Source organism: Muntiacus reevesi, chromosome 1, assembly GCF_963930625.1.
Source record: "Muntiacus reevesi chromosome 1, mMunRee1.1, whole genome shotgun sequence".
NCBI classification, from domain to species: domain Eukaryota; kingdom Metazoa; phylum Chordata; class Mammalia; order Artiodactyla; family Cervidae; genus Muntiacus; species Muntiacus reevesi.
Window position 1 is genome coordinate 5,546,117 of NC_089249.1, and position 117,258 is coordinate 5,663,374.

General features: G+C 37.4%; 4 protein-coding genes and 3 pseudogenes across 4 annotated transcripts; all 7 read right to left on the reverse strand.

Annotated features, from left to right (window-relative positions):
- Nucleotides 1-7,641: 7,641 nt before the first annotated feature.
- Nucleotides 7,642-22,827, reverse strand: LOC136161444 (olfactory receptor 6C2-like; annotated as a pseudogene).
- An 8,298-nt stretch (nt 22,828-31,125) lies between these two features.
- Nucleotides 31,126-32,064, reverse strand: LOC136158894 (olfactory receptor 6C2-like). Its single transcript, XM_065920741.1, has one exon. It carries the CDS (start codon nt 32,062-32,064, stop codon nt 31,126-31,128), a length of 939 nt encoding a protein of 312 aa, XP_065776813.1.
- Nucleotides 32,065-51,184: 19,120 nt separating this feature from the next.
- On the reverse strand, nt 51,185-52,069 carry LOC136161506 (olfactory receptor 6C2-like; annotated as a pseudogene).
- Nucleotides 52,070-64,071: 12,002 nt separating this feature from the next.
- On the reverse strand, nt 64,072-77,316 carry LOC136161570 (olfactory receptor 6C76-like; annotated as a pseudogene).
- A 7,497-nt stretch (nt 77,317-84,813) lies between these two features.
- Nucleotides 84,814-85,749, reverse strand: LOC136158902 (olfactory receptor 6C76). The gene has a single exon (XM_065920753.1). It carries the CDS (start codon nt 85,747-85,749, stop codon nt 84,814-84,816), a length of 936 nt encoding a protein of 311 aa, XP_065776825.1.
- Nucleotides 85,750-96,161: 10,412 nt separating this feature from the next.
- Nucleotides 96,162-106,787, reverse strand: LOC136161651 (olfactory receptor 6C76-like). Its single transcript, XM_065926704.1, has 2 exons — nt 106,608-106,787; nt 96,162-97,061 (listed from the first exon to the last, which is right to left on the reverse strand). The coding sequence occupies exons 1-2, from the start codon at nt 106,785-106,787 to the stop codon at nt 96,162-96,164; spliced, it is 1,080 nt and encodes a 359-aa protein (XP_065782776.1).
- An 8,113-nt stretch (nt 106,788-114,900) lies between these two features.
- LOC136158911 (olfactory receptor 6C75-like) lies at nt 114,901-115,839 on the reverse strand. Its single transcript, XM_065920762.1, has one exon. It carries the CDS (start codon nt 115,837-115,839, stop codon nt 114,901-114,903), a length of 939 nt encoding a protein of 312 aa, XP_065776834.1.
- Nucleotides 115,840-117,258: the final 1,419 nt, after the last annotated feature.

Consider the following 117,258-nt stretch of genomic DNA (forward strand, 5'->3'; position numbering starts at 1 on the left):
TGGTCAACAAAAGAGTCTGAAATGCAGTAGTTGGATGCAGTCTCAAAAACGAGAGAATGATCTCTGTTCTGGGCAGGCTCTGGGGTTCCAGAAGGGAGGAGCCAGTTCTCCTCGGTGTCTGTATCCTTTAGGATGAGGGCGCCTGTATGCAACATTGACCCTGCCTACCTCCTGGCCTAAAGCAACATGAACCACGTACACGGATGACTTAGGATGGGGAGAGACGTCTGGTTAGGATGCTACAGCAGGATCATGACCTCAGGGATGTGGCCTCATTTCTAAGGTGGGTGTTTGGGTGCTGGTCCCTGCACCCCTCTTCTGGGGAGAAGTGGGAGGCAGTAGGGTATGTGGCAGCTGCCCTTTGCTTCTGCCTGTGGCTCCATGGGGCTTGGGTGCACTCCGTGGCCATCCGGTGGTTAGACAGCCGTGAGGGCTCTCTCACCTAGGGAAAGAGGGAGGTGCAACTGTGGGGTGAGAAACACACTGGGCTGCCGGCTCACTCCGAGAAGCCGCTGGGCATCCCGTGGCAGTCACCCCGAGACTTAGGGGCTGAAGCCTCTCCTGGGAAGCTTGCGAAAGATTTTGATTCTGGGAGCCATGGTTAAAGACTTTGCTTTGTAGATTCAGGGCAGGGCCCAGGAGCCCCCACTTTGATCACACAGCCCTTACTCCTCATCCAGGAGATTCTGTTCTAGGGGTTAAGGACCCACCTGCTTCTTGGGCTGCAGTTAGAAACCAGGAGGAGAGACGGGGTGTCTGGGGAGACCCGTACAACTCACATTCAAGAACGTGAACCCCTGTTACTCCTCCAGTGAAATGATATGCCTCTAACCTGCTTCTCCGACCCCCACTGTGGGACTTATGGAGTGAAAGAAAGCAAGTCAGTTCTCCTTTGTAAGAAAGAAAGTGATGAATTCGACAAACTAGCCTGTTAATTCTGTGAACAGTCCTCTGAATAAATTTTGGATATTTTTCTAATCTAAGATTCATTCTTTAAAAAGATATTAAGAAGCAGAGACATTACTTTGCCAACAAAGGTCCATCTAGTCAAGGCTATGGTTTTTCCAGTGGTCATATATGGATGTGAGAGTTGGACTGTGAAGAAAGCTGAGCACTGAAGAATTGATGCTTTTGAACTGTGGTGTTGGAGAAGACTCTTGAGAATCCCTTGGACTGCAAGAGATCCAACCAGTCTATCCTAAGGCAGATCAGTCCGGGTTGTTCACTGGAAGGACTGATGCTGAAGCTGAAACTGCAATACTTTGGCCACCTCATGCGAAGAGTTGACTCATTGGAAAAGACCCTGATGCTGGGAGGGATTGGGCACAGGAGGAGAAGGGGACGATAAAGGATGAGATGGCTGGGTGGCATCGCCGACTCGATGGATATTTGTTTGAGTAAACTCTTGGAGTTTGTGATGGACAGGGAGGCCTGGCATGCTGCGATTCATGGGGGTACAAAGAGTCGGACATAACTGAGCAACTGAACTGAACTGAACTGAATGTAGTTTTGTTTTTAATCCTTAAAGCCTGAAATGAGAAAAGGTTTAACAATCTCAAGAGACTCATGAGACCATTAGAATTGCTTCTCCTTATGATTTAAAGTAAGTTAGAAAGAAGCCAGGGTGTGCAGAGTACCACAGGAAGGCACGGGGTCTATGGTGACAAACTCTTTGGTTACAAAATTAAGGTTGACTCCTTGAAATACATCCCAGTTCAAATTCACAGCCAAAAAGCTTATGTAAAATAAAAGGGCAAAAGTAAAATACTAAGGTTATCCTCAAAGCACAAGGACTGTTAAAGAAAACAGAAAAGAGGGTAAATGGTAACACCATCATTCCTTCCTTAACACTCACATCATAAATAACTTCCCCCAGCCAGCAGCAAACTCTTCTCATCCACAGCCTGAAGGCAGAGACATCGTATATTAACTGGGATATTCCACCCTTGTTTGATCACAAGGCAGTGATTATTTAAAAGTGAAGGCTCCTGCTGACGTGTTTTTCAGAGTGAGCCCCCTGTGGGGTTCTGAACAACTGATGTTGGTCGCTTTGGGGGCTGACATCCCATGAAAAACACGAGAGGAATCACAAGCCACCCCGCCCCAAGCCGGGCACAGCCACAGGGCCTTCAGAGGCCACAGCCCTCAGCCTGAGGACCCCAGGTCTTCCCTGCGGATAGCATCCAGGCCACCGCCTGTGAGCTGGCAGCAAACACTCCTGAATATCTGCAGAGAGTGGACGTAGAGGAAAACCCCACCCCACGCAGACAGGAGGGTGAGCCCGCCCTCCGTGCTCGCTGAGCTGCTGTCTCAGAAACTCAGGACTCCTGTCCTACTAAATGCACTCAGCCCGACACCTACTGCCCTCGGCGCCCTGCTCTGCTGTTGCCCTTGTGAAATGTGAGGAGACGATCTTCATGACCCCAAAGTGTGTGTGGCTAGGTCATAATCTACACAAATCATGTTCTCCTCGCTTGCTACCTCAACCCTGCACAACAGGCCACAACATAGCTTTAAAAGAATAAAAGCCATGTGTCTGTTTTCATGATGTTTGGACAGAAAGTGTGTGACACTGAAGTGTGAATACAGTATCTATTCTCAATGTCTTTTACATGAATTGAAACACATTTTAAAGTAGCGTGTTGTTAGCTCTTCACCCCCCACCCCCCACCAATTCAGCATTCTCCTAGGAATGAGGGCAAAAGTCCTGAGACGTCTCGCAGGAAGGACGGGCCAGACCCCAGACACAGGGCTCACTCCCGCGGTCAGACTCCAGCCCATCCATGTCTTCTATCTGGGCATTGGTGCTGGCGGGCCAGGCTACGCCTAGTCTGGGAAACTTGCTGCCATCCTGTTTTAAATGTCCAGAGCCCATCAGAATGCCACTGCACGACTCTTCATGCCTGCATTCACTTGGTTCTGCAGGACCCTGGCAGGTCCTCGAGACAGCACTGCCCAATGATGTGGGGCCCCTGCAGAGCCGCAGAGGGACGGCCCTTTGGAAAGAACAGGGCCCAGGCTGTGAGGATCCACTTAATTTATTATCCTCTTGTCTCCTTTTCCAGCATTAGGTTCTTTTCTTACGATCTTAAAAAAAAAAAAGTTATTGTGGTAAAACTCACATAACATAAAACACACTGCTTTAACCGTATTTAACTGTGCAGCTCTATGGCACTGAGTACATTCACATTGCTATGCCCTTCTCGCCATCAGCCATCTCCCGAATTTGTCACCTTCCTAAACTGAAAGTCTGTCCCCATTAAATACTAACTCCACTCCCCAACCCCCTAGCATCCACCAGTGTACTTTCTGACTATTCTAGGTACTTCTTATATTTTCTCATGATCTTTTAAAAACAATGAATAGCGCCCCATACACCCCAACCAGTGGACACGAGTGGTCCAGACACATCTGGAAGTGGCCTGAGCAGCGGGCTCCCCCCAAAACAAAGGCAAGATGAGACCCCTCAATAAACACGTGTAAAAGCATGCGTGGGACTTACAAAGTTTTTTTCCACCAGAGTTCCATCTGTTTGTTGCTGCTTATGGTTTTCCAGATTAGACAAAGCTATTTCAAACCCGTATGGTACACGTGAGCTGTGCCCAGAGAAGAAAAGATCTCTGGCAGGCCGCCTCTCAGGGCGGCGGCCCTGCCCCTTGGCTGGGCCCTGTGGGGGCTGCAGGGCCCCCTCGGGCAGCACTGTTACTGTCCCATTAATTTACTGCCATGATTACTTCTTAAATATGAGTAACAGAGTTTGCACTGTCTTTTTTAATAACACTAAAGCCCAGGACTTAAAACAATTAAGACCACTGTAGCGTCATATGATCAGAGACTGCCCATCTCCTTCATGAGAAAGGAGACTCTCAGCAGGCTTACGTGGGACGCCATCCTCACAATTTTATCCGGTGGACGTTCCTTAAATGAGGTTCCATGAGCGGAAGAAGAACAGCTGCAAGCAGATTCTCCGAATTCTGCAGCTCTTAAATGAGTTCCCAGCTGTGGACCAGGAGACTCGCCTTGCTAGGGCTTCCGGGGGGGTGAGGGAACGGCTTGCATAAGGCCAGCCTGACTTTGTGTGACCCACGTTATTATTTAGGTGGTTCCAATACTGCATTTAAAATAATGTTTGGACCTCTGCCCACGAATTAGTTCAGTCTGACTCTGCCACTCTTGTCTGTAATGAGTCCTTGTGTTTTTACAACCAGCATGGCCAGAGGCACGCTAGCGTCTCTTGGAGGACGCCGGTCAGCCACTCCCTCGTTATTCCTAATGACTTCAGATCCGAGAGCCTGCCAAAGGGAGGGAGGGTTCTTCTCTCCCCCACTTTCTCTCGAACCTAAATACGGATATTTCACAACCAGACCCTGGCAACCAATCCCTAAAGCCTGCATCCATTTCTGTCACTGTGATCTGGAATTCAGGGTGCAGCACAATTAACCTTGAGAGGGCATTGACAGGCATCCAAAGATGAGGGAAAGATTATTCGGATAGGAAGAGCTAAAGACTGGGGATTCTGAAAAGAGTTATAGTAGATGCGCTTTGATGCGTTGCAGCCAGCCAAAACCTCTGAGGCCTCGGTCAAGACACTGATCTTAGTGGTGTTGCAGCGTCTCTCTTCATCTTGGGTGTTGAGCTGGGGTGGCCAACTCATCTGTGTTTGAACCGACCTTTCTTGGTTTCAGCACCAAACACCCTGCGTCCCAGGAGACCCTTCAGTCATAGCAAAAATGAGAGGTTTGGTTACCCTCCAAGGTGCATAGGCGTTGGAGATGTAAATGTACGTGATGCATTTCAGAGTGATGTTAAAAATGAATGTTTCTGTTCTGCCTTCTCCCAGGACATGTGTGGTTATTCTCCACTTGCCACTGAAGGAGGGGGAGGCGTTTCAGAAGTGGCACCCTCAGTCACTGCACCAGCCAGCGGGACTTCCTGATGCTGTTAGCCCAGCGGTCCTGAGGACGCAGCACAGACAGACTTTACACTCCAGGACAGCTCCGGAGACCCCCCTTAAGGCTGAGCGCCCCTTCCCCCACACCTGCTCCTTCTAAAGAGGACTCAGTGCGGCGCTGTCTGAGTCCCTCAGGGAGCTCAGCTCCTTGTGCGCAGCCTCTAAAGAGTTGCCAGTAAAACAGGAAAGTCATTTTTTCCTGAAGATATTTTTGGTGACACGTGTCTGTTTCTAGTGGACGGGTCACCTGCTGAGACGGACTTGGAAGCAGAGGCGAATTGAATTAAAGAGCCGGCTTTAATTCAGCTTCCATTTGGGGAAATGCCTCGGAGTGTGGACCCAGAGAACCAGGCACAGCTGCACCTTGGATGGAATGATTACCCCAGGACACACTCGGGAAATACTCTCACCGTCGCTGAGTTATGGAAACACGGACCGAGGCCTCGATGGGAGACAAACTGTGGTGGTCCCGGGAGCATTGTCTCCAAATCAGGGGAAACTGCGGAGCTTCTTCCGGGCTCAGTTACCACCGTTACCCTGAGGAAGCCTGTGCTGAAACCGAATGAATGTCTCTCGATCCCCCAGCTTCGTGGAGAGGCCCTGATCTCAGCACCTTGGAGAGAATGCCACTCCCTCAGCGGAGGACAGGAAGGAAGCAAGAGTGGGCGTTGGGACAGGACGGGAGAAGCCCCCGGCCCCAAGCATGATCTGTAGCTGCTGGGAATGCAGGGATTTCAGGAGGATGCACCCTGGGAAGGCTGCCCCTTCCTGACCCTCCAGCACCTGTTACACGGATCAAAGCAGTGAGAGGAGGACAGATACCAAAGAGGCCAGAGCACATCATGTAAGTTGGGACCCAAAAACCAAAAATCTGCCACCAGCAGCAGCAGCAGCTCTGAGATAGGAGAAGGGCTCGAAGAGGAGCAGCGTCTGCCGAGGGTCCTCTGTGACGACCTTCCTACCGCTGCTGCGGTTGTAGCTCAAGGGCTTTGGTAACGGCTTGTGTTTCTCGGGGAGCAAGGCTGTACTGATGCAGGCAGCAGGGTCTAGGTCTCAGAGAGACTCACACAGTGACGCTCCATGAATATCACAGTGTTCGGGAGAAGATTAACGCAGATGACATCAGACGTCTTAGGTGAGGCAGAGGGCAGTGGGCATGCTTCAGATGTGCCCCAGGTGTGCAGGCCACTGTGTTCCCAGGGCATGGAGCGGGTTGCTGGCTGGGTGTGTGGGGGGGGGGACCCTGGTCCAGACCACACACTGCTGGATGCTGCTCCTGCTGGGACCCTGTGCTGAGGGGCAATCTGGCTCCTTGGTGGGGGGATAGAGTCCTCTGTGGAGTTGTGGGGTGAGCCCCTGGGCAGGGGGTGGCTCTTCAAGGGGCAGGACCTACAGTGCCCACACTTGAGAGCAGCCAGCAGACCGTGCTCTCATCCCTGTGAGCCTGGAGGCAGAGGAGCAGAGCCTGAAGGCGTGGAGGCCCTGTTACCTCCCTGTCCTCAGGGTCTCTTACCCTAACGGCAAGGTTTTACTTGTTTCACTGATGCTAGCATAGCTGAGTTCTCTCTCGACCCTCAGGAATGGCGAGGTGCAGGAGGAAGACCCTCCGCTCCTCCCAAGGACACACCGGAGTCATGACAACACAAAGCACTCCCTCTGGGAAAGCCGTCAGAGCAGGATGGCTCTCCTAGCACCAGGGCTATAAAGGAAGGGAGGTGGGGAGGAGGGGCAGAGGCATGATCTGACCCGGACGCATGCCCCCAGCGGCTGACACACAGGACGATGGCACATCACAGATGCAGAGTCCCCCCTCGAGGAGTGAGGGGTTCCCGCCCCTCATCGGGCACCCCAGCCCTGGGGACCTGCACCAGGACGATGAGCTGCTCAGCTGGGTCTGAGAAGCAGCAGGGCTCAAGACAGGGAAGTCGGAGGGTGGTGGGAAGCTGAGACTTGACTCCTAAAGGCCAGACACACACTCACTCCCCTGAGTCCCAGCATGGGGCAGCAGAGAAGTGCCTGGTGCGCCCCCGGCTCCTGCCAGCCCCTCACCCCTGACCACGGAAGCCCCTATGGATCTGGGGAAAGCCCCTGCCTTGCTGGGCTCCCGCTCTAGCCCTACTCAGCCCCCGTCAAGGTGGTGGCCACAACACCATGAGAAACACTTGGCCTGCAGTCGCTTCACTTCCCAGACTCCTGTCAAGGCCACCGTCGCATACAGTCTGCACAGGGCACTCTTGCCCAAGGACAAGCTCAGACAGGAAGAGGCCTACCTTGTCCACAGAGATAGAGAAAATCAGAATAATGAGGGGAGTGGGGAATGCATTCCAAATGAAAGAACAAGATAAAGCTCCAGAAAAAAAAAAAACAAAACAAAAACTAATGAGACAGAGGTTGGTAATTTACCTGATACAAAGTTGAACAATCATAAAGATGCTCACTGAACTTGGGAGAAGAACAGAGGAACACAGAACGTCAACACAGCGTTGGAAAATACAAGAATTTCCTGGTAAAGAATCTGCCTGTCAATGCAGGGGACCGGGGTTGGAGCCCTGGTCGGGGAAGATCCCACCTGCCTCAGAGGAGCTAAGCTGGTGTGGCACAGTTGCTGAGCCTGTGCTCCGGAGCCTGCGGGCCACAGCTAACGAGTCCACGAGGAGAGACTACTGAAGCCTGGAAGCACTGGAGCCCGCTCAGGGCAACTGCTGAGCCTGTGCTGCCGCTGCTGAAGCTCGTGAGCCCTGGAACCCATGCTCTGTAACAAGGGTAGCCACTGGACTAAGAAGCCCCTGTGCCAGAACTAGACAGTAGCGCCACCCTCTACAGTTAGAGAAAGCCCCTGCAGCTTTCAACGCAGCCCCGACCACCACTGAGAAATAACACTAATTAATTTTTAAAAAGAATTAGAAACTACAAAGAAGACCCGATCAGAGCTGAAGAACACAGTCCCTGAAATGAAACACACGTGACTGAACACGTGACTGACCACCTGACTGAGAAGGCACTGACCACGTGACGGACCTCATGATTGACCACGTACTGACCACGTGACTGAGAAGGCACTGACCACGTGATGGACCTCATGATTGACCACGTACTGACCACGTGACTGAGAAGGCACTAAACTCGTGACTGAGCACATGACTAAGCACGTGACTGAGAAGGTATTAAACACGTGGCTGACCACGTGACTGAGAGGACACCAAACACGTGACTGAAAAGGCTCTACAGACTTCACTGAGAAGCCATGACCACGTGACCGACCACGTGACTGACCACATGACCGAACACGTGACTGACCAAGGTGACCGAACACATGACCCAACGCATGTTAATTATTTTTTTATTTAATCTTTTTTTTTAATTTTTTTAAATTTTTTTTTGTTAGTTGGAGGCTAATTACTTCACAACATTTCAGTGGATTTTGTCATACATTGATGTGAATCAGCCATAGAGTTACACGTATTCCCCATCCTGATCCCCCCACCCTCCTCCCTCTCCACCCGATTCCTCTGGGTCTTCCCAGTGCACCAGGCCCGAGCACTTGTCTCATGGCACATTTAATAATGCTTTCTCTATGATTTGATTCTAACATATCTATGTGTTATTTTCTTCAAATATCACTTTTATGAGTTCATTGAACTTCTGATTATATCAATTTACTTCATTCCCAATATTTGGAACTACCCACTCCAGTATTCTGGCATAGATAATTCCATGTGTCCATCTTTAATTGTCAACATACAGAGATTTATAATATTTGTAATGACTGAATTTATATAACTTTAATCTCTCCTTAATAATTAGTACCTCCAGTTTGGAAACCTAACTTGTTTATATTTCTTCTGTTTATTATAACAGCTATGCTCTAAAGTTTCTATATAAATAATTTTGCACATATGACTGCTTATATACATGAAACCATATAAGACACTCTTAATTTTACATAGAAACATTTTTATAATTGAATGGCTTTGATATATATTTTTCACAAGATGTATTAAAAATATTTGTTGTCTCAGTGTGGGAAAATAAATCATTAGAATGAATGTGATTTGGTGGATAACCTTCATAGATTATTTTAGAAAAAGACTCAGCATTTTTCTTTGTACCAAAAAGAGTTCTTTCAACTACAGAAAAATAGATGATCAGTAGACAGTTCAGCTCACAATTTTGTTTTCCTTAGTCTAAGGAGACATCTGTAGAGGGTCCTGGGAAGAATTTCCTTCAATAATGATCATAGGAATCAGAAAATATCAAATGAAAAACCAACTTCACTGCAGCAACGAAAACCCTCTCCACTACTGAGAGGGTGAGAGAGACCTTAAGATAAAAACTAGGGGTGTTCACTTAGACACAATTCCGGATAAACTGGCCCAAACCTCATGGAATTCTCTTTCTTCTTTTGTACAGTACAACACTATCACTTTGGTTTTTTTTTTACAATTTCTAAAATACACTTGTTAATTTATTCTGTCAACATTTATTGAGAACTTATTCTATATTCTGTACCCTGTGTCTCTTCAGGTAATGGTTGCTTTGTCCAAGAATGAAAGGGTACTTTTATGTGAATGCAGGGCAGCCTGCAACATGTGATGACTCAGCCAAATAGCACTTGAGAGACACTGTCAAACTTCAGGGACAATGTCTTATATTTATGGCAGATGAAAGAATGTAGCCAAATTATGGGCATTGCATACAGGTGGACTTACCTAGAATTCAGTAGCCATAGCGTGAACACTCCTGTGGCTTGAATATGAATTACACATATACACATTTGGAAGTTGCAAATAAGTCTTTCTTTTTTTTTTCCTCCCAGGGAAGATTGGGATGAGATTCAAGATTTATAGGAATTTTTGTGCTGAACAAAAGTTTCTTTTAAGTGGCAAAACAATTGAGTTTCCCATTTGTTATAAAACACTGAAGTGGTTCTAACTTTAGCTGTTAGTGTGAGCTCTGGGCTTCCCTGGTAGCTAAGACAGTAAAGAATCCACTTGCAATGCAGGAGATCTGAGTTCAGTCTCGAGATCCTGTGGAGAAGGGAATGGCTGCCCATTCCAGTATTCTTGCCTGGAGAATCCCAAGGACAGAGGAGCCTGGCGGGGTCACCTGAAAGGTAGACATGACTGAGCAACTAAGCACATATACTTAGGAACTCCAGGTAGACAAAATAACAGACTTTCCCAAATTCTCGTCTTTTCAAAGTCTATTTTGAAGTGAATTCACTGGTAAAGGGGAAGATATAGGGGGATGGACTAATTGGATTCTTTTAGCTGGTCAACTTTCAGAGTTATTCCTGGAAGACATCTGGGAAGATGAAGAGAGTAACAGCTGCTGAGAAAACTGCCTCTCATTATTTCTCCCCAAATAATACAAAACGGCAAAGTGAATTCTACACCAGACGTGGACAAACATTTTCTGCAAAAGGCCAGATAGTAAACATTTTCACCTTCTTGGGCCCTGAAGGTGTCTGTTAAATACTCAACTCTGCCATTAAAAGTAGCCATAGATATTATGCAAATAGTGAGAATACACAATCTTTTTTTATAAGAACCAGTGTGGATAGATTCTACTCTCAGGACTTAAGTTTCAGTCTCTTGCTCCAGAATGTGGGCCTTACTCCTAAGTAGCTTTCCCAGTGTTCAGCTAGAATCCTGTCATCGAGGATATATTTATTCACAAGGGCTGTTTACTCTGGCTGGGCCAAAACGCCAAACCCTATGACTGCTTGGCCTCTACTATCTCTGTCGAATGCTCAGTGTTATCACTGGTGAGCATGGACTACACTTTCCCTACATGCAATTTAGTCAGTTGCTCAGCCAAGGACACAAGGGAACTCATGTCAGATTCCAGTTCAGTGCAGCCCTGACTGGAGGACACTAACCACGTCAACTGACCTGATCTTTGCCAACTAAACTCAGAGAGACAGTCATGTGGAGCTTAGCCTCCCTCTCACGGTGTGGACTGAACTGGTGCTAATTGTGGACTCCATTTACATAATTCCCCTTTTCTAGAGGGAAATTTGAGCTGCTTGTCAAACATTTTCTCATATACTTGATTCAGTTTCATGATTATTTAAGAAAGAAAATATGGTTTCAAACTGCTTTTCTGACAGAGATGGAAGCAAAAGTACTAATTTTTGTTTTATTCTTTCTGTTTTTATGTGTGCATGTGTGTATGAGTGCTAACATGCTATTGCTATACAGGTGTGATCTAAAATTTTCACCTGTTTCTTGAAGTCTCTTGTATCTTTTGTGGATCATTTTTGTTTTCAGATGCTTGATATTTATTTTCATGTTTGGCTTACCATGTGATTTAGTTGACAAGCCTAATTTGAGTTCTTTTGTTTTAATGTTTGTCTTGTTGATACTTTAAACAAAGACAAAATATTTCTTCCTATATGTCACAGGTTTCTTTCAGTATATTGATTGAGTGTGAGTGTGAAAGTCACTGAGTTGTGTCTGACTCTTTGTGATCCTATGGACTGTAGCCCACCAGACTCCACCGTCCATTGAATTTTCCAGGCAAGAATACTGGAGTGGGTTTTCATTTCCTTCTCCAGAGTATATTTATGATACATATGCAAATTAAAGAGTCCAGCAAAACTATTGCTAGGAAAATTTCCCAGGAATCATAGATACTGTATTTAACATGGTATACAATCCTTTTTTGAATGATATTAGAAAAACTTACAAGAGATGAAGGAAGATTTTGTTTCTGAGAAATAAATTCTCATGTTTTTTTAATGACTTAAATCATTTTGATTGAGATTAAAGAGAGGGATAAATTATGTGTTCTGAGTAGTTTCCCAATTAGGATTTCCAGAAAAAAAAAATGTTTAAGCAAGCAATACATTATTTTTATCTGATGATTTAAATCCAGTATGCTCTTAATTGTGTAAGAAAAATGTAGTTTTTTTTTTATTAGGCCATTGACAGTTTGTTTCACCTGCTTGTTCCTCAAAGTATAAATAAAAAGGTTCAACAGTGGGGCAAAAGATGTAGTGAGCACAGACACCCCTTTATTAATGTCTACCTCTTCTTTGTCTGAAGACTTGATGTAGATAAAAATACAGCTGCCATAGGTAATGGAAACAACAGTCATGTGAGAAGAACAGGTGGGAAAATCTTTTCTTTTCTGTGATGCAGAGGAAAATCTTAGAATTGTCCTGATGATATACACATAAGAAAAAACAACCCCTATCAATGTAATGATGAATGTCACCACTGCACAGATTATAACCATCTGTTCAATGAATCATGTATCTGAGCCTGAGATCTCAAAAAGAGGAGCTGCATCACAGCCCAAATGATCAATGGCATTGGAGTCACAGAATTCTAGCTGGAAGCCCATAATGAGTGGTGTGATGATTATCATCAACCCAGATTTCCAGCAGCAGAACACAAGGAGGGTGCAGACTCTACCATTCATGATGATCATGTAATGAAGGTGTTTACAGATGGTCACATACCAGTCATAGGACATGGCTACCAGAAGAATAAACTCTGTGGCTCCAAAATGTCCAGTGAAAAATATTTGACCAACACAGGCATTATAGGTAATGGTATTGTCCTCACTTGATATGCTATACCGGAATCTGGGAATACAGGCTGTTGTGAATGAGAGTTCTAAGAAGTTTCTAAGAAAAAATGCATAGGTGTTTTAAGAGGAGAAGCCAGGAATGTTAGAATGATAATAGTCAGATTTCCAGTAATGCTCAGCACGTAAGAAACAAGAAGACAAGAATCAGAACTTGTAGCTGTGGGTCCTCTGTAAGTCCCCACAAGATGAATGTTGTTAGGACTTGTGATTTCTCATGACCACCTTTGATGTTTTAGGTAATCTACACGTAAAAAGTCAAAGAGAAGGTATCCAAATAGATGAAAGAAAATGATTTTTTCAAAATCAATGAAATGGAAAACAGAAACAAGAGAGGTGAATATTACCAAAAGCTGATTCTTGGAGAGGATTAATAATACTGATAAAACTGTCATTGAGACTGATCTGGAAAAAAAAAGAAAAGATGTACTTTATCAGAAATGTGAGATATGGCATCATTAAAATTATAGTTATTGAAAGGTTAAAATGTCATGTTTTGAAAAAAATCTGCTAAGTAAATTTGACATCTTGAGTGAATGAGTGAATTCTATGAAAAATACAATCTACTAAAGTGTATTCAAGATTAAACACATAATTTACATAGCTTTATTTCTAACATTAAAGTAAACAAGCGAAAAGTGAAAGTGTTAGTCACTCAGTCATGTCGACTCTTTGCAATCCCATGGACTGTAACCCACCAGCCTCCTCTGTTCATGAAAGTCTCCAGGTAAGAATACTGGAGTAAGTAGCCATTCCTTTCTCCAGGGGCTCTTCCAGACCCAGGGATTGAACCCAGATGTCCTCCTTTGCAGGCAGATTCTTTAAGGTCTGAGCCATCAGAGAAACTCAAAGTAACCAAATACATATTTAAATTATTCCACAAAGAGAACTTCAGCCTCAGATGGCTTAGTTGTAGATTCCCGCCAAACATTTAAAAACAAACAGGAAAATACCATACTTTACAAATCCTTTGAAACATTTGTTGAAAGCAAAATTCATAACATAATCTGATGGAATTGACACTATATAAAGACAAGTTAGGATAACCATAATGAAAAGGAGAAGAGTAAAGGGTAGCAATTTTTTCTGTTACATTCTACCCTCAGTGGTAAAATATATCAAAGTGGTTTGTGAAATGTTCAATGTGTAGAATATAATTCATAGACCACACACAAACTTTTAAGAAATGACATAGTAAAAAGAATTCTATAAATTAAAATGGAACACTAAAAATCTTCACTTGAAGGCAGGAAAGTAGAAACAAAAGAATGAACAGCAATGTAACAAAGAATAATCAACTAACAAAATGATAGAAGTCCAAACATAAGTGATGATACATTACCTATAAATGATCAAAACATATCATGGCAATTAAAGGAGATTATAAGAGCTTTTTTTTTTAATTACCTATCTGGGTGCTGTATACAAGTACTCCACGTCAAATATAATAACATAGATAGATTAAAAATAAAAGAATAGAAAAATTATATCATACAAAGCATAATCAAGAGAATGCTGGAGTGCACATTACCACCAAAGAAAATTTATAAGTATACAGAAGAAAATTACATACTGATAATTGAGTCAAATAACCAAGAACATAGATTCTAATCATTTATGTATCTAATAATGTATCAAAATATATGAAGAATAAACTGGCATAAGGGCTTCCAAAGTGGCACCAGAAGTAAAGAGCCTGCCTGACAATGCAGGAGACTTTAGAGATGCAGGTTTGGTCCCTGGGTCGGGAGGATCCCCTGGAGGAGCGCGCAGCAACCCAGTCCAGTATTCTTGCCTGGAGAATCCCCATGGGCAGAGGAGCCTGGTGGTCTATACTCCATAGTGTCACAAAGAGTCAGACACTACTGAAGCGACAGCACAGCACAAACTGCCATAAACAAAAGATGAAATAGATAAATTAGCAATTATAGCTGGAGATCCTCTTACTAATTAACTGATAGAATTGACTGAAAATCCACAGACATATACAAGAAGTACACGGCATCTTCAATCAATTCCATATAGCTGACATAAAAATGAATACAGCAAAAAATGAACTTGAAATTCTAGATCATAAACCTAATTAAAAATTCTCTGCCTTAAAAAGACATTTTTAAAAAGTGAAAATTAAAGCCAGATAGAATTTTCCAAGGAAAAGTCTAAATTTAAACCTTCTAACTCTGATCTAGATGTCCAAAAAGTTGAATATTGAAGTCAGAATACTGTAGGATGCACTCTTCATGCATATATAAATTTGGGGATTATCGGTCTAAGTGATGTCACCTTATTTATGAGAACCTCCTAGAGAGAGGGTGAAATGAAAGAAAGGATTGCCTAGAGAAGACACTGTTCAGTCACTGAGTCATGTCTGACTCTCCGTGGCCCCATGGACTGTAGCATGCCAGGCTCCTTTGTCCTCCATCATCTGCTGGAGTTTGCTTAAATTAATGTCCATTGGGACAGTGATGCTATTTAACCGTCTCATCCTCTTCCATCACCTTCTCCTTTTGTCTTCAATCTTTCTCATCATCAGGGTCTTTTCCAATGAGTCATCTCTTTGCACAAGGAGGCCAAAGTATTGGCGCTTCAGCATTAGCATCAATCCTTCCAATGAATATTCAGGGTTTATTTCCTTTAGGATTGACTGGTTTGATTTCCTTGCAGGCCAAGGGATTCTGAAGAGTGTTCTCCAGTACCACAATTCAAATATGACATATCAACTCTGTCCCTAAAAATTTACTCTGAGTAGAAAAAAAAAGAAATATATATATATATATTTCACAGATAAACTTGACAATTGGATGTTTATTCAAAATAACTAAAAGTGGAATACAATATAACTAAACATCAAGAGATTATAAATAAACAAATTGTGATATATATAAACATGGAATGCTACATAGCATTATATATCTTGATTTCAGTAGTGGTTATGAAGATGTATATATAACTTTTTTCATAATACACTAGGATGTTACATATGTAGATTTCAAATATAATCCATTCTAAATACAATTGATTAAAGAAGACAAGTCATGGAGTAAAAGAAGATATTTGCAAAAACTCTCAAAGACAGAACCCAGCGTTTAAAAAATTATACTACAAATCAATAAGACAAAACCAAGCCTAATAAAAATTAGACAAGTTTTTTCACAAAAGAGGACATCTAAATACCAGTGAACATATGAAAATGTAAGCTTTTTAGGATTTAGGGAAAAGAAAATTAAATTCACAACTACCGTACAACCATGAGGAAAACTAACATTAAATGAATTGACCATACCAAGTATCTTTACGAATGTATTGTACATAGAACATTAATATCTTAGTTGGTGTAGACATTCCTAAAGACACTATGAAAACTTTTTGACTATTAAGTTGAATGTCCAGATATCTATGAAACAGAATATTATTATTCTAGGTTTTTGCCCAATAGAAATGCATACATATGTACTCCAAATAAATAAATGCTTAAGAAAATTCAAAGTGGCATTATTTTTAATAATTCAAAAACTCAGAACACCAAAATGACTTCCAATAAGGGAATCAATTTTTAAATTGTAATTATATTTATAAAATGGAAGAGTAAAACAATCTTGGTGATAATAATACTGCTACATGCAATAGCATGGAGAGTTGTCACAAAATTTTGAGTGAAGAAGCAAGACAGAAAAGAATTCCATTCACAGAGATTTCAAAGATAAGCACAGCAAATCTATGGAGCTAGAAACCAGGACATTATGGAGTAGGAAATGGCAACGCACTCCAGTGTTCTTGCCTGGGAAATCCCATGAACAGAGGACCCTGGTGGGCTACAGTCCATAGGGTCACAATGAGTAGGACACAATTGAGGGTCTCAGCAAGTGTCGTCAGAAGCAGATGTGAGAACTCTCTGTCCTGTCCTTTGTTAAGGCAAACATTGTGATTTGCAAAAATAGAAAACAATGCCACTCCTCACTTTTTTTGTTTGGAAAATATAAAAATTTACATTAAAAAAGAAGAAATCAGAACAGTAGCTCTATTCAGGTGGCAGCATGAGGGTAGGAACAAGGTCTAGGTACATCTACAGCTTATAAGGTGCTTTTAATGCTCTATTTCTATCCACAGCAGTGTGCCCATGCTATTTGTCAACTTTTCTGTAATGTTAAACTATGGTAAATCTTAATAATTTTTAGAAAACCAAGGTGAACTCTGATATTTGGCCATATCACCTGACACTGTAGTATTCTATAACACTGCTTTATTTCTACACTTTTCCTCAATGTTTAATTCAGAAGACCCTTTTAAAAAATACATGTGGACCATTGAAGAATGATTTGGCACAGGTTATATTCACATAGATCAGGTTAACGTCCACTCAATCACTGAATTTCAAAGATCATACCATTTAAATGAAGGTAAAGGGAATGGCTACCCACTCTAGTATGTTGGCCTGGGAAATCCCAAGGACAGAGGAGCCTGGCGGGCTACAGTCCACGCAGTCACAGAGTCAGACAGGAATGAGCGACTAACACACACGCCATTTAAATGAAGGGAGGTGGGAGGGGGGATCGGATGGGGAATACGTGTAACTCTATGGCTGATTCATATCAATGTATGACAAAACCCACTGAAATGTTGTGAAGTAATTAGCCTCCAACTAATAAAAAAAATAAAATAAAAAAAGACAAAACAAAAATAAATGAAGCTTTAAAATAATAAATTCTCCTGGTCAGCATATATGTGTGTATGTTTTATATATATACATATATATATATAACACTGAAAGTGTTAAGAATGTTAGTCGCTCAGTCCTGTCTGACTCTTTGTGACCCTGTGAACTATAGCTTGCCAGGCTCCTCTGTCCATGGGATTCTCCAGGGTACTTTCCCAAACCAGAGATCAAACCAGTGTCTCCTGCACTGGCAGGCAGATTCTTTACCACTGAGCCAACAGGGAAGCCTAGGGTCTTCCTTAGATCTACGGAATTTGTCATCTGATGGGCTCAGGCCCCTTTTTTTCCCCTCTAGAGCCACATTCTGCTCCATTGTTAATTCCTTGTAAAAGGTCATTGAGCAAAGAAAAAAACAGAAGCTTTAACCTACTTTGGACAGATGTCATATTAACAACACTCAAGGAATTAACTGAAATAGATAAAGATGTTAAAAATTGAGTTTTCATTAAAATGTGAAAGACTTTTAGAGGAAGAAGTCACTTAGTTATAAAACATAAACAAATAAGTCACTCAATAGAGATGTAGTTCACCTATTTTATACACAATTTTTATTTCAAATAAGGATGAAGTTATGGCAGAGAACACATGGGAGTGTCCCTCTAGTATCCACTGCATTTAGATGACCTTCATCATATTGATACATGAAAGCAGCTAATCAATGACTGTCCTGTACTTGCCACTCCTACTGTGAAGTGGCAAGTACACACTTCATAAGTGGTTGTTGAAACCATTCATATAATTTTAAAGTGACAAATCATATCAGTTATGTGGATATATGCATACATTGCTCAGAAGAAAGCATCATTCTAGAGTTCAGAAAATGAACAGAAAAATTTAAAGAAAAAAAAAAAAAAAAAACTTCTCTGTTAGTTGTAACCTCAGATGTTCACTGAACCCTAAAGTTGCAAAGAGTGAAAAAAGTCCTCCAGGAAGGTCTTATAGAGGAGAGAGGAAGGTGGACTCGAACCATTCTTAGGAGCACATACTCAAACTCATAGCAGTCTCTGCAGTAGGAGAGTTTCACTAAGTCATCCTCCAACCACACAAGATGACGATTTTCTCAAGAGAAAGCCTGTCTCCCCCTGAACCCAGGAAGTTTTACCCTGGAACTACAGAGCTAACAGTAGTTTAAATGGTTAGGAAAGAATCTCTCTATTGTTGGGAAAATAGACAGTTTCTGGCAGAAGGACATAGTTCTGGTTTGTTTGTTTGTTTGTTTGTTTGTTTGTTTAGGACACAGTTCAAAACTGAGAGAATTTCCCTTAAAAATTATTGAGCAAATTTTCAATTATGTGAAACAAACAAACATATCCTTGTTGGACCTATCTTATCATTATCAATGAATCTCTGGTGTAGTAGACTTTGGGGATAGAGCAGGAAATACAGATCTGGGGAAAATGTCCTCAGAGAGGCAGGTATAAATAACATTAGCACCAGAAGCAGTGCAGGTGTGCAATAATAAGTATCAGACTACAAGACAAAAGGCAACCATGTGTTATTTTATTTCGATAGTATGCTAGGCATTTGTAATATGATACAATTTTTCCAATTTATTAATCCCATAAAGTTGTAATTAATGTTAAGTGTCAGTATAAGTATTCAGAAAATAATAGAGAAAAAAATATTTTATCAAAAGAAAAAGCAAAGTGATAACCTACATTGATAGTTTTCAGAAATACCTCCCAGATATTTATATTTATTTTGTTTTTGCATCACATAGGGTTTTTTGAAAATTGAAGTAGAGTTGACTTACAATGGTGTGTTTATTTCTGCTTTATAGCAAAATCTTTCAGTTATACATACACATATATTATTTTTTATATTCTTTCCACTGTGGTTTTTCACAGGAGATTGAATATAGTTTCTTCTATAATACAGTGGGATAGTGTTATTTATACATTCTATTTATACTTGTTTGTTCCTGCTAACCCCAAATATATCCACTGCATTCCTTTCAATGTCCCTCCCAGCAACCACAAGTCTGTTCTCTATGTCTGTGAGTCTGTTTCTGATTTATACATAAGTGTATTTGTGTCATATTTTAGACTTCCCATGTAAGTTATATCATATGTATTGACTTTCCTTTTCTGCCTTACTTACTCTGATAATCTCTAGTTGCATCCATGTTGCTGCAAATGAAATTATTCATTTTTTATGGCTAATATTCCATTGTATATATATACACCACATCTTCTTCATCCATTCATTTGTTGGTGGACATTTAAGTTGTATCTCATGGGCCTTTTTATATTCATGATCTTATTTTATTTCATTCAAAAACTAATAAATATATTTGCATTTATGCTTACATATACTTTATATTCATAATTATATATTTTAATTTTTAGTTTATTTTGCTTTTTGTCACTAAGTCATGCCTGATTCTCTGTGATCCTATAAACTGCAGCACACCAGGCTTCCATGTCCTTTGCTAACTCGTGGAGTTTGATCAAACTTAGGTCCTTTGAGTCAATGATGCCATCCAACCATCTCGTCCTCTGTTGCCCCTTTCTTTTCTGGCCCTCAATCTTTCCCAGCATCAAGGTCTTTTCAATGAGTTGGCTCTTCACTTCAGGTGGCCAAAGCATTGCAATTTCAACTTCAGCAGCAGTCCTTCCAATGACTTCCAATGACTGGTTTAATCTCCCAGCTGTACAAGGGGCTCTCAAGAGTCTTCTCCAGCACCACACTTTGAAAGCATCAATTCTTTGGTGTTCAGCCTTCATTATGGTCCAACTCTCACATCTATACATGACTACAGGAAAAACCATTGCTTTGCCTGTAGAGACCTTTCTCGGCAAAGTAATGTCTCTGCTTTTTAATATGCTGTCTAGGTTGGTCATAGCTTTTCTTCCAAGGAGCAGACAACTTTTAATTTCATGGCTGCAGTCACCATCTGCAGTGATTTTGGAGCCCAAGAAAATAAAATCTGGCACTGTTTCCATTTTTTCCCCATCTATTTGCCCTAAGGTTATTGGACTGGGTGTCGTGATCTTCTTTTTCTGAATGTTGAATTTTAAGCCAGATTTTTCACTCTCCTCTTTCACATTTATCAAGAGGCTCTTTAGTTCCTCTTCACTTTCTGCCATAATGGTGGTGTCATCTGCATATCTGAGGTCATTGATATTTCTTCCAGCAATCTTGATTCCAGCTTGCACTTCATCCAACCTGGCATTTCACATGATGTATTCTGCATATGAGTTAAATAAGCAGAGTGACAGTATACAGCTTTGACATACTCCTTTCTCAATCCAAAACCAGTCTGTTGTTCCATGTCCGGTTCTAACTGTTTTTTCTTGACCTGCATACAGGTTTTGCAGGAGGCAGGTAAGGTGGTTTAGTATTCCCATCTCTTGAAAAATTTTCCACAGTTTGTTGTTGTGATCCACACAGTAAAAGGCTTTGGTGTAGTCAATAATGCAGAAGTAGATGTTTCCCTGGAATTCTGTTGCTTTTTCTATGATTCAGTGGATGTTGGTAATTCGATCTTCAGTTCCTCCACCTTTTCTAAATCCAGCTTGAATATCTGGAATTTCCCGGTTCACATAGTGTTGAGGCCTAGTTTGGAGAATTTTAAGCATTACTTTGCTACCTTGTGAAATGAGTGCAATTGTTCAGTAGTTTTAACATTCTTTGGCATTGGAATGAAAACTGACCTTTTCCAGTCCTGTGACCACTGCTGAGTTTTCCAAATTTGCTGGCATATTGAGTACGACTTTCACAGCATCATCTTTAAGGATTTGAAAAGCTCAACTGAATTCCATCACCTCCACTAGCTTTGTTCTTAGTCATGCTTCCTAAGGCTTATTTGACTTCACACTCCAGGATGTCTGGCTATAGGTGAGTGACCACACCATCGTGATTATCTGGGTCATGAAGATTTTTTTTCTACGGTTTTCCTGTGTATTGTCACCTCTTCTTAATAGCTTCTGCTTCTGTTAAGTCCATACAGTTTGTATCCTTTATTGAGCCCATTTTTGCATGAAATGTTCCCTTGGTATCTCTAATTTTCTTTAAGAGAGCTCTAGTCATTCCTGTTGTATTGTTTTCCTGTATTTATTCACATTGATCACTTAAGAAGGCTTTCTTGTCTCTCCTTTCTTTTCTTTGGAACTCTGCATTCTGATGGGTATACCTTTCCTTTTCTCCTTTGCCTTTAACTTCTCTTCTTTTCTCAGCTACTTGTAAGGCCTCTTCAGACAACCATTTTTCCCTTTTGCATTTCTTTTTCTTTGCTGAACAGAGGGAAAACCTTAGAATAGTCCTGATGATAAAAGGTAGGAAAGAACTACACACATGAGGGTGATGATGAAGGTCAACACAGCACACAGAAGAGCCATTTGTTCTATTAGCCATGTATCTGACTTGTCCCTAGTTGATACGCTATACATGAATCTGGGAATACAAATAGTTGTGAATGAAATGTCTAAGAAGGAGAAATTTTGTAGGAAAAGATACACAGGTGTTTTAAGGTGGGAATCAATCTGAGTGAGGGCGATGATGCTTGTTTCCCAATACACTCAACATGTAGGACAGAAATAGAAAAATAGAAAGCAAAATTTTCAGTCTAATGTCTTCTATTAACCCCACCAAGATGAAGATGGTTAGTGTGGTTTGGTGTTTGATCCTTAATTGTGGTCTCCTGTCCAGTCTGCTTGAAACAATAAGGAAGACTTTGCATGAGGAACTCCAGAGTCCTGGCTGGTTTTTAACCTCATGAGAAATAAATCTGAGAGTGACTCCTATACAACAGTTTTGTGGAGAAGTAAACTCATATCATATGGCAGTGCTTTATCCTCTCTTTGTGTCTCACAAACTGACTATTCATTTTTTAATCCTGTTATTTTATGCTTCTCCTTTTAATGAATTTACAACTTAACTGTTATTGATGTCATTTCAACATATTTTCTTAGAAATAATGAAAAAAACAAAAACAAAACACCTCTCTTTGAATAAGTTGCTTTGGGGTCAAGAAGTCTGCCTTCCCCAATTTCCTGTCTCCAGACATGCTTCTAACAGAAAGGTAATCCCACCAAAAAAATAAAATAAAATAAGAAGAAGAAGAAAAAAAAAAGCACTTACAATGGTCTTAAGAAAATCCTAAAATTAAATTTTACATGTATGTTAGCTCTTATACTGCAGTGATTCTTATTACACAATCTATCCTGTTTCAGTTAATCCAGTCCAGCTTCTCAGAGGTGTGCTAAAGACATTTCTCGTGGACATATTTTCTAAAAAATTCATTTAAATGTGTTACAATCCAAATGTTTTGAGGTTTGCCTCATTGACAATTTATTTCAAATGTATGTCTGTAATATTTGTAATATTTGCCATTGTCTATATTTTCCTGCCACTATTAGAATATGTTGTGTATGTTTATGCTTCCTAGGTTATCCTTGTCCTATTAAAATTTCTCTGCAAATTACAAGCCAAATTTTGAAATTGTGTCATTGAATGGATCCCTTTGTTTTCAATTCCTTAGACAGTGAAAACCCTAATGCCTTCTAACAAGATCCTACAATTTAATAATCTCAAGATGTTGAGAGCTGTTTTTCTCTTTTCTCATCGAAGGGTTCTCAGTAAGAGCAGTTTGTTGGTATTAAAACACTAAACAGAATACTATTTCTTTCTAAACACATTTGACAATGACACATTTCCACTCTCTGTAAGTATTTTGTAATAATGTATTTGTTTTGTTTCAATTTTTTTTCAGAAAAGTAAGAAAATGTTGGGCTCCCCAGATGGCACAAGTAGAAAGAAACTGCCTGCCAATGCAGGAGGTAAAAGAGGCAATTTATTCGTCAACTCACTTGGTTTTTAAACCAATTAAACTTCTCCAGACAAGATCATCTCTAGTCTGTCACTGTTTCACTCTTTGGACACAATTCAGTCTTCACTTAACTCAAACTTTGCCTCATGTGAGCTAACTTAGGAAAGTCATGATAGTTTGATTTCCACTATTTCACATTTTCCTCAATTTTTTCCTACTTCTTTGTCTGTTCTCTTTTATTTTCCCTTAGACTGCCTTTTCTAACCATTCTGCTTATTGATTGACTTGTGATCTCTTTTCTAGGCAATCCTTTCTTTCACTGACTTTTCTCTCTAGGAGACTCTCATAAATAAGGTGACTTCACCGAGGTTAATAAATCTAAAATTTATATCTGCGTGGAAAATGGCTTCAACTATTTCTTGGACATCTAGATCAGACTTAGAGTGTTTGAATTTAGACTTTTCCTTCGGCAGTTTCCTTAACTTCTATATCTTGTGCTTTTTCAAGTACAATTAAGATAAAAATATATACATCTTAGGGTTGTACTGATAAATGTAGATAATAATACAATATCTACAGCTGCATGTGGAATGTGTGAACACTCATTACTATTTCCTGCATTAAACTTTCTTATTTCATTTCTGTATTATTTCTTTTGGAGTGTCCTCTAGGTGTGTTTCCATTTCAAGATTTTAAACATGGCATGCATTGTTGTGTTTCTTTCTCTGTCTGTCTTAAGTCACATAAGGACTTTCTGAATTCTTCCTTTTTCTTTGCTCCTATTTTCAGTTTATCACCAGGTCTTGCAATTTCTGTTATCTTAGTTTGATCCTCTTACTTTCTCACCACCCTAATTTTACCATGGGTATCTTTATCTTATAGCTGAAATATTGTGAAAGTATATTAACAGGCACTTAGCATGAATGATTACTTCTCCCATTCAATATTTTAAAACCGACACAACCAGAATCAGTTTTCCAAAGCCCACTTATGATTAAACCCCCCCTACATACTTTGGAAAAAAATGTTTTGAAATGTTATTAATTGAGAGTTATCCCGTACTAGGTATCTCCTTAAAACATTCATCTAACTCTCAGTGACATAGAAGTGAATTCATTTAGGCTTTAGGTAAGGTTTGTGAAGAGGAGGACTGGCTAGTGAACATATTCATGAATTTTGAATTTCAAATACAGAAGCATTTAGATTTATGAAGGCTTTTCAGGTAATAAATATTAGAATATACAAATAAATATTTTTGCCTTATATATCAAATATAAAATATTTTAAAAAATGATTTAACAGGGCTTTAGAGTGAATTTAAGAAGATTTTTAAAGTTTTCACATGAGTCTAATGGAAAAATTGTACTGATCTTTTGATACTGCCTTTAATACTAAGCAAGTATGAGTGACTCTCTATTGCTTTCCTGTGAACTAATGTGTAGTGAGAAGTATACTTCCTGTCATTTTTACACAGTCTGTGGAATAAGGCATAGTGTTCTTATTCCCCCTTTCCTTTTTAGCCTCAGTTTCCCCTGTAATACCTAGTTCATGGAACTGTTGTGTATACTGATTGAGATAATCCATGCAGAGTGCCCAGCAGATGGTGAGTTAAAGCCACTACCCCTCCTTTTTACTCTACTTCATTTTCTTTCTCCCCTCCATTGTCTTTCTCCTCTTCCTTTTCTTTTTAGCTCTATAACTTATGCTAACTGATACTTACAGTAATGTATGACTGAACACAAGCTATTGATTTCCTTTCTTGTGTTTTGTATAAAGCTGGTGGATTTTGGTTCAGTGTTCTCTGGAGAAATACTAAGGGCAGAGTCCAGACCTGAAATTTTGGGCACGAAGCAATAGGTATTCCACATTTCCTTCTCAGCTTTAATTGTATGATTACTTGGGTAGCAGTTTCCTTTCATAAATGAAGAGTTTATGTCATTTGTTTTTCCTCCATTTCAAGGGGTAAAGGATTTTCCTTGGAAAAACTACTTCATTTGTTATATGACTCATTTAACTTATTTTTTTGCAGCATATCCCTTGAGAAATCTAGAAATGTGCTCTGAGATCTTGTGACTCAAAGCATGTTATTTCTATCAATAACAGTAGCAAATAACAGCATCAGAGTACAATAGATAGATAGGAAATTACCTGTGCTTAATAGGTACCTCTATAGGACATGGGGAATAATCTATGACCAAAAGGAAAACTTTCTAGCTATTAATCAGGTACCCTTTTATATATGTCATAAAATTATTGCCTGGAGAACCCCCATGGACAAAGGAGCCTAGAAGACTACCATCCACGGGGCTGCAAAGAGTTGGACATGGCTGAGCAACTAAGAACGTGAGGGAACTGACACTCTGTACTAAGCTGAGGAAACCCTGAAGCTCTCAGTGCTTCACTGTGACATCCTAACTCAGACCATAGTTCAGGATCCCAAAACGCTCCCACTTTTCTAGTCACCAGTTTTTATCTTCTGTGATCCCAGATGCTAAGTGAATGTTCTGCTAAACCACTTTCATTCAGATCTATTTTCTATTTAGTATATTTGAAGAAATATTTGCATTTACCACTAGCTCACAATAATTTGATCACTAATGACAACATTGCTTGTATTAACAATTTGGCACTCTAAGTGTATTAGAGTTATATGTTGGTACAAATCCATATTGATTCATAAGAGTGATATTGTATGGTAGGTCTCTTCTTTTAGTCCCTACTGTTCTTATGAGTAGCCATGAATTCATTTGAAACATACTAAGAAGCTATGATATGACTGGTTATGCTGTCGATACTAAGAATAAAAAGAGTGAAGAGATAACTGACCCATCTCTAATGGATGTATGTAATATATGTTTTGCATGAGTCTAATCCTTTCAAATTTCATTTTTCTGAAACCAAGTATCATTAGAAATAATGATTTCCTCTTTGGCCATGGTTTAGTAAATAAGTTGTGTCCGACTCTTACGACCCATTAGACTGTAGCCTGCCAGGCTAATCTGTCCATGGGATTCTCCAGGAAAAAATACTGGAGTGGGTAGTCATTTCCTTCTCTTTTTCTTTTCTTCTTTTTGGATCTGTCCAAATTAATGCATTGCCATCCTTGTGTTTTAAATAGATAAGTCTGATAGTTTCATACCAAGGAAGTTGAATGGTGAATGAAGAAAGAAACTGAAGTTACCAAAGAAGAACATATTAATACTTATTCTAATGGAACATAATTGTGGCTTCAGTTGACTGTGTAATTCTCATCATTCCCAAGATGAAATCAAAGTATAAATGATTGCAAATACATGCACAAATGCCCCTTTCATGACACATACATTGTATTTTTGCGGTGGATAGTGCTCTCTGAGTTGTCAATTGCCCCTCATTAAGATTCTATTCCACTTAGACCTAGAAAATAATGTCTTATATCTTAAAGATGAAATTAAAAATAATTTATTTTAAATGTCTGAGAATATAGAATGATTCTTAGAAGATTCGATAGCGATAATTTCTGATTTCTCCCAGCAAGAACAGATTCTTACACAGTGAATAAAATGAATGTTTTATTATCTCAGACTCTTATGGATGTGCAGGAACCCTTTGTTTGGATAAATAAAGAGTCCTTACTGACTAAAGCTCAAACATGACTAATGAATATCATATGTAGTAAATTTTGACAAAATACCTGACAGAGGCAGCAGTGGGAACTGGGTCTTTGGAAACTACAGAATGTAATGATTTTATTAGACACATTCCAAATGCAACACTGTAATTTTCCAATGCAAAGATTTTCTTCAACCCACAGAAAACAAAGCATTAATAAAGCACAACAAAGTTGCTGTAGGTCTATGTTTTCAGTGGGAAAATATTTACATTTGTATATTTACATATGTATATGAAAGAAATACAAAAAAGCAAACTGGCTGTCTGAGGAAGCCTTACAAATAGCTGTGAAAAGAAGAGAAGCAAAAAGCAAAGGGGAAAAGGAAACTCTCCATTTGAATGCAGAGTTCCAAAGAATAGCAAGGAGAGATTAAAAAAAAAAAAAAAAAGCCTTCCTAGGGATCAGTGCAAAGAAATAGGAGAAAAGAATTGAATGGGAAAGACTAAGATCCCCTCAAGAAAATTAGAGTTCCAAGGGAACATTTCATGCAAAGATGGGCTCAATAAAGGACAGAAATGATATGGACCTAACAGAGGCAGAATATTAAGAAGAGGTGACAAGAATACAGAACTGTACACAAAAGATCTTCAAGATCCAGATAATCCAGATGGTTTGATCAATAACCTAGAGCCAGACATCCTGGAACATGAAGTCATGTGGGCCTTAGGAAGCATCACTACGAACGAAACCAGTGGAGATGATGGAATTTCAGTTGAGCTATTTCAAATCCTGAAGGATGATGCTGTGAAAGTGCTGCACTCAATATGCCAGCCAATTTAGAAAATGCAGCACTGGCCACAGGACTGGAAAAGGCAGTTTTCATTCCAGTCCCAAAGAATGCTCAAACTGCCACACAATTGCACTCATCTTGCACGCTAGTAAAGTAATGCTCAAAATTCTCCAAGCCAGGTTTCAGCAATAAATGAACCGTGAACTTCCAGATGTTCAAGCTGGTTTTAAAATAGGCAGAGAAACCAGAGCCCAATTTCCCAACATCTCCTGGATCATTGAAAAATCAAGAGAGTTCCAGAAAAACATCTATTTCTGCTTTATTGACTATGTTGAAATCTTTGACTGTGTGGATCACAATAAACTGTGGAAAATTCTGAAGGAGATGGAAATACTAGACCACCTGACCTGCCTCTTGAGAAATCTGTATTCAGGTCAGAAAGCAACAGCTAGAACTGGACATGGAACAACAGACTGGTTCCAAATAGGGAAAGGAGTATGTCAAGGTTGTATATTGTCACCCTGCTTATTTAACTTATATGCAGAGTACATCATGAGAAATGCTGGGCTGGATGAATCACAAGCTGTAATCAAGATTGCTGGGAGAAATGTCAATAGCCTCAGATATGTAGATGACACCACCCTTATGGCAGAAATTGAAGAAGAGCTAAAGAACCTCTTGATGAAAGTGAAAGAAGAAAGTGAAAAAGTTGGCTTAAAGCTCAACATTCAGAAAACAAAGGTCATGGCATCCGGTCCCATCACTTCATTGCAAACAATGGAAACAGTGTCAGACTTTATTTTCGTGGGCTCCAAAATCACTGCAGTTGGTGACTGTAGCCATGAAATTAAAGGACACTTATTCCTTGGAAGAAAAGTTATGACCAAAATAGGCAGCATATTAAAAAATAGAGACATTACCTTGCCAACAAAAGCCCATCTAGTCAAGGCTATGGTTTCTCCAGTAGTCACGTATAGACATGAAAGTTGGACTATAAAGAAAGTTAAGCACAGAAGAACTGATGCTTTTGAGCTGTGGTGTTGGAAAAGACTCTTTAGAGTCCCTTGGACTGCACAGAGATCCAACTAGTCTATCCTAAAGGAAATCAGTCCTGAATATTCATTGGGAAGCCTGATGTTGAAGCTGAAACTCCAATACTTTGGCCACCTGATACGAAGAAATAACTCGTTTGAAAGGACTTTGCAATCTGATGCTTGGAAAGATTGAAGGCTGGAGGAGAAGGGGACGACAGAGGATGAGATGGTTTGATAGCATCACCAACTCAATGGACATGAGCTTGAGTAAACTCTGGGAGTTGGTGATGGACAGGGAGGCCTGGTATGTTACAGTCGATGGAGTCACAATGAGTCAGACATGACTGAGTGACTGGACTGAACTGAACTAAACCTCTTTCTTGGATGAAGATTTGACATAAATGATGCAGCTACCATAAGTGATGGAGACAACTATCATGTGGGAAGAACAAGTGAAGGCCTTCTTCTTTTGCTGGGTAGAGGGTAATTTTAGTATAGTGCTGATGCTATAGATGTAGGAAAGAACTACACACATGAATTGATGAAGGTCAGCACAGCACACAAAATTATCATCTGTTCTATCAGACACATGCCTGAGCAAGAGATCTTCTGGATATGATAAACATCACAGTAACAGTAATCAATTTCACTCAGATAACAGAATTCCTGAAGTTATTATAGATGTCTCCTCTGTTAAAGACTATTCTTTAGTGTTTTCTAAGGAATTTATTCAGCTAATTTTTTTTAATAAAGCAACACTAATCACCATTGGCTTTCTGGGATTCATATGCACACTAAACACATAATAGTAGACTTGAGACAAAATAAATAGGAAATTCATGACATTTAGGGGAGGCATAGTGTCTGCAGAAAATAGGCACCAAAAATGGCTACCTCTTTTCTTCCTGTCCACACCCGCTGCAATGTGTGCCTCTAGTTCCTTCCAAGCGCAGGTGATTCTGTTTTTCTTCCTTGAATGTTGACTGGTCCTATGACTTCCTTAGCTAATAGAATGTGTGTGGAAGAAGGGATAGTGTGCCTCGGAATCCAGAGGCCTTGTTTGCTTCCATTTTCTCCCCTAGGGCCTCGTGATCTTACTATGTGAACCAGTGTTAGCTAAGCGGTAAAGCATCGTCTGGAAGAGGGTTCATTTATCTTAGTAAGGAGCCATTCAGTTTCTAAGTATGAGAATGAGGCCCTCTTTGACAACAAGACTCAGTCATCTGTGAGGACAGTCCTGTAAACCTAGCCAACTAAGATCAGCTGATGTCTGCTCAAACTGGCAAAAACCACAATTGATCCGGAAACTCAAGTTTTAAATCACTGATTTGGGGATGATTTGTCGTTGCATAATAACTAACTGCAGGATGTGGCAGGTACATATATGAGGGCCTCCACACAGAGAGCTACGGAGAGACACAGGAAAGGAAATCTTTGTATAAGGCAATGCCTTGACCATGGCCTAGAAATGAAAGTCAAAACCATTCCAGTCTGGACCATTGAGCTTTATGGTGAGAAATGTGAGACACGGAAAGGTATAAATAAACATATGTAGACATCTTTATTTGAGAAATATTAGTGAAGGCTGTACCTCCTGGTTTATTAATGTTAAAGATAATCTTTGTGGAGGCAATTATGTCTTCATATTGGATTCTATGTTTATAACCCAGGGCTTCCTTGTATTTTGCTGGTTTAATTTTCTCATTGTATAGAATTTTAATTTGCTGAGATTTGATGACTCTTTTTGGCTTAATTTAGCTATCTTTAGGGTGTGAATTATGTCATGTATTTCAGCACTAGTTTTACTTCATCATCATAAAGATGGTTTTAGTGTCTCAGCAGATTTTATCATACCACTGCCACCTGGGTGATGAATTAATGTAGAAATTGTGCTCTTTAATGTAGAAGGACTCTAATGAATCTAAATCCTAAAACATTGGGCTTTGAAGTTTCTTTTACAAGGTTGATGTGAATGTCCACATGTCTAAGCTCTTATATTTCTTTTCCAACATTAAAATCCTTTCATTTTGCTCAAACTAACCAACAATTTTTCTTGAATAAATAACTCCTGCTTGAGAAGAGCAATATATATATATATATATATATATATATATAAAACATGTATATATGCAATGTATATATAACATGTATATATATTATATATAATATATGTATATATAACATGTATATATAAACATATATAAACATATATAAAACATGTATATATAAAATGTATATATAAAAATATATATATGTGTGTGTGGTATGTATTTTGGATATTTGTACTTAGAAGACAATTGATACTATTAATCCATTATATTCTTATGAGTTCAAGGATACAATTCTTTCCATATAAGATGTAAGAGTTCTATTATTGATCAGAGGCAGGTTAGAATTCAGGAAAGACCTTTCTCATGGAAATATAATATCATGTTCTTTTGATCTGAGATATTATCTTGGATAAAATTTATTTTCAACAGGAGTGGGCATAACTTGTTTATATCACATATTTAAAATATGATTTCAAATCCAGGATTTAATAATAACAGTGATATAAGCAAGCTAATACAAATAAAAAATAGACCAGAATACAACAGTTAAGATGAAGATTGTGACTTCAAATCTCAATGACCTTTTTAAATTTATATTATTATTTTATGCTTCATTTTAACATTCCTTTAGTTCCTTGAAACCAATGAAATTCTTTTGATTAAGTCTGTAAAAGCTTGCTTTACTTGTTTGTTCCTCAGGCTATAAATAAATGGGTTTAACATGGGAGCAACTGAAGTAGTAAGCACTAACACACACTTATTAATCTCCACTTCATCCTTTGCTGAAGGTTTGACATAGATGAAGATACAGCTTCCATAGGTGATAGAAACCACAATCAGGTGAGAAGAGCAGGTAGAAAAGGCCTTCATTTTTTGCTGAGTTGAAGGCAGCTTTATGATGGTCTTGATGATGCATGTATAGGACAGAACTACACACAGGAATGTCCCAATGACAGTCAACACAGCAACGGTAAAAACCATCTGTTCTAGGAACCATGTGTCCGAGCAAGAGATTTTTAGCACAGGAAAAGCATCACAGAAAAAATGATCAATGATATTAGAGTCACAGAATTCCAGCTCTAAGCCCAGGGAAGCTGGTGGAAACATGACCAGACAACCTGCTATCCAACAGCAAATAACAAGTCTTCCACAGACTCTACTGTTCATGATGGTTGCATAAAGTAAAGGTTTGCAGATGGCCACATAGCGATCATAGGACATGATGGCTAGGAGAAAAAATTCTGCTGCTGCAAAAGTGAAGATAAAAAATATTTGACTAAAACAAGCATTATAAGAAATATTCTTGTCTCCAGTTGATAAGCTGTATAAGAATCTGGGAATGCAGACTGTGGTGAATAAGGTTTCTAAAAAGGAGAAGTTTTTGAGGAAAAAGTACATGGCAGTTTTAAGGCGAGAATCTACTAAAGTGAGTATAATGATGGTCAGGTTCCCAGTGACACTCAATGTATAGGAAGCAAATAGAAATATAAAAATCAGAACCTGCATTGGAGGATCATCTGTTAGCCCCAGGAGAATGAATATAGGTAATGATGTATGGTTTCTCATCACTGACTTGTACTTCTTCTCAAGCTCCTGACAAAGTCAAGTGTCACTGAACTGAGAAAGCCTGTATGAAATTATGAGGCCATGGCTACCTGGTAAAAAAAATATAATCAATGCAATGAATCGTCATTTTCTTCTTTGACTTGACAATGACGGATCAAAGCTCAAATTGTCAGCTCTTTTGGTATTCATTACAGGTATCCTCAAATTCAGATTTTTCTGAAATAAGTTTGTACTAGAGTCCACATCTTTAACTCTTTGCATGTTCTCATGTCTATTTTTTCAATTAATTTAAATTTTGTCCCTTGTATTCTGAAATGTATTTAGCTATAGAATTAGAAAGGATCATCTGGGCTGTAAGATTTTGTGGATTTGATAGTATTCTTTTTCTTCTGAGTAGTAATTCTTCACTACTCACAGGTTTGAATGAGCTCACAAGTTGCTTGAAGTGTGGGTTTTTGTTAAATGCAAATTAATGACATTTGTATAAAATGTCAAACTGGAGGCCATGTGTGCAGTATGAATGCTTTTACTGCAGTGACCAAAGAGTGATTTTATTTTATGTAACTTACTTATGGTGTCAGAATTGCCATCTAAAGAACATAGCTTTCCAATGTTGCTATTACCTTGAAATTTCTACAACAATATCTGACCTTCCCTCCATTTGCACTCTGATAGAACACAGTGTTGTATAAGTACAACATAAACGAGTTACCTGATGCAATACTGGGAAAAGGAATTATGACAAGGAAAAGAAAATCCTGAAAGAATTTAACCTTAGTTGTTTGTACTTCCAAGGTCATGAAGGAGAAGGGGAGACAGGATGAGACACAGGTTGGAGACCAAAGACACGTGACAATTCCCTTTCAAGTAGTGATTTGAATTGGATCCTGCAACAGAAAAATGACATCAATGGAAACTGTGGAATTCCAAATAAAATCTATATTTAAATTAATTTATTTTAACCTTATTTAATTCTTTCTTTTTTTTCAGTGAATCCTCCAACCCTCTGAGACCCTCCAAGCCGGAGCTGCTAGCACTCTCCTCTCTGTGTTTCTGGGAACTCAGAGAGAGGTCCTCCAGTGCAGTGTGTAAGCTCAGTTCCTGGGCACCTGGAAAGTGAGCCAGGCACCACTTTTGTCTCTGCTGCTGACTGCTGGCAGGGGGGCACCCAGAGAGCATACGGGACTCAACAGGCAGAGATGGAGACACTCTCACTGCCTGCCTAGTCTGGCCATAACTCAGACCTGTCCTTATATCAGTATTGTAACGCTATCTACAATAGTCAAGACATGGAAGCAACCCAGATGTTCATCAGAGACATATTGATAAAGAAGATGTGCTACATATATACAATACAACATTGTGTGTGTTAGTCACTCAGTCATGTCCGACTCTTTGCAATTCCATGGATGTAGCCCACCAGACTCCTCTGTCCATGGAATTCTCCAGGCAAGAATACTGGAGTGGGTTGCCATTTCCTTTTCCAGAGGATCTTCCCACCCCAGGGATTGAACCTGGGTCTCTTGCATTCCAGGCAGATTCTTTACCATCTGAACTATCAGGGAAGTCCACATTCAGCCATCAGGGAAGCCCACTATTATGTGTAATTCAGATAACTGGTGGGAAGCTGCTATAGAACACAGGGAGTCCAGCTTGGTGCTCTGTGATGGGTGATGGGACAGGGAAGGGATGCTCAAAAGGTGAGGATATATACATAATTATGACTGATTCATGCTATTTTATGACAGAAACCAACACAATATTGTAAAGCCATAATCCTCCAAGCAAAAAATAAGGTTAAAAATCCCACATTAAAAAGATCTCTATTATTTGCATACAGTGTTAATTCCTTAGTTTTAATAACTCCTATATGATTACACAGGTTGCTACCATTAGGAAGAGCTAAGTGAAGAATATCTGGGAACTGGCTGCACTATTTTTTCAATTCTTCTGTTAAGTATAAAATTGCTTCATAATTAAAAATTCACCAAATAGATATAAAAAAGAAAGAAAACCAAAAAGCGAATAGTAATTGCCAAGCACTTTCTCTCTGCCTGGCAGGATGATGGGGCAAGTTTTCACATGGACAGTTTGTCTGGTATATATATCCTTTTCTCCAATTTTGTGCTTCTTCATCTGTATTTTTGGGGGTGATGTCCATTTTATATTATCTGTAAGTATGGAAAAATATCCTTTGAAATTAACATTTACAGTTAAAACAAATGGTTTAATATTAATCAGCAATGCCTGAATTGTGAGGATTCTGTCTATACCTAAAATCCAAAATTATAATGTCAACTTCAGATTTCCATGGTGAATCAGCTGGTAAAGAATCCACCTGCAATGCGGGAGACCTGGGTTCGATCCATGGGTTAGGAAGATCCCCTGGTGGAGGGCATGGCAACCCACTCCAGTACGCTTGCCTGGAGAGTCCCCACGGACAGAGGGGCCTGGACGGCTGCTGTCCTGGGGTCACAAAGAGTCAGACACGACTGAGCGACTAAGCACAGCAGTAGGACCCAAAATGCTTGGTATCTGTGACCCCTTGACAGTACGCTGCTGTGATGGGGACGTTCATGTCTAGAAAGGAACGTTACCTGTGAAACGGCTCTGCAGAGTGCTTCCACCAAAGGGAGCATTCACTTTCCACAAACCACAACAGCATTCTGAACAAGTTTGTGAGGCGTCTGTTTCCTGATACAACTCTGCTCATTCCCAGCTTCCCAGCCCGTTCCTCCCTTTGCTGGACTGATACCGATACCTGTAGGTTTTTCAAGTCTTGGCTTACCGTCACTTCTAGCAAAAAACTTTCCTGAAACTTCACTGTGCAAGTTATTGGCTTCTATTTTTTGCCCCTCTAGTCCACTATGCTCATCTCTTTGTTACCACTAAACATGTGAATGTAATTTTACTAGCATTGAGCTATTCCTTGATCTTTGAGATTCCACAACACTTAGCACTATTCAATGGTTATCAAGAGCTCAATAAATATGTTTAATGTAAAATTCACAAATTTTATATGTGCTTTTCTGACTCAGAATGAGCAGTCTGTTTTCTCACTTAGTGACATTTCCACTTTCTTTTGGGCTTCTCTTGTGGCTCAGCTGGTAAAGAATCTGCTTGAAGTGCGGAAGACCTGGGTTCCATCCCTGGAGAAGGGAAAGGCTACCCACTCTAGTATTCTGGCCTGGAGAATTCCATGGACTGTATAGTTCACGGGGTTGCAAAGAATCGGACACAACTGAGTAACTTTCATTTCACTTTTCCATTTTCTTTTATGTGTAATTTGTCAATAAATATGCAATCCCAGTTGGTGTTCTTCAATTTGTTGTCTTCAAAAAGTCACTTAGATTCTTTCATGTTTTATCTTTCTTGGGGTATAAATGACATAAGAATGCACATGCTTAATATATATGCTATATATAACCTCTGTTGTCCATTTTCCTTCATTTTAAAAAATGAGGTCTAAGTACAGAACAGACTTTTGAACTCTGTGGGAGAAGGGGAGGGTGGGATGTTTCGAAAGAACAGCATGTATATTATCTGTGGTGAAACAGACCACCAGCCCAGGTGGGAGGCATGAGTCAAGTGCTCGGGCCTGTTGGGCTGGGAAGATCCAGAGGAATCGGGTGGAGAGGGAGGTGGGATGGGAGACCGGGATGGGGAATTCGTGTAACTCTATGGCTGATTCACATCAATGTATGACAAAACCCACTGAAAAATAAATTTTAAAAAAAAAAGGCAAAAAAAAAAAAAATGAGGTCTTTAAAATATAAAAGCTATTCCTTGCTTCTTGGAAGTGCAAAAAAGTCTACCTGTCATATTTAGTCCTAGACTAAAAAGAAAGTCATTTGAATTTTTTTGTTTTGATTAAAATTATTATATATTTGGTCTTCTCTTTCATTACATACCCAGCAGCTAACTCAAATATTCCCTATCCTTGTCACTGAATACCTTGTTGTCTTCCTCCACTGCTGAATCACAAGGCATTTGCCTTAGAGGCTTCATGTAAATGATTACTTGGAGTTTCACTTGGTTGCTTAAAAAAAAAAAAAAAAAAAAAATTCCTTCCTGATCATAAGAAAGGCAGATATCAACTACTTGGTGCCTAGTCCCACTGTTTAGCCTAAGGTGTTTATAGAAAAACAGAATAAGGGAAGCACAGGGAATGTTTTGCCTAAAAGTTAGCCTCCCTACCTCAACACCTGGTTAAAGTTCATAAAGGGATAGCACAGTATTTCCAGTGGTGGGACAGGAGTGAATTGTCTCTGCAGCCCGAATCCCTTCCCTCAAGTCCTGTTAGAAGGACTCCAGGTATCTGACCCTCCCAAGAACCTCAGGCAGCCTGTATGTCCTGAGGAAACTAAACTTTCCTTCCAAAAACGCCACTGTTTTCTTCAGTCATCTGTATTCCACTTCTAAATAACACTTTCATGAAATTGACATTGATATTGATACAGATGTTGAAAAATGAATTTTTCATTAAAATGGGAGAGACTTTTAGAAGAAGGGGTCATAGTCTTATAAAACATAAGCAAATAAGTTACTCAATGGTGCTACATTCACTTATTTTATGCAGAGTTGTTTTTCTTTTTTAATGAAGGTCAGATTAAGGCAGAGAACACTTAAGAGCATCCCTCTAAAATTCCACTGCATTTAGAAGAACTTCATCATATTGATACATGAAAACAGCTACTCAATGACTGAGAAGTCATATTTCATAAGTGGTTGATGAAACTGTTTGTAAAATGTTAAGCTGACAGATCATATAAGTTTATTTGGTATAGATACTTTCCTCAGAGGAAAGCACCATTTTAGAGTTCAGAAAAGGCACAGAAAGTTATAAAAATACTTCTCTCATGGTCATGACCTCAGATATTTGCTGAACCCCGAACTGATAAAGGGTGAGAAAGTTGTCCAGGAAGGTGTTATGGTGGAGAGATGTGGGTGGTCTCTGCCCATTCTTAGGAGCACAGACATACTCACACGGGGCTCTGCAGTTGAAGAGTTTTCACTAAGTTGTCCTCCACCCTCAGAAAAGGAAGATTTTCTCAACAGAAAGCCTGCCTTGTCCTGAGCCCAGGATATCTTTACTCCGGACCTACAGAGCTAATAGTAGTTTAAATGGGGAAGTAGGAATCTCTTTCTGTTGCTGGGAAAGTGTGATTTTCTGATATATCTGACAGAAAGGCATATTTCTAAACTGACATAACTTTTCTTTTAAAAAAATTGACCTCATTTTCAATTAAGTGAGCAAGCAAACACGTCCTTGGTGATTCTGTCTTAAATGTCACTAATAAATCTCTTATGTAATAGACTTTGGGGATAGAACAGGAAACACAGGCCTGGAGAAAATGTCTTCATGGGGCACTTGTAAATAACATTAGCATCAGAAGCAGGCCATGCGCGGGAAAATTAGTTTCAGATTACAAGACAAGAGACAACTATCCGTTATTTTATTTCAACACTATCTTAAGCATTTGTAACCTGATAAAGACAAGTTTTCACATTTGTTAATCCTGTAAACTTTGTAATTAGTTTTTAGTGTCAGTAAAACTATTCATTTGATAATAATAGAAAAACATCTTTTATCAAAACAACAGACAAAGTGGTAACTTACTATTAATAGTTTTCAGAAACATCTCCCAGATCGTCATAATTCTTTTGTTTTTATATCTCATGGGAATATTTTAAAAATGCGGGCCATAGTTGATTTACAATGCTGTGTTAATTTCTGCTTTATGGCAAAGTAGTTCAATTGCACATACACATAAGTTATTTTACATATTACTCTCCATTATGTTTATCACAGGAGACTGAATCTAGTTCCCTGTGCTATACGGTGGGACCTTGTTATTTACCTATTCTATTCATACTAGATTGCTCCAGCTAACCCCAAATCTGCATACTCTCACTCCCTCCCACCCTCTGGCAACCACAAAGCTGTTTGTTATGTCTGTGAGTCTTTTTCTGCTTCGTAGATAACTTTCATTTGTTTCATATTTTAAGTTCCACATATAAGTGATACCATTTGTATTTGTATTTCTCTTCCTGACTTATTTACTATGATAATCACTAGTTGCACCTGTGTTGCAGCAGGTGGCATTATCTCATTCTCCCATTGTATATGTGTACCACATCTTCATCCATTCATTTGCTGATGGACATTAGATTGTTTCTCATGAGACTTTTTATTTCTATATATATATTTATGATCTTATTCTATTTCATTAAAATTTTGATATATATTTTTGCATTCATATTCATTATATTACATGATCATATATTTTTAGTTTGTTGTATATGCACATCATAAAATATTTCTGTATGGCTCAATTTTAATATGTCTATGTGTAATTTTCTTTGAATATCACTTCACTGAACTTCTTAAGTGTATATATTTAATTTTTCCCAATAGTTGGGACATTTCCAGCCATAAATTATCCCTATAATTTCTACCCCATTTTCTCTTTTATGGGGCTTAAAATTACACACAAGATAGACTTTAACATTGTACCATTGGTCCCAGAATCTCTTTAAAAATAATTCTATTTCTCTGTTTTACAAGGATTTCACATTTCAAATCTAATTTCAAAGTCATTGCCTCTTTCTTCTGTAATCTCGATCCAGTAATTAAGCCAAAGGGTTACTTTCTGCAGTAACACAATATTTTTCATTTCTAACATTTTCCTTTTAATGCTGTGTTTTCTCTTTCTTTTCTGAGAGTTCTTACTTTTCATCTTCTTCCTTTATCTCATAAAGCACAGTTGTGTAGATTGATTTAATATCTTTGTATGGTGTGTGTTCAGTTGTGTCTGACTCTTTGTGGCCCCATGAACTGTAGCCTGCCAGGGTCCTCTATCCATGGAATTTTCCAGGCAAGAATACTGGAGTGGGTTGCCATTCCTTCTCTAGGAGATCTTCCTGACCCAGTGATCATCTCCTTTATTGGCAGGCTTTACCACTGTGCCACCTGGGAAGTCCAACACCTTTGTAAAATACTACCAATTACTGAGTCATCTTGGCCTTGGCACCTACAGATTATCATTTCAGTCAATGATTTTCTTTGGAGTCGATCACATTTTGCCTATTCTTTGTATGTGCAGCTATTTTGGATTGTATTCTCACACTTTGACCATTGTGTTGTTTAAACTCTGGATGTTATGTGCTGTGCAACTTTACCATCTGGGCCTATTACATTGTTTAAACTCTGGATGATGTTATATTCACCTTGGAAATGTGAATCATTTTCTTTAAGCTGGCAGTCAGCCCTGTGAGACTCAAGCTACAAGCTCAGCCTCATTTTTTTCAGTGCTGACTGCACTCTCAGTTTAGTAATTTAAACCTTTGATAAAACGGTTTCTCTTTTCATTGGTGTTTGAACCATGGTTATCTGGTTCCAGGTTCATCCTGAAATGTGTGCATGCTTATATATGTTATTGAGGATATGCTCTTCTCTGGCTCTTTGGTGAATTCCCGCATCTATATCAGACCTGCCCAATATATTCCCCTGTATGCTGTTATTGTACAGAGTTTTCTATAAATGACAGTTCCAGTTGGTTGATGGGTTATTGGGTTCTTTCATAGTCTTGCTGGTTTTCTGTCTAGTATTTCTTTCTGCTGCTAAGTGAAAGTGCAAGTGAAGCTGCTCAGTTGTGTCTGACTCTTTGTGACCCCATGGACTGTAGCCTACCAGTCTCCTCTGTCCATGGACTTCCAGGCAAGAATACTGGAATGGGTTGCCATTTCCTTCTCCAGGGAATCTTCCCAACTCAGGGATTGAACCTGGGTCTCCTGCATTGCTGGCAGATGCTTTACCATCTGAGCCACCAGGATTATTTAAGTTTTAAGCTATAATGGTAGATTTGCCTGCTTTCATTTCTCATGTCATTTTTTTCTACATTCATTTTGAAGTTTCGTTTTTACGTGCTCTATTATTAAGAGTTTGCTAGGATTTCAGTAACCATGTAACATATGGTGGAATAAGACAACAAAAATACATAGTCTAACAGTTCTGAATGCTAGAGTTCCCAAATAAAAATGTTGGTAGATTGGTTCCTTCTGAGGAAGGGGAAGCTGAGGAATAATCTCTTCCATGCCTCTCTCTGAGCTTCTGTTGCAGTCAGTATCCTCGTATTCCATCACTACAATTCAGACCTCTAATTTCTGCCTGCATTATTACCTGGCCATCTTCTGCCCCTATGTCTCTATTTTCACATTATTTTCTCTTTATTTGTGTCTCTCTCTGTATCCAAATTTACCCTTTTTATAAGAACAGCTATGATATTGGGACAGAACCTATCCTAATGAACCCATCTTAACTTGGTAGGAGGTAGGGCTGGAGAAAGAGGGGTTAGGGCTGGAGTCAGGTGTGAGGTAGGGCTTCTTTTCTGCTCAGTGGCCATGCTACATAGGAGGGGATTGGGTCAGATCCCAAGTTGCTGGAGCAGAAGACCTGAGGGTAGGATCTGAGCTGCTCTGTTCCCTTTAAACAGGGTTTGCTTCCCTTCCCTTCCCGGTTCCATTTGGATACTTCTTGCAGCCTTGGTTGTACATGACTCCTGACAATTCTTAACTAGTTCTCAGTGAGAATTATTCCACATGTAGATACATAGATGTATTTTTGATGTGTCCAAGGTGGGAGAGCTGAGTTCCAAGTCTTCATACTTTGCCATCTTTATCTCTTCTCTGGGTAAAGGACTCTTGTTTGCTTGTTTTCCTTTCACTATTTTTAATATATCATGCCAGTCCCAGCAGCCTGCAAAGTTTCTATTTAAACATCAGTCAGTAAGGTCTTATGGGATTCTCTCGTATGTAACCCAGTCGCATTAATTTTGTTTCTTTTCAGACTCTCTTTTTATTTTAATTTTTTCTATTTTGACTATAGTGTTTCTTGGTGTGACTTCTTTGAATTGATCCTGTTTGGCATTCTCTGTGCTCCCTGGACTTGGCTGTCTTTTTTTTCCCACCAGGTTAGGGAATTTTTCAGCTCTTATTTCTTCAAATAAGTTTTCTGCCCATTTCTTCTTCTATTCTCCTTTTGGACCCCATAAAGCAAATGTCAATACTCTTGATGCTGTGGCAGCAGTCTCTTTAACTATCCTTCTTAAAAAAAAAAAAAAGAAATTATCATTCTACCTTTTTTTTTCTGTTTTTCTTTGCTTGTTAGTGCTACTCTGTCTTCCAGTTCACTGATTTTTTCTTTTATATCTCAGAATGAGCTATTGATTCAGTCTAATGTTTTTTAAAATTACAAGTGTCGTATTCTTTATCTCTGTTGAGTTTTTCTGTACATTTTCTACCTCTTTGTTAAATATCTCACTGTGTTGACCCTTTGTTTCCTGATTTTGTTGAGCATGTTTATGATCATTTCTTTCAAGTCTTTACTGGGTAGATTGCTCATTTCCAATATGCTTTAATTCTTTCTGGAGTTTTGTCTTGTTCCTTCCTCTGAAATACATCCCTCTGTCTCCTCATTTTTCTTACTTCTCTCTGTTTATTTCTATGTATATGGTATCAACAACCTCATATATGCAAATGATACAACTCTAATGGCAGAAAGTGAAGAAGAGCTAAATAGCCTCTCAATGAGGGTGAAAGAGGAGAGTGAAAAAGCTGGCTTAAAACTCACCATTCAGCCCATCACTTCATGGCAAACAGATGGGGAAAAAGTGGAAGCCCTGGCAGATTTTATTTTCTTGGGCTCCAAAATCACTGCAGATGGTGATTGCAGCCATGAAATTTAAAGATACTTACTCCTTGAAACAAAAGCTATGACAAAACTAGATAGCATTTTAAAAAGCAGATACATCACTTTGCTGACAAAGGGTCCATGTGGTCAAAGCTATGGTTTTTCCAGTAGTCATGTGTATAAATGTGAGAGGTGGACTATAATAAAGGCTGAGCGCTGAAGAATTGATGTTTTCAAATTTTGATGCAGGAGATTCTCAAGAGTCCCTGGGAGAGCAAGGATCATACCAGTCAATCTTAAAGGAAATCAACCCTGAATATTCACTGGAAGGACTGATGCTGAAGCTGAAACTCCAAAACTTTGTTCACCTGATGTGAAGAGCCAACTCACTGGAAAAGACTCTGATGTTGGGAAAGATTGAAGGCAGGAGGAGAAGGGAGTGATAGAAGATGAGATGTTTGGATGGCATCACCAACTCAATGGACATGAGTTTGAGTAAACTCTGGGAGATAGTGAAGGACAAGAAAGCCTAGGATCAGACATGACTCAGCAACTGAAAAACAGCAATTTGATAAGAAGGTTATGTTTCCAGTTCTTGGAGAAATGGCCGTATGTGGGAGATGCACTATGGTGTCCAGCAGCACGCTCTCCTCTGGCCACCAGAGAGACATGCTCTGGGCTTGCCCCCATGTGGATTGTATGAACCCTGCTGCTGTGGTGTGTCTGACTCTGTGGGCATGCTTGTAAGCAGGACCGGCTCCCAGCCCAGTTGCCTACAAGGTCCTGCCTCATGCTGTGGTTGTTGCTCCGCTGGTTCGTGGGGTTGTTGTTGTTCAGTCAGTCAGCGGTGACTGACTCGTTGTGACCCTATGAACTGTAGCCCACCAGGCACCTCTGCCCATGGGACTTTCCAGGCAAGAATACTGGGCTGGGTTGCCATGCACTCCTCCAGAGGATCTTCCTGATCCAGGGACTGAACCCACATCTCTGATATCTCCTGCATTGGCAGGCAGGTCCTTACCACTAGAACCACTTGGGAAGCCCAAGAGTTCTCTAGGTGTGTCCATTTCAAGATTTTAAACTTGGCACTGTGCTTCCTTCTCTATCAATTCTAAATCACATAAAGTCATTCTTAATTATTACTATTTCTTTATTGCCATTAACAGTTTATCACCACGTTTTGCCATTTCTGTTCTTAATTTATTTCTTACCACACTAATTCTACCCTGGGTATCTTTATCTTATAGCTGAAATATTGTGAAAGTATGTTGAGTCAAATTCACTCAGTCATGTCCGACTCTTTGCAACACCATGGATTGTAGCCCACCAGGCTCCTCTATCCATGGAATTTTCCAGGCAAGAATACTGGAGTGGTTTGACATTCCCTTCTCCAGAGGATCTTCCTGATCCAGGCATCAAACCCAGGTCTCCTGCAATGTAGGCAGATTCTTTATCTGAGCCACCAGGGAAGCCCTTATATATACTAAATATATATTTTTTCATATATACAATATATGAAAGTATATTAACACATACTTAACATATATCATTGCTTCCTCCCAATTAGTATTGTAAAACCACAGAATCAGAATCATTTTTCTAAGGCCCACATATGATTAATTCTCTCCTAGGTGTTATGGAAAAAAAATGTTTTGAAATGTTATTAATCGAAAGTTATCCCATACTAGGTATTTCCTTAAAACTCTTGATTCAACTCTCAGTTACATAGAGGTGAATTCATTTAGGTTTTAAGTAAGGTTTCTGAAGAAGGGGATAAGGAACATTTTCATGAATTTTGAATTTAAAATGCACAAGATTTTGATTAATAAGGCATTTTCAGGTAATAAATATTTGAATATACAAATAAAATCATATTTGTTTTAAACATCAGATATATTTTCTTTAAAGTGATCTAGCAGGTCTTTAGAATGATCTTTAAGAGGGAGAGGTAGCACAGAGGGATATAGGACAGAGCAGTCTGCTTGTTCAGCGAAGGTTTATTGCATGTTCAGTCCCAGGTCCTGTCAGGCCTGGGATACAGCCTTAAACATGACAGACACCGGCTCTGCCAGCTTGGAGTTAAAGAGTTTCAAAGACGGTGAAATGAGCTGACAGGTGATACAGAGTGTTGTAATTAGTGCTGTGATTTAGGAATTGCAGAGAACTCACAGGGGAGGTGCTGGGTGGGGAGTGTCAAGGTAGGCTTCCTGGAAAAGTGATATCTAAGCCAAGAAATGTTAGGAGTTCACTAATGAGAGGAATAGGGAAGTGGAGTGGCATTGCTGAAGGATAGACTAAACTGTATGTTAAGAGTAGGGAGATATAAAAAAAATATATCATGTTCATGAAGCTTTAATGGGGAGAAGTGGTCAGCGACCAGGCCATGAAGGGCTTTGTAAACCAGACTGAAGAGTTTGGACCTTGTGCAGGGGCAGCAGGGAACAGAGAGTGCCACGTGCAGATGGTCTCGTCAGTCACTGCGGCCGATGTATGGAGAAAGGATCTAGAGATGAGACCGGGGCAGTTCTTACGAGATTTGAAACGGAGAAGTGAAGTGACGATAGAGAGAAATTGACCGTTGAGAGCTCCTCAGTAACTAAACATTTTAACTTGGCACTTGATTAGCTGTAGGAGAGAGGTCGATTCCTGAGTGATGCTAGTTTAGCCACCTGAAATCTCTGGTGGTTCTGTTTATATGGTAAGAAAACCCAGAAGGGGAGGAACAACCTGCGCTAGAAGAAAGATGGAGGTGGTGTCTGAAGATGGCTGTTTGGGTTTGGAGGCATGCTTTGTTATTTTCTGTCAGACTGATCAGTAAATATTTACTGAGTATGCTTTACGACCTTAGGTGAATGACAAGCCATCTGAGCCTCAGTGTTTCCTTTATTTGAAAGTTTATCTTGGTACAGAAGAGCATTTAGAGAGTAAAATTACTTTGCAAAGTGCTTAACCATTTTAAGCACATTGGTGGTAGCTGCTCATGTCCATGTGGGGTAAAATGAGACTGGGCAATAGTCAGAGGTCAGGGGTGTTCAGCCGTAATCTAATGGAGGTGAGATTTGAGGCTTCTGACAGAATTAGACAGGGCCTAGAGGGGACAGTCTCAGCTGAGCTGTAGGTGCGGGGTCAGGAAGCAGGGCTTGATAGGAACTGTTGGAACTGCCACCATTTAAACCGGCACTTTATACCATGGCTCAGAGATAAAATTGCCAGGGATGTGGGAGACAGTTAAAGAAGGTATAACTTACTCTGCCGGTGTAAAGAAGTCACCCCATTTTCCTTAAAGAGCCAGCCAGATTAAGACTTTTAAGGGTCCTGAACTTTAATAACATCACCGCGTACCACCCCTCCCCCACCTTATGTCACTTAAAAGCAATACTAAACTGTAAAATAAGTGTAACAGAGTCCAATAAACTTTTTATTTTTTTCTCATGAGAAAAAAAAAGTGTAATGTATAGTATTATTTTGTAAAGTGTTTTTTGAATCAATTTAAAAAATTTTGTCAGCTTAGTAAACACAAATAATTTCCTATTTTTAAATTGAAGCATGGTTGATTTATAATGTATTAGTTTCAGGTGTACTGCAAAATAATTAAGTTATATATGTTCTTTTTTTCAGCTTATTTTCCCTTGTAGGTTATTGCAAAATATGTACACAGTTTCCTGTGCTGTACAGTAGGTCCTTGTTGGTTATATATTTTTATTATAGTAGTGTGCACATGTTATCACAAACTCCTAACTTACCCCTTCTTTCCTCTTGGTTAGTGCAAATTTGTTTTTTGTGTCTGTGGGTTTATTTGTTTTGTAAGTAAGTTAATCTGTATCATTTTTTTTTTAATCCACACATAAGCAGTTGTGTGTCATGACTGTGTGCTCAGTTGTATCCGACTTTTTGTGCCTCTGTGGACTGTAGCCACCAGGCTCCTCTGTGCACCCAATTTTCAAGCAAGAATACTGCAGTGGGTTGCCATTTCCTACTCTAGGGCATCTTCCTGAACCTGGAAATCAAACCTGCATCTACTCTGTCTCTTGCGTCGCAAGCGGATTTTTACCACTTGAGCCATGTCATATGATACTTGTCTTTCTCTGTCTGGCTTACTTTACTCATTGTGATAATCCCTAGGTCCATCCATGCTGCTGCAAATGGCATTATTTCATTCTGCTTTAATGGCTGAATAATATTTCATTGTGTGTATATGTACCACACTTTTTTTTTTTTTTATCCAGACATTTGCTGATGAGTGTTTAGCTTGCTTCCATGTAAGGACTGTTGTAAATAGTGTTGAAATGAATTTTAGGATGCATGTGTCTTTTCAAATTTTACTTTACTCTGGGTATGTCCCCGAGTAGGACTGCTAATTCATACATTAGTTCTATTTTTAGTTTTTTTTAGAAACCTCCATACCGTTTTTCAGTGACTGCACCAACTCACATTCCCATCAACAACATAGGAGTGTTCCCTTCTCTCCACACGCTCTCCAGCACTTATTGTTCGTAGATTTTTTGATGATGGCCATTCTGACTAGTATGAGGTGGTACTTCATTGTAGTTTGATTTTCATTTCTCTAGTAATCAACAATTTTCAGCATCTTTTCGTGTGCCTTTTAGCCACCTGTATGTCTTCTTTGGATTAATATCTGTTTAGATCTTCTGCCCATGTTTTGATTGGGTTGTTTATTTCTTAGATATTGAGCTATGTGAGCTATTTATATATTTTTAGAAATTAATCCCTTGCTGGTTACATCATTTGCAAATATTTTCCCCCATTCTATTGATTTTCTTTTCCTTGTGTTTATTGTTTTCTCTGCTGTGCAAATCTTCTAAGTTTATCTGGGTCCCATTTGTTTATTTCTGTTTTAATTTCCATTACCATTACCATTTCCATTCCATTACCATTTAATTTCCTTTCCCATCAAATGGGCCTGCTGCCTAGGTCCACCAGGGCTCACCTGGTGCCTGTGCCTGCAGGTGTGTGCCTGGAGCCTGGGTCCCCTGGGGCAGGTCTGACATCTGAATCCATTATGGCAGTCCTGGCACCCGGTGCCCAAGGAAGATCTGGTGCAGGATGGGGCATGAGCCTGAGTCTGCAAGAGGTGGTGGGATGCTGTGTTGAGCCTGGTGCCTGGGGATGGACCTGCTCTGGAGCCTGTGGGGACCATCCTGGTGTTGGGGTCCACTAGGGTGCTCTGGCACCCCTGTCTCTGGAAGCATGTCTGGTCTTAGACTGTGGTATTGGTTCTGGAGCCTGTATACATGGGGGTGGACCTTCAGCCTAAGTCTGTGAGGGGAATTCCTGGAGAATGGGAACACAGGGGCAAGTCTGGATCTTGGACCCACATGGGCGGGTGGTGCTGGAGCAGGCACTGGCCTAGAGCTTTGGGCCATGGGCCCAGCCTGGCGTAGTGACCCTGATGCTAGGGTCCATTGTGAGGTCAGTTTCTCAGTGCTATCTGTAATGCTGTCTCCCAGGCTACAGCCCTCATGATGCCCCAAATGAAACATAACTCACAACTCTCACATTGTGCATTATTTTTTCGGTCTACAATACTCTTTTCAATAAGTGGTACTGGACTTCAGCATCAAGCTCATTCATGAACTCTATCAGATGGTGAGCCCAGAACCTCTGGGAGGGCTGCGTGGTGATGGGCTTTCCCTCTCAAAGTCAGTCTGTGAAGCTTGGAAGTGGTGCCCACTTCTTCAAATGAACAGACATCAACAAAGGCCACAGTCATCACAAACACTTAGGGAAACATAACACACACACAAAAAAAGTGCTAGTAAGCAATCCTAAACAAATGTACCTTCTCTGTATTCAGCTTTCTTAGCCTTCTTTCTCTCAAGCTACAATGCTGCCACCATTTTACATTTTTAACCTCCATTTTAAAAGGATGCTATTTTTCAACACAATAAAATCTCAGTAGCTCAAATATTAAATTCTTATTATCATTGTTTTGATGGGTTATCTGATGGCCTAGCAATAAAGAATATGCCTGCAATTTAGGAGACATAGGTTCGATCCCTGGTTGCGGAAGATCTCCTGGAGGAAGAAATGGCAACCTACTCTTGATTTTTGCCTGGAGAATCCCATGGACAGAGAAGCTTGTTGGTCTACAGTCCATGGGGTTGCAAAGAGTTAGACATGACTGAGCATGCACTGCACGTGTGGACACTTAAAATTCCACATATAAAGAAATTAGAGCAACTTTTGGCTCCTACTCCTATACTTTCTGAATTTTACATATTGATGCCCTGAACTTGTTCTTGTTTTAACATATAGCTTTTACAGTATGTTATCCAAATTAAGTAATTAAAATTCTTTGTCTCTTTGGCAATTATATATAATATAATAATTATATTAATCATTTATTAACTTATTAGCCACACATTTCTAAGTGTCACATAATTACTCTGGGTTTAATAATGACTACTTTAGTATCTCTTGTGCAGATTTCTTTTTTCTGATATTTCACATTGTGACTTTAGTACCTAAGAGCTCTCTGTTGTATGGTTCATGTGGTCATGTTGATGATTTATGTTTCAAAGTTGCAATGAGGTGATAACTACATTTGTATCTCATGTTCCTTCTTATCAAAACATAAATTCCTAAATATGCTGCAATAGGGCAGATCATGCTATGTAAAGTCTATTACATAAATTCTGAAATGTTTAGACAGCAATGTTTTTCTTTGATATCAATAAATAAATTTAACATAGATAATTAGCATATTGATAACTTCAGTTCAGTTCAGTTCAGCTGCTCAGTCATGTCCAACTCTTTGTGACCCCACGAACCGCAGCACGCCAGGCCTCCCTGTCCATCACCAACTCCCGGAGTTTACCCAAACCCATGTCCATTGAGTCGGTGATGCCATGTAACCATCTCATCCTTTGTCGTCCCCTTCTCCTCCTGCCTTCAATTTTTCCCAACATCAGGGTCTTTTCAAATGAGTCAGCTCTTCGCATCAGGTGGCCAAAGTAGTGGAGTTTCAGCTTCAACATCAGTCCTTCCAATGAACACACAGGACTGATCTCCTTTAGGATGGACTGGTTGGATCTCTTTGCAGTCCAAGGGAATCTTAAGAGTCTTCTCCAACACCACAGTTCAAAAGCATCAATTCTTCTGCTCTCAGCTTTCTTTATAGTCCAGCTCTCACAACCATACATAACTTAAGAGTGTATTATTGCAGGTAAAGATCTCTCCTACTAGCTGGTGTGTATACTTTCAATTACAGTGTCTTTCAATTACTTTCATTTATTTTTCAATTACAATGTCTTTTCCCATCCATGCCCCACCAAAACCACATTGCTGCTTGATAGGTAATGTACTGTAGAATATTAAACATGACTTGAAATTAAAATCCAGACTCAACTCTTTGCTACCTGTAATATATTGGTTAATTTACTCAGTCTTCTTCTGTTTACATTTTAATATAACTGAAACATATTTATGGGATTGGTAAAGGCAGAATTATACCAATAGAAATAATTTAAAAGAATATTGGCAATTTCAAAGCCCATTTTACAATGAGAAATAAATAGTTTCTGAGGTTTTCATTTAATATCAGGCACAAGTTTTCAAATTTTTTTTTTTTATGTTTCTTTTTTTTTTTTTTTTTTAATTTTATTTTGTTAGTTGGAGGCCAATTACTTCACAACATTTCAGTGGGTTTTGTCATTTTTTGTTTTTTTGTTTTTGTCTTTTTTGTTTCTTAGCCAGTAGAAGTAATTGTTTACTTTCAATGAAAATAACGAAAAAGTGAATGTATTATCAGGGAAGGTTTTCTTTCTTTCTTCATTACTTCCTTTCCTTTTTTTTTATTGACAAGCACACTGTTACTTGCTTCAAATTCTAAGTTGTCAAATTTACCAATATTATCAATTGTCCACTTGATCATAATTCCAATATTTACTTGCTTTTGTAACTTTCTATTTTTGTTGTTTAGGATACCTCTGATATCTTTTAAAATCATTCAGTTGCCCTTGTATTAATGTGTAGTTGTATTATGAGCATTTAAAATTTGACATGCTAAATCACTCATACATCTATTCTAATTTTGTAACTCATAATAAGTGATGTAATGTTTAAATTTGTTTTAAATTAGATGCATCCCTCTTAAGTGAATAGAAACTATATAGCTAATGTATCTTATTAGTGATCGTGAAGATGTTTCCATTTTTTAGAATTCAGATCATTTTGAAACTCCCATTGATATATTTATTTCCTGTTTGATGTTTCATTATTTTAATTGGCCTGGAATACCTGTTTGGACAAATTTATTTTTAATACATATTTATTTTTGTTGACTTCTGTTTTAATTGATTCTTAGTATTTTAGAGTACTTAGTAAATTAGTATTACTATTACATAATGTATCTTCTGTATATTTTATGTACATTAAATATTATTACTTTCTGATTTCTCTTATCAATTTCCAAGTTGAAGAGAAGGCTAGGTCAGAAGTGGAGATAAGTTTAATTACTTGGAAGTATATTTTATTGTTTCACAATAAAAGAAAACACTGTGTATGAGTTTGGCTTGACAGAAGTTTGATTGGGGTGAGATTAGTGAGAGCATAACAGGCAGCAAGGCCAGGGGTCTCCAAACAGAGGAAATAGGCTGCAAGTGTCAGACATTTTTCTCTCTCTTAATCTGCAGGAGGAAACAAACTAGCGATTTTTTTTTCCCTTCTCTATACAAATTTAAAAGGATGTTTCTCTTAAAATGCTGTGTTGCCATGACACCTGGTTTCACCTGAAGCTAACTATTCTCAAACCTTAAGTTAACCAATACTTTTTTTTCTTTTGGAAATGTGTGTCTTAATCTATGTTAATGTACCCCAGACTCTGTCTTCAAGTTCCACCAAATGGCTCAGAACCTACTTGACAAACCAGTATGTTATATTCAGATATTGTTCCCCTAATCTATGTAAACAAAACTATTTGTATGGTAATCTGCCCTTCTACAAGATTCAAGTCAATCCTTTTATGGCCTGGGGTGAATTATCTGGTGCCATTCTGAGTTTTAAGACATTCCTTTCTTTTCATTAACAGACTGCTAGTGACTATATAACATCCACTAAAGACTAGCAGGGGGATACTCTTTCTGCCCGCTTCTGATGCCTATGTCAGAAGCTTTCTCTATCTCCTCTATACTTTAATAAAACTTTATTACACAAAAACTCTGAGCGATCCAGCCTCGTCTCTGGCCCCGGATTGAATTCGTCTCCTCCGGAGGCCAAGAATCCCGGCGTCTTATCGTTCAGCAACAACCTTTCATTAAAAAACAGTATTAAATGACCTTGAGAAGGATAAAATGATGAAATGATAGGTACAAAGCAATGAAATAATTAGAAGCTGTAGTTAAATATTTAGAAGAGTTTCATTCTATTCTGATGAAAACTTGGATTCTTTTGAGAGGAATGTACTCCTCTTCATGGAGTTATTGAGAGCTGCTTTGCTTGCTTACTCCTCAGCGTGCAAATGAATGGGCTCAAAAAGGGCACAGAGTGGTGGGCACTGGGCCACCTCTCCCTTTGCCAGGGTCTGACACAGATGAAGAAGCTTCCACACGTGGTGAAAACTACAATCATGTGGGATGAGCAGGTAGAAAAGGCCCTTTTCCTTTGTTGGACTGAGGGAAACCTCAGAATTGTCCTAGTGATGTATGTGTAGGACAGAAATACACACACTAGGGTGATAATGATGGCAAACACAGCCACAAGGATAACAATTAACCTATTACCCACGTATCTGAGCACGAGATCTTTAGGAGGGGACCAACATCACAGATAAAATGATCAATGACATTGAAAATACAGGATTCCAGCTGGAGCCTAATGGGTAAGACGATGATCATCAAACCCGAAACCCAACAGCTGAGGACTAAGAAGGTGTAGACTCTATTGTTCATGATGGTCATGTACTTTAAATGAAGGGGTTTACAGATGGCCACATAGTGGTCACAGTACATGGCTACCAGCAGAAAAAATTTTGTTGCTCCAAAAATAATAACAAAAAAATATTTGACTTGTGCAAACATTTTAGGTGATGCTATTGTTCCCAGTTGATATACTATACAGAAACCTAGGAATACAGACAGTGCTAAATGAGACTTCCAAGAAGGAAAAATTTCTGAGGAAAAAGTACATACAAGTTTTAAGATGGGAGTCTACCAATGTGAGTGTGATGATCATCAAGTTCCATGTTACACTCAACAGGTAAATGAGAAATACAAAGATGAAAAGCAGTATTTGCAGTTGTGGGTCATCTGTCAGTCCCAGAAGGATGAAAGTTGTTATTGCTGTGTGGTTTTTCATCACTGAGTTTTGAAATCAATCCAGTTGACAAGGGAAAATCAAAGAGATTTTATAAGGGGGTTCGTATATGAATTCTGTAGCAAAACACTCTGTAGTTACAGCCAAACAAACCAATCTATATTTATCCCTTCACATTAGTCTACATTCATTTTTCTCATCACATTGGTCTACATTTAGTTAGCCCTTCACATTATAATCATTATCATCACTGCTCTGACGGTTTTTCTGAATTTACAAGTATGACAGTGGATTATTCCTTTAGGATTTATGTTATTATCAAACCAACTTTTTCTAAGATCATTGTTGGCCCCTCAAAATTTACAAATGTTTGTTAATTCATGACATGGTCTAAATTTACAAAAAAGTAGTGGAAAAAGATACTACTTCATGTGTATTTAACCATTTTTTATCCAAGACAAACCTTGGAAATGGGATGTATCCAGATGATGAAGATGAATTCTCTTCAACTGTTACTTTATAAGGATTCTTTAAAGGGTAAGATGTATTTCTCCTGGAAAACAAAGAAGAATGGTGAAAAAACACAAGCCTGGGTCCTGACACTTTCCACTGTCCATTTTGTTCTTTTCTACTTGTTTTTCTATTCTTAATTCATAGTTGGTTTAAAGCACTATTATTTTATCTATTGGAGAAGGAAATGCTAACCCACTTCAGCATTCTTGGCTGGAGAATCCTATGGCAGAGGAGCCTTGTGGGCTACTGTTCTAGGGGTTGCAAACCCCTAGACTGAGCACTCGTTTTATCTATAGTGTGAAGAAAGATTGTGCTATTGCAAAAGAATATGCTCATGTGCATTCATGTGATTTTTCAGGTAATTAACTGTGGTTCCTGAAGCTCTGAAGTGACAGCGTTTTTAATATCATCAAAATTATTCTTCCATGCTGTGCCTGTTTTCATTATGTTTTCAGTGCCTTTGAAAAGGTATTAGTGTCTTATCTTCTCATCTCATCCTGCTCAGTTTATGCTTTAAGCTTCATCAACCTGACCTTCAATTCCAATGACCCCTGATCTTCTAACACCTATAAAACTTTTATTACATTTGAAATCAATGGCACATTTTGTAGCTATTTTACCTGGAGTCAATATGTTCTTTAAATTAAATTTCAGTCATTTTTCACCTCTCAGAGTACCAACCACTATATGATCATTGCAAGAAACTGGGGACCCAATTAGTCATTTTTCAAAGGGATCCCATACCATCATTCTGATTTTTCTAACTTTGAATCTCTCTTTTTAGTGTCTTAACACAGTCTCTTCATTCTCTATTCATCTATAAAATATTGCTGTTTCCTAGTATCCTATCTTGAGAGCTCTTCCTTTTTGTTTTCTGTTAAGTATTCTTCTTTCTCTATATTCTCCAAGCACATTTCAGTCAGTAGAACTGATCTGTCCTTTATTTAGTGGATTTAAAAGGCCAGCAGTTTTCCAAATAAAAATCATTGCTAAGTGTGTATCACCAGTTAGATGTTTCACAGACACCTCACACACTGTGAGGACGAAGGTCTCTCCCCTCTGGATCCTGAGGGACATGGTCGGCGGCCCACTGGCAGGTATGTTGCAAAGCATCACTATGCTGACAAAGGTCTGGATAGTCAAGGCTATGGTTGTTCCAGTAGTCATGTATGGATATGAGAGTTGGACCATAAAGAAGGCTGAGAGCTGAAGAATTGATGCTTTTGAACTGTGGTGTTGGAGAAGACTCTTGAGAGTTCCTTGGACACCAAGGAAATCAAACTAGTCAATCCTAAAATAAATCAACACTGAATACTCATTGGATGCTGAAGCTGAAGCCCCAGTACTTTAGCCATCTGATGTGAAGAACCGACTCAGTGGAAAAGACCTTGATGCTGGGAAAGATTGAAGGCAGGAGAAGGGGGAGACAGAGGACAAGATGGTTGGATGGCATAACCGACTCAATGGATGTGAACTTGAGCAAACTCTGGGAGATAGTGAAGGACAGGAAAGCCTGATGTGCTGCAGTTCATGGGGTTGCAAAGTGTTGGACACAACTTAGTAACTGAACAGTAACAATTCTGTAGGTAGGTTATGTTTCCAAAATTGGACAAGAATTAGTGGCTGAACAACAATGCCTTCTGCATATACAAAGACAGACTAGTACCCGTATATATTTTTGCACTATGACACATACAATTTTTTGGTAAATGTCTTGTTATTTCTAGGGTACATGGCTCCTCTGTGAATTTTTAATTTTTTAAACTGCAGCAAATCTCCAAAAGTGTTCCCACCATATTTATTGAAAAAAATTTGCCTATAAGTGGACCCACACAGATCAAAGTCTCATTGTTCAGGAGTCAGCTGAACAATATTAGTAGTATATTAGCACTGGATTGGTTTCTTTTGCACTGATCCTCGATTAGGAGCCAAATATAGAATGGCCTTTCTATTACCCCTAGGTGGCGGGAGTATGGTTGAGTTTTTTAAATATAGTAGAAATCTCAAGAGTTTGGAATCAGACACACTCAAAAAGAACTCTGACTTATACAGAGATCCATAATAACATTCAATAAATTATAAAATTCATAGTTATTATTAAGCTCTTACTCATACTGCAAAATAGTTTTCTTCTCCATTTCCACAGCCACTGATCTCATTCTCTTGTGAGCCAACTGTGACTAAATCACAGCTACAGAGTTAATTTTGCTTCTCTACGAGAAGCAATATTATTTAAAAAGGAGAACAGAATGTTAATTCTCACTGTCTTCAGTTCAGCTCAGTTCAGTCGTTCAGTCATGTCCCACTCTTTGTGACCCCATGGACTGCAGCAAGCCAGGCTTCCCTGTCCATCACCAATTTCCAGAGCTTGTTCAAACTCATGTCCATCGAGTCAGTCTCATACTCTGTCATCCCCTTCTCCTCCTGCCTTCAATCTTCCCCAACATGAGGGACTTTTTCAATGAGTCAATTCTTCACATGAGGTGGCCAAAGTATTGGAGCTTCAACTTCAGCATGTCCTTCCAATGAATATTCAGGACTGATTTCCTTGAGGATTGACTGGTTTGATCTACTTGCCATCCAAGGGACTTTCAAGAGTCTTCCCCAACACCACAGTTCAAATGTATCAATTCTTTGGGGCTCAGCTTTCTTTATAGTCTAATTCTCACACTCCATACATGACTACTGGAAAAACCATGGTTTTGACTATCCGGACCTTTGTGGGCAAAGTAATGTCTTTGCTTTTTAATATACTGTCTACATTGGTCATAACTTTTCTTCCAAGGAGCAAGCATTTTTTTTTTTTTAATTTCATGGCTGCAGTCACCATCTGCAAAGTGATTTTGCAACCCCCCAAAATAAAGTATCTTACTGTTTCCATTGTTTCCCCATCTGTTTGTCATGAAATAATGGAACCAGATGCCATGATCTTTGTTTTTCAAATGCTGAGTTTTAAGCCAGCTTTTTCCACTGATTGTCTTAAAGGCAAAATTTACCTACCTTTTTGACCTGTAGTTTACTTTTTAATTTTTCCTATTTTCTAAGTGATTCTTTATCCAAACTTTAAATTTAACCAGCGTTTGTTCTATTTTTCCTCTTCAGAAGCACAATATCACTTTTAATCATCTTTTCCATCTTCATATTTTATTAAATAAGTGTGAATATATCTTCTCATTTTTCAGAAGACAAGAATCTTGTCATTCTCCTAATTTGTACTGGTCTATTCCTTTCAGAAACATTCCCACAAAAGCAAGGGCAAAGGTGATGTTTGTCTTAATGGCCTTTGTCCTCCCAGCTCACCATCTAAAAGCCCTACCTCTCTCTGCCTGACCACTCAAGGTGTACTTGGCTGTGCATTGATGGTATTGTAAGGTAAGCCCAGACTGTTGACTTTTCTTTTCGTAACTCAGGTGCCTGACTTATCCTTTGATAGTCAGGGCATCCACTTCAAAGAAGGCTCCAATAAACACATTGTCATCCACCAAACTAGGTAAAGATCCAGGCCAACATCACCCTTCACCCATCCTGTCAGGCATTTTTGTTTCAGAGCGTTTGAAAGTGAAGTGAAAGTGTTAGTCACTCAATCTTGTCCACTCTTTGTGACCCCATGGACTGTAGCCTGCCAGGCTCCTCTGTCCACGGGATTCTCCAGGAAAGAATACTGGAGTGGTGCTGGGAGCCGGCACACGAGATCCCACCCATGACAAGGTCATGAGGGAGAAAACCCGACAGGCAAGGCAGATCAGGTTTTCAGGGGTTTTGAAAAGGCCAGGTCATGAGATCCCACCTATGACGAGGTCACGAGGAGAAAGCCTGACAGACAAGGCAGATCAGGTTTTCAGGGATTTCAAAAAGTTGCCCCCGGCGCTCACCTTAAAGATGATACCTGTCTTTCTGATGCCTGCCTCAATAGACTACTCCCTAATTTCTGTGACACAGGCAGAAGGCCTTCCCCGATCTCTTTCCAAATAAGAATCAATTTAGAACTTTAATCAATAAGTTTCCCAGGTGGTGGCATTTTATGAGATTATCCAGGGTGAAAGGAGTGTTTTAATTTAAACTCCTTTGCTGGTAGTTTGTTAGCCAAATGCATTTATGCCCTTGGTACTAATATGCATGATTGCTTATAATATCCTAATCATAAAATAGCACAAAGATCCTGATTATATAAAAGTCCTAATAGACATAAGGTATTTTTAAGGGGTGAAGGAGTCCTATTAGAAAACATAACAAAAATTATTCTAAAGGTGGTTATTGGGTTGATGTTTGCTTGCTGTGTTTTGCTTGTTGTGTTTTTGCTTTTAATGTGCTAAGGTTGTGTTATAGAAGCCATTGTTAATATAGTTAAAGATCTAGAGGAATAAGAACTTAGCCCTAGTGTGATAACAATGAGATGGTTGCTAATTGTCAGCCAGGAGTGCTAGGCAGAGGCTGGCTCACTGAAGCCGCAGAGTCTGTGTGGGGTAAAATTATTAGATAAACGCAACTGACAACTTCTACAGAAGGATTAATTTTTGTGTTAACAAGGTTATACTTCTACTCTGTACTGTTGCCCTATGAGACTGCTACCTTTCAGTTAAGGTCACCAGAGAAACAGAAAACAGGTTTACATTCACCTGACTTGCATAAAATGTTAATAGGTCCCAAGGCCAGAAAATAATGTACAAGACCCTCATAAACAAAGAAATATGCAGAAAACACCCTGGTTTCGTGAAGGACAAGCTGATGTAATGTTAAACTATTTTCCCCTTAGAAATGTACTAATTTAGGGTATAAAAGCCACGGTAAAAAATAAAGCATTGTCAGACTCTGCCAGACTCTGCTGCACCCCCCATCTGCTCTCTCTCTCTCTCTCTCTCTCTCTCTCTCTCTCTCCCTCGCAGACTTGGCCCTATCAAGGCTGGTCTCACGCGTCTTCTCTCTCTCTTTCGCCAACGCCATTCATCCCGAGGGTACCCCCTGGATCCTGCTGGGACTGGACCCCGGCAGAGTGGGTAGCCATTCCCTTCTCCAGGGCATCTTCCTGACCCAGGGATTGAACCTGGGTCTCCTGGATTGCAGGCAGATTCTTTACTGTATTGAATAACTGATCATTTGGTTCTGTTGTCTATTCTCTTCCCAGGCTTTTAAATTTCCTCGTTGTGTCTTAAGTTCACCATTAAAGAGTGAGCCCCTGATACTCTAGTCCTGACCCTCGGCCCCAATAGAAGAAGAATACCTCGTCTCCTCTCTCCCTTTTCCATTTCTCTTCCCATCACCTCAGTGCATGGCAGCAAGTGTGTCATATGCTTTCCAGGATCTCTAAGAAATGTATTTTTTTTAGGTTTTCTGAGAGCTATGGCTAAAAGGAGTCTTATAATCATAAGAGCCATAGATCCAGTCTTATCCATAGGCTGAGACCTGTGCAAACCACGCCTGGATTCCTACACTCTGAAATTCTCCTGAACTTACTCTTATATAATGAAGCAACTCCGAATTTTCTGTCACCCCTGCCTCCCATTAAAGCACATCCATTTACTTCTATGTCAGGAGCTGCTTCCACCTGGCTATTGGGAAATCTGAGACAGCCTATTTTAAATGGAAATATTCCATCCAGTGTCTACTACCTGTCAAGCACAGAGCTAGGTTCTGTATTATAAAACTAATTCAACTTATACTAGAATTCTCACTGTAGCTATTTATTAATGTGCTACCCTCTTCTTCCATAAAAATTTGCATTTAACTGCATTATTTAACGTGTGTTACCCTGAGTAGGATTCATCAAGGAGGTTCACAGTATAGATTCCTCTTCTCAGAGAAACCTAAAAGTTTTTAACCAGGTAGTGGGGTAGAGAGGTTAGGTGCTCATGCAAGATTGAAAATTAGACTATTTTGACATGATGATCAAGAGTTTCATATGCATATTAAAGCTTGATATATACCCAGACAATTAAGGAAGTCTGTTGCCTTACTTGGACATCATCACTTACATCTACACTTGCCTTCCAATCAGGCTGCCCCTTATATTGCATGCAATCACTTATTTTATATATATATACATCATAATTTCAGATACACCTGAAAGAGGACAAAGTAGCTTCTTCCCCTGTATTATGAGTTTTATTTTGTTGATATTATCTGTGACAATTATGTATATTGTTCAGCAAGAAGAAAAAACTCTATTTCTGTTCAGGGAACAATAACTGGTATTAATTACTTACAAAGACAGTTAGGAAAATATGTCCCATCTGAAAAGAGTGTCTGGGTTCCTGCTGCTTCTCCATCACTAAATTAAATAGTATCTCCCTGGAGAGATCAATTAGTTGGTTATATGTACAATTTTTCACTCCATTGATTTTAAAATATTTCCTGCAAATGACATGAACCTCTGCGTCTGAAAAAACTTAAGTCCTCTCTTCCATTGGACATGCACCTTATAAAATCCCTTGAGGTACATATGTCAAGGCCAACCTTGCTTTAAATGAATCATCACAGTAAAATGGTCATTCATGAAAAACTCTAGAAAGGGAAATGTGCAGATCTGGCACAACTAAGATGTAGACACTAACAAAGCTAATGGCCAACATCATTTAGTGACAGCCTAGCACTTAAATTCTCAAGATTTTTCAAAACATCAATAAGTAACAGAAACTGTTTCCTTTGGTGACCCTTCCACTCCCCAAAGAAGTGGTCTCGTTTTGAGCCTCTCATACCAATCAATAGCTTATACAAGTAGAGAAAAAGAATGTTCTTTGTTTTCAAACTCTGTGAGATTTTTCCTATCTCTTCAATCCTTTTTTGTTATGTAATTCCTATTTTGCCTTTGTTAGGTAAGATCAATTTATTCACAGTTTCTCCTTCAAGCAAATAAAACAACATGCTAATAGTCCACAATGCCTTATTCTTTGACTTGTCCTTGATTGTGGTTTCACTATGAATTAATTTTCTCTTAATTACTTCAAGATGGCAAAAAGGCCATAATAAGTAGAATAAGCTGTGAAGTAACTAAAATCTGTTATCCTTGCCATCGTCTTTTTCTCATACTTCTCCTTCTGAATACACACCATACCGAAATTGTTAGTGAAATACTCTCCTCAACCTTGTTTTATCCTCTGCAGTGCTTCATAAACAGCAAAAAGTGTATCTCTCTGCTGAGTCATCAAATTACTGTCTGTTGAGTAAGTCAGACATTAAGGGCTTCCCAGGTGGCTCTGCGGTAAAGAACCCGTCTGCCAGTACAGGAGACATAGGAGACTAGGGTTCAATCCCTAGGTCAGGAAGATCCCTGTAGAAGGGCACTCAGCATTCTTGCCTGGAGAATCTCCAGGAACAGAGGAGCCTGGCAGACTACAGTCCATACGGTCACCTAGAGCCTGAAACAACTGAAGAGAAATAGATGAAATAGATGCTGAGGAAAAATTAAAATATTTCTGCTTAAATTTTTCATCGTAAAATACAATCTAGAATTTGGATTTATAATTTAGAAAATATTGATATTTTAAGCAGTGTAATGTTCTTTTGGGGTATAAATCCCGGGGATTTGAAAGGTTTCTTTCTGTGTATTCTTGAATTAAACTGCATGGGTGCCGACTTATTAGTGTAAAAACATAGCCCTGGTTATGACCTGAATTTTACAAAAGACTATTGGATAATTCATACTATGTCTACTGCAAGTTTCCATATTACAAACTGAAACAAGTTTAAGCACATCATACAAGAAAATAGCAGCGCATATTTCTTACTCTTATCTCTCAAAAGAGAAAGTAGTTCTCCTAGCTTCCTTATGGTACTTAATCATTTGACAGTTTTTCCTGGCTTCAGCCGGCAGCTCCTTACTGCGTTTGCTTGTGTGTGATAAGGGAGATGCACCTCTGCACTGGTCTCACAGTATCTTCACCCTACATTTTCTCTCTGGTCATCTTTGGGGAGTCTTCAATACTGCATTTTCCATTTTCATATCAGATAGAGACTCTCATTAGAGACTCTCTTATTTTAAACTTTGGAAACACTTTCCTTTGAACTCTGTCATGAGGGAAGGAGGACCTGAAATAAGGGAGGAGAACAAAAGGAATTCCTTTGGGATCTGGAAGAACTCTGACAGTTCTAAGCAGGGAGCTGGCTTTCCTACTCCAACATTAATGATATTTACAGTCTTCTGCTCAGTCTTCTGGTGGTGCCCTGGGATCATCTGAATGAATAAAGTAAATGATCCTCAGTAACCTAGGTTCTGACATCACTAGTAAACCTTTTGCTTAATGAACTTTGACAAAGCAAGAAAAACAGGCGGCAGCAGGGACACTGTCTTTTGAGAGGGTAGATGGAACAACAGAATCACACAGAAGACAGGTTTCCATTTTACTAATAAGAAAAAGAAAAGAAAAAAGCAGCTTTAGTCCCCTAATACCATTTCCTAAAAAATGAGGTTTTAATAATTAACCTATTTTGCTTTCATTTGGGTTTTTCCATAAATCTTATGGACTTTTTTTTATCAATCTAATCTAACCTAGTTTTGTTTATTATTAGGATGTATGTTATTTGGGACTATATTATAGGATTTGGTTATTATCATGTCAAGAACTTTTGGTTCTTGACATTCAGATTTTTGGTCTAGGACATAGATGAGGTTCAAACAGTGTATTTGATTAAAATTTATAAAAATTATGATTTTATATGTAGAACTTCATGTGAGAATGAATCATACTGGAAAAGTGCTATTATGTAACTACACACAGATTTAGTCCTAGGTATTTTATTATTCTATTTTTATCCCCTTTACTAGTCTTTTCTCTTTTTTTTTGCTAATGTATATATGTGATACATATGTGATATTAATATCACATATGTGATAAATACTAACCAGTATTTTTGCAATTAGTAAAGGTTGTGATCTTAATAAATATATCTTATAACATGTTATTTTTTGCTACAGATTTTTCAAAAACATGTAACCATATTAGGAATAAATTGTAGTTTGTTTATATGGGTTTACCAATGGAATTTACCTTACCATAGAGTTGTATTATTGTACAGCTTTAAAATAAAACATTTATTTTTTTATGAAATCTATCATGCATGAAAAATACTGTATAGTCATTGAGGTATCCACACTGCAGGCAAAGAAACAGAACAGTCCCTGTGCCTTAGAAACCTCCTGTTTATCCTCTGCAGTCACATCCTTCTCAACTGCTGACTGATGAATTAATAGACCACTTAGTCACTGTTTGCACTCTTCTTCAACCTGCTCTGTGCTAGAGGAGGCTGACCCATCAGGGCTAGGCACACACTCCTTTTTCCAGTGGACTTGACTTTCTTTACCATTGAGAGCCCCTTGTATCAAGATTATACTGCTTTCATTTTTTGAAATTTGTACATACTCTTTTAGCTATGCCTGGAAATCTCTGTGTAGAACTGGTATTAATTCTTTTGTATGTATTTGCTAAATACTTTGCTGAAACCATTAGATTCTGGATTTTTTTTAATGAGTTGTAATAACCATACAAGTATTCAGATTTTATTTTTTTTCTGTACCAGTTATAATAAATTTTATAGAACACTATTTAGAAACTTACTGGAAAAAATATAACTATCCTACTTTCATGTTTATATTTATGTGTAATGATGTGCTATTTCTCAATACAATGTTTGGATTTCTCTTTTTATTCCTAAATCACTGAAAAAAGATTTAATTATCTCAGTAGCCCACTTGTTTTCTTTTGTCTTGCAGTCCTTCATTTTCGGCTTATGTTCTATTTTCTTTTTCTTTTTTTCTATAATTTCTTCTTTATTCTTTATTGCTTCTTTTTTTGCAGTTTAGTTAGGTTTAATATCTTGCCTATCTCCTTTGCTTTAATACTTAGATAATTGGTTTCAAGATTGTATTAATTTTTTTTCTAATGTGATTTGGACTCCAAATATGCTGCTAGTCATCACTTTTTCTGCATCTTACAAATTTGATACTTCATAACTTTATATGACAGAGGAGCCTGGCAGGCTACAGACCATGGGGCCTGTAAAAAGTTGGACAGCAATCACTTCCTTTGCCTTACTAGTTCTTCCATTGTTTGTTGTTGTTTAGTCTCTAAGTCATGTCCAACTCTTTTACTCCATGAACTGTAGCCCATCAGGCTCCTCTGTCTATAGGATTTCCCAGGCAAGAATACTGGAGTGGGTCTCCATTTCCTTCTCCAGGGAATTGTCCAGACCTAGGGATCAAACGTGTGTCTCTTGCGTCTCCTGTATTGGCGGGTGGATTCTTTACCACTGCGCCACCTGGGAAGCCCGTGGGATGTGCACAGGTTGCTAATGCTGGCAGTTTTAGACTTGCATGTGGAAGGGATGGTTTGTAAGAGCAATCTGCATATCTGGTGTCATCACTAGGATAATTCTCTCAGGTAATTTTCATAGTAAAGATGATGCTTTTCCTGTTTTCATGTTTCTCTAGCTAGCATTGTTTGACATATAAAATTTGATATTTGCTTGTATATCAGATATTACTATATTCCATATATTTGCTCCAAGTTCCTTTAAAGAAAAAATTAAGGCAGTGGAGATATATATATTCTTATATATCCACATAAATAAATAAAAAAGCATATACAAGTAAATATATATATATATATATATATATATATATATATATATAATTTAAGTACATATGTATGTTTTTGTCTAGTTGCTAAGTCGTATTTGACTCTTTGTGACTCCATGAACACACCATGAAGCACACTAGGCTTCCCTGTCCTTCACTGTCTTCCTGAGTTTGCTTAAACTCATGTCACTGAGACAGAGATGCCATTCAAGCATCTCATCCTCTGTCGCCCCCTTCTCCTCCCGCACTCAATTTTTCCCAGCATCAGGGTCTTTTCCAAAGTGTTGACTCTGCATCAGGAGAATAAATTATTGGAGCTTCAACTTTAGCACCATTTCTTCCAATGAATATTCAGGGTTGATTTCCTTTAAGATTAACTGGTTTGATCTCCTTGCTGTCCAAGGAACTCTCAAGAGTCTTCTCCAGCACCACAGTTCAAAAGCATATATTCTTTGGTACTCAGCCTTTATGGTCCAGCTCTCACATCCACACATGGCTGCTGGAAAAATCATAGTTTTGACTAGACAGACCTTTGTTGGAAAACTGATATCTCTGCTTTTTACTACATTGTCTAGGTTTGTCATAGCTTTCCTCCCAAGGAGTAAGCATCTTTTCATTTTGTGGCCTCAGTCATCACCCACATTGTGTAGGTACATCATTTTAAACATTTATATGATTTAATACACTTATATGATCCTTTAATACTTTTATAGCTAAAAATACTAATGTCATATGTTGTTTGAATAAATTAGGTTGTGATAAATATCATCACAATGAATATGATTGGAAGTACCTACATTAATATAAGACTAGCTTCAGTCATTTCCTTATGTTACATCATAGGGAAATGCTATAAATCATTCCATAATGATTTTGTGCTTATATACATATATGGAGAATTGCATTTTAAGAATATTGGATCCAAAATACCATAAACAATTATATTTCTGAGAAGCAATAAGAGTTAGAAGACTGAGGAGATAAAACTGTTTATCTGGTAAAAGTTCCTGTTTGCTTCAGTTATAAATTTTGGTGAAATCAATGTTTTGGAGGACAGTATCTTTCTCACAATATCCTTAAATGCTTGTTTTACCTGCTGGTTCTGTAAAGTATAAATAAATGGATTCAGCATAGGAGTCAAGGAGGCATCAAACATAGCAACCCCCTTTGTCAAAACAATCCTTTCCTTCGCAGAGTTTTTCACACACATGAAGATGCAGCTTTCATAAGAGATATGTTTGATTCTCTGAAATCAAAGTTGAAGCAATCAGTCATAACTATATTTCCTTTCTTCTAAGTTATAACCCCTCATAAAGACCTTGTTTACCCATCTCTAAATACCTAATGATTTTTTTTACCCATGTCTTTTCCCAGTATTGTCCAAAATCTGGAATCTTGAAATATTTCATCTGTTATATAAACATAAATCTTTAGATGAAATTTTGCTGCTAATAATGAAATAAATACATGAAAATATATTTCTTCAGTAAGGTTTCTCTGATATTTTGAGAGGGACATTTCCATTTATTTTCCTTTGGAAAGAATAAAACTTAGTACCTTTAATGTATTTCACTATATATAACTTCATAAATATTCCTTGAGACAAATTCTTAGTGACTTTTGGGAAAAACAGTAATAGGGCATTAATGAAGCTTGTGCAAGATCCACTTTGCAATCAAGTTTTAATTGGTTGATCATGGGATGTATGTCCCAGGAGAAATTTGAGGCAATCTGGAAACTAGTCATTAGCCAGTATTTGGGGAGGCATGAGGTTTGGCAAAAATAAAGCAACGTCCTTTGATTTTTGTTTTCATATGCCCCATCTTTCTTATGACAGTGTGCAGAAGTCTGTTTAAACTATGAAAAAAAAAAAAAAGGCACTAAACTGGTCTGTGAAACAATGCTGAAACTATGAAAACTTCTGAGATAGAGCATTCCAGCTAATATTTCCCAAGAAAGTAGTTCTTTTTTCATTACCTGAGCTAAGTCAGTAAAATTAGAAGCAATTCAAGCTTCACTTCTACATTGAACTTTAGAATGAAATCTAAGATACATTTATGTCATGTGTGTCACAGCTGTTATTTACAGATTAGCACGTTAGGCAGAGTTCATTCTACAGTGATCAAACTCAGTGCTAAAAAAGGCACTCCTGTAATATTTTATTGTATTAATTTTTCTTGAAGTATAGTTTCTTTATAATGTTATTTTCTGCTTTGCAGCAATGTGAATCTACAGTATCTTTTAATTAACATGCAAGTAAAACCTGAGCTATTTCAATTATTTTTGCATAATAAATAACGATGCTTGAGTATTCAGTTCAGTTCAGTTCAGTCGCTCAATCCTGTCTGACTCTTTGTGACCCCATGAATAGCAGCACTCCAGGCCTCCCTGTCCATCACCAACTCCCAGAGTTTACTCAAACTCATGTCCAGCGAGTTGATGATGCCATCCAGCCATCTCATCTTCTGTTGTCCCCTTCTCCTCCTGACCCCAATCCCTCGCAGCATCAGGGTCTTTTCCAATGAGTCAACTCATCGCATGAGGTGGCCAAAGTATTGGAGTTTCAACTTCAACATCAGTCCTACCTACCAATGAACACCCAGGACTGATCTGCTTTAGGATGGATTGGTTGGATCTCGTTGCAGTCCAAGGGACTCTCAAGAGTCTTCTGTAACCCCACAGTTCAAAAGCATCAATTTTTTGGTGCTCAGCTTTCTTTATAGTACAACTTCCACATCCCTATATGACCACTGGAAAAACCGTAGTCTTGACTAGACGGACCTTTGTTAGCAAAGTAATGTCTGTGATTTTATTTTAATTTTATTTTTTTAAATTTTTTAGTTTTTCCATTTATTTTTATTAGTTGGAGGCTAATTTCTTTACAATATTGTAGTGGTTTTTGCCATACATTGACATGAATCAGCCATGGATTTACATGTATTCCCCATCTCGATCTCCCCTCCCACCTCCCTCCCGACCCCATCCTTCTGGGTCTTCCCACTACACCAACCTCGAGCACTTGTCTCATGCATCCAACCTGGGATGGTGATCTGTTTCACCCTTGAAAATATACGTATTTCGATGCTGTTCTCTCAAAACACCCCACCCTCGCCTTCTCCCATAGAGTCCAAAAGTCTGTTCTGTACATCTGTGTCTCTTTTTCTGTTTCACATATAGGGTTATCGTTACCATCTTTCTAAACTCCATATATATGTGTTAGTATACTGTATTGGTGTTTTTCTTTTTGGCTTACTTTACTCTGTATAATGGGCTCCAGTTTCATCCATCTCATTAGAACTAATTCAAATGAATTCTTTTTAATGACTGAGTAATATTCCATGGTATATATGCACCACAACTTCATTATCCATTCATCTGCTGATGGGCATCTAGGTTGCTTTCATGTCCTGGCTGCTATAAACAGTGCTGTGATGAACATTGGGGCACACGTGTCTCTCTCAGATTTGGTTTCCTTCGTGTGTATGCCCAGAAGTGGGATTGCTGGGTCATATGGCAGTTCTATTTCCAGTTTTTTAAGGAATCTCCACACTGTTCTCCAAACTGGCTATACTAGTTTGCATTCCCACCAACAGTGTAAGAGGGTTCCCTTTTCTCCACACCCTCTCCAGCATTTATCGTTTGTAGACTTTTGGATAGCAGTCATCCTGACTAGTGTGTAATGGTACCTCGTTGTGGTTTTGATTTGCATTTCTCTGATAATAAGTGATGTTGAGCATCTTTTCATGGGTTTGTTAGCCATCTGTATTTCTTCTTTGGAGAAATGTCTGTTTAGTTCTTTGGCCCATAGTTTGATTGGGTCATTTATTTTTCTGGAGTTGAGCTGCAGGAGTTGCTTGTAATATTTTTGAGATTAATCCTTTGTCTGTTTCTTCGTTTGCTATTATTTTCTCCCAATCTGAGGGCTGTCTTTTCACCTTACTTATAGTTTCCTTTGTTGTGCAAAAGCTTTTAATTTTCATTAGGTCCCATTTGTTTATTTTTACTTTTATTTCCAATATTCTGAGAGGTGGGTCATAGAGGATCCTGCTGTGATTTATGTTGGAGAGTGTTTTGCCTATGTTTTCCACTAGGAGTTTTATAGTTTCTGGTCTTACATTTAGATCTTTAATCCACGTTGAGTTTATTTTTGTGTATGGTGTTAGAAAGTGTTCTAATTTCATTATTTTACAAGTGGTTGACCAGTTTTTCCAGCACCACTTGTTAAAGAGGTTGTCTTTTTCCCATTGTATATCCTTGCCTCCTTTGTTGAAGATAAGGTGTCCATAGGTTCATGGATTTATCTCTGGGCTTTCTATTCTGTTCCACTGATCTATATTTCTGTCTTTGTGCCAGTACCTTACTGTCTTGATGACTGTGGCTTTGTAGTAGAGCCTGAAGTCAGGCAGGTTGATTCCTCCAGTTCCATTCTTCTTTCTCAAGATTGCTTTGGCTATTCGAGGTTTTTTGTATTTCCATACAAATTGTGAAATTATTTGTTCTAGTTCTGTTAAAAAATACCGTTGGTAGCTTGATAGGGATTGCATGAATCTATAGTTTGCTTTGGGTAGTATAGTCATTTTGACAATATTGATTATGTCTGTGATTTTAAATATACTGTCTAGGTTGGTCATAACTTTCCTTCCAAAGAGTAAGCGTCTTTTAATTTCATGACTGCAATCACCATCTGCAGTGATTTTGGAGCCCAGAAAAATAAAGTCAGCCAGTGTTTTGACTGTTTCCCCATCTATTTGCCATGAAGTGATGGGACTGGATGCCATGATCTTAGTTTTCTGAATGCTGAACTTTAAGCCAACTTTTTCACTCTCCTCTTTCACCTTCATCAAGAAGCTCTTTAGTTCTTTTTCACTTTTATTAAAATTTATCACAATCAGAATCACAAAAGGAAGAAATTATTAAATAAATTTACTAAAATTTATCACAGTCACAATAGGAAGAAAATGTAACATGTATCTTTCCACTTCATAGAAGTTACCTTCATGTGATGTTATTTTTAAAGGAAATATATTTGAAATATATATTTACTCTGAAATATTTACATTCACTGGCAACTGCCCTTAACAATTTATGGTACAAATTTTTGATGTATCTTCAGACACTCTAGTTTTGGAAACTTGCCTTTGGTGCTTAGTAGTACATTGTTAGGTACATTATACTTAATTCTGGAAAGCTTCCTTTGTCACAAAGCAATAATTAAGCATTTTATGTTATCATATGCATTTAATGTCACTTTTAAAGGCTGAATGATATTTTGATGTATGGGTATACAATTATCAGTCAAATTCTCATTTATTGCTAACATGAATTATTAAAACATTTTAAAAATGTATCAAATATTAAAATCAATAGTCAAGTATATACATTTTGGTATTATTGCTCTATAACATTTTGAATGTAGATTTCTACATATGAAATTACTGGGTCAAAACTTTCCCTACTTAAAATTTACAAAATGCAAAAATCCTTTACAAAATACTAGAAATCTGAATCCCACTATACATAAAAATGATCATACACCTTGTTAAAGTGGAATTTTTCCCAAGGATGCAAGGATTTTTCAGTATCTGCAAATAAATTAGTGTGATACACCACATCAAAAAATTGAAGAATATAAAAAATATGATCATTTCAAAAGATGCAGAAAAAATTTTTGACAGAATTCAGTAATCATTTATTATAAAAACTCTCCAGAAAGTGGGCACAGAGGGAGCATACTTCCACATAATAACACTGTACCTCAACATACATGACAAATTTATGACTAACATACTCAACAGTGAAAGGTTAAAAGTATTTCCTGTAAGATTAGGAACAGGACAAGGATGCCTCCCCTCACCACTTTTAATCAATGTTGTTTTAGAAGTCCTAGCCATGGTAATCATAGAAGGCAAAGAAATAAAAGGAATTCAAGTTGGAAAAGAACTAAAATTATCACTGTTTTCAGATGACAAGATACTACATATAGAAAATCCTAAAGATGTTACCAGAAAACTACTTGCACTCAATAAATTTGGTAAAGTTGCAGGATACAAAATAAATACACAGAAATCTGTTGCATTTCTATATGTCGAGGATGAAAAGTCAGAAAGAGAAGTTAAAGAAACAATACCATCTGCCATCACCTCTAAAAGAATAAAATATCTAGAAATAAACCTATCAAAGGTGACAAAAGACCTTTACTCCAAACATTATAAGATGTAGTTGAAAGAAATAAAAGGTGACAAAGACAGATGGAGAGAAATATCATGCTCTTGGATTGGAAGAATCAATGTTGTCAAAATGACTGCACTATCCAAGGCAATATACAGATTTAATCCAATGCTTTTCAAATTATCAATTTGAAAAACAATTCTTAAAATGTGTATGGAAACAGAAAAGACCCTGAACAGTCAAAGCAATCTTGAGAAAGAAAAACAGAGCTGAAGGAATCAGGATCCCTGACTTCAAACTCTACTACAAAGCTACAGTAATCAATACAGTACAAAACTGGCACAAAAACAGAAATGTAGATCAACAGAATAGGATAGAAAGCTTAGAAACAAACTCATGTGCCTGTGACCCATTAATCTATGACAAAGGAGGCAAGGGTATACAATGGAGAAAAGACAATCTCTTCAATAAGTTGTGCTGATAAAACTAGAAAGCTACAGGGAAAATAATCAGATTAAAATATTCTCTTACATCATACACAAAAATAAACTCAAAATGAATTAAAGACATAAATGTAAAACCAGATATGATAAAACTATTAGATGAAAACATTGGTAGAACACTCTTTGACATTAATCACAGCAGTATCTTTTTTGATCCATCTTCCAGAATAATGGACATAAAAACAAAAGTAAACAAAGGAGACCTAATTAAACTCAAAAACTTTTTCACAGCAAAGGAAACCATAAACAAAATGAAAAGACAACTCATAGAATGAGAGAAAATATTTGCAAATGATGTGATTAACAGGGGATTGGTCTCCAAAATTTAAAAGAAGCTCACTTGGCTCAATATTAAGAAAACAAACAGCTCAATCAAAGTATAAGCAGAAGACCTAAATAGACATTACTCCAAAAAAGACATACAGATGACCAAGAGGCATATGAAAAGATGCTCAACATCACTAATTATTAGAGAAAGGCACATCAAAACTATAAGGAGATATCACCTCACACCATCATCAAAAAATATGCATATAGTAAATGCTGGAAAGGGTGTGGCAAAAAGAAAACCCTCCTATACTGTTGATGGGAATGTATATTGGTGCAGTCACTATGGAAGAAAAATACGATGGTCTTTAAAAAACTAAAAATATAAGCACTGCGTGATCCAGCAATTCCTTCTCCTAGGTATATAGCCAGAGAAAAACATGGTTTGAAAGGATACATTCACCCAATATTCATTTCAGTGCTGTTTATGATAGTCAAGACATAGAAGCAACCTAAGTGTCTATCAACAGAGGAATGGATTAAGATGATGTTTGTAAGGCATAGTTTCGGCGAGGCAGAAAAGGAAAGACGACCTCAACAGAAGTAGGTTACCTTTATTCAGGCAAGGAGGGGCGACAGTTGGCCAAACGACCAGGCTGAGTGCCGAAAGGGATCAGGGAGGCTTCATACTTATAGGGAGGTTTGTGGAAGCGATAAGGGAAACGTCAATCAAGTGGGATATTTTGAGTACTCTTTTGTTGAGATGACACTTGTAGTTGGGCAGGGGGTGGTAAGTCTTCTGGGCGAGTGTAGGAGGTGGAAGGTTTCCGGACAGGGGGTGATAAGTCCCAGATAGTTGTAACTGGCCTGGAGCATCAGGATGGAACTAAAGTTATGCTTTGTTTTCTCCGAGGTTAGATGATTCAACAAGAGGCCTTTGAGACTGTAGTTCTCTTTTCTAGGCCCAAAAGACTCCTTCAATGTTGTACATATATGCTATGGTCTATTACTCAGCCATAAAAAAGAATGACTTAATTGTCGGGAGCCAGCACACGAGATCCCACCCATGACAAGGTCATGAGAAGACTTGACAATCAAGGCAGATCAGGACTTCAGGGATTTCGAAAAGCTGCCCGGCGCTCACCTTAAAGATGATCTCTGTCTTTCTGAGACTTGCTATATTAGACTACTCCCTAATTTTTGTGACACAGGTAGAAGACCTTCTCCAATCTCTTTTCAAACAGAATCAACTTAGAACTTTAATTAATATGTCCCCCGGACGGTGGTATTCTATAAGATTATCCAGGATGAAAGGAGTGTTTCAATTTAGACCCCTTTGCTGGCATTCTAGCCTGCTTGGCAAATGCGTACTAATGCACATGACTGCTCACAACACCTTAATCATAAACAGAATAAAGAACCTGATCACAAAAGGCCCTAATAAGTACAGCGCCCTTCGGGGGTGAGGAAGCCCTATTAGAGAACACAAAAATATTATTCTAAAAGTGGTTATAGTTAAAGATTTAGAAAAATAAGAGTTTAGAATTGTTCATTTTAACCAGGAATGGTAAACAGGGGCTGCCTCACCGGAGCTGCACATTCTTTGTGTGGTAAACCTTTTAGATAAATTTAACTGATAACTTCTGCAAAAGGACTGACCTTTGTGTTCATTAAAGAATAGATTATGGAAAATAGCTTTGCATTCACTTAGGTCATAAAATGTCAATAGGCCCCAAGGCCAGAAGATAATGTACAAGACTCTCACAAAGAAGTATGCAGAAAACACCCTGCTTTCATGAAGGATAAGCCAATGTAATGTTAAACTATCTTCCCCTTAAAAATGTACTAACTTAGAATATAAAATCTACGGTAAAAAAATAAAGATTTGCCAGACTCTGCTGCACACCCCCAGTCTGGTCTCTCTCCCTCTCTCTCTCTTTCTCTCGCTGACGCCGTTCATCCTGAGGGTACCCCTGGATCCTGCCGAGGCTGGACCCTGGCACTTAATGCTATTTGCAGCATCATGAATGGACCAAGAGATTATCATACTGAGGGACATAAGTCAGACAAAGAAAGATAAATATATGATATTGCATATATGTTGTACCTAAAAAAAAAAAGATACAAAACAGAAACAGACTCACAAACCAGCATGAAGGGTAGGAATGAGGGACAGATTGGGAGTTTGGGATAGACATACACACATTACCGTATTTAAAACTAGTAATCAACAAGGGCCTACTGTACAGGGCAGGGAACTCTGCTTGGTATTCTGCTAGTATCCTAAATAAGAAAATAATTTGCAGAAGAATATGTGTATCTATAACCGAATTACTTTGCTGTACACCCAAAGCTAGCACTATGTTGTTAATCAACTATATTCCAATATAATACAAATATTTAAACTAATAAAGTAAAAACATAGATACACTGATGTGGCCAATCCACAGGTGAGTTCAGTTTTATTTTATAAATATGTATTAACTACTGTAGTGGTTAATTTTGTGTGTCAACTTGGCTAGCCTATGTTGCTCAGTTCTTTGCTCAAACACCAGTCTAGATATTACTATGAAGATATTTTTTAGATATGATTAACATTTAAATCAATAGATTTTGAGCAAAGCATATTGACCTCCATAATTTAGGTTGGCCTCATCCAGTCAGTTAAAGGCTTAAAGAGGAAAAAAAAAAAAAAAACAAGGTTTCCTAAGGAAGTAGAAATTCTGCCTCCACACTGCCTTTGGACTTGAGATTGTAACCAACATTCCCTGGGTCTTCACCTCAGTTAGCCCTGTAGATTTCAGACTTCCCAACCCCCATGGTATGAGCCAACTCCTTTAAGTATGTATAGACATATGTACAGACATACCCACATGCAAGCAATAAGCACACACACATCATCTTAGTTCTGTTTCTCTGTTATTGTTTAGTTGCTAAGTTATATCCGACTCTACAGCCCCATGGACTGCAGCACCCCAGGCTTCTCTGTTCTTCACTATCTCAAAGAGTTTGTTCAGACTCATGTTCATTGAGTCAATGATCCATCCAACCATCTCATCCTCTATCGCCCCCTTCTCCTCTTGCCCTCAATCTTTCTCAGCATCAGTGTCTTTTCCAATGAGTCAGCTCTTTTCATCACATGGCCAAAGTACTGGAGCTTCAACTTCAGCATCAGTCCTTCTAAATGAATATTCAGGGTTGATTTCCTTTAAGATTGATTGGTTTGATTTCCTTGTAGCCCAAGGGACTCTCAAGAGTCCAACAGTTCAAAAGAATCAGTTCTTTGGTGCTCAGCCTTGTTTATGGTCCAACTTTGTCTGTTTCTCTGGAGAACTGTAAATAATGCAACTGCCCACTTATATAACACAGTGTTATGCTCTAGGAGTATATAGAAGATATTTGTACCATGTGGCAAAATACGACAAAGCATGTTGACATGGGTAGGACACGGTAGGAAAACAAACCACAAGCAAAGTACACAGGTGTATTTCCTGCTGCCCTTTATACCTGTTGTAATGTTAGTGGCACTTAGATTCATCTGTGAATGGACAAAGTAGTTAATTCTGAAGGAGAAAGCTTGCCACTAGGCAAAAGTAGATTCTGCTTCTCTCTTTAGGCCATTGTTCAAATCTATTGATTGGATTATGTAGTTCAATCAGCGTGTATTGAATCTTGCAGAAAAAAGAAAGAAAGAAAGAAAACAAATGCTGTTAGATCCCTCTATATCTACCTTCTAGAAATCTACCTTCTAGCATATGGTATTACCATTTCTTAAAATATTACCATTATACAAGTTCTACATTCATGAAGTTCTTCTTAAAGGGATAATTTATTGTATCAAACTTTATGCTGTTTAAACTCCCATGCAATAAATTGTTTAAAAACACAAAAACTTGGAAAACATAGTTTTCTCATTACTGATTGCTGTCATGATGACAAATATATAATACACTTTTAACACTTTTATGTAGGATATAAGTAAATTGTGAGTCAAACTTCATGCTCATAAATCAGTATTCTTTCTTCACATTGTTGAGCTACTTTTTACTGTTTATTTTTATCAGTTATTCCTATACTCATATGGCTGAGTTCCCTCTATTACATTTCAAACAAACATTAAAACAGAGTATGTGTACATATGCATATAAAATGTGTGTATACACATAGACATAATATAAATATTTCATTTTTGTAATGAAATATATATATTTATATGTATATACATAAATACTTTTGGATCTAGACATACATGAATTAATAAGTAAAGAAATCTTATTTTGCTCAATAGTTTATTTATTGTTTAAAAGCATATATATCATTTAAGGTACATATGTAAAATATAATATATAATATATGAAGGATCTATATCTCTAGTTTGTATTTATCATATAAAAGTGCATAAGATCATTCCATAAAGGTTTTATGCTATAGAAATAATTGCATCCATGACTCACCTCCCAGAGTAATGGAAATAAAAGCAAAAATAAACAAATGGGACCTAATTAAACTTAGAAGCTTTTTCACAATGAAGAAAACTATAAACAAAGTGAAAAGACAGCCTTCAGAAAGGGAGAAAATAATAGCATATGAAGTAACTGACAAAAAATGAATCTCAAAAATATACAAGGAACTCCTGCAGCTCAATTCCAGAAAAATAAATGACCCAATCAAACTATGGGCCAAAGAACTATACAGACATTTCTCCAAAGAAGACATACAGATGGCTAACAAATCCATGATAAGATGCTCAACATCACTCATTATCAGGGAAATGCAAATCAAAACCACAGTGAGGTACCATTACACACCAGTCAGAATGGCTGCTATTCAAAAGTCTACAAACAATAAATGCTGGAGAGGGTGTGGAGAAAAGGGAACCCTCTTACACTGTTGGTGGGAATGCAAACTAGTACAGCCACTATGGAGAACAGTGTGGAGATGCTTAGAAAACTGGAAATAGAACTGCCATATGACCCAGCAATCCCACTCCTAGGCATACACACCAAGGAAACCAGATCTGAAAGAGACAGGTGTACCCCAATGCTCATCACAGCACTGTTTATAATAACCAGGACATGGAAGCAACCTAGATGCCCATCAGGAGATATGAATAAGAAAGCTGTGGTACATATGCACCATGGAATATTACTCAGCCATTAAAAAGAATACATTTGGATCAGTTCTAATGAGATGAATGAACCTGGAGCCTATTATACAGAGTGAAATAAGTCGGAAGAAAAACACCAATATAGCATACTAACTCATATATATGGAATTTAGAAAGATGTCAACGATAACCCTATGTGCGAGACAGAAAAAGAGACACAGATATGTAGAACGGAATTTTGGACTCTGTGGGAAAAGTCAAGGGTGGGATGATCTGAGAGAATAGCATTGAGACATGTATATTATATGTGGAACAGATCGCCAGTCCAGGTTTAATGCATGAGACATGGTGCTCAGGGCTGGTGCACTGGGAAAACCCAGAGGGATGGGCTGGGGAGGGAGGTGGGAGAGGGGTTCAGGAAGGGGAACACATGTAAATCCATGGCTGATTCATGTCAATTATGGCAAAAACCACTGCAATGCTGTAAAGTAATTAGCCTCCAATTAAAATAAATAAATTTAAAAAGAGAGAAATAATTGCAATATAAGAATATTAAATAATATAGCCTAAACAATTGCATTTCTGAGAAGATATACAGGACAGAGATTTTAATGCTGAATTATTCATTGATTCTCAGGTTAAAGTCATGTATATTTTAGTTAAAGTTGTAGTTGTATCAATGTTTTTGAGGAAAGAATTTTTCTCACAGCATCTTTAAGTGCTTGGTTCACTTGCTGGTTCCTTAAGGTGTAAATAAATGGATTCAGCATAGGAGCTACAGAAGTACTGAACGCAGTTACTGTTTTTGTCAAAGCAACCTCTTCTTAGCTGAAGTTTTCACATACATGAGGATGCAGCTTCCATAAGACATAGAGACAACAATCATATGAGAGGAGCAGGTTGGAAAGGTCTTTTTTCTTTATTGAGCCGAGGGGATTCTCAGAATTGTTCTGAGGATATAGGAGTAGGAGACGATTATTAGCATCAAAGTGGACATTAGAGTCAGCACAGCGTAAACAAAGCTCATGAGCTCCAGAGTGCTAGGGTCTGTGCAGGAGATTTGCAGTAAAGGGGCAGAATCACAGGGGAAGTGGTCAATGACATTGGGGTCACAGAAATCCCGCTACAGCCCCATGATCAGTGGTGGAAAGATCACCAGGAATCCAGCCAGCCAGGAGCAGCCTACAGGCTGGTAGCAGATCTTGTTACTCATGATGGTTGTATAATGCAGAGTTTTGTAGATAGCCAAAAACCATCACAGGACATAGATGATAGTGAGAGGGTAACAGGCAGGAAGGCCAGGGTCTCCAAAGGGAGGAAATAGGCTGCAAGTGTCTCTTAAAATTCTGTGTTGCTATGATGACACCTGGTTCCACCTGAATTTAACTTTTCTCAAACCTTGAGCTAACCAATGCATTGTTCTTATGGAAATGTTTTTCTTAAGCTATGCTAATGAAACTATGCATTTGCTTTGGAATTTGCCTTTCTTCAAAATGGTTCCACCTAAGACTAAACTTTTTTTTTTCTTTTCTCAAACCTTGGGCTAATAGCAGCTCAACCAATCAGTATCCACACCAATTGAAACTCCTTCAGCCTTGTCTGATTAATAACTCTCTAACAGACGTAAAACAGCTTGCTAAAACTAGCAGGGGGCCACTCTGTCCCCCTTCTGATGTCTATGTCAGAAACTTTCTCTGTCCTTTTCACTTTAACAAAGCTCTGCTACACAAAAGCTCTTCAGTGATCAAGCCTGGTCTCTGGTCCTGAAGCTAAATCTTCCTTTTTGGAGATCACGAATACAACACCATTCACTGTAAGCTATCAATAGGAGAAAAAACTCCGTTGAACCAAATAGGATCAAGAAAAAGAGCTGAACTGCACAAGCATTATAGGAAGTAGATTTGTCTCCAGTTAGACTGCTCATCAAAAATCCTGAGATACAGAGAGAAGTAAAGGAAATTTCTAAGAAGGAGAAATTCCTGAGGAAAAAATACACCGGAGTCTTCAAGTGGGAATCCAGCAGTGTAAGAATGATGATAGTCAGATTTCCACTAACACTCAGCACATATGTGAGAAGTAAGAGGCAGAAAATCACCACTTGCATTTCTGGATTATCAGTCAAACCCAGGAGGGTGAACTCTGTCACTGATGAACTGTTTCTCATTTTGTGTGGTTGATTTGACAAATCTTGTGGCAAAATCAGGACAGAAACAATATATGGGTTAGACAAACAAATATCAGCATCTCTCTTTTTTTTTTTAAATAATGATTGTGTCTTCATGAAAAGTACCTGAGATTCTACATGTACATTCTACACTTCTTCCAATTTCATTATACACATAATGGATATGTATTCTGTTTAATATCAGTCGTATATTGTCCTGCATAATGTCCTCTGATTCCTTGACACGTGTTCACTCTGCCTTTGCTGCTTACAATTGTTAGTTGGGAAATCTACTGACTGACGTGAGCTTTTCTCATGCTTCAGTGTTGAGCTAATATATAGAGAATATTACTCTCTTTTTTATTCAAGTTTTTAGGATTAAAAGTACTGATTGATGATGTAAAGGACTGGTCAACCTAAACCTAATTAATATTTCTCAGTGACATTCTGAATTCTCTCTGAGAAAATAGTCAATCATACACTTAATTGTTCAATATTACCTGTTTCTTATAAAATTAGAGTTATCCAAGTGTTGTGTTCAAATATTTATGTATATTAAAATGACATATAAATAGCATGACATATTTTGTAACCAAATAGTTATTTCATTATCACATATTAATGAGGCTTCTGAACTCCTTAATTACCTTGTTCATTACATTAACATGAAAATTCAATTTAGTGTTTTTTACTTGATTGTTTCAAAATGCCTAACAATTCATTTTGTAAATATACCAAAGTGATGGGGACATCAAGCAACACTTCACAAAATATGATAGTGATATAAGAATCCTTCAACAATGCATTTTGATGCAAAATACACAAATAGTTTGTGTAGAGTCTAAACCTACCCTAGACATCCACACCAAGAGTATGCACATGTCTTTCTAAAGTATAAATGTAAATTAAGAAAAGCAACTTATGCTGCACCTGTTTCTACTAATTGATCATAAATCACCATTTAAAGTTCTCAACTATTTAGATTATCAATATAGGTATTATATTAATATGTATGTATATAATGTGTATACATATATATTCATGTATATGAGAGATAGTCAGCAGAGAATCAATGGTATATAAGATATAAAAGTTGAGAATACTTATTTTCAAATGCTTGATGGTTAGAATTAGATATTAAAAGTGATATATTTGATTCTCTTAAATCAGAAGTGATCAGTCATAGATATATTTCCTTCCCTCCAACAGAACTATAAATCCCTCATAAATATCCTTTTATTCCATCTCCAAATACCTAATGAATTATTTTCCACATATCTTTTCCCATCACTGTCCAAAAACCTGGAATCTTGAAATAGTTCACCTGTCATATAGATATAAATCTCTAGATGAAAGAAGTTTGCTTCTATTAATGAAATAAATCTTTGAGAATATTTCTTTAATAGGCTTCTCTGATATTTTGAGGTAAGTGGACATATCCATTTATTTTCCTTTGAAAAGGAGTAAACTTACCACCTTTAATGTGTTTTGCTACATATAACTTCATAAATATTCCTTGAGACAAATTTTTAATGACTTTTGAGATAAACAGTAATAGGACAGTAATGAATAACATACAGGATCTGCTTTGGCAATCATGTTTTAATTGGTTGATCATGGGACCTATGGTGCAGGGGAAGTTTGAGGAAATCATGCAGCTGAATGTTAGCCAATATTTGAGGAGAACTGAGGCTGAACAAACCAACATTCTCTGATTTTTATTTTCATATAATCTATGCATGATTCTTAAATGGTGTACAGAAATCTGTTTAATGTGAAAAAAATAAGGCACAGAATGATTAAAGAAAAACACCAAGTTCCATGGGCTGTGAAATGTTAAAATTACAAAGACTTTTTGAGATAGAGCATTCTAGCAAGTATTTCTTTAGAATGAATTTGCCTTTCAATACTTGAGCAAAGTCACTAAAATTTCATTACATCAGATTTCACTTTTACATTTACTTATTCCTTCTGACTTCTGAGTATGAAATCCAAGACACATTTATATAAAGAATATATATGTAATGTATATCAAAGCTATTCTTCACGGGGTCACAAAGAGTTGAACAGCACTGAGTGACTAAGCACACGCACATCGCTATTCTTTCCAGGTGAGCACATGAAGTGGAGTTTATCCCACAGTGACCAAATCCAGTGTTAGAAATATGCATCAGTGTGATATCTTCTTAATGAACATATCACATAAGTAAAATCTATTTAATAAATTTTTTTTACAATCAATAATAGCATTTTAGTATTAGAAGTCTAATTGATAAAAGTTATTAAAATATATCACAATCACAGTGTCAAATATAACAAATAAAAACATCACAACGTGTATCTTTTCACTTCAAAGAACTTGTTGTCTTCATGTGATCTTATTTTTAAGAAAATCTACTTGAAGTGTATATTTATTTTGAAATATTTACCTTCACTGGTAAGTACTCTTAACAAATTATAATACAAATTGTTGATACATATTTAAACACATCTAATTTTGGAAATTTGCCCTTGGCACTTAGTAATATATTATTAGTTCCCTTGTCACAAGGTAATATTTAAGCACTCAAAGTGAGCATACGCACTGATATCAGTTACATAGTTGAAAACCATTTGATGTTCAGTTGCTCAGTTGTGTTGGTCTCTGTGACCACAGCAACTGCAGCATGCCAGGTTTCCCTGTCCTTCACCATCTCCTGGAACTTGCTCAAACTCCATAATCAATCAAATTATTACTTTGGGGTATTATGAATGACCAAAAATTTCTAAAATTAAACCATATATTAGAGGAAGTCACACACATACATTTTCATATAATTATTCTATTTCATTTTGAATGTAGACTCTGCAAATGAAATTACTTTTCCTCCTTAAAATTTTCATACACATTTCTTGCGGGGAGCGGCTTGAAAGAGCTGACTCTGGGAGCTGCCTTGATTGATTATCAAGGGTCCCTTCAAGGACATAGCTCTCTGCCCCGCCACCCCTCTCCTGGAATTTACTATCCAAAGTTAAACAGAACACTAGTAAGCCTTGAATGCACACATGACGCAGGTGGATAAGCCTTTCACGACCACCCTTAAGATAAACGGGATGCCCTTCTTATCCTTTGATGTTATCAGAGAGTTCTGGTGATTGTTATCTCAAAGTGATGTTTATGGAAAAATATTTTCTCTTCTTAAGATTCTCTTCTTGGTTTAGTATAAATATAACCCTGAGAAATAAAGAATCATCGTTGACTGCAGCGATCCTCTTGACCCCATCTGTCCTGTGTCTTTATTTCTTAGCCTAAAGGAACGCGTCGTGTTGCTCACTGAAATCTCCCGGCTGGTCCCGGCAATTTCTATACAACTGTTTGTGTTTATCTCATATATTTATAAAAATGATTATTTTACCATAAACTCAATGCTACAGGACAGTTTAAATTCATATCAATGTTGTAAAGAAAAAAAATGTCTGGGTGTTTGTTTCTGAATGTATATTCTATTTTGGTAATATATTATTGATTTCATAATTTTAATTAAGGTTGTTTATCCTTCAGTGTGATGCTTACCCAAGCCATGTCTACATGATGAAATTAGAATATGAAATATAAGGCCCCAAGTACTTGGTAGAAGTGGCTTATTCATACTGTTAAAGCTCGTTATTGTCAAATAGAATTTTATGGTAATCTGAAAAAAAATGATAAAAAAGAGCTACACAGAAAAAGAGAAATATCATAAACATTTAGTTCTAAGGGGTAAACTGAGAAATAAAGCACTAAATAAGGGAAGAGAGAAGAAATAAATGTAGTTCTTCAATAAAAATCAAGACATTGAGAAGTTAGATAAATTTGTGCTCATCATTGTTTAGCCAGAGCTGGTTTTAGGGGAAGGACAGCCTCATCATATTATCTACTCCTCTGGTTAAAAGCAAAACATAGCAGCAAAAAAAAAAAAAAGCAATTGTTGGTTCTTTAATGGACCAGAACCTGGTGGTCCGGAGTCCATGATAAGAAAGTAAGAGAGAGAAAGAGGCTGATATCTCCTGGTTTACGCGGAAAGCCAGTCGAGTCCTGTTCCTAGGGCTCGCGCTGCTGCACGTAGGCACCAGGTGCCCTCTCGAGTGGGTGAAGGCACAGTGCGCCTTCTTGAGAGGGTCTTAGAAGCCTGGGCAAGAAAGTGAGCTCAGCGGGCCTCTGCGCTCCGAGGAATTAGCCAGAAATAGAGGAGAAAGAGAGAAAGTGAGAGAGAGAGACAGAGGAAGATAGAAAGAAAGGAGAGAAAGAAAGAAAGACACGGGGACTCAAGCTCTGATGGAGCAAAGGTGTTTTAATCAACATGGCATGGGCATATAGACTGTCTTAAAGGTGGTTATTCTCAGCAAAGATAAAGATTAAAATTCCAGACTTACAAAACATAAGATGATCCCTATCAAAGAGAGAGTTGCAAACAATCACTTTTTCATAGGAAGGAAGAGGGTACTTATCACTGTAAAGAGAAATGCCTGATTCCTCAGCCCTGGGAAAGGCGTGCCTCTCCTCTTAATTCCTGAATATTCAGGAATCAATAAGGGCCAGAGGGTTCCTGACAGATCCAAAACAGCACACAAGAAGTCTCTTGTTAAATGCTTCCTGACAAGCAATGATATTCATTTTCTATACCAATCTGTTTTCAAAAGTACTCAAGTTTCATTAGGATATGGCTGCTAAGAATGTGGCTACCTCTACATGAAAATTTCAGCTACTGAAAATTTTTTTTAATTAATTTAATTTATTTTTATTTATTTTTGACTGTGCTGGGTCTTTGTTGCTGAGCGTGGGCTTTTCTCTAGTTGGGACAAGCGGGGAATACTCTTTGTTGCAGTGTCCCGGCTTCTTACCACGATGTTTTCTCTTGAACAGAGCACAGGCTTTAGGCACGTGAGTTTCAGTAGCTACTGCCCCCCGGGCTCAGTAGTTATGGGGCAGGGGCTTAGTGGCTCCAGGACAAGTGGGATCTTCCTGAACCAGGGATCGAACCTGTGTCCTCTGCATTGACGGGTGGATTTTTAAACAATGGAACACCAGGAAAGTCCCTGAAATCTTTTTAAAGTGATTCATTCGCACTGGCTTTTACTACATGATATCTTTTGACTCTGGTAAGATTGCAAGTCTGATGAAACGTGACACTTGGACAAGGCACAGGGCCAATTCTTTGCCTCATAAATCTATCTGGTCTATTTAATCATTTTAAGAGTATCTGTAGGTGGCTATTACCTTAGCAAGTGCTTCTATCTCTGGAGGTAAACATGTTTTCCATACAACCAAACTGGCAAAATGAAGTTGGCTGAAATAAAATCGAGTAGTTACTCCAAAACTACTTCCTTCTCATTGTCAAGCAGGATTTTCTGCCATCTGCACCTACATCTCAATTGACAATATGACCTAGACTATGTGACTGAAATTAATCACTATAACAATAATAATAATAAATGTTAACATTATTGCATCATTGCTCAATTACTAGCAGTTTAAGATGCTTAAACTATATGTAACATAACAAATCTATAAGTAAACAGAATTATTGTCTTTCCTTTGCATGTGAAAAATTTGCAACCAAGAGAACTCAAGCTACAAATGGGAAAACTAGAGGCAAATCTAGACAACATAATTCTAGCATATATATATATTTAAACAGCATCCTATGGCTATAAAACACAGTTCATGGTCAGGGGTCAAAGAGATGATTCTTTGACTGACATCTACTCATAGGGGCATCAATCAACTTCTTTCAACTGATACTTTATTGAAGTGAGTGACAGGGAGTCTTGCTTTTTATCATGAACTGAAAAGGATGAACTGAAGTCTACAAGGAAATGTACTATTTATTATGTGATGAAGAATAATCTATTCTGGAAAAAGGAAACAAAATTGAAATATATGAAGATAGATCTTTAACAGAGAAAAAGGGAAGCATTTGAGAGAAATTACGAGTAATAAATAGTCATGGGATAAGCGAATCTATCTTTCCAGTTCCCGAGTTAAGCAGAATTTTCTGGGATCCTACAAATCTTCCTGAGTTTTTTGTTCTAATTCTATTTCCCCCTTAACCTGATTTTACTTCTAATGTTTATTTGGCAAACAATATAATCTTATGTAATATATTGGCCAAATCTTATCAAAGTTTATTAGAGATACCAATAGAGAAAAAATACTGTTAGCTAGTATTTGTATGTATTAACTAGTATTTGTATGTGTGAAGTAAGATCCTCATAATGGAAAATATTTCCAAGCCAAATACTGCCATCTCTGTATATAACTACCTTCTAGAAATCTGTTTACATGGTATTGCAATTTCTTTAAGTATTAGCTTAATAAAAGTTCTGTATTCAATAAATTTTTATTAAATAAATAGTTTCTGCATTATTTTTCTTATTTAAATTCTCATACAATGAATTGCTAAAAACAAATATAAATATAGAAAAGTATTTTTCCATAACTAATCTGTTGTCCTGATGACAAATACATAGAACATTTAAAAATTTTTATGTAGAATGTAAGTAAAATGTAAGTTAAATTTCGTGCTCAAAATATTATTTTTCCACATTGTCTAACTCCTATGTTACTTAGTTATTTCTACACCTATATGACTGAGTTTCCTCTATTTCACTTGATAAAAACCATTAAAAGTAAAGTATGTGTAAATATATATGTATGTATATATATATATATATATACACACATATATAAGATTGTATACACATAGAACACATATATACATATATGCAGGCTTCTAGAGACATAAGTATGTACTTCTGAATTTAGACATATATGAATTAATAGTAATTTTATTCTGCTCAAGTATTTTAGGTGGTGTTTGCTGCTGCTGCTGCTAAGTTGCTTCAGTTGTGTCCGACTCTGGACGACCCCATGGACGGCAGCCCACCAGGCTCCCCCGTCCCTGGGATTCTCCAGGCAAGAACACTGGAGTGGGTTGCCATTTCCTTCTCCATTAGGTGGTGTTTAATGTCATCCATATTATTTGAAATTGATAAATGGAGCTTCCCATGTGTCACTAGTGATAAAAAAAAAAACCTGCTTGCCAATGCAGGAGTCTTAAGAGACGTGGGTTCGAACCCTGGGTCAGGAAGATCCCTTGGCAGAGGGCATGACAACCCACTCCAGTATTCTTTCTGGAGAATCCCCTGGACAGAGAAGTCTGGCGGGCTACAGTTTGCTGGGATGCAAAGAGTCGGAAAGAGTGAAGCGACTTAGCACTCACACATATGTTAATATATGAAGGGCCTTCAGTTCTAAATTCAAGTTTATAATACGAAATTGCATAAGAACATTCCAAAACTTTACTGTGGTAAAGTTCATACAAGGAAGATCTACAATAAGAATATTAAATTCAAAATAGCCTAAATAATGCTGTTTCTGTAAAAAAACAGAATAAGGCAGAAGCTATATTAGAAAAGATATTATTCATTGGTTCATTAGTTAAAATTGTATTTGTTTTAGTTAAAATTTAAGTCAGGTCAATGTTTTGAGAACAGCATCTTTCTCACAGCATCCTTAACCGCTTGTTTTACCTGCCGGTTCCGTAAGGTATAAATAAACGGATTGAGCATAGGAGCCACAGAGGTATTGAGCATAGCTACTCCCTTTGTCAAAGCAACCCCTTCCTTCGCTGAGGTTTTCACATACATGAAGATGCAGCTTCCATAAGAGATTGAGACAACAATCATATGGGAGGAGCAGGTTGAAAAGGCCTTTTTTCTTTGTTGAGCACAAGGGATTCTCAAAATTGTTCTGAGGATGTAGGAGTAGGAGAGGACTACTAACATCAAGGTGGACATGAGAGTCAGCACAGCTAAAACAAAGCTCATGAGCTCTAGCATGCTAGTGTCTGTGCAGGAGATTTGCAGTAAAGGGGCAGAATCACAGGTGAAGTGGTCAATGACATTAGAGTCACAGAAATCCAGCTGCAGCCCTATGGTCAGTGGAGGAAAGATCACCAAGAATCCAGCCAGCCAAGAGCCACCTACAAGCTGGTAGCAGATCTTGTTATTCATGATGGTCGTATAATGCAGAGGTTTGCAGATAGCCACGTAACGATCATAGGACATAGATGCCAGGAGAAAGAACTCTGTTGAACCAAGAAGGATTAAGAAAAAGAGCTGAGCTGCACAAGCATTATAGGAAATAGATTTGTCTCCAGTTAGAATGCTCATCAAAAATCTAGGATTACAGACAGAAGTAAATGAGATTTCTAAGAAGGAGAAATTCCTGAGGAAAAAATACATGGGAGTCTTCAGATGGGAATCCAGCAGTGTAAGAATGATGATAGTCAGATTTCCAGCAACACTCAGCACATATGTGATAAACAAAAAGAAAAAAATCACAGCTTGTATTTTGGGATCATCAGTCAGACCTAGAAGGATGAACTCTGTCACTGATGTTCTGTTTCTCATTTCTGGTGGCTGATTTTTGACAAATCTTACTGGCAGATACAAGACAGTAATAAATTGATTAGATACGCACAAATGTCTGCACCTGTTTTTCAAGTAATAATTTTATGTTCACAAAAACTTTCTGGACTTTTACACATATATTCACTTTCCCAATTTTATTATACATCTTAGGAGTGTTTCTTTTGTTTAATATTAGTCTCATCTGTAGGATGTAATGTCCTCTGATCCTTAGTGCATATCTATTGCATCTTTATTTATTACTACTGTTACCTGGAAAATCTAGTGATTGAAAATGAACTCTTCTCATGCTTCATTGTTAAGCTAAAATATAGAGGAAATTATGTTCTCAAGTTATCTTTTCCAGGCATAAAATTCTGACTGATAATGGAAATCAGTTATCAGCCTAAACTTAATTAATATTTCCTAGGGAAAATTCTAAATGTTCTTTTGGAGAAGTAGTGACTACTACCTCTGTTAATTTACTTATTGCCCTTTTTAAAAAATACAGAGACCAGGTCATAGTAATATATTATAAACTTTTATTTATATTAAACTATGGTTTATATAATATTATCCATATTTTAAAACCCAGTAGTCCATTCAATTTCCAGAAGTTAGAGTCTCTTAACCCTTACCTTTATTCTTGATTTCCTAAAAATATAACTTGCCATGATATGCAATCACTGTAGTGATTTTTAATAGATTGTTTAAAAGCTTCTAATAAGTTTTACAGATTGAGTTAATAGCTTAAACAATATATTTACAAATATGGTAATGAAGATCAGAAATACTCATATAAAATTAAGATATGAAATATGTAAACACTTTATATATATCATTTAGAACTATCTTGGACATCCAGGCCAAGAATATGTATCAAGTCTTTGTAAAGTGTGATTATATGAAAATTAAGGAAAATGTGGTGTGTTCTACACATTTCTGTTAATTGATAGAAATCACCATTTCAAATATCTTTGCATTTCAATTTATTGGTTTAACTACTGAATATATATGTTAAGATAATATACTATAATAATATTATATACACTGTACATAATTATATGTATTAAAGAAGAAGAGAATCACAACAGAGGGTTATAATCAATGTTTTGTAATAAATAGAAGCATCAGATTAAAATAAACAATACTTACATATGGTGAAAAGACTGATGACTTATGTGATATATTGAGTACAAACTAATGTGCTCAATTATCATAAATCAAAAGATAAGTAGTGGTTTAATGCTTCATGGAGAAATAACTATTTTCTCTGTCTTTCTAAAAATCTCTCTTTTCTTCCATAAAACCCTTCAAGTTTCAGGAGCTAAACAGCTAATGGAATAGTTTCCTCATATTTTTTTCACCATTTGTCCCAAATATGGAATCCTAAACATATCCCACCGGCTATCTTAGCAGAAACATCTTCATGTGAAAGCTAAAAAGGAAAAACATTTGAGAACTCTTTTGAATAAGCTCTTCTGATATTTCACAGAAGGCCATTTCCATTTATTTTTCTTAGGAAAAAAATAAACCTAGCCCATTTAAAGTGTTTTGTTACAGAAATACATATATATTTTTTTGGCTTCAGAAATAATCTTTGAGATAAATCCTTAATGACTTCTGGGAAAATAACAATAGGGCACTGATGAATCATGCACAAGATTAGCTTTGGTGGGTATCTTTTAATTGATATTATGGGACTTGTGTCCCAGGAGAAGATTGAAATAATTACCAAGCAAAGTGATGGTCAAGTATTTGGTAAGGTGGGAAGTGTAATGAAAATAAACTAACATTTTCTGACTATATTCTTATGATGGATATATCCTTCTTCACACTATATGGTATATGTTTAAAATATGAAAGCAAAACAGAAGACTATTAATGAAGAAAGACATGATTTCATTGCATATAAAACAACTTTAAAATTATTAAATCTTTGAGTTGCATCATTTCACCTATATTTCATTAAGAAGTACTTCTACTTTCATCAGTTGAGCTAAATAACTAGTATACACCAAAATTAGAAACAACCAGAATTTCACTTTATGTTTCTGTATTATTTCCCATGTATTGGTATAGAATCCAAGATACACTTTAATGTGTACCAAAACTGCTCTTACTAACGAGCAAATGAGGCACAGTTCATTCCACAGTGAGTAAATACATTGCAGAAAAAGATAACTTCTTCAAAATAGCATCTCGTTGTTGAATATATCATATAAGTGAAAACTAAGATATTTAAATTACTTTTGTGTAACTAATAATGATACTTCAAAGCAGAAGCTTAATTAATAGTTGAATTGTTAGATATTAAATCACCACCGTAAGTATAAATATAATTATAAAAACACAAAATGATGTTTCTCCATTTTAAAGAATTTGTCTTCATGTGATATATACATAACTTCAAGCACTTGATAATTAACAGGAAATTTTCATTTTAGGCAATAGTTAACCATTGGCTATGGGCTTCCCTGGTAGCTCAATGGTAAAGAATATGCCTGCCAATGTAGGAGGCATAGGTTCAGTCCCTGGGTTGGCTTTGAACCCTGGGTCGGATGTTCCACATTTGATTTTTTTTTTAATTTCAATCTTTAATTAAACTTCACATTTAATTTCAATATTTCCATTCCTTCTAATTAAATGGTGTGAGCTACTTAGTGACTGAAAACAGTAAAGGTGTGTGATTTATCTTTGAATTTCCCTTATTTGAGGACCAATAATTGTGTTCTCTGATCTTTACGAATGTATGTTAAATAGGTGTGCAAGCATCTTGCACTGATTTTCAGTAATTTCATGGACTAAGCTTTTTATGATTACCTACTTCTGACTATTCAATGTTAAAATTTTTCTGATGTTATGATATGGCCAAAAAAAGGACACTGCATGTGATGTAAAACAGTTATCCCTAAAATTTAGCAATAATAATTTCATTAATAATTATATTTAATAATAATTCCTTCCAAAGTGACTGCATCATTTCGTGTTACCATTACCAATGAATGAGAATATCAGACTTCCTGTTACTCTGCATTATCTTTAGCAATTGGTGTTGTTAATGTTTTACAGTTTAATCATAATATGTGGATAGTGGTAGCTCATTATTGATATAATTTGCAGTTGTCTAAGGACAGTGATCCCTAACATCTTTTCATTCTAATCTCTCTGATTCAAGGAGTTAGATCTGGTAGACACAGTGCCTGAAGAATTATGGACAGAAGTTCCTAACATTGAATAGAACGTGACCAAAACCATCTCAGAGAAAAAGAAGTGCAAGAAGGAGAAGTGGTTTTCTGAGGATGTTTTACAAACAGCTGAGAAAAGAAGTGAAAAGCATGGGAAAAAGGGAAAGATATACCCAACTGAATGCAGTGTTACAGAGAATAGCAAAGAGAGAGGGAAAAAAAAAAGTCCTTCTGAAATGAACAGTACAGAAAGGTAAAGAAAAACAAAAGAATGGGAAAGACTAGAGGTCTCTTCAAGAAAATTGAAGAGGTCAAGGAAATATTTCATGCAAAGATAGACATGACAAAGGACAGAAATGGCAATGATCTAAGAAAAGCAGAAGAAATTAAGAAGAGGTGGCAAGAATACACATAAAAAATACACACAAAAAGTTTTAATGACTGGGATAACCATGATGATATGGTCACTCACCTAGAGCTAGATATCCTGGAGTGTGAAGTCAAGTGAGTCTTAGGAAGTATTACTATGAGCAAAACTAATGGAGGTGATGAAATTCCAGTTGAGCTATTACAAATCCTAAAACATGATGCTATTAATGGGCTGAACTCAATATGGCAGAAAATTAGAAAACTCAGCAGTGACCATAGGACTGGAAAAGATCATTTTTCATTCCATTCCCAAAGAAGAGCAATGCCAAAGATGTTAAAGCTGCCATACTATTTCAATCATTTCACATGCTAGCACAGTTATGCTCAAAATCCTTCAAGCTAGCCTTCAGCAGTACATGACCTGAGAACTTTCACATGTGCAAGCTGAGTTTAGAAAAGGCAGTAGAACAAGTAATCAAATTGCCAACATTCGTTGGATGATTGGAAAAGTAAGAGAGTGCCAGAAATTCATGTACTACTGCTTCATTGACTATAATAAAACCTTTGAATATATGGATTACAACAAACTGTGGAAAATTCTTAAAGAGATGAGAGGAACAGACTACCTTACTTGTCTCCTGAGAAACCTGTATGCAGCTCAAGAAGCAACAGTTAGAATCAGATCTGGAACAAGTGACTGGTTCATAATTGAGAAAGGAATACAACACGGCAGTATATTGTCACTGTGTTTTTTTTAACTTCTATGCAGAGAACATCATGGGAAATGTTGGACTGAATGAATCACAACCTGGAATCAAGATTACTGAGAGAAATATTAACAACCTCAGATATGCAGATGGGACCACTATAATCGCAGGAAGTGAACTAAAGAACCTCTTGTTGAAAGTGAAAGAGGGGAGTGAAAAAGCCAGCTTAAAACTCAACATTTAAGAAACTAAAATCATGGCATCTGGTTCCATAAGTTCATGGCAAATATAGAAGGGGGAAAGTGGAAGCACCATCAGATTTTATTATCTTAGGCTCCAAAATTACTGCAAACAGTAACTGCTGCCATGAAATTAAAAGATGCTTACTCCTTGGAAGAAAAGTCATGATAATATCTAGATGGCATATTAAAAAGTAAAGAGATAACTTTGTCAGCAAAGGTTTATATTGTCAAAGCTATGATATTTCCAGTAGTCATATATGGATGTGAGAGTTGGACCATAAAGAAGACTAAGGGTCCAAGTATTGATGCTTTTGAATTGTGGTGCTGCAGAAGACACTTGAGAGTCCACTGGACTGCAAGGAGATCAAGCCAGTCACTCTTAAAGAAATCAACCCTGAATATTCATTGGAAGGACTGATACTAAAGCAGAAGCTCCAATATTGGCCACCTGGTGTGAAGAGTCGACTTGTTGGAAAAGATCCTGATGCTGGGAAAGATTGAAAGCAGGAGAAGAAGGGGGCAACAGAGGATGAGATGATTGGAGGGCATCACTGACTCACTGGACAAGAGTTTGAGCAAACCCCAGGAGATAGTGAAGAATAGGAAAGCACTGCATGCAAAAGTTCACAGAGTTGCAAAGAATTAGACACAACTTAGTGACTGAACAACAATATTTTCCTTCTGTAGCTCACCTTTGAGGAGGTGTCTGTGAGATCTTTAACTCATTTTTTAATTGAGTTGTTCATTTTCTTATTGTTGAATTCTAAAAGTTTTTTTTTTTTTGTAAAGTTTTGAGTAAATTATCTTTTATCAAAACATGGACAAAGAATCTAAATAGATATTTTTCCATAGAAGACATACAGATAGCCACCAAGCAAATGAGAAGGAGCTCATTATGAATAATCAATAGGGAATGCAAATCAAAGCCACAGTGAGATATTGCCTCATATTTGTTTGGCTATTATCAACCAGACTAGAAATTGGAGAAGATGTGCAGAAATGGAAACTCTTGGCCCTGTTGATGAGAATATAAACTGGTGCAATTATTATGGAAAACTGTATGGAGGGTTTCAATAATTAAAAATAGAACTAAGATATGATCCAACAATTCCATTTCTGGGTATTCTCTGAAGGAGGTAAAAATTGTAACTTGAAAATATGTCTCTACTCCATGTTTATTACAACATGAATTATATTTAGCAAGCATAGCAACAACTAAGTATCCACTGATCAGTGAATGGATAAAGAATCAACGCCCTCTCAGACATTTCTTTGAATAAGAGGAAGTAACAGCATATACAGTTTTATGAGGCTAATCATGGCTAGGAGGATGGTTTCTTGAATTTTGGAAAATGGGATTAGGCATCAATTTTATTTTGCAAAAAGTTCAGATTTAAAAGACTGACGAACAGTATCACAGCAACCATATATATTAATATTTTGTTCCACTTCCTCTAAGTGCAACTTCTTATCTATAAGCATAGTTCAGTTCAGTTCAGTCGCTCAGTCAACTCATTGCAACCCCATGAACCACAGCACACCAGGCCTCCCTGTCCATCACCAACTCCCGGAGTTTACTCAAACTCATGTCCAGCAAGTCGGTGATGCCATCCAGCCATCTCACCCTCTGTTGCCCCCTTCTCCTCCTGCCCCCAGTCCCTCCCAGCATCAGGGTCTTTTCCAATAAGTCAGTTTTTTGCATGAGGTGGCCAAAGTACTGAAGTTTCAGCTTTAGCATCAGTCCTTCCAATGAACACCCAGGATTGATCTGCTTTAGGATGGATTTGTTGCATCTCCTTGCAGTCCAAGGGACTCTCAAGAGTCTTCTCCAACACCACATTTCAAAAGCACCAATTCTTCAGTGCTCAGCTTTCTTCACAGTCCAAATTTCACATCCATACATGACCACTGGAAAAACCATAGCCTTGACTAGAGGGACCTTTGTTGGCAAAGTAATGTCTCTGCTTTTTAATATGCTACCTAGGTTGGCCATAACTCTCCTTCCAAGGAATAAGCATCTTTTAATTTCATAAAACATTATTAAAACTAAATAATTTTGTTGTACGTATGTGCTAAGTCACTTCAGTTCTGTTCTCCTTTTTGTGATCTCATGAACGGTAGCCCCCCAGGCTCCTCTGTCCATGGGATTCTACAGGCAAGAATAGTGGAGTGGATTGCCATGCTCTCCTCCAGAGGATCTTCCCAACCCAGGGATCTAACCCACATCTCTTACATTTCCTGCATAAGCAGACAGATTCTTCATGAAGAGCCAAGTGGAGAGCCCAGTAATTTTGTTACAATAATGATAATTAAATTACATACTTTATTTGGATTTCATCAATTTTTCTATCAATATACTTTACCTGTTGAGGATCAAATCTTAAATCCTTCATCGAATTAGAGATCATGTTCCTTTGCTTTCTCCAATTTGTGAAAAAAATCCTGTCTTTCCTTGTTTTTCACGATCTTAATATATTTGAAGAGTACTGAGCAGGTATATTTTAGAATTCCTCCCCATTTTTCTTGTGCTTTCTCACAATTGTTTTGAGGTTGTATAGTTTCTGTGGACCACATTTTGTCATAAAGAAGGCTGAGCACTGCAGGATTGATGCTTTTGAACTATGGTGTTGAAGAAGACTCTTGAGAGTTCCTTGGACTGCAAGGAAATCAAACCAGTCAATCCTGAAGGAAATCAGTCCTGGGTGTTCATTGAAAGGACTGATGCTGAAGCTGAAGCTCCAATACTTTGGCCATCTGATGTGAACATTCGACTCATTGGAAAAGACCCTGATACTGGGGGAAATTGAGGGCAGGAGGCGAAGTGGGCAACAGAGGATGAGATGGCTGGATGGCATCACTGGCTCAATGGACATGAGTTTGAGCAAGCTCCAGGAGATGGTGAAGGACAATAAAGTCTGGTGTCCTGCAATCCATGGAGTAACACAGAGTTGTACACAGCTGAGCAGATGAACACCAACAGCAACAAGTTTCTGTGGAGAATACCACAGAGGCATTATGTCCTTTTCAGTGTTTCAGGGAGAATATGATACGTAGATTTCTTATCACTGTTGTTAACTTTGTTAAGTGAAGTTAGTTGTTATTGTTTAGGCCTTTGCATCATAAAGATTTCTCCCTGAAATTATTTTGGGGGCAATACATGGATGTTTGTTGTCGTGGTTTTAAGTTGTAGCAGAGGGTATCATTCTATGATCTTATGGTTAGATCTCAGTGTTTTAGTGAGCCTAGAAGGGCCTTCATAAATGTTTTTGGTAAAGTCTTTTCCCTTGGAATATAAGTCATTTTATGAAGAATAGGTGGGGATTATTTTAGAATGGTTCCTCTTCCTGTTTCTTGCCTGAATCAGGAGGATATCTTTCTTAGCTTCTCAGCTTGAACACCTGTGGGGATTAGTGGTGGCAACACCTACAGAAGAGTGAGGACCCCCTTTTCAGTGATAATCCTTAGATAATCCTCACTCTCAGACCAGTAAGTGCTCAGTCTCCAGTGATTTGTCAAAGTTTTGGTATGCTATAATTCCATGTTATTGTGTTTAAACTACACTTTAATAATTTTCTTTGATTTTCTTTGACCTGTGAGTTATGCAGTAATATATTATTTAGTTTACAAATAGTTGATTTTCCAGATATCTTTCCATATTGATTTCTAAGTTAATTACATAATCTTCAGTAAACATACAATGTTTAACTTGAATCTTATGAATTTCTTGAGACTTGTCTGTCACCCAGAATAGGATCTAGTATGATAATGTTTTGTGTTACTTTGAAAAGAATAAATATTCTTTGATGTGAGTGAATGCTTTAAAAATGTCAATTTGGTCAATTTGATTGATAAGGTTGTTCAAGTCTTCTATATATTTCCAGTTGAAAAAAAATAACTTTTTCTATCAGTTATTGAGTGAACTGAAACTTCTGACTGCAATTGCACATTTGAGAGCTGGTGTCAGGTTCAAATCCGTTTGCCAAATTGTGTTGAATTGGCAACGAAAGGTTGATTATGTGGTTTGGTAAAAGTCAGTGAAATCATTCTGTGAAAATCAATGCATATATAGAACTAGGTATATAGAACTTACAATGGAGTTTGTTTCATGTTTTATTATTTGTAAATTAGATTAGTAACATTTATACTATAGCTGTGTGTTTTTTTCTGATAACTGCTTGCTAAACACCAGCACACCGTTTCTCTGAACGCTAGCGTTGAAGGTCTAGGCTTTATTTAGCACTAAATTCCCTGAGTCACATCTACATCAACAAAGGCAAAGCAAGTATTTACATCTACAAAGAATCTCGCAAGAAACAACTGAAAAAATTAAAATTCTCATAAAGCAAAGAGACAAGCAAAGCTGTAACTCTGAAATAACTGCAAAATTCACACCTATGATGCAAAAGTGCTGGACAGGAAGGCCTGGCGTGCTGCAGTCCATGTGGTCGCAAAGAGCTGGACACATCTTAGAGACTGAACAACAGCAAAATAATACCTAAGAGCCCAGTATACATCCCAATTCTACCTGAAGCTATTGTCAAATTGAGTAAAACACTTTTTACAAGCAGATGTGGTAAATGTTTTTCTTGAGACAAGAAAATGTAAAGATCATATGGATGTTTTAAACATTCATACTCTCAGAAATTGTTAATTTTTTGCACATTTTTCATTATGCACAATGCTGTTTCTATATACACTTCTTAGAATACTCATTTTTTTAACTGTGAGAAAATAAACTCAAGTATTGAGAGTTCTAATGATTATTAAGGAAAAGTACTCTGATGGAAATTATTACATTTGCTTATAAATTCCTTGTACAAGAAGGTAGCAAATAAATGAGTAGGTGAATATTAAATGAAATTTTATTCTTACTAGTGTAGAACTTATGGAGAATATTTATGTCAAAGGTTTCAATAGTGCAAATGTCCTTAAATCCACAAACTCCAAAGTCCACAAAATTCTGAAATAATTTATACATACATACACATACATACATATATATTTATATAAGTATATAAGAATGTAATGATAAAAACACTGAAAAACATTTCAAGATATCATTAATATATCAGAAATTTTGAGATCTGGGTGAAAAAAAGCATATGTTTTAATTGTCTAAAAAGTCAAAGAGATGCTATCAGATCTTAGACAGAAAAAGGCATGCCAGGATATTTCCATTGGAGTATTTGATGAGCTCTAAACTGACCATTAACAAATTAAAAGAAAATAATGGGCTATGGGTCAATCACCCATGTTGTTAAAGATGATTCATGTTTAGGTATTGGGGTCTTACAGAAATATCAACTCCATATTTGTAGTAACTTTGAAATTTAGTCTAAAAAACATATTAAATATTAAAGTATGGACTTCACAATTAAGTTATAATGTCTATGCCCCAAATAGAATAGATCAGCATAAATAATATAAAAAATGTAGGAGATATAGGGATAAATAGAAACACACTAAAAGTAGGAGACTTTATGTCACAGAAGCATTGTTTTAATACTCTGTGCTGCTGTATTGGGAGAAATCATTTTTTAAAATTGCTTGATGATAAATTGTAGTTAGCTCTTGATTGATGCTCAAAGAGAAAGCTCTTCAGTGATTGCTAAATCTAAATTTTGGAATTTTTATTCACTGCCATTCCAGTATATGTGACATCAGATCACTCACCAAGAGAAAAAATTCAGGGTATGCAAATATTAATAAGATAGCTGAATCAAGTGAGATCAAATGGAATAGATGGAGAATAAAACCTGAAGGAAACAAAAGTTGAACATAGTAGTTGATGGAGAAATACAAGAACATTAATAATTGTGTTATAAGGTTTCATTTAAAGTTCAGATAATGCATTTCTTTACAATTAAAATTTTATTTGAGAAGTATTTTTTTACCAAATTCTTAAAGGACTACTTTATCTGCTGGTTCCTTAAGGAGGAAATTAAAGAATTTAGCTTGGGGGTAACAGAGGTATGAAGCTCTGCTATACCCTTAGTTGAAGCCACTCCTTCTTTTACTGGAGCTTTGACATACATGAAAATCCAACTTCCATAAGAAATGGAGACAACAATTATTTGTGAGGAACAAGTGGAAAATGCCTTTTTCCCTTGCTCAGCAGAGGGGATCCAAAGAATTGTTTTAAGGATGAATACATAGGAAAGAATCACCAATGTTAAGATTACCATGAATGTGAATACTGCCAAGAAAAATGCTATGAGCTCTAGGAAGGCTGTATCTGTACAGGAGATCAGTAGCATTGGGGAAAAGTCACAGGTGAACCAGTCAATGATGTTGGAATCACAGAAATCCAATTGAAGTTCCATGATCACAGCTGGGAAGATAATGAGAAACCCAGCCAGCCAAGAACTAATGACAAGCTGGTGGCAGATTCTACTATTCATTATTGTTGTGTAATTCAGTGGCTTACAGATAGCAGCATAACGATCATAGGACATGACAGTCAAAAGGAAAAATTCTGTTGAACCAAAGAGTATGAAGAAAAACACCTGAGTCATGCAAGAACTATAGGAAATGATTATATCCCCTGTTACAATGCTGACCAGAAATCTAGGAATACAAACTGCTGTGAAAGAGAAATCCCTAAGGAAGAAATAAATGGGTGTTTTGAGCTGTGAGTCTACCAGAATAAAGGTAATTATTGTCAAGTTTCCACTTATACTCAGTATGTATGTGCAAAATAGAAATAGAAAAATCAAAACATTTAGCTCTGGATCATCTGTTAATCCCAAAAGAATGAACTCTTTCACAAGGTGTGATTTTTCATTTCTTATTATTGAGTTATTCCAAGTCTGTAAATGCAAAAAGAAGCAAGATTTAGTGGGTCCAGCCTTGCTTTTTAAAAATCACCTCTGCTGGTTTAAGAAATGTACATGTGTGTGTGTATGTGCACTTAGTCACTCAGTCATGTCCCACTCTTTGGGACCCCATGGACTATAGCCCATCATGTACTTCTGTCCATGGAGATTATTCTGGCAAGAATACTGGAGTGGGTTGCCATTCCCTTCTCCATGGGATCTTCCCAACCCAGGGATTGAACCCAGGTCTCCTGCATTGTGGGAGAATTCTTTACTGTCTGAATCACCAGGAAGCCCGAGAATCCTGGAGTGTAGCCTATCCCTCTCATCCCTCTCCAGGGGCACTTCCTGACCCAGAAATTGAACCGGGGTCTCCTGCATTGTAGGTGGATCTCTACCAGCTGAGCTATATATTTGTATATATATATAATGGAGAAGTAAATTAGACACCAAATATTACTGAATTTTGAAAACATAGCTAAGCCACGAGAAGAAAACTTACATCACCAACCTTTTAATAGTGAGTCACTTGATAGGACTAATAATCACATTTGTATAAGAAAAATATACCTATAATGTGTTTCAGAGTTTGATCATTTGTGTAAAAAATTAGGTAGAACATTATAAAATGTTCTAATCCTCAATCACCACATAGTCTTCTTAGAGAGTTATTTTCCATATGCTTAAATTTTAATGTCACTCCTTCCTACATAGATAATTAATAACTTACCAAAAGGATCAGAGTCATAAAAAATTAATATGACTCAGAAGTTAAACTTTTTCTTTTATGAGTTAAATAATAATCTATTACTTTTTAGAAGAGATTCTTATAAGCAAAGTTAATTGACCAAAGTATAAATTTATTAGAAAATGAGAAAAATGAATGAGGTGAGATAAGAAAAATACACTTACAATTATATAATCCCATGTGGCAACAATTTGACTGTTCAAACCCAAGTAATCTGTTGCTTTCATTTGAGTGTTAGTGTGGAATCTTTATTTTTGGAGTGTTTCATAGACTTCAAAGCTTGTTTCTACCTTTTCTGATTTTCCTATGCAATAACATACTTACATAGTGTGTAGGTGGAATTTGGCACTTTGATCCTGGCTGTGTAAAGTGAGGTGAAATATTGAAGGATGAATCCAGTACAAATTTATTCCCAAAATTGACAAGACCTAACAGAAAAGTGGCATAGTCCCACGTGCTGATAGAAAGTTACACCCAGAAGACGAGCAGAGTTCAAGAGGTCCCTCAGGAAAGGGTTGGTGACATGGTGGCAGAGGTTCTGTGACAGTCCCACGGAGTCAATTCATGCTGAGTCTGAAAGGCTGAGACTCGGTAGTATTGCGAGAATTTTTATTGAGTAACAGTGTCTCTGATACTAGCTTGTTGTCCAGGAGGACAGCTAGAAGTGCTGGAAATGGGAGAGAGTAGCAGCTAAATGAAACTTTGTTCTAAGTGTTTAAATGGTTGCACAGTAGAACCAGAGACACCAAGCTTTCCTGGAATGTGGGTCAGATTCAAAGAACTAAAGAGATAACAGAAAAAGGGAAAGGAAAAGAAGAAAGTGTGATTAGAGCAGTAATTATTGTCATGAAACAGGCAAATAAAGACAATAAATTTATGTACTTTGCTGGTTAATAAAGTGAAGCTCCTAGTTTGTAAGGAGAGAGCTCAAATTTCTGAGTGAGAATCAAGAAATAGAAGCTCTAGAAAAGAGATACAATGCATGGTGTATCAGTAGAAACTTGTGAGAAAAATGCACTTGGAACTATTCCACGTCTCCTCATCCAAGGCCAGGCATTTAGTACCTCATTTCCCAAAATTTTCATAAAACTAGCTGTGGCCTAACCTTAAATGCAAGGAAAATCTAGCAATATAATATCTTACTTAGGTCTCAGTAACCTTTGTGAAAGAAGGATGGTTTATAATTTTTGTTTTCACTTGTTTACCTTCCAGGAGCGAAGACTAGATTGTCTGACTACTGTTTCCAAAACAAGCAGAGTGGTTTTTACCTGTCCTCCCCCCCCCCCCCCCCAAAATAGCCACAGAGCATTGTTGCAGTGAAACAAAATTCAAATGCCTCTGGAGAGAGATGGTGCTTATTAGTTCAACCTAAATTTAGTTGAATAATTTTAATTAGGTGTCCTTGGGAAATAATTTTTAAAAACATTAAATGTCAGAGGAAAACTGCAAAAAGCAACAGCCAGGAAGTAGCAATCTTTGAAATTTTGGACTTTGTATTGTCAGTGTTATTTTTGCTTGATATAAATGTCTGCTGAGGTAGTATATTTCAACTAATGTAAACTTGTGAAGAAGCAGAAAATAGCAAGAGGAAAGGGCTACCAGGAGACTCAATTCAAATGTTTTGTTATAAAGTTATTCAAGATTCCTTTACATGGGTAATTAATGCATTGGTCTCATGTATTAATTTTTTCAATTTTTTTTAGATCATTGTGAGTTCATGGATATTTAATTTATGCTTTGAATTATAACCATTGCTAATTTATCTTGTTGCTAAATTTTTCCCCAGCTTTGGCCATTGGGAGCGCTTTCAATGGGTTGCTGCTTCTTTTGACCTACTGCTATCATAGTGCTTTAAAAAGAAAGAAAGAAGAAAAGGCCCTTCTTTAATTTTTGGAATTATAAGATGCTTCAGGATCATCTTGTATATTCCTTGCTGCAGCCCTCAGTTATTTCTTCAATGATGCCTGGATTCTTTAGGACTAAAGTGTTAGTCACTTAGTCCTGTCTGACTCTCTGTGACCCCATGACTGTAGCCCACCAGGTTCCTCTGTCCATGGAATTCTCCAGGCAAGAATACTGGAGTGAGTTGCCATAGAAACCAGGATCTCAGCTCTGGGTGTTTTCATCGCTGTCATGTGCCATTGATTCTAGGTCCTCTAACAGGACAGAACCAGGAAAAGCATATGAGACTGAAAATCTGTGTATCAATACGTATGTATAATCTTTATGCTACCTTCTGGATTTATACTAAGCTAAAAATGAATCTATACTGCTATCTTCATTACCAGATACATTATAATAACTTCAGGTCTTCTTCTCTGTAAGCTCACGCTGCAAAAGCAAGATTCCTGGCACCCACTATCCATTTACTTAAATCTTTAATATCTGTCTACTTATATAAATTATTAAAAATTATGACATATACAATGATGGTCAAAGGGAAAACCCTTTATTAACTAGATTGTAGAACTTATGTACCTTTTCTTTGTTTTTAGTCTTACAAATTTCAATCGTTTTGAAGCTACTTAGGTCAGCAACTTTCAACCCTACTCCCTTCAGTGTGATTATTGCAGATATTTAAGATACAATTGTTTTAGGAGTCATATTCTACATTCCAGTCTGTGATCCCCCAATCTCTTAAGTGATTTTTTTAAACATGTGTGTAAATTAAGGTTTACTCCCCCCGCCCCCGCCGGGGTCCAGCCCCAGCAGGATCCAGGGGAACCCTCAGGATGAATGGTGTCAGCGAGAGAAGACACACACACACACACACACACACACAGACGTTACATAGAAGAGGTAGCTCTTACTTTGTTTTTAGGATAGCTCAGTTTTTATAGAATGAATGTTACCTCCCCTTAAGCCACCACATATTACATCAGATATTGGTTTGTGCTTCCATCACTAATTTTTTCCCCATGTTTTTCCCCTAAGCATTCATCTAGAACATTTCTGATTACAGAGTTTATACTTAAATATCCCCTACATAATCTTCTTGCTTCAATGGCCTAACATTCTCACTCCAACAAAAACAATGTTTCATAAATCTCAGGTATAGTGTAAATTCTTTGGACAATAAAACAATACATGGGAAGGGTTACAGTAACATGTCTGACATTTCTGAAAATAGTACCATGAGAAAAACCTGATATTTGTCTTTACCTGAAACCACAAACTCTCAATTTACAATGATTAACTATTAAACAGCAAAAACACATTTAAAGCAACAAAACACCTCTATTAATAGTAAAATAATGGCAGTAAAGCTGGTTAATATAAATCTTCCATTAAAATCCTAAATACCCAATTTTCTAATTTTACAAAAATACCCATAATATCCCATATTGTTTAAAGAAAGGGAAACAATGAACAAATAGCAGCAAGGAAATAGCAATAGTGAAAACCCTTTCAACCAAGGAGCAAGTAAACTAAAGCAGTATATCTACTTCTAAATCTAAATACCTCTGCTCTTTTCTATTCTAGAACATTACAATCTTTTAAGCAAGCAGCCAAACTATACCTGTGGCCTTTTCTTTTATGACTTGATGTTTATGGTGGTGTCCTGAGCCAGAGCAATCTTAAGCATTTCCAAAAAGTCTTGGACTTTTCCAGTGAGGCCTTATTACTATAAATTATCATTTCCAAAAATTAATAGAAAGCCCAGCAACAGTAAGACAGAAGGAAGAAAGGGACATATGGGCCCTTGGGACAACCTTGAGGGGAAGAGTTGCCTTGCAGATTCCTTTCTGGTCCCGGCGGTTCCCAACATTTCCCCCTTTTTTATTTTTATTTTTTTAAAACAGCCAGATAGATTTCAGTTGCGAGATTTTGAGTGCTCTGCCGAAGAGTTCTGAAGATACAAGGGAGAATAACAATAATAATAAGGATCAATGCTGTTACAGCAATGTAACTGAGAACAGTAGACAAAATATTTTTGGCAGAGGTAAAGTTGGAGAAGGTTTTAAAGAAGTCACTGGCATCTGGAGCGGCAGTAAAATTTAATAGGGAATGCTCGACTGTTCTTATCTGTCCATGCAATCTGTCTAAATTTAAACTTATGCTGGAGCTATTCTATGGGGACCTAAGCTCTGATGGAGCAAAGGTGTTTTAATCAACATGGCATGGGCATATATACTGTAGTTATTTTCAGCAAAGATAAAGATTAAGATTTTGGACTTATAGAATACAAGGCGATCTCTATTAAAGAGAGAAGAGGGTACTTATCACCACAATGAGAAACTAATGAAGGAAATGCCTGGAATTTTTAGCCCCTGGAAAGGCGTGTCTCTCTCCTCAATTTTTGAATATTCAGGAATTAATAATATCCAAAGGTTTTTTTCTGACAGATCCATAACAGCACACGGGAAGCCTCCTGTTAAATGCTTCCTGACAATTCTTCCTATTTTATCACACCTGCAAAAAACGTCTTGACCAAATGAGTTTGGCCAGTATTAACCAACCTTATAGAAAGGCGATGATAAACAACAAATACAATTATCAAGACAATCACCAAAGTTACAGTTCTAGACCCGATGTTGTGGCTAATACTTTAAAACCATTCTTGAGGGTTTAGCCCAGATAATTTGTTCAGCTAAAGTTTCCAAATTAGTGGAAGAGGGCAGACATTTAGAAAAAGTTTCAAAGATTTTCTTTTGCAGTAATAATACATTAGGAGAGGCATTATCATGTAAATGAAATTTGATTTGTTCTCAATTGTAGGTACTATGATTGAATTGAACAGGAGTCACACAAAATTGGCAATTAATACAAGTTACAGATTAAATTGTAAGTGGAACATAGGCCTGTATAAAATATGACTGATTATAGTGAAAGAAATAGTTACTATGACCACGACTGGCCCCCGTGAAATGTCCGGCCCGAGCCTCAAGTTTTCTGGTGTTGGCAGCAAGTTTTTATGTTTTATATATATCTCATAGTTCAGGCCCAATTTGTTTATTGAGGACGATTCCAGGAGTAGGAGGAGGGTGTCATTCCACTGTCAAGTCAGCCAAGAAGTCTTTTGTCATGGTAATGTTTCAACATAGTGTTAGTAACCTTTTAAGCCACTTAAGCAGCATAACATATAATGTTTTTTGTTCTTTCCCTAACTCTTTCCCTAAAGTTTAGTAGTATAAACATGGTTCACAGACAGAGAAAGGGCAGCAATTACTGAAAGCCTTCTTTTGGAGGTAGGATGAAAGCCCAAGTTTGTCGGCCGACGTTTATGCATAATTTTTCTGGGCCCAGGCAATGGAAGGACTTCATAGCCTAAAGAAGTGTTAATTAGTTTTTCTTTCTCCCCAGGGTGAGGGTTACAGGGAGGGGGCATATGGGCGGAGTCATTGGTTGATTTGATCGGTCTCTTTTCTGTCTATTTTATGACCTGTAATAAAGTGGGGAGTGGTAAGTAAACCCAATTAAGTTTGGGAGACACAGGCTAGCAGGAAAATATATTCAGGACTCCGAGGCATTCCCTGTTGAGAGACCACATTTTTTCTATTATTAATTTGAGAGGAAGGTTTTTCTTACTCCTGGAAAACACAAGATTTAAACCTGTAATTTTTTAGATAGGAACCATAAAAGTTATAAGCATATTCGCTGGTTCATTCAATCCTTTGTTAACTTTTGTGAAATCATCAGGTTTTTCATTAGAATATTAAGACATATCAAAATATTAAGAACTCTATATAATTTTTAGGATATCTGCATTAGTAATTTTTACAGATATCCTAAGAATACCATATATTATGTATGGTATACCATATGGCTCACCATAAACCATAAAATATGGCCACCATATATTATAACATGAGCATATTTATTACTCATTTGATAATCTTTTTTATGTAATTTAACCAACCAAATAAACTCATATTAACTTATATTTGCAATTTAACTTATATTAAATAAAAAAGTTTAATATCTTTCTTTGGGATGCTTCAGGGGCCCTCTGAAGCACCCCAAAGTTAATTAGAAGCTAAAAGTGCTGCATCAGAATAATTTAGGAAGTTCTGTCAACAAATAACAGAAAGGTTTAGAGCATTCAGTCAGATGGGACTACAGGTCACTGTGAAACAACAGCTATTTACTCAGCCAAAGTAACAATATAAGGTTTTAGAGGCAAATATAGAACAGACCATTTAAAAGGTAAATAAACTTAAATCTATTATCAAATGCAGTTTAACATCTGAAGAAAGTGTATTCTTTTAACAGAGAAAAAAGTCAAATTCAAATTTTTGCATCAGCTTACTTTTATTCATCAGCAGTCCCAAACTTCTTTAATTTTTTTTTGTAAAAGGAAATCAGTGTTTAGTAGTAAATGTTTCAAAATCTTATTTTGTTTGGAAATGACCTAATTATTTAATAGACTTCTAATACTTAGTTTAGCATAACCCTTAAAAATTCAAGTTATACCTATCTGGGGAGACTATTGTAGGCAAATGTTCCTAAAGAATAATTATTTTTAATAGAGTTTATATATAAACTCATATCTCATTTACATTTATTAGAAGTTTCTTATTTCAGGTAATTTTCTTGTTGACAAACTTGTAACAGATATAATATTTAACTTATATTAAACCTAGGTACAATGAAAATATTTTACTTGATATTAATTATTTTAAGACAATGTCTATATTAGATAGGTCAACAAACATTAATATCAGATATTTAATAATAAATATTTTCTAATTCACCTGAACCTGGAATTTATTATTTAATTTAGAATTATTTGATTTGTAAGCACTTACCCTTTTTTTTTAAGCCAATTAAATAGAACTCATTTACAAATTAACCTAAAAAATATTACCCAGAGACAAAAACACACCAAGACATAATTAGACAGACACAGTGCAAGATCTAGCTTCATTTTCTAAGTTTGGTCATGAATTAGATATTACAATATAAAATTTACTAGTTTATACAACGTTGAAATAAATAAAAAATTTAAAGGCTTTTTAGACTCCTGCATCCAGGACCAGGGGACTAGAAAAACGGAAGGATAGGAAGAGCTAAGCAGAAGAAAGAGAGAGGGAAGGGGAAAGAGGTCACTAAAGTCTCTTGTTCCTCACCAGTCGGGGCACTCTGACCAGCTGTCCGCGTCAGGAGGAGACCAGGGACAGAAGGGTCCCAGTTGCGGCCGCTGGGTCTGGTCCATTGGCAGGTAAGCCGGCCTCTGAGTACCCTGAGTGGTCAGGATATCAGTCTCAAAGAAGGAGAGGACCCACCAGTAGCAGGAAGGGGGACCCCTTCCAGGGCCCGAAACTGGGCTCTTGTCTAACACTCAGAAATGAATTGTCCGAGGAGACACATGTGCTGACAAAGCAACAGATCTCATTGGGAAGGGCACCCGGGTGGAGAGCAGGAGGGGAAGGGAACCCAGGAGAACTGCTCTCTTCTGGAAAACAAGGACATTGCTCTTGGACAAATGTAGAAAAGGACTGAACACTGGACTTTTTAACTTTAATTCCTCTGCGGTTAAGGAGTTGCATTATGATTCCAATAAAAAGCTGTCTTTCTTTTGACTCACATAACCCAGTTTTGTTACTAATTAGAAGAAAAAGGAGAGGATCTTAATCTTAGAAAAGAAGGAACTTGAGACCTATCCACCTTTCTTACCCTGCCTTTCTTATGCAGGGGGGCCTCTAGTGCCCTAGTGGGGTCCTAAAGCCTACCCACTTTTCTCACCCGACCTATCTTATGCAGGGGGGCCCGCGGCGCCCTAGTGGGGTCCTAGCCATCCCAAAAACTGAACAATGGGGGGGCTTACCTTCGGGTTCCCTGTTCGTGGAGCCACTTGCCGGGGTCCAGCCCCAGCAGGATCCAGGGGAACCCTCAGGATGAATGGCGTCGGCGAGAGAAGACAGACACACACACAGACGTTACATAGAAGAGGTAGCTCTCATTTTATTTTTAGGATAGCCCAGTTTTTATAGAATGAATGTGACCTCCCCATTAAGCCACCACATATTACATCAGATATTGGTTTGTGCTTCCATCACTAATTTTTTCCCCATGTTTTTCCCCTAAGCATTCATCTAGAATGTTTCCGATTACAGAGTTTATACTTAAATATCCCCTACACAATCTTCTTGCTTCAATGGCCTAACATTCTCACTCTAACAAAAACAATGTTTCATAAATCTCAGGTATAGTGTAAATTCTTTGGACAATAAAACAATACATGGGAAGGGTTACAGTAACATGTTTGACATTTCTGAAACTAGTACCATGAGAAAAACCTGATATTTTTCTTTACCTGAAACCACAAAATCTCAATTTACAACGATTAACTATTAAACAGCAAAAACACCTTTAAAGCAGCAAAACACCTATATTAATAGTAAAATAATGGCAGTAAAGCTGGTTAATATAAATCTTCCATTAAAATCCTATATGCCCCATTTTCTAATTTTACAAAAATACCCATAATATCCCATGTTGTTTAAAGAAAGGGAAACAATGAACAAATAGCAGCAAGGAAATAGCAATAGTGAAAACCCTTTCGACCAAGGAGCAAGTAAACTAAAGCAGTATATCTACTTCTAAATCTAAATACCTCTGCTCTTTTCTATTCTAGAACATTACAATCTTTTAAGCAAGCAGCCAAACTATACCTGTGGCCTTTTCTTTTATGATTTGATGTTTATGGTGGTGTCCTGAGCCAGAGCAATCTTAAGCATTTCCAAAGAGTCTTGGACTTTTCCAGTGAGGCCTTATTACTATAAATTATCATTTCCAAAAATTAATAGAAAGCCCAACAACAGTAAGACAGAAGGAAGAAAGGGACATACCGGGCCCCTGGGACAACCTCCAGGGGAAGAGCTGCCTTGCAGATTCCTTTCTCGTCCTGTGACCTTGTCCCTGGGACAACCTCGAGGGGAAGAGCTACCTTGCAGATTCCTTTCTCGTCCCGGCAGCTCCCAATACCCCCTCTTCCTAAAAAACCCTTTTTGGCTACACTGTGTGTTCATTTCTGCAGGAGGGCTTTCTCTAGTTGTGATGAGAGAATCACCCTCTTAGTTGTGTGCACAGGCTCCTCACTGCAGTGGCTTCTTTTGTGGAGCACAGGCTCTAGGCCATGGGCTCAGTAGTTGTGATGCATGGGCTTAGTTGCTTCGTGGCATGCGGATCCTTTTAGACCAGCATTGAATAGGTGTTCTCTATATTGTCAGTTGGATTGTTAACCACTGGACCACCAGGGAAGCCCAAGCTTTACTCTTTGGAATTAATTTTCTATGAATTTTGACAAATGCATAGGACCATGACTTCATCATGACAATATTAAACAAAATAGTTTGTTTGCCTTAAAGTCCCCATTCATGTCACCTATGTAATCCTCTCTATTTCTCAACAATCCCTGACAGCCATTGATCTTTTTACATCATGTATTGTTTTGGTTTTTCTAGAATATCATATAACTGAAATCATACATGTTGCCTTTTCAAACTGTTTTCATTCAATTAGAAATGTTGATTTGTGGTTCATCCATATCATTTCACACTTTGATAACTCATTACTTTCTTTCATTAAATATATAGATGAACCACTTTTTTTCCATCCATTTCCCTACGTAGAAGCATCTTGAATACTTCTAGTTTTTGGTGATTATAAACAAAACTTCTAGGAACTATTTGAATTCAGTTTTTGTGTAGACTTGAGCTTTCAAATCAATTGGGTAAGTGTCTGGAACTGCAATTGCAGGATCATGTGGAAGACCATACTTAGATTCTTCTATTCTTTTTGACACTTGGCTTTTGGGATATCAGTTCCCCCACGGGGACTGAACCTGGGCCATGGCAGTGAAAGCCCAGAATCTTAACCACTGGGCCACAAGATAACTCCCCATATCTTTTAATTTTTAATTTTTTATTGGAAATAATCGCTTTACAATATTGTGTTGGTTTCTGCCGTACATGAGTCAGGCATAGGTATAGTTTTTTACAAAGCTGAGAAATGTCTCCTAAAGTGACTACATCATTTTGTGTTACCATTCACAGTGAGTGAAAATATCAGACTTCCTGTTACCTGCATTATCTCTAGCAATTGGTGTTGCTGATGCTTTAAAGATAGGTCATAAAATGTGCATACAGATAGCTCATTATTGATATAATTTGCAATTTCTAAGGACAGTGATGCCTAACATCTTTTCATTCTAATCCCTTAGATTCAAGGAATTAGATCTGATAGACAGAGTGCCTAAAGAACTTGGACAAAGTTTCCTAACATAGGATAGAAGTCAGTGACCAAAACCATCTCAAAGGAAAAAAAAAAAAAAATGCAGAAGGGGAGTAGTTGTATGAGGAGGCTTTACAAATAGTTGAGAAAAAAAGAAAAATAAAAAGCAAGGGAGAAAAGACAAGATATACCCAACTGAATGCAGAGTTCCAGAGAAAAGCAAAGAAAGAAAAGAAGACCTCCTTAAGTGAACAATGCAGAGAAGTAGAGGAAAATAAAAGAATGGGGATGACTAGAGATATATTCAAGAAAATTGGAGAGATCAAGGGAATATTTCAATCAAAGATGGACACAATAAAGGACAGAAATGGTAAGGACCTAACCAAAGCAGGAGAGATTAAGAAGAGGTGGCAAGAATACACAGAAGAAATATACAAAAATGCCTTAACAATGTCTTAAAATAACCATGAAGGTGTTGTCACTCACCTAGAGTCAGACATCCTGGAGTGTGAAGTCAAGTGGGCCTTAGGAATTATTACTATGAAGTAAACTAGTGGAAGTGATGGAATTCCAGATGAGCTATTACAAACCTTATATGATGGCACTGTTAAGGGCTACACTCATAGAAAATTTGGAAAACTCAGTACTGGCCATAGGACTGGAAAAGTTCAGTTTTCATTCCAGCTCCAAAGACAAGCAATGACAAAGAATGTCAAGCTGCCATATAATTTCACTCATTACACATGATAGCAAAATCCTTCAAGCTAGACTTCAGCAGTATGAGAAATGAGAACTTTCATATGTACAGTCTGAGTTTAGAAAAGACAGAGGAAGCAGATCAAATTGCCAATGTCTGTTTGATGTTAGAAACAGCAAGGGAATTCCAGAAACATATGTACTTCTGCTTTATTGACCATGCTAAAACCTTTGACTCTGTGGATTACAACATACTGGGGGAAATTCTTAAAGAGATGGGAATACCAGACTATGTTACTTATCTCCTGAGCAATCTATATGTGGTCAAGAAGCAACTATTAGAATTGGACATGGAATAAGTGACTGGTTCAAAATTGAGAAATAGTATAATAAGGTTGTATTTTGTCCTGTTTTTGTTTTTTTTTTTTTTTTAACTTCCATGAAGAGTACATCATGTGAAATGTCGGGCTGGATGAATCACAACCTGGAATCAAGATTTCTTGGAGAAATATCAACAACCTCAGATATGCAGATTATATCACTCTAGTGGCAGGAAGTGAATTAAAAAGCCTCCTGTTGAGGGTGAAACAGGGGAGTGAAAAAGCTAGCTTAAAACTTGATACAGCCAATATGGAAGATGGTATGGTAATACCTTAAAAAACTAGGAATAAAACCACCATATGATCCAATAATCCCACTCTTAGGCATATAACCTAAGAAAATAAAAATTGAAAGAGACACATGTATCCTATTGCTCATTGCAGCACTATTTACAATAGCTAGAACATGAAAACAACCTAGATGTCCATCGATAGATGAATGGATAAAGAGGTGGTGGTATATATACTCAATGGAATATTATTCAGCCATAAAAAGGAACACATTTTGAGTCAGTTCTAATGAGGTGGATGAACCTAGAACCTATTATACAGAGTGAAGTGAGTCAGAAAGAGGAAGATAAATATCGTATTCTAACACATATATACGGAATCTAGAAAAATAGTACTGCAAAATTTACTTACAGGGCAACAATGGAGAAACAGACATAGAGAATAGACTTATGGACATGGGGGAGGTGAGGAGAGGGTGAGATGTATGAAAAGAGTAACATGGAAGCTTACATTACCATATGTAAAATAGATAGCCAACTGAATTTGCTGTATGGTTGAGAAAACTCAAACAGGGATTCTGTATCAACCAAGAGGGGTGGGATGGGAAGTGAGATGGGAGGGAGGTTCAAAAGGGAGGGGATATATGTATACCTATGGGTGATTCATGTTGAGGTTTGACAGAGAACACCAAAATTCTGTAAAGCAATTATCCTTCAATAAAAAATAAACTAATTAAAAGAAAAAAGTAAAAACACTCAACATTGAAGAAAATAAGATCATGGCATTTGGTCGCAAAATCTTCATGGTAAATATAGAAGGGATAAAAAAAAAAGAAAGCATTGTCAGATATTATTTTCTTGGGAAGCAAAATCACTGCAGATGGTTACTGCTGCCATGAGTTTGAAAGACACTTACTCCTTGGAAGAAAAGCTATGACACACCTAAACAGTGTATTAAAAATCAAAGACATAACTTTGCAGGCAAAGGTCTCTATTGTCAAAGCTATGATTTTTCCTGTAGTCATGTATGGATTTGAGGGTTGGACCAGAAATAAGACTGTTGTTGTTCAGTTGCTCACTTGTTTGTGACTCTTTGGGACCCCCTTGAACTGCAGCAAGCCAGGCTTCCCTGTCCTTCATCATCACCCAGAGTTTGCTCAAATTGATGTCCGTCAAGTCAGTGATACCATACATCAATCTCTTTCTCTTGACCCCTTCTCCTCCTGCCCTCAACATTTCCCAACATCAGACTCTTTTCCAATGAGTCAGCTCTTCACATCAGGTGGTCAAAGTATCAAAGCTTCAGTTTCAGCATCAGTTCTTCCAGTGAATATTTAGGGTTGATGTCTTTAGGATTGACTGATTTGATCTCCTTGCTGTCCAAGGGACTCTCAAGAGTCTTCTCCAATGCCACAGTTCAAAGGCATCAATTCTTTGGTGCTCAGCCATTTTTTTATTGTCCACCTCTCACATCCGTACATGACTACTGGAAAAACCATAGCTTTGACTATACGAACATTTGTTGTCAAAGTAATGTCTGCTTTTTAATATGCTATCTAAGTTTGTCATAGCTTTCCTTCCAAAGGGCAAGTGCCCTTTAATTTCATGGCTGCAGTCAGCATCTGCAGCGATTTTGGAGCCCAAGAAAATAAAATCTGTCACTGTTTCCATTGTATCCCTATCTATTTGCCATGAAGGGATGGGACCAGATGCCATGATCTTAGTTTTTTGAATGTTGAGTTTTAAGCCAGCTTTTTCACTCTTTTCTTTCACTTTCATCAAGAGGATCTTTAATTCTTCTTCTCTCTGTCCCGTTAAATTGCTATCATCTACATATCTGAGGATGGTGATATTTCCCTTGGCAATCTTGATTCCAGCCTGTGAGTCATCTAGCCCAGTTTTTCGCATGATGTACTCAGCATAGAAGTTAAATACACAGGCTGACAATACACAGTCTTGATGTACTCCTTTCCCAATTTGGAACCAGTCTGTTGTTCCATGTATGGTTCTAACTATTGCTTCTTGTCCTGCATACAGTCTTCTCAGGAGACAGGTAAGGTTGTCTGGTAGTCCTTTCTTTTTAAGACTTTTACACAGTTTCTTGTGATCCACACAGTCAAAGACTTTATTGTCGTCAGGGAAGCAGAAGTAGATAATTTTCTGGAACTCTCTTGCCTTTTCTATGATCCAGTGGATATCGGTAATTTGATTTCTGGTTCCTTTGCCTTTTCAAAATCCAGTTGTACACCTGGAAGTTCTTATTTCTCATACTCCTGAAGTCCAACTCGAAGGATTTTGAGGATAATCTTGCTACCATGTGAAATGAGTGCAATTGTCTAGTAGTTTGAATATTCTTTGGCATTGCCTTTCTTTAGGATTGGCATGAAAATTGGCCATTTCCTGTCCTGTGGTCAGTGCATAGTCCCAAATTTGCTGGCATATTTAGTGCAGCTCTTTAGCAGCAGCATCTTTTAGGATTTGAAATAGTTCAGCTGGAATCCCATCACCCCCATTAGCTTTGTTTATGATAATGCTTCCTAATGCCCACTTGACTTCGCACTCCAGGATGTCTGCCTCTAGGTGTCTAGCCACACCATCATGGCTATCCAGGTAATTAAGAACTTTTTTGTACATTTCTTCTGTGTATTCTTGCTTGATCTCTTTTGCTTTTGCTATATCCTTGCTATTTCTGCCCTTTACTCTGCCCAGTTTTGCATGAAGCATTTCTTGGTATCTCTAATTTTCTTGAAGAAACCTTTAGTATTCCCATTCTATTATTTTCCTCTATTTCTTTGCATTGTTCACTTATGAATGTTTTATTATTTCTCCTTACTGTTCTCTGGAACTCTGCATTCAGCTGGGTATATCTTTCCCTTTTTCTTCTGCTTTTCACTTCTCTTCTTTTCTCAGCTATTTATAAGGCCTCCTCAGACAACTGCTTTAACTTTTTGCATTTCTATTCCTTGGTGATGGTTTTGGTCAGTTTCTTTGCATCATTATAAAGCTTTTTAATATTTAATATGTATGAGATCAGTAGCAATCACTTCTTTTTCACTTTTGACTGTATTAATCTGTATTTTCTCCCCTAACATCTTGTTTAACTTGACTAGGAGTTCAGTAATACAAATGACTTTTCCTTTTTTTTTCCATTAGGAGAGTTGTCTATTAGTCTTTTAAGCCACTTAAAGGGGAACAACAGACTGCTTGTCAAATATCTCTGAATGTTATTTCAAATGATAATTAACTTTATTTGGTTGTTTGCCTACATCCTTATTGACAGTAAAAATTAATAGTCTTCCTGTGCTGTTAGGCATTTCCTCCTTTGTCTTTTCACCCATTTTTAACCCTCTTTCATAAATTGAACTGTATTAATGATTTCATTTTTAGTTTTATTTTTAATTTCTTTTTATTTAAAATGTTTATTTATTTAAAGATAATTAGCTTTTTCACATTTAAAAATGCATTGTTAAAAATGGAGACACAGTTGATTTGAAATATTATGTAAATTTCATGTGTGCAACATGCTGATTCACAATTTTTTAGTGTTATATTCCATTTATAGTAATTATAAAAGATTGGCTACACTCGTTGTATTATACTATGTATTCTTGTAGCTTATTTATTTTATACTTATACAAATTATGCAAGTAATTTGCATCTCTTTAACCACTTTCCCTATTTTGTCCCTCTGAACATTCATTTCCTCACTAACTTATTAACCACTAATTTATTTTTTACACCTGTGAATCTTTTTTCTCTGGTTTGTTTCATTCATTTAAAAAAAATTTTTGATTTCACATATTTTTTAGATTTTCACAGTTATCATACAGTAACTGTCTCTGTCTTATTTTGCTTAATATAATACTTTCCAGGTCCAGGTCCACACTCTTAATTTTCACTTTTGCACTTCTGCTTACTTGTCATAGTTTTCTAAAGGCAAACTTGTATTATTTCTTTACACATTGCCCCAATAACTCATAATCAAAGAAAATTATCATTTAGTTTTCATTTTGTGGTAATATTATATTAATTCTGTTTGAAAAAAAGTAATCCATTCCATAAGAGTATAATTTAAGAATAGGAGAGAGCTTAATAGTAATCACATTTCTCTATCACCAATTAGAAAAGATATTTTTATCATGGACTTAGGAAATATATAGAGCTCTTTGTTGTTGTTCAGTTGCCAAGTCATGTCTGACTCTTTGCGACCACTTGCACTGCAACATGCCAGGATTCTCTGTCCCTCACCATCTCCCAGAGTTTGCATAAGTTCATGTCTATTGAATTGGTGATGCCACCCAACCATCTCATCCTCTGTTGCCCGCTTCTGCTTCTGCCGTCAATCTTTCCCCGCATCAGGGTCTTTTCCAATGAGTCACCTGTTCAAATCACGTGGCCAAAGTATTGGAGCTTCTTTACATTAACCAAGAGTAGTGCTTTAATCAGGCCAAGCTGGAAATCAAGACACCAAAGTCAAATCCTCTTATCCTGCATCTAGTTAGACAAAACTACTATCCCAAGGCAACCAATTTTCTTATTGAAACATTGAAGTAGAGGGGCTTATTAACTACAGGAAACAAGCTTTGACACATTTTTGCAGTTATCAAATACTAACTCCCAGGATCATTTTCTTGGCTATGAATGAGAGAGATAGAAACTTCTGTGAAAAAGATAATGGGAAGAGAAAGCAAATATTGTAGATTTGCTAATAAAGGAAAACTAAGGTTAAAAAAATTTAATATATTGCCATATCCAAGATACCCTCCAAAGTGTCAGTGTCTCACACCATTCTAGATTCTGAGTTTACCATGTTCTTCATGTCTGCAGAAGAGAACATTCCTGAATGAATTGAAAGAGTCTGAATATAAATATGAATTTTTTCAGGATAGCTTAATTTGCCTTCAGAGAACATAGTTTTCCTTTTCAAATATGGTTGGCAAAAATAAGCTAATCTTCAGTTAAAGGATCTAATTTTCAGGAGATATTATCAAAGGAAAAATAAGATAAAGTTTATCCCTTCTACTGCAAAGAAATTGCTTTTATTTTCTGGGGAAAACAATGAAAAATAAATATAGCCTCATTTCAAATAGCAAATTTAATGATACTGACAGCATATTCTATATTAAATTTCTATTTTATTTTCCAACATGCTTTATCTATTTTATTAATAAATTCAAGGAGATATTTTAATCATGCTTCTAAATATTATAACATGTTTTCTTGGTGACATGACATTTTAATTAAAATACTTATTTTTATTTCACATAAAATAGATTTTATTTCTATATGTGGTTTCTAGTAAACTTCTTAAAACAATCTCTGTTTTTGTAAGGTTGCCAAATTTACCTTTCTTTGATATGAGAAACAATGGGGATTACTGACATCTAAAATTCTGTTACATGGGTGAAAACTGATCTTTTTCATGTAACTTAAATGAGTTAGGACCTTGCTTTTAAGCTAATAAGAAAAACGGGCATTGATGATGTATACATCTGTCTAACTGTAAGAATGCAATGAGGTTTTAAAAGAATTTATGTAGAGAGAGGCAGAGAGGTTTTCATTCAGCTTTCTTTTTAGAGGTAATTTTTTAAATATGATCGCATTCACTTATTTGAAGAAAAGGCCATTCTCCGGACCATGCTCTTGAAGGCTTGCTGCACTTGCTGATTTCGTAGGGTGTATATAAAAGGATTCAAAAGAGGAGCCACTGAGGTATTGAGCACAGCCACTCCTTTGCTTAGCGTCACCCTTTCCCTTGCCGAAGGCTTAATGTACATGAAGATGCAGCCGCCATAAGACAGAGAGACAACTATCATGTGGGAAGAACACGTGGAAAAGGCTTTTTTCCTTTGACTCGTGGAAGGAATTCTCAGAATTGTCTGGATAATACATGTGTAGGAGAGAATAACCAATGTTAGAGTGACCATGAGTGTTACCACAGCTAAAAATAATGCCATGAGTTCTAGGAAGCGAGTGCTCCTGCAAGAAAGCTGCAGGACGGGAGAAGCATCACAGACGAAATGATCAATTATATTGGAGGCACAGAAATCCAATCGCAGCCCCAGGATTACTGGTGGAAAGATGATCAGGAATCCTGCAAGCCAGGAGCTAAAGACAAGAAGTATACAGACACTACTGCTCATGATCGTGGTGTAATGTAGAGGTTTGCAGATGGCCACGTAGCGGTCATAGGACATGGCAGCCAGGAGGTAAAATTCTGTCACCCCCAAGAAGATGAAGAAAAACAGCTGAGCCACACAGCCATTATAAGAAATGGCTCTATCTCCGGTCATGATCGCGACAAGGAATCTGGGAATGCAGACAGACGTGAATGATATTTCTAGGAATGAGAAGTTTCGAAGGAAGAAATACATTGGAGTCTGCAGATGGGGATCTGAAAGGGTGAGGGTGATGATGACCAGGTTCTCAGTCATGCTTAGCATGTAGGTAGCAAGAAGAAATAGGAACAGTGCAACCTGCCACTGTGGATCATTTGTCAATCCAAGAAGGATAAACTCGGTTACTTCTGTGTAATTTCTCATTATTTACCTTTATTATAATGATATTCTCTGTGTTAGCTGTAAAACATATGAAGAAATTTTTAAAAATATATATGGCACCAGCAAAGAAACACACACACACACACATACACACACAATATTGCTTCCTTGTACTTTTAGGGCAAAGTGTTTTAGTAGTATATAGTAACAAAAGACATTTAAAGTTTTCCAATTTATTATGTCATGTATTAATTCACTATCCTGTACTTCCTTCATTGTTCTCTCACACAGATCAGTTAAAAAAAATCTTCTGAATGCTTCCATATATTCCTGAAAAAAAGAGAAAAGGAGGCTCAAATCTCTGACTTCAAAACTTCAAATAAAACTGAGAGCTTACTTCCAGTATACTACAATATTATTGAAGATATACTTTTATTGCTTTCTGTTTCATGCAAATTTTTAATTTTTCTATTTTGCTTCTTTCCTCTTTTATTTTTGCTTGTATAATAACTCTTGATACTATACAGAGTTTGTTTAGCTATTTGATCCTTATTTAATATTATTTTCCACTAAAACTTTAGATGTGCTGTCATCTAATTCTTTTTAATAGTTTTTGTCTAGAAAGACTGCCTAAGTCTGCAATGCCTTCATGTGTTTTCTATAGTCTTCAGAGGTTTCAGAGATTTCAAAAGATACTATTTTCTCAGTATCAGTCAATTAATTCAATATGTTAATAAACTTACTTAGATTTTTTACCTATAAAATTTCTGGGAGGGATATATTCTCACTTTCAGTCTTTTCTTTCTGGTCATAAAATAAGCATTTTTTTTTTTTGTCTTTTGCCTTTATATGATGAATGCTAACTTTCCCTATATATAAAATGTGCAAAAAAATAAATAAATAAATAAATAAAAAAATAAAATGTGCAAAGCTCATATTTAAAGAATATCTGTAATTGTTAAAACACATCAAGTGTATTATTTTGAATAATGTACAAAAATGATTACATGGTGTCTTGATATTTATTATATTAAAAATGATTATAGAAAGGTATGTAGACAAGAACACAAAAAATCATGAAAGTCCTGTTAATCACAAAATATTCATGCTATAATGAATAAAAATGTTGCATAAAATTATAAAATAGTAGCTTCAAAATTTTCTTTATATATTGCATATAAACTATGTAGTTTAATTTTATTTATACATAGTACATAATTGAGAATACTTGTAGAAGCATAATTATAAACTATTAAGGCCAATTTTTGTAAAAAGGTATCAAAGAAATACTTACTTTTACGGTAAATAATGGCTGGTTAGTCAATATCACTTCTAATAGCTTTAATTTCCTTCAACTAAGTACTTTGGAATTTTTCAAAAGCTTTTGCAATCTGTTTCCCCTCTGTCATCATATATTTGTAACCAAGTAACCAAAATATCAATAATGAAGAATAACTGTAA

Excerpts from the sequence above, each read along its gene's own strand:
- LOC136158894 (XM_065920741.1), bottom strand. The coding sequence starts at position 32,064 with ATGAGAAACCATACATCATTACCTATATTCATTCTCCTGGGGCTAACA.
- LOC136158902 (XM_065920753.1), bottom strand. The coding sequence starts at position 85,749 with ATGAGAAACAGAACATCAGTGACAGAGTTCATCCTTCTAGGTCTGACT.
- LOC136161651 (XM_065926704.1), bottom strand. The coding sequence starts at position 106,787 with ATGAACACACAGTGTAGCCAAAAAGGGTTTTTTAGGAAGAGGGGGTAT. Across the intron at positions 97,062-106,607 it reads GAGGTTGTCCCAGGGGCCCG|ACTTGGAATAACTCAATAAT; the intron begins GTATGTCCCTTT and ends TTGCATTTACAG.
- LOC136158911 (XM_065920762.1), bottom strand. The coding sequence starts at position 115,839 with ATGAGAAATTACACAGAAGTAACCGAGTTTATCCTTCTTGGATTGACA.